The sequence below is a fragment of the Zymoseptoria tritici genome, chromosome 19 (assembly GCF_000219625.1).
Source record: "Zymoseptoria tritici IPO323 chromosome 19, whole genome shotgun sequence".
Taxonomy (NCBI): Eukaryota; Fungi; Ascomycota; class Dothideomycetes; order Mycosphaerellales; family Mycosphaerellaceae; genus Zymoseptoria; species Zymoseptoria tritici.
Genome location: NC_018200.1, coordinates 136,578 through 257,194, shown reverse-complemented (window position 1 = coordinate 257,194; position 120,617 = coordinate 136,578). Strand labels below are relative to the sequence as shown.

Here is a 120,617-nt window from a genome sequence, read left to right as displayed (position 1 = left end):
CGAAGAGCCAGTGAATGTATTCAAATACGACGCTGTGGCACCCAAAGACCACGATGTAGTCACGAGATTCTTCGAGCCCGCCATCACGCAGACCAGCCGACAAACTCGTACCGAAACTCGCTCGATCTTTTACTCGGAAAATGCATTCAAGTTTCGAGCCTTGCGGCGCACGCTTAAAAGAATCCATCGGGCATCTATATATAACGTGCACGATTCCTTGGAACGATGGATGATATTCCTTGGAGCGACGGCTCAGCGCCTTCGAGAAGTCCACATCTAGCTACCAAAGAATTTTTCTCCCACCTCGGCAGACCAGCTCACCGCCGGGATCAACAAAGATTAGATTATCCGAGTGAATGTGCTTGACACGAAAGGATTTTCCTGTTGTGTATGCAATCTCGAGGCGATGGCCAACTCCCGCTACGTGAAGCAAGAAAACGGCAAAGGCATGGCTCTGGTCAAGATTGCTTAACAGTTCTGCGACTTCTGGCAGCACAATCATCAAGTCTGCGGCACCGCAGTCCAGAAGGCTTCGCTGTCTGGGGTCGAATGCTGTGATTGTACTTACCCAGGAGAGATTCGTGGAGCACAGTTGGGCTACGAGACGGGAGTGGTGACTTGATCGTTACTGGGGATCTGGGCAGCAGGGAATGTGACTTGAAGGAGTGAATGAGGACGGGGCGCATGGGGAATTAAGAAGAGGCAGCAGAAGCAATGGACACGGACTGTGGTGGGAGCTTTTGCAAGATGCACGACCTTGACAAACAACCAGGTATGATACATCGATAGCCACTCGAAGCTCATCCACCCGCAGCTCCTCCATCATTGTCATTGTCTCATTCAAACGAGGTCATCGTTCACAATCCTACAGCAGCTCCTTTCCTTGCGATTGCCGGGTCCAGCAGCCACGCCACATCATGCGCATAGTTATTGTATCCCAAATTTGATTCTCATCAACGAGTAGCCATCGTTTTCCACCGTCATCTCTCGTCCACCATTATTTCTTCGGAAGCTGCTCTCGAAAGAACAACTTTCAACCATCCATACCAAAGAGCAGATTGTACCGACCATCGTCCAGTTGAGTAGCCTCCGCATCCGCCTTCACGCTCGAATGCGCTGCCGTGTGGCACGACACACGCCTGATCCTCGATTTCCATCAGCAATACCGCCTGCATCGCCCTCATCACTGGTTGGCCTTTCTGCTCGCAGTCATCCGCTTATGCGGCTCTCATATCGGTCTTGTCAGCATCCGACTGGCCTTTCTGCTCGCAGTCATCCGCTTATGCGGCTCTCATATCGGTCTTGTCAGCATCCGACTGTAACAAGACAAGAATCGCCGACGACCAACGCTCGCTGTAAGTGTCCATGCTCTACAATTTGCGCGCCGTGGTTGAGTGCCTTCCTGACCTCTCTAACCAGTCGTCATCATCGCCCTTATTGACCGCTTCGAACGATAGACGCTCTCCTCCAGGACTGCTCGCATTGTCCCCACCTTCTGCTATGGCAGTGCTCGCATCATCGACGTTCGTCCCGCACCAAGATCAAAGACCTTAAGAAAGGTTAGGACCATGCTCTGTTCGACTGTCCCGTCGTATCTCGCCGGCGCGCCGAGCTGCGGTACGGCACTAATGTGGACATTAAGCGCCTCCGGCCGGACATGCCATTCTCGCTGGTGTCGGGTAACGTGATCGATCTCCACCCTTTGACACGGCGCATTCTTTACCACCGTCTCAACCGAACCGCACGAGTGATCGGCGAATCTGAACTCACCCATCTCGATTCCAACGCCATTCACGGCCGAGATCTTTACTCGCAACATGAATGGATGGCACAGCATGGGCCATCGCGGATGGAACACGAATGACTCTGGGAAAAATCAGCGGATTGAGGGAAAGTGCTTGGACAAAGAGGGCGGAGGCACCGGCGCATAAGGAGAACAAAGCGTAGTGTTGAGCTACAAGGAGCTCACATCGGCCACTTCACTACCGGCAGAGGTCCTTGCACAGGGCGGCTCCGGATTGACGGATTGACGTTTTTCGCCGCAGTAAACACGCGCATAGTACAAAGGATATGACGTTGGGCCAAAGGACATCATGAAATGAACATGAAAGAGATAAGGCGCGAGTGGGAGGAGAAGTATATCGACAGCGAAGAGGGCGAGGACTTGGAGAAGACGGTTAAGAAGTGGCGGCGAGAGCGACGGACCGGGATGAGCAGAGATTCGGAGCGCACGAGTGCTAACCCATTGAACTCAAGATGTTCGAAGCAAGGAACGACTTCATAACCGACAAGGTCCGACTCACGGGGGCGAGAAAGAGATTCGACCGCGCACTATTCCGTCCTAGAAGACTTGGACAGCTCGGCCGGCCAGCTGGACCATAGCGTGTTTATATAGATTGATCATCCGCCTTTCAAGTTGCTAGAGCTTCCCGGATGGTTGGCGGCTTGGATGCCCTGGCCTTTTGCTTGAAGAACAGCAAGGAGAAGCAGAGGAGGCGGCTCGGAGTGGGAGGCGGCGATGTTCTGTGCTGGGTTTGTCTGAAGCAGTATAGGTTGGATGGGCCGAGAGACGCTGCTGCAGGAATTTCGCCGGATCGAGAGGTGGGCACTACATCGTGAAAGCGGGAGGGGAGCATGTTGTAGTGGTTGAATATGCGATTGGGTCGGCTTCTGAAATCGGAAGTGTGGATGTGAATGTAAATGGAGAGTCACGGGTTGACTACATGGAAGTGATAGAGCGCAAGCGACACGGTCGGAATTTGCAAAGCCGATCCGATCCGATCCGGACACGCCCGGAACCCGCAGCCCGCAACAAGCGATATCGCTTCGCGCTAAGCCCAAACAGGAAGTTTTCCGACCAAAAAAGTAGCAACGGAAACCTCTCTTGCAGTTTCGAACAAAAGTAGTCCTCCATAGGTCATCCATGCAACGATGTCACGGTCTTCGCGCGCTGCCATCGTCTATTTTACCCCATCTGCAAGGCAGATTTGCCGAATCCTGGGGAAATACCGATGGCAGGGCTCGCAAGACGTAGCCCCCTTGCTTGGGCGCGTCAAGGCATGTTTGGATGCACGCGTAGACGGATTACGCTTTTCGCTGTGGCAGCATGAGCGACAGTGTTGAAGGCACTGGTCCATGAGTTGGGACCGCACGCAAAGAGAGTCTTAGACGGTGTGATAACGATGGCGGCGATTGGTCTTGACAACGATGTTCAGAGTGCCCGACTGAACCTCTCCCAGTACCGAGGGCTACCCATTGTGCATGAACCCGCATGGATACGCGTCCATCCATGAAGCTGCATGATTACTCGAGGCAAGGTCGACATGATCCACCATGAATACTCCTTCGGACCTTCACCGTCTTCCACCTCACCACCCGCATCTCGTCCGCACAGATATCCTCCCGTTCTCTCTCCCTCTAGACCCTCAACTCCAACGTTTCTCCCCTAATCTGCCCTCTAGCGTTCAAGGATGGACAGGTACCAGCACGCTCGGCCGGACCCTGCCGAAGATCGCAACCGGCGACTGCGACTCGTCTGAGAGCCGGACGATATTCATCTCGAATCGCATTTCTTTGTGCTATACGAACCGCAACTGATCTGCGCGGGTGATATCGATAGCAATGCTTCTTCCTCAGTTCCAATGACATGATTGATTACGACGTCTCGACTGCTACCTATGTTTGTCTGACCAACTGTCCCATGATCGTATTATGACTCGCAATCAAGACGTATCTGCAGGCGCATGGAGGGAGGATGTGCTGGTGTCCTTCTCATGCTCGTCGAACAGCTTGCCGACCTCATCATCTGAGACCTTGACATCATCCTTGGTGTCACCGTCGTCGTTCATGAGAGAGATGAAACCATCGTCGATGTCGAGCTGTATCCATTTCTCGTTCCCTAAATCTACTACCGTTCCGCTATCCGTTCTTTCCACCACTGTTCCATTATGACTTTGCTACTCTTCCATGATGATTCTGCCACTCTTCCGTGTTCACTCTGCCACTCTCCTATTATCCTACATCTTCCAAATCCTCCTCTCGCTACCGGCTGCTGGAACCCAAACCTTCATAATGGATGCCGGGGGCATTAAACGGGAGCCCGCCGTCGACGACGCTATGGCCGAAGATAACATCGAAGCGGACGTACTCCCGGCGGTATCGAAGACCTCGAGCCGACATTGCAATAATGTGCCTCTGTAGTATGGAATGACCGAGTAGGAGATGATGTGACCGTGATGAAGTCCGCCGGTTCAAGATCTGCATGAGAGAGTTAATCTCCGTCCTTGCATGTCAGCAGCGGCAAAGACAAGAGTAGTGTACTCATTGTCCGGACCGTTGCGTTGCCGCCAGAAATTTCGGATCTCAATATGACGAATGTCGTTTCCCGTGAATTTCGCTCGAACCGGCTTAGCATCTCGGAGTGCCGTAGCGTCAGTCTCTGCTCGCAATAAAGCGACGCTGTCGTTGTTAGTCAAGATGCGATCCATTGATTGGCGTAAGATCTCCGGACAAGGTCGTTATTGACGGACTGTCTGGACGAGTAATGATCGGTGGTAGAGGGCAGAAACCGCATATCGGGTCGCATGTTGTACCCGCGACAATAATCTTCTTGTATGTGCTTCGGGAGGAATTTGAGGCCGGCATCCTCGGTGGTAGTGGCGTTGACAAAGCCGGAGCAGTAGGCGGCTCGCGGTGCAAGCCTTCGAATGGATCGGCGAGGAGTGGCGGCATGTTGGTCATTCACGTGTATGGAGACCGTCCAGTTGCGAGAAGTTGGCCGAATGATCGCTGTAGCGCATTAATATGTTGGCCGTCCAATGCTGCCTTCCCCGAGCTCTGAAACTCAACAGGGAGCCGTCCAGCAGACGGAGGCCAGGTACCGGTCCTTCGACGGGATTCCGCAATGTAACGCACGGTGGTCAGGGTTCGCACAGGATCTTGGAATCGGCTATGCTGCCCATTCTGGCATCATATTCAGACTCGTCGTTCATGCGTGACGCTTCGCTGGAGAAGGAAAGCTTCAATTTGGCGCAATGAACCCTGGTCGGTCTTGCCATCTTATTACGGATCCTCGACAGATAGGTTAAGACAGCGAGTGGGCTTCGGTGAATCCCGTTTCCTGTCTGTTGCATTGTAGCACCTTGTTGGCGACGTTTCAGGGCATGTTCGCGCTCCTCGGTAGTCCATCTAGTAATAGTGGCAGGGCATCGGAATGGTCTGGAGCTGTTACGATCGGCATGAGCAATGTCGGCTTATGTCTGGGGCTGAAGGGCTTCCGCTTAGCCGGCTCTCGTTGGATTAAGGAGGGTCTTTATATTCGTGTAGCTGGAAGTCATGTCGGGCTGACCAGGAGCGGGTTAAAAGAGCGCATTTGTGTTCGGAAAATCCATCGAGCTCGTGGTAGGATGGCCACGGAAGGGCCGTGTTAGGGCAAAGACCTGTGTTGGCTGGGTGGCTTGTGTTGGCGCGTCGGGTAGACCATGGATGGCTTGGCAAGGAGGGGTTCGCGGAGCATGCAGCATGCGCATAGTAGGGAGGTCATGGGTGGTAGCATTGGCGTAGGGGTGAGCGGGCAGTGAGGTGGAAGTGGTGCCAGTGGTATGTGATGCGGTGATGTTAACATGACCTCGAATAGCTTGCGTTGAGCTGTTGACGTCTTGTGGTTGCGTATAGGTGCCAGGTGAGGCATTTTGCGGTGGTGGACCAGTAGATCGTCGGATGGTTTGCGGCGGGTTGGGGTTCGGATGCCCAGAATTCTGAGCAGTCCTTGTTCGGTCGGCGGGCGAAGCAAGAACATGTCCACGTTGACCAATACTGTGAGTTTCCAATCCATTAAACATGTGTGCCGCCGTGTGGATCTGAAGACGCTCGATAGACGGGCGGTAGAGGCCGATGTGTCCTCTTCTGACATCGAGTGCTTGCTTGAAACGGATTGCTGCTTCGTCGCTGCTGAATAGAGATGAGCCGAAGGCCATTCGAAAGGGACAGCCGAGCTCCATGCCGGTGCTCTCGAGGTTTGATATGGATTGAGCTTTTTGGTGGACTGCGAAACTCATGGCGTGTTCTGATTCTGCAAAGCGTCAAGCAGTATCTCTCATCGCTCCTACGGTGCGACGTACCTCCTGAACGGCGAATTCTCGTTGCTGATCTGATAGAATCGTAGTGCTTTGGCTTCACACCGTTCCTGTGAGTCTCGTCCATTGTGTACCTAGCCACCTAGATTGAGACAGGTGCCCATCAATGATTGAGGAAGGTGTCGGTAAAGACGCAAAGTAGGCGGCGTTGAACACGTCCATCGTCTTACGCGCAGTACCAATGTCATCGGTCTGCGAGATCGCCCACGTATCACCCGTCCATCACATCTGCGGTACGACATTGAACGTCATACCTGCACGCCCAGGAGAGGTGCTCAAGGGAATTGCAGTCCTCGCGTTCGCATTTGCAATCATTCACCTCGGTGTCGCGGTGGCTGTGACGATTGTGGGGTGGGTGTGCTGGACCTGAGGATAAACATGAGGGCTCGGCCTGAATGTTGCTGTGGAGAGACGAAGGATGACATGTTGCCACAGACTTTCGTGACTGTAGCCACTCCTCCGTGCGCAAGACGGAAAGTAAGTCTCATATCGTTGCAAAGGCTTCAGTCACTCCGTTAACCCCAGCACGCTTCGTTGCCTTCGCCTCATCCTAAGTCCTTCGCTCGTCCTTCATCCCTCCCGTCAATGTGACAATCAATTCTTTGGCGACTGCGGACTTGAGGGTGCCGGCGGGTAGACTAGTTTCTCAAGCGGGGCGGTCTTGGCGATGCGTCCCCTGTCGGCGGGGCGTTCTCTTTGCCCGGAGAGCGAGAGTCGGCGTATCTGACACGCTGGTAGCCGCGACGTAGAAGCTGGACTTGCGCCATGTCGATGACCTTGAGAAATGTCGGTGCGGAAGAGGTCGACGTAGGATGAACCGTAGTGGGTCCCGTGGCGTGATGACTCAACAGGGTATGCGAGAGGTTATTCTGGAGACTGTACGACCCAATTTGGAGCCATGGAAAATCGGATGGTGAATACGAGAGCGAAGCTCGGCCGGTATGCAGAAGAAGGTGTAGGCTGCCCCTTCAGCATCGCCATGGCAGAAGTCGCTGGCATGTTGATGAATAATCTACTGGAAGGGAAGATTGGTCATGTTACTGCGGGAAGAGATTAGTGTTGTGATTCCGAGAGAGTGTTGGAGCTGTAGTTGAACTTTGGTGAATGGCAACGTCACCTTTCAGACTTCTCATAGCGTTGCTGGGCGGGCGTTGGAGTGTAGCCGACAGGGACAGTACGCTGCGTTGCAATCCCAGGTGAGCTGTGTTCGCGCCGAGGTAGTAGAGGTAGGAGACACATTGCGCTCGATGAAAGAGGTGCAGAGTACGTGCCAATTGATTCGAAGAAGGTAGTTGCGTTGTTGGTCTTGCGAGATTTTGAAGCAGATGTTGGTGATGAGGTAGATGCCGCGTTTCTTGCCTTTGCCGGGCGGGTCGTTGGGATCTTTGACGGGTGTGCGGCCCGTCACACACGTGTTGAAGATGAGTCTTTGTCCAGGGTGATGGCGAGGTAGCATACGGATTTGGCGCTGGTGGCCACGATGGAGAGAGAGCATGAGCGAGCCTAAGGTAGTACGCCATCGTGACCTTTACCGCGCCTTCGTCTTCACATTGATGCCATGACATGAATTTGATTGTCCCGAAAGATGTTGGACGGTCCATCAACGAGCAATAACACACTTCAGCCGCCCGTCCCACATCCGACGACTCCAACAACTGTAAAGTCGATCACTCCAAAGGTATTGATCAGACAACGAGACCTTTAGTATTGGGTCCTTACACAGTGTTGCAAAAGTCTACAAACCAAGCTTCAAGGAAGAGTAGCTACGGGAGGCAATGTCGTTGAACATTGAACTCAACTCCATGGTTCAAGAGGTCAAACAGTCCGAGGCCAGCCTCGACGTCGACGATGCCGAAGCTATGATCGGCCGCAAAGCACAGACGTCGAGGTGAAAGTGTCGTTGTGATGTACCCCGAATGGGAATGCGGCTCAGTTCCAAGCTAGAACTGCTTGCTTCTGGCTTCCCCTGTCCACCGCGGCCTCGGCGTGAAGTCTGCGCCGGAATGAGTCCGCGGAGACTCAACAGCAGAAAGTAGCGGCAACGGGACGCCTCTTGCAGTTGCTGCTCGAACCAAAGTCCTCCAAGTGTGTCCTCGGTCCAACGCTCTGGTGAGTGGAGACTCTGCGATCGCCGAGAGTCTGTCAGCGTCTCCATGATGGTTGGTGGACATGAATAACTGATGTACGGGCAGGTTTTAGTGTGTTCTTGGCCATTCGTGTTTTGTCCCTTTAGAGCGTGCCTGGTGTCATTTGAGAATGTGCTGGACCGCGGTCTGTCGGTTGGAGCGGCTACCCTAGTAGTACCGAGAACACGATAAAGCGCGCGGTAGGACTCAGACTTGGAGGGAATATGTGCTGATGCTGCCGAGAATTCTGGTGGGCGAGGAGTGTCCAGAAACATGGCATAGAGCCATGGGCGGTGCCTGCCGATGAGGCACTCAAGGTTGACGACAAGCCATGGAAGATTGTCAGCACGTTCATAATCTTGAGCTCGAGGCAGCCAAGCGATCGTGGCCGTAATAAAGGGAGATGGACCATGGATTGCGGCAATGCGAGGTTGGAGAGTGAGAGATGGCGGAAAGGAGTAAGAGTCCACTCGTACAAACAGATTTTCGATCGAAGTGAATGCATGTTAGATGCTAGCAGGAGATGAAGTCCACATCCAGCTGTGCCTAGAGTAAGCTATCGCATTGCGCAATGGTGGCAGTCGCGCGCTGCCTGATACGAGTCAACTCATCTGCTCGTTTCCGCGCCAGCGACTTTGCTTCCTCGCTTATTCACTCCTCGATCGCTTGGATCTTGCCGCCAGTCTCCACTAGGAAATTTGTCCTTGCCTTCATCTCCTTCTGTTTGACCTCGAGCTCAGCCCCGAAGGCTAGGACTGAAGGCTGGAATTGCTCGTACGAAGCCACATCGATCTTGGCCGAGCTGCGCTGCAAGGCCTCGACAAAGGGTGTCATAGTGGATAGTACTTCACTCATGTCGTTCTGTACAAGATCATCTTGCAAGTTCTTGATAATAGAACGGAGTGTTTGAAGGGTAGAAACGCCGACCGAAAGGTGATAGCTCGTTGCTTCTAAGCTTTGCGTGCAATTCAAAAGTCTTGTCTGATTCGTCCAGAGTGCCGCGCAGGACCGCACTGTAGTTGATCCAGCTCGGGTGTGGTGTATGGTCCTGGAATATTCTCCTTGTGCCAGATCGCAAGCATCGTACCGAGTACATGCCGGACGAGTCGGCAGTCAATATAGTCTGGAAGCCACAAGGAATGCATAGCACAAAGGGCGAATACGAGGATGTATACTCCACAATTTTTGCCGTCCTTTTGGAGCAACTTGACACCTTCGGTTTTGTACGTCCACGGTCCATGGCCCGCTGACAGTAATTGAGTAAAATTCTCCACCGCCCTCTTGCACGCCGATAGATGACGTTGTTCTCCGAGTGGGTCGTACAGATCCACCGCGCCTTGCGCGGGACGAACGATCGCTACTGTTCAGTGGGTTTGGCTGTGACAGACTGGCACCACAAAGTTTTCGGCTTGAGCTTGGCGGCGGAAGCGGCGGTGCTGCTCGAACCTTTGATCGGGATCCACGAAACCCGTCACGATGCACTGCCACTTGCGCGCTTCCAGTAATTTCAGAGTCAAGTTGATGGTTTCCCCGAAGATCCACGAGCCGTCGACGAGAAGCTGTACAGCCGCAGCCGGCGTCATGGGCGGCAGTGTTGTCTGGTCCGGACCGCGAGGGTGTGATGTGTCCGCCATGGCGGAGTGACGTTATGGGATCACGATCGGCGAAATGCTCCTTCCCGATACGTGCTGTAGCACTGGAACGGAAGTCCGAGGTGAGAGTATTGTCGACGGGCAAGTGCGGCTCCGCAGAGGTGAGGTCTGGCCCGGTCCTGGCGTCTAGGTAGGCCCAAAGTGGCCAACGTCCGGAAGTTCGGAAATTCTGTTAGCGCAAAACTGCAAAATCGCATTAGCGCAAAATGCCTTCTTTACTAAGAAATGCCTACTTCGAAGGACAGCCTCTTTCTGCGTAGGAAATAGCGTTCTACGACGTATACTATTCTTCTAAATGCTTAGAAATACATCTAAGTATTCGATATCTAGATAGCTATCTTTCTTCGTTACTAAAGATACGCCCTAAAGAAGGTACGTCGTCGAAATCTCGAATACCGGACTTTAAAGAACTTCGAGCTTCGAGCGTCGAAATTTAGAGTTTATAACTAAGACTTTTGTCGATACTACAACTTTTGGCAAGATTTTTACATAGCAAAAATGCGGGTATATCGTAACGACTAAAATGCGAAAAATCGCTTAGTTCGTCGTTCTATATATTCTGTCCTTACCCTATATAGCTATCGTATAGCCTAGGGACATATAAAGCTATATAGAGCCTTGCAAAACACGACACTTCGAGGATATAGACATATTCCGCGCTAATTTAGAAATGCAGAAATGCGCTAATTCGATTTCCGAACTTCCGGACTTGGCCGCTTTGGCGCTTCGTCGCGTCTCCGCTTTAGGGCTCGTGTGCCGAGTGCCGGTGGGTCTTTGGCTTTGCGTTCCGGAAGGCGGTGCGTGTCGTATGAGGTGTTGTTGCTCGCATGTTCAGATCCGCCGTCCAGCGGATTATCGTCAAATACGTCGATCTGGATAGGTGAGTATTGGTCTGCTCTTTCAGAGTCGGAAGGAGGATTAGGCCTGTCAGATTCAATACCATCGTGATGCGATCCCACAAGTTCCCATAGCGTCGAGGATCGATCCAGGAGAGGGCTTCGACCACGTCGACCAATCTCAGCGTCCATTGCACTGCCAGAATCACTGTCGAAATCGCCTTCAGCAACCACGTCCTGGGCTTGATCCTGTTCCTGTCGTTTGCGCTTTCGGCTGACAATAGCTTCCGAGTGTAACGGGGTGGCAGGTGTATCCAGGTCCAATTGCTCCAACATTTTTTTTCGGGCGGCTGCGATATCCCGTGGTGCCAGGGCTTTGTTGCTTTGCTGCCTAGCCTGACGGCCGTTTGAATCGATGACCACTTTCTTGTGTCGGTTTTCGGCAGACTCTTTGATAAGCGGTAAGACGTCGAGCCAGGTAGTCTTCGAAGTCTTTATTTCGACCGCCAGTGACCGCAAGTCTTTCAAAAACTCGCATGACAGCGCTTCCACCCCGAGATCGCGCCATATCTGGTGGGGACGTAGTTTCCAGGGACAAGTTCCGAGTCCTCTGAGCCTCTTCGCCAGGTCGCTCCTTGGCTTCTTGCTGCCATTGTCTGCGGTGTCCTGTGTTGTCCTATTTTTGTTCCACCTTCAAGCGATAGAGAGCTCTTCCGCTCGCCCGCAGACTGCGGTGTCCAAATGTGCGAGTGTTGCTTCGAGAATCTCGATCCTAGCGTAAGGATCCTCCTTACTGTCCGGCTCATATAGCGGCGAGGCGCGATATGCGCGCAATAGCACATCGTAGCAGTCGAGAGCGTGCTTATCGTCGAGATGCACTGTGAGTTCGGTGCGTGCTCGATCCACCGAATTTGGCGGTGGCGGCGATTGTGGTGGTGGTGGATGCGATAGAGGTGGGGTTCGACGTAGGATATGCAAGCGGATCCGAAGGCGAAGGCGGGTTTGTAAGAGGGTCCAAAAACGGATCATGGCCGCGATATCGAGCCATAACGGCGTGAGAGTTGTATGACACGAGCGAGCGTCGTGGGGCAGAGTAGTCTCAGAAGCACAGACCACTCTCAGCCAGCGAGCACTAACCTCTTCGAGCGCCTCGCCTAAGAGGGTCTAAGGGCCCAAGCCGGATTTTGGGAGATGCAGCGCAGCACGCGATAGCGCAACAACAACGACCTTTTTCAAAAATCCGGCACTGTAACTTTGTAGAGCCGAGTCTTGCGATTCGAACGGCGTATCGCATAGAAAATTTAAGTGTGTTTTGCGTGCCCTAATAGAGCTCGCATTTTCCTGTTTTTCGCCTAACAAATTAGAATTCCGAAGAATTTGCGCGAGCTCTATCACAGCTTTCGTTTAGCGTCGGATTTAAATAATTAATACACCGTTCGAATCGCAAGACTCGGCTCTACAAAGTTACAGTGCCGGATTTTTAATAACTAGTTTCGTTGTTGCGTTCTCGTGTTTAGGGCCGAAACGATGCTGCGCTTTATTAAGGTGTAAATTCTATACTAATGCTGCGCTCTATCTCCCAAATTCGGCGTTCGGACCCTCAGACCACGAACAGTAGGCGTCGAAACCGCGCTAACTGGGCGTGGACTGAGGAACTGAGACTAGGGGCAGAGGGGAGTGGAATCCCAGACTTGTGGGGTATGGCGCCTGAAGAGCAGAATAACGCCTGAAAAGCAGAATGACGCCTGAAAAGCAGAATGACGCCTGAAAAGCAGAATGACGCCTGAAAGGAGGACGACGAGACGAATCGGACCGAGGCTTTTGTCACCGTTCCAATCCTTCATCATGCGCAATCGAACAAAGCAGACAGAGCAAGAGTGTATATATAGGTTCTCAAGCATCGGCGGTGCGAACAGCACAGTGGTATAGCAGCTGGTTATAGACTCGAAGCTGTCTTTTCTCAAGAGTCCGCGGTACGTTTCGCACAAGACCAGCTGATTATGAAGAGGGATTGGAGGTGCAGAGAGGTCGAAAAGGTACAGATGTGAAATCTCGAAAATTGCAAGTCGCACAAGAACATTTTGTCTAGTGATAAGTAGAAATCCTAGAGGCACCCGGATGTATATTCCTAAGCGCCTGCGATAAGATTCGTACAAGAATAGCCGGTTGCGAAGAGAGATCGAAAAGGTACAGATCTATATCTTTAAGCGTCCGCGGTGTGCATCGCACAACTTCTGTCCTCGTGTGGCTTCAAGCATATTCTAAGGGACTAAACCTCCGGGAAATGCCAAGACCAAATTGAAACTCCAACTTCCTCTCTACCGCGATCGCGAATTACCAAACATTAACTATATCTCTACAACTACATTAGGTATCACTATAGGAATTACATCAATCGATAGCGACTAATGCGAGCTTTCATTCTAGATGCTGTTTACCGACTTCCGCCAACCCCTTCCTACGCAATCGCCCTCGGCGCGACCGACACGATGCGCCTTACGAGACAAGACGAGAACTTAATCGAATACCTTTTAGACGACCGATGGAGCAATGCAGACATCGTAAGGCTGTTGTTAAACGACGATAGGGGCTCTCAGACCGCTATCTACGTGCGGATCAAGCGATACCACGACACCGGCACTGTCTTCCCTACTGCTCGTAGAGGTCGGCCACGACTAATAGAGCCACACTATCGTAACTACCTCCTCGACTGTGTTGTAGAACGACCATAGCTCTGGTGTGAGGAACTACGAGAGGCGCTATACGACAGATATAGCCTGTAGGTGTGTTCACGGACTATTAGTCGCTGCCTTGCAGATAAGGACTTCACAAACAAGATACTGGCTCGTTTAGCTGCTTAACGAGATAACCTTGCGAGGGCGATGTTTCAAGCACAAGTGCAGGAGCTTATAGCATTACAGCTCGTCTATGTTAACGAGACATATGCTAGTGATAAACTGGCATTAAGGAGAAGGGGTTGGTTACTAAGGGGCACACAAGCAAGAGATATTTAACACCTACACTACTCGGAGCGGTTCAGCGTTCTACTAGCTTACACCGTAGATAGCTACCTTGCTAAGCCTCTTATTAAGCAGGGCAGTGTTACGTCTGAGGACTTCTTATGGTGGATACAAACATGCGTCCTTCCACGTTGTGGACGGTTTCTAGCACCACGCAGTGTGATAATTATAGATAACTGTGCTACACACGAACGAGCGGCTCTTCATAAGATGTGCTCTGCATAAGGCGTGCGTCTACTGTTCCTTCCGCCCTACTTACCGGACTACAACCCTATTAAGAAGACGTTCAAGTTGCTAAAGCATTAGATACGAAGACACTATAACCTAATGCCAGTGTATAGCGAGGATAACTAGATTAAGAAGTTCAAGGCGTTTCTTGCTCTAGCTTGTAAGCATTAGGACCGAGGGGTTGAGCACATAAACTTGTTCAAAGCCTGTTATATATTGCAGTAGCCCTCGAGGGCTATATCTCACCCCCTAACGAGCCGATTCCTGTTATCGCGGGCTTAATCGAAAGCCCTCATCTTGCTCTTAAAGCCCTTTGTGCTCACTTATTTTTCGTAAGCCTCCGTCGTCGCGATATTAGTACTTAAAGAGTCGTTAGTAGTTGTGAGAATTTGCTAAGCATATAAACTTTAAGGCTGAAACCCCAAATCCGTCACCTCCGCGGGGAAGCGGGAGTACCCGCTCTTAGCTGGATTCTACACCGCGCAACTACGCACACATTTAATAATCTAGAAACAACATTCGTCGCACAGTACGAGCTCTGCGCTGTTATACAAAAAAACAATTAGCGAATTTGGCTGTGTTGTTGTGGTGTAGTAATTGATGCAAGTTAGTCATGTTGAAATTCGCGGAATTTAAGGTTCTTGGGGTTCTTGAATCCGGCTCGGATTTCTTACCCCTCGATCTGTAAACACTAGAGATGTACATATCTTTACTATTACGCGGTTAATTCCCTCCGTTCCTTTTCTGCCGGCGCCCGCTCTTACAGATCTTAGTAATAGAGTGCCTCTGTTTTAACGCCTGTAGAGTGCAATTGCGCAGTCGTAGTAGAAAGTATTGTATTCTGTGCTAAGCAGAATTTGACGCTAAAAAGAAGGGTCCGCAAGCTAGCGCCGCGCTAGCTGCGGAGAATATTATTCGACTTTGCACTAATACCGTCTATCAAAGATGATTGTTATCTATTAACATGTATGCACTATGTTGTAGCTTATTGCCATCGGTAAAGTGTAAAAAAAGAACAAACATAATCAGATTCGTAGCGGTAGAGATATTACTTGTACAACAATTAACCAGCTTCCGGACTCGGCTTTAGCTTGAACTCTACTACCTCTACGACGACAACACTATCCTCGCACCTCCTACATAGCCTCTAACAGCCTTAGATACTTCTTAATATTGTCCTTGTCTTGTAGCTGCTTACGAATACCCCTTTGTCTAACTATACGCTCTAAGCGCTCGTCAGGCTCTTCCTTTAGCATGTCTAGAGTCTAGAAGTCGTCTAACAGAGCAGCGGCAACGACCTCTGTTAAGATCGTTTGCATTAAAGGGTGTCTGTTACTAAGCTATGCACAGTAGCCTTCTACGTTCTTAACCCTGTTAAGCTCTTCCTTCGGCCCTAGAGGGCTACTGCGTTGCGAAACGGCCGCGGCCGGTAGTAGCATAGACGGCGGTGGCGGTGGAGGGTAGTAGTACTAGTAGGGAGGGGGTAGTTGCAATAGCTGTTGTTGCTACTATGTTAGCTAGTCGGCTACTACCTTCTTCTTGCCTCTCACAGAGTCCTCGTTTATCTGAAATACCGTCTTAATAAGATGCAGCGGCATAGCATCTATCGTAGCAGTGTTGGCCTTAATGCAATTGCTCTAGTCGCTAAGGGTCTTGCTGTTCACGCCGAAGTGCTAACCACGGAATACCATACAGCCTACGAACGTAGCCGTCTTGTTGGAGCCAACGCTACAAAACCTGTCTTGACACTTGTGTATGTTTATAAGCTTTGCGAAGGTATCCTTATAAACATTAAACGCCTCCTTCGTCCGGTCGTTAGCTAGTCGTCTGCCCTTGGGTGTATCCTCGTCGTCTAGCGGCGTAAGTTTATCGGAGTCGAATTCGACTAGTATCGCAGCCGTAGCTGCACCGTTCGGTGCTACGTTGTGCTAGTGCTCTGTCATTAGCAGGGTCAAATAGAAGCCTGCGAAGTGTTTAATATAGGGACTTAACGACGCCATGAACGACAGCGTGGTGGAGTCCTTATTATAGTTAATAGGCACGTTCACAGCTTGCTTGCTATGCCTGCGAGCCTCTAATAACGCCGTTCGCTCTACAAGCCGCTTCCTTAAGCCTTGTCGTTATATATGCTCTGCAGCCAACCCTCTGGCCTTGTTAACCAAGTCTTAGATCTGTATTCGCTCACTAGTGTATATGCAACTAAAGTCCTTGAGCTTCTAGCTATTAAATAAGACCCTGTAGGTGGTAAGAACGGAGTATTGCTCGGGGGGCGTAGGCGTGGATTTATGGCGTTTTGCAGACGAGGAGGGCACCGGAGTCGACTACGGCTGAGAGTCCTGCGACAGCTGGCTAGTAGCTTCCTCGGCTGGGCTCTGCACTACGCTATAGTCGTCGGATAGCACTAAAAACACAACGAGGTCAGTTAGCTATATTAAGAGATAGATCGTGTAACTTGCTATCAATATCGGACGATAGTAGTAGTAGTTTTGGAGCCCTCTTCGATATCGGCTTGCCAGCTGGTTTAGGCCCTTTATCAGCGGCGACCTCTGCAGCCCTCGCAACGGCTAGTTTAGTAGCTTTATTAGCTGCTCGTTCCTTCCTCTTGTTAGCATTTACCGCAGTACGAGCTGTGCCCTTAGGCGCCGTCTTAGGTGCCTTTTTAGGTGGCATTTAGGCTACTGTGCCGCCTGTTAGAGGCACTACTGTATCGCTGTCGATGTAGTTAGGAGGAAGCGTAAAGGTTACCGACTTCCTTCTCGTTCGTTTAGCCGGCGTTGTTGCCTCTACGCCCTTGTTCGACAACGCCCTTGCACGTCTTCTTGTGAGCATATAGCTAGTGTTGTTGTCGTTGCTGTTACGCTATATAGCCTCCTTAGCAGGATCCCTATTGCTTAGAGCAATAACCTAAGTCTCCGTTAGTAGTTTAGGCTCTGGCTCTAGTGTATCCGAGCTTAGTAGTAGCTGTGTCTGAAACTGCGAGTACGCGTCGTTAGGGAGGCTCTAAGGAAGGTTAGATAGCTCGTTGTCGTCTATACAGTCGCTGCCGTGCGTAGAGTCGTCGATAACGCGTGTTTAGGAGTCTTAGGAGTCTTAGTAGAAGAATCTCGGCTGCGTCTCTTAATATAGGTAACCGGAAAGTTGGAGGAGCGATTGCGCAAGCGTCCGTGATAGTAACGACAAGATAAGTATATCAAAATGACGAGACGACGCAGGAGGTGATAATGGTAACGTAAGTTCGTCGCTGTTTATAGTGTTGTGGTGGTGTTATAGGTGTTGGAAGATTCAGTCAGCCCGGTAAGAGAGGAAGTTGGAGTTTCAATTTGGTCTTGGCATTTCCCGGAGGTTTAGTCCCTTAGAATAAGATCGGGCTTTTCCACTGTCACCATAGCCGACAAGCGGTGGAGTCAGATGTAGTGCCGGCGCCTTTGACGACTACCGCTGAATCCTCTGCCGCGATAATCCCACGACCCGCTGTTAAGAGTACTTCCGCAGCCACACGTGCCGTCCGTAGCTTGGCCTCAATGCTTGGGCGACTTCGGAACAGAGGACCGCCAATGTCGTCGGGTGAGAGATGGTGGGCGTACTGCAGCCGCTGAGACTTGTCTCCAAACTGCAAAGTGCCCAGACGCTTGATGATTAATAGCGTGGGGAAGATCGGGCGCACGCCAACGTTCCTTCCGTGCATGTGAGCGGCGGCAGAGGACTCAGGACTGAACGACCACTTAGTCTCACAAACGGCACACTTGTCCCCTCCCACCTCGGGATGTATCGCCGAATCGTAGTCCCAGAAATCGGATTGCTCAAAGGAGTCCAGTACTTCGTTGTCTGTAACAGCCACGTGAGGACACATGCGGATGCTGCGGTCTTGGCCGAGGCCATGACGCACATTATCGCGGAAAGGCGGAGCGTCACTCGGTGCTTGGAGAACAGGTATGTTGTGATATACGCAAATGTCTCCTTCTCCCTCGTGGATAGTGAAATATGGTCGACTTGCCAGTGGACCCCCGTTGACGCTTGTGCATGTGCAATGCTCGGGCTCCCACGAATTGCTATGCGGTGTCACCAACGCAAGGTGTCGCACGGCTCGAAGCTCGGCTAGGTCCATCGCGGTGTGTGGACAAAACACAATTTTCGCCTGTGCGATCTTGCAAATACGCTTATCGACCGGCAAGCGGAGCTGTGTCGCAGAGAAGTAGGCAATTATGTGCAAAGAAGCACCGGACGAGCAGCCCCTCAAGCCGGTGTCTAGCTCTCGTGCACCAAGGCGCGCCATGATGTCCTGTTGGAGAAGAGCAGTCGCTTGGTGCTGCTGGCGACATATGCATTCCACTTTTCGGGGTGGCTGACAGAGAGCTCGTCAGCAGCGGTTCCAAGAGCTTCAAGATCGTAGGCCAGTACGTTGAACAGCGGCATACATGTCCGCCCCATCAAAAGTGTTTGCAAGGGTCACTGAGAAGGATCGATACCGCTAGTAAGGAGTTCGGTCGTAGACCGCAGCTGAGCGTGGTGCCTGTGGCTGCGATGCATAGAGTCTTTTAGAGTCCACTGGCGAGCCGGACGAAGGCCGGATGCTGCTAGGAAGCTGACGATGTGGTTGATCGTTGGCCGCTTTGAATCCACAAAGCTATCAACAGCCCTCTGTGAGTGCGTCTTCGAATGCGGAGGCGGCGATTGTGGAGGCGACGCGGGAGCGGACCAGGTCGGCGACGGCGAACGCAGCGATGGCAGAGGCGTACCAGGGGGAGATGAAGATTCCAGCGACAGCGATAATAAGGACGATGGAGAGAACGGCAGCGGCAACGGTACGGCGCGACGTCGTTTGCCGAGCACGCACGCTCGGATGACTCGCCTGCATCTTCATTACGCTGTAAGGAAGGCGCTGTTCATCCACCTTCGATCATTTCCTGCCTTCAATCAGCCGGCATGCGATCGAGGGACTGCCCGCTCAGACGAGTGGCAGCAGCCAATACGGCAGGTCTCCAGTAGCATGCATTTGCCGGGAGCTTCGCCGGAGGGCCCGATGCGCTAGTAGAATAGCTGCAGATGCATGTCTTCGGACAAGAGACCGCTTTGTTCCCAAGCCATGCCGATTCTCGCTGTCGGGATACCACACCGATAGCCACATGCATGTACCACACAGACGATTTGCTGTCTGAGGCCCAAATCTGAGACGCGAGAGCCCACGACGGTGGGCCAAAAGACCGTCGCCTGCGTGGTCATGGCTTTCGGCATCACCAGCTCCCTACCTGCACTCAATCCTCCGTACATCACGCACGTCCGGCCCTGTCAGAACCGTTCAAGCTCGGAAACGTGTGAGGGACTCCACTTACACTTCCTTCATTATCAAAGAGCGTCGCCGCTCCCCGAAACAAGGGATCCGCAGTCTCTGTAGCTACCAAAAGCTGCTTCCAACACATGCTCGAGCCTGTACCACCTTCAGCTCCGCTCAGCAATGCAGACACCCCCACACACCACCGGCCAGGCGAGAGCCTGCGCTGCCCGAGACCAGACACCGCAGACCCCTATCATGCGGCTGGTCCACCGTCATCTCAATCGATCTCGTGTCCGTTCCAGGGCTTTGAACAATGTCAACGAGAGCAACACCTAGTCCCGATCAGTTCTAGAGAGACTCGTCAACAGCGGACAAGCGATTGAAGCCGATGAGTTGCACGAACTTGATGTGCAGCTGCGGCACTTCGACGAGTCAACTCGCCGGCATCTAGTAGACGCGCAGGACCTTCTGGTAGAATTCACCGATCTGATACAGGATCACATGATCGACGACGAAGAAGAGGACCAGCCAGACAGCGGCGACGATGATGCCGCCGACGACGGAAGTGAAGAAGGTAGCGATGGAAGTGCCGGCGAAGCATGCCAATATCAAAGCCACGATGAAGAAGAGGAGGGATGCCGCAGCAGTACAAGACACGGCAGGAGCGGCAGCAGAGTCGCTGGCAGCCATGACGATAGTAATGACGAGGAAGAGTCCCCATCCGACGAAGAAAACGAACACGAGCGATTGACCGACGGGAGTTCCGATGAGGGCGGCGAGGATTATATCGACTTGGACGACGACTCCAACGAATCTTCCAATCCGATGGCGGAGGCGAGGGCGGTGTTGAAGAGGTTGAAGAGATTTCCGACCAGAGCTATGATGATGCTTCCAAGTCCCAGAGAAGCCGAGACTGTAGCGGAAGTCTGAAGCTCAAGCTATTCGAAGGGCATGGGACGAGCGTGCTGATCAACTAGTTCTGTCCATCGCAGGCAAACGTGGTGGTGCGAACAGAAAGCGCATCTCGGACTGTGGCCAGTCCAGGTCACAAGTTTCCAAGCATGAGGGGTTTGCCAACTCTCGTCGCGCGAAGCACTTCAAAGAGATGACTGATGCTTCACATGGGGTGATGTGAGAGACTTTTGAGCGCCCGGTTAGGTGTTTTTGAAATTGAATGATTAATGAAGTAGTTGCTTAAGAAACTAACTACCAACGGAGAGAGATATCCTGATATACACTATTTGGAGCTAGCCAGCTATTGCCAGCCACCGACATTTTAACAGGTGTGTGGTGCTTGATTCGTAAAGCAGTCCAAAGCCAGACTGATGGAACAAAGAATAGAGCCTGATGATGAAATGAAGTCTGATGAATACGGCAAGGTAGAACTGGAGCCTGGTGATGTTGCTCGGGTGATGAATTGGATGCCTGAGGTTTCCAGAATTGTTTGACGACACGGGAGTTCGAGTCGCTCCCTCACCAACACTGCCGTCTTCAAGGATCACCACTGCACATGGCCACCGAACTCTATGACTATGTGACGAACGCCATCGGCACAGCGCGCGCAAACCGACACGATGAGAGCAGCAAGCCTTTCACCGGCCCGACCAATCTTCGAACGCAGTCAGTCAGCTTCCCGAGGGATCTCAAGGGGAATGATTAACGAACGGCGGACGACACTACGAATACTCGGCTCCGAGTGCAAGATCAGACACAGAGAAAGAGCGTCACTTTCCACACCCGACACACTTCCTCCGTGTAAGTTTCGAGAAAGTTGGGAGCATGCGCTAGGATCGCATTGCGATAGCCGTTGATGAGAAGCTCTCGCTTTTCGAACATTTCCAGAGATCTAGCGGTGGAGGTGGAGGATGTTCACGGGACACGAGAGGAGAGAATCCTCCCTCTCTAAAGAAGGTAAGGCAGCATTGGCGGCTTCAATCAGACGACTCTCCTGAGACTTCCATGCTGCAGCGTTTCCACTTTGGCAACCGCCTCCGCAGCTTGGTCTGAGACGCTGCGGACGCTCCAAAAGACGGTGAGCCAGCATGTCTTGTCAATTCGCGATGTGGAGTCGCGCAATTGCACTGCTGGTGTTGCGAACGCACGAGAGCAACATTAGGTTGCAGTTGACATTTGGCGCCTCACCGCTGTGCACTGTCGTTTGCACAGTGCGTGAACGGGCAGGCTTTCAGAACCACGCAGCTTGGTAATTGCGCTTTCAAGCAGACCTGGATCTCCACTCCACCTCGGCACGGTGCGGAATCGCGCTTTCAAGCAGACCTGGATCTCCACTCCACTTGGGCACTGTGCGGACCTGCATATATGTGCTAGACCGATGGAGTGGAGGCGCTGTCCTGCGACCTGGATGGAAGTCTGCAGGAGTCAAATTCTGCTACATTCTGGGCGTACCCCCACCGGAGGCAGTGCGATCACTCGATTGGACGCCGAAGCTTCAGCAGCATTGTTCCAAGATCTGGGCAAGGAGCTATGATCGATTGTTCTAGGGCCTGTGTAGAGCAGACGGAAGTGCTGCAATCAGCATCTCTGCGATTGATAAGCCAATGGGTCACTGTGCGAACTGGTTCACGGACACATGTGGCTAGGGTAAGTTCGCCAAAGCTCGTCTCCGAGAAGACGGGACCGTGCATGCGGCCTTCCTCCACACTAGCCGGCCGCAGATACTCACAACCTGGAAGTCTGGACATATTGCTCACGGCAGCCCACGGCGGCTGAAACATGCGCATGCGCACTCGACACACGATTTAGCAACTTGACGACTCTCTTCAGGCTGTGTGGGGACTGATGGGCGGTGTGCTTGCGACCGATCAGGATGCTGGTCCTTTTCTCCGATATCGAAAAAACTCTTCTGCCGGGACATCTGCTTTCGTTGTTGCCGTCGCTCACATCTGTCCCTCACAGACCTTGGGCCTGTTCGCTGTCAGCTGCGCCTCCTTCCTCACATTACCGTGCACAAAACGGTGCAACCATTCATCGAATACCAGATGATTGCGTCTGTCGCCGCTATCATCGAGCCTGATTGGCGCGAGGGCACTGTGTAAGTTGCTGCTCGATCCTTTAATTGCCCCATCATCTGACCGTCCACAGGCTGTACCGCCCGAATGCAATGCCGTCACTCAACGGTGAAGCTCAAGGAACCACTCCGAGCGCAGAAGCGTAAGTCCCGCGGTCTTCTTCTCTCGCCAAGCTCATGCTCACTCCTTTCGTTTGACAGAAGCGGCACCGCGGCAGCTTTGCCTGCGGCCAATGACGAAGCTGGAGAGATCAGTCAGTCAGAAGAAGAGTGAGTACTGCGATCTCTCGTGGCTTTCTCAGCCAAGCTCACGCTCCCTCGCTCGCTCGACGTAGGAACATCGCCGCAATCACACACCTTGCGACCAGCATCGACGCAGATGCGAATCATCCTCTTGGACGGGTTTTCGAGCAGATCGGAGCCTTGCGTGACAGCGCGGCTGTCGCTGATCAAGATCTTCTTGTGGAGCGCGAGCGTGCAACGACCTTCGTACGCGAGTCCATAGCCCTGACCGGTAGAGCCATCGGGATCGCCAAGCGCAGCCTTGCCACGATTTAGCACAATGTCCTTCCGTCATCTACTCCAAGCTTTCGTCGAGAATCCCAAAATCAAGATGGTCGGCAAGCACATACTGTTTATCGTCGTTTTCTGGTCCGCCGTGCGGCTCTGGATGGCCTTCCCGTCATCGCCAGATGTGATTCTCGGGCAATTTGCGCGCCTCCCGCTAGGCCTGAAGGACGTGAAGATGTGGGCTAACGATCAGTCGGCATCTAGATGGGCAGAATTTCGCACTGCGAGTGTGGTACTCGTGCTCGTGCCTTTGGCATATCTCCTTTGTTGCCTCTCCAGGTGCCTGGGACTGCTTTGGGGGTGCGCCCACCCGCCTCTACCGCTGTTAGAGCCTGCGACGAACACATGCAGTCAAGAGCCTGCCGCAATCGTGCCACAGCTCGACTCGGCAGGGCATCCGGAGTCGGCAGAGCTATTACATAACAAGGAAGTCTCTTACTAGGCGCACATCGAGAGTGTAGAGGAGCAGAGCCGTTTGAAAGATTATAATTTAGCCGCATGCAAGGATGAATTGTCTGTGACTCAATATCGTCTCGAGGTATTGTCTTCAGCGGTCAGCGATCTGGATGCCACTAGCGAGGACTACGCCTCGCTGAACCAGAGTCTCTAAGTGTCGAGGCTTCCGAAGCTCATCGACTAGGAAGAAACCGAGATCACTGTTGATACGACTCGGACGAGTGTTAAGGAAGCCTCGAGACACGGATTTGGAGGTCGGGAGTTCAGATGCCAGGAGGACGCCGGAACGCAGGTCGACATGATCAAGGAAAGCTCCGAGAAGGCCGAACTTCGCGTGCAGGAAGTGGAGGCCGAGAACAGAGCATTGCATGAGCGATTACTACAACAGCGCACTGCAATCGAGAAAGCGGAAGACGCCGCAGCACATATCTCACCTGACGAGCTTGCAATATGCTAGCATGCAATGCACAAGGACCAAGAATTGATCAAACATCTGGAGTCCGAAGAACAACGTCTGAAGGCCGAAGTCGATGCACTAAAGGACGATGCGGCAAGCGCTTTCGGAGAGCGAACTTCTCTGTCTGCCTAATTGAAGAGCTTTGAGGAAGAATTAGATGCCTCCAAATGCGACCTCGTTGTGGCTAAATAGCAGCGCGATAATGTACAATTGCGGATAGATGCGCTTAAGGACAGCTCGGATCAGCTCTTGTCAAATGCTACGAGGAACTCCTAACAAGGGCGTTTTGAACAAGAGCAGCACTTACAGTCAGTGATGGGTAGTTTGTCTGATGTCGAAGCAAGATATGCAGAGCAGGAAATAGCCCTGAAGCGTGCGGTATCTGCGTGCAATAGCCTTAAGGTCAAGTATCTCGAGGCCACCAGCAAATGGAAGGATGCCGAAGAAAAGTCAAAGCATTTCGCCCAGAGCTTAGCGTCTTTGGTATGTATCATCGCTCCGTACCTGATCGCTGTCCCTGCTCACATATTCAGCATCTAGATACCCACACTACAGAGACCAAGCTGCAGTGGCGGATCTTTGAGCTGCAGGGGAATCTGGCTGTCTGCTGCCGGATCCGATCTCCAACTGCACTTGAAGCTCACATGGAGAGAGCCAACTTCGAATTCCACCACGACAAAAAGGTCAACGGAGTTAGCACTCGCCTCTCGCTAAAAACCGCGCAAACGATGCTGGGCCATCGACGGTCTGCTACAACATCGGTTGAGAACTGGGTAAGTGCAAAGATCTTGATCCGAAGCTAGCTGGTGACAGCAATTCGTTAACATCGTCAAGGTCCTCCATGCCGTCTTCGACCCATCCAGCTCCAACGATGACGTCTTTTTGGAGGCCCGTGAGCTCGTTCAAAACGTCGTTTGCGGCCACAATGTAAGAATTGCAAAGCGGCGTATGCAGTCTGCACGACTAACTCTGCTTCTCCCAAGGAATCGATTCTTACATTCGGATATACGGGTTCTAGCAAGTCTTGGACATTGACGTCCGACGATGGCATGTATGTGTTGGACTCCTATTACTTGCGTGCGACACTCGGTGTGCTAACTAGTGTTCGCAGCTTGCTACGGTCAATTGAGGTTCTCGTACAGTTATTCGTGCAGGCCGAGAGTAGAGGTTTTTAGTGCACAGCTGAAATTTCCGTCGTGGAGGTAACGTAAGCCCGGTCATAGTCATGCGCTTATAGCTAACGAGCGCAGATCTACGACAACGAGATACATGATCTTGTTCCCTTGGATTCGCCCGGAGAGAGTCTGCAGATCGTAAAGGACCCGGAGACTAACCTTGCTTCTTTGCCTTCCGCAAAGACGTTCCCACTGTGGTCGACTGATGCAGAGAGCGGGCCACAAACCGAAGCATTGATCGACGATGTGGTGCGACAAGTTCATGCTGCCCTGATGAAAGTGTTGCGTCGGCGCACGACCGCGCCAACCGAAGCCAATCCTAGTAGTAGCCGTGCACATTTGCTGGTCATGGTCAAGGTCAAAGTCACAGACCTACAGGGAGCAGTACTCAAGCCCTCAACCCTTAGAATCCTCGATACCGCTGGGGCCGAGAAGTAAGTCAGCCGAGCGTAATCTGGCTTCAATAACGACCGTCTTAGGAACAAGATATCCAACGCTTAAGGCGAGGAGTTCGAGCAGGCTAAGCGGATCAACACGTTTGTTTCAGCCGCGAGACGCTTTGCCAACGACCAATCCACTTTGAGCTGAACCGAGTTGGCGAGTGCGTCGACATTCTCTATGCTTTTGCAAGGCCCGGATGCGCCACGAGTGCCCAAGAACTGCGCAACTTTGCTCAGCGCATCTCTCCGGATCTTGGCACTCTGATTCTTCCTAGAGGTGAGCTTGGAGCCGGAGCTGGAGGTAGTCTTGGGACATCCTGCGGTATTGTATGCCTCGGTGCATTCGTGTTGGAGAATCTGCGAGGGCTCTAGGAGGAGCTTTTCCCCAAAGCATTCGGCGGAACACTTATGCTTCATGATCGGCCCATCCATCGGCGCAGGGATGGCTTTCGCTATGGACATGTTAGCTGTTGTAAGCGCCAGAGACGTCAGGACAAGGTGCGTACCAGCATTGTTGACGTCCAACGCTTGTTCGTACACGCTCTGCCATTGCTCCATCTGTACGCTGTTTCCGATCTTGTCTGCATATATGCGCTTCTTGGAGAGGAACGTTTCGCGAGTTACGAAGGCCTTGAATGATGTTGCTGGCCGTTTGGCTTTTGGTAGCGGAGCATCTGACGATAGCGTGTGCTTTGGCATGGTGACTGGGGCTAGAGATGTCTGGTGAGCGATCTTCTGGAGAGAACTTTGATCGATACTTGAGGGATGGCGATCGCTATGGCAAACAATTTCACATGTCGGGACCTGCTCTACCGCCGCAAGTCTCAGTCACGCGCCGCACTACATCGATCTAAGTCTCAGACACCGCGGAGAGCTGGTGAGTGAATACAAGGAAGGTCGGAGCTGCATTGCATTGCAGCTTACGGTTCACAGCTTGCAGCTACACACTACGGCTGTTTTCCGATCGCATGCGATATTGAAGTGCAGTGCCGGGCGGGATCCGCTGTGATTCGTCTGGGAACTGCACTACGTTCCTAGCTTGCAGCTTGCAGAGCATCCTCGTGCAAACGACAGTTGGCATATTGCATGCAGTATGGTGGACTTTCCTGGCGAGCACATTTGCATACACGGCGCTACGGTCTCTATCCGATGGCCCACCCACACTTCCATCTCTCCTGGCAAGCCTTACGCCACAGCGCATTGCCAACGTGAATCGTGTTTGGAATGGAACGAGGGCTGCAAATATCTTCTCCTAGCCCGACAATGGACATCCTTGGAAAGCTTCCCGTTGGGGACCTGGTGGTCCAGTACTGGCTTCAGTTGTGCATCAGAAGACTCTGGCGAGGTCCCGCTTCATTGCGTCACGCGACGGGTACCTGCCGGCGGACGATCGCGAACACGAGTTCTCGCTACCAACTATCCGCCATGCAAACAGATCTGACCGGGTTTCGCTTGCAGGATGCATGGTTGATCGTGCTAGGTATTCGGGTAGGCACATACTCCCGCCACGCTAGTTGAAGGTGTGGGTCTTGGCATATCGTGAGCAGAGGCAACTAGCAGTGGAGGATGAGACATGCGTGCATAGAGGCATGGAGAAGGTCATGGCGTCTTCCGAACAGGGCGGTGAGGGTATCGGCTGTCAAAGGCTTTGCAATCGATCGAAAGCTGGGCACTTTGCGCCTCCTACTTGGACTTCTTCTTCTTCGAACACCTCCTCCGACTTGAAGTCCACCATTACCTCCGTTCGCGACTACAGCAATCCTCGATGGCTCACATCAACGCAGATACGCAGCCGACGATAGAAGGCAGAACAGCAGCACCCATGGGCTCCAGTCCCGTGCGAGGAGACTCTCCGTAAGTCGATTTCCATACGGTCGAGCCCTCCACGACATGACTGAGCTAACTGTCACCAGAGTCTACGCACCAACCAGTCCATGTCGATTCGGAGATGGCACACTCGTCCCTACGAGTGACTTTGTGCGCCCATCTGGCCCATACCGTGCAACTAGCCCGGTTTTCAGCCCGACATCCCCAGCAACGAGCCCAGCACCACCTTCGGATCGGAACAACTCCTACGTTGCCGCCACTCCTGCGGATTGTGCAACTCCGGTCATCGACACGGCATCCCCAGCCTCGAGCCTAGCACCGCAGTCGGATCGGTCCACCTCCTACCGTCCAACCAGCTCTGCAAACAGTCCAAACAGCCCTTCGGCTTCGAGAGGATCTCTTATGCCGACAATGGCGGAGGAGGGTCCTATCGGTATCGAGCACAGACCAGTCTCACGGTGAGTTCCCTGATTCAACAGACTGTCCAAACCTTGCTCATTCAATTTCGCAGCGCTGCGGCCGAGAGTGCCTCCCCAGTGTCAGAAAATGAGGATCAGCCAGACATACAGATCGAGCATGTGCAGCAGCAAATGGCTGTCTTGGCTCGCAGCCTGGAGGCCACTGCTCCTCGTCTAGCTCAAGAGAGAGAGCGCGCCGACCGGGCCACTGTTCGCCTTTGCGAAGTCGAAGCACATCTCGCTGCCGTCAAGACGCAACTTGATGGATTGACCGAGGATTTCACGCATTCCGAGGCCCGTCGCGTAGCTGTCGATGACCGACTCCACAACAACGTCACCATGAACGAAGGAATTGTTGCCCGTGCCAACGCACGTGTCTTGGCCGCAAATGAGAGACGTAGAAACGCCGAAGCCGAACTAATCACCCTGCGCGAAGACGCAGTGAGAGACAATGCGCAAATCGGGCTGCTCCGTAACGAACGTACAGGCTACCGACGGCAAGTCCAGGCCGACATAACGCAGATCTTCGAAGAGCATCGTGATGAGCTTCATCAGCTTCAGGATGATCTTCTCCTTGCTCGGGACAACAATGACCGCCACCGAGACGGCGTACGCGAGGCCGAGCAGCGGATCGAAGTGCTACGGACTCGACTCGATCATGCCGGAAAAGCTGTCGACCGCCTGGAGAAGTGTCGTGGTCTTTGTGGCACTTGCAAGTCCCAAGCTCGCAAGCGTAAGCGAGACGACGAGGAATAGAAGGCATCGCGCTTTATGGTTCAGCCTTAGGATAGCTTTGCAGAACATGAACCTGGGTGCTGCTGGTCTTCGATGAATGTTTACGGCCAACGGAGGAACATGGAGTTCGGTGTTTCGTCGATCTTGCATTAGTTGAGCTGCAAGCTGCTTCACTGCGGGTGGTACTCTGTACCGCGCGACGGGCATCATTGTTGTGAGCTGGCCTGGAGATTGGCGTCTTTCGTGCAGTACATCCTCAAGTACGCGAGTTGCTGCGCAGCCTAGGCGTAAGGGTTCGCGATCGGGCTGTAATAGGCCTTTATCTTCTGAGAGGTGAAGGATGATGGGAAGGAAGCTTCGCATGAGAAGCGGTCAAGCTCGGGAATCGCTGTCCATGCGTATGGGCGCGAAGAGGGAAGCGTCATAAGGTTGTATGAAAAGCTGCCATCGACACAAAGACTTCGTATTTGGAATACAGCGGAAAGTTCTGCCTCAGGCAAACATTCACCAACACCTCTGTATATAGTTCCTTCTTTCTTCTTCTTCTTCCTTAGTTTAACAATGCATCAACATTTGACATCGTTCCTCAGAATCAACTGGTTATGAGCCCGGTCGCGCATCCAAGACGCACCACCACCACTGACACCAAGCTGTCGAGATAAGTAACGAGCTGCGCACGAAGTTGCGCATCGCTCTTATCTCATTTCATCAAACACCTCTTTCTCCTTTATCAAACTACACCCCAAGACGTCACTGAAGATGACTGACAAGAAGGTGGAGTGGCTGAAAGGTCAAGAGAATCACAAGGTCTGGTCTATCAAGATCAAGGCGCTCCTTCAAGGTGAGGGTCTATGGACCTACCTCACTGGCGAGCGCAAGACTCCGACCAAGAAGAAGGACGAGGATGATGAAGACTTCCTCGACCGCACTGATAAATACAACATGAACCTCCAGAAGGCGCGAGGTGTTCTCATTCAAAGCGTCTCAAAGGACATCGCAATGGACCTCGAACCCTTCACAACAGCGAAGGAAGCATGGGATCATCTTGAGGCCAAATACAAACCCTCCGGAATGGCCTATTAATTCAGCAAATACCAGGAATGGCAACAGCTCTTATTCGATGGAAAGAACATCGATTACTTCGCAAGCGCATACAAGAGCGCATGCACCAACATGAAGGAATCAAAGCTGGAAATCGACGAGACCATTCAGCTGTACCAGTTCATCACACTGGTGTCTCTATACTACAACGCTTTCACTACCAACCTGCGTGAACGTATGCGCACCGCCGCTAGCAAAGAGAATCTTCCAAAGCTGGACGATGTGATCGCTGGTCTGCTTGATGAGCAACGAGCGCAGAGCTCAATCGACTTAGTTAACTTCATTCGCAAGACTCAGAGCGGCTCCAAACTACTAGCGAAGCCAAGCAGCACTAACAACAAGGACTCCAAGAAGTGCACCCACTGCGGATCCACCTGGCATAATGCTGATAAATGCCGCCACCTCCACCCTGAACAACGACCGTCAGACTGGACTCCGAAGTTCGGCTGCAACAAGAACGGCTGCAAGCTGAAGGAACACGAGAAGAAACTTCCACTGTGGTCATCAAAGAAGGAGTTAATTGCTCATACCACGGCCAGCGAAGAGTTCTCGTTCTTAGCAACCTCAGCGACTGAGCACATTACTGAGCGAACAGTCGAACTCCTGCACATAACCGAGAACAGCAACACTTGGTATGTCGACTCTGGATCCTTATCGCACTTCACCAACGACTACGGAAACATAACAGATGTTACCGCCGTCGACATGATGGTGAACTTCGGCAAGGGCGCATCAAGAGCGACTGCACTGGGTTCTATCAAACTGAGGGTTTAAGGCAATAGTCGTGTGAATACAGTCAAGTTTACCGACGTGCTGTTCGTGGAGGGTTTGAGGGCCAATCTACTATCAACCGAGAAGCTCAAGAAGAAGGGCCTATTCTACCGCAATAACAACGACACGCTGTTCACCAAGAATACAGTGGTCGCGGATGTTGTTACCAAGGTTGGCATCCCTCAACTGGTGCTCGCGGAACAAGAACAAGCGAACGCCAGCTCACACATCCTACACCCTTCAAAGGAGACCGCGCAGGTCTGGCACGACCGCTTTGGTCACTTTCCTGAAGGGAAGGTGGATCTCATTAAGAACGGCACCGAAGGAATGGTCATCAAGGGCTCTGAAGAGCTTGATGGAGTCTGCTACGACTGCAGGAAATCAGACGCAAAGCGCATCAAGAGCCGCGTTTAGTCCGACAGCAGCAACAAGCTACCACTCACTCACTGGAACGCAGACGTCGTCACCGTGAGCAGCGACACTGGACTGACTAAGAAGTACTTCACCAACATAGCTTGTGCCTTATCAAAAGCACCACGAGTGGCCTTCCACCCTACAAAGGATGGTGCTTTCAAGTCTATTCAAGACCTCAACGCATAGGTGAAGAACTAAACAGGAAGAAACATCTAGACTCTCCACATCGATGGAGGTCGTGAATTCGGTGGAAACAAGATAGTCAACTTCTGCGCTAACAATGGCATTGAACTGATTATCACCACTCCAAAGAACTCCGAGAGCAATAGTCGAATTAAGGTCTCAAACTACCTCGTGTGTGTGTTAGCTCGGAAACTCCTGAGCCGTGGCAAGCTTGGCAAGGCACACTGGCAGTCTGCAATTGAAGCAGCGACCTACATCATAAAGAAGACACCATCACCAGCGTTGAATAGAAAGTCACTATATTAAGTGCTGGCTGAACACTTCAAGTGGCCGCGAACCAAGCCATACATCGGCAATCTACGCATCTTCGGCTGCACCGCCTTTGTTCTGAACTAAGAGCTGGCACGCGGTAATAAGTTTGAAGACCGAGCAATCACTGGAAGACTCGTTGGTTTTGAAGGTGACAACATCTACAAGGTCTACCTGCCCTCAGAGCACAAGGTGGTGCGATCAGTGAACGTGACGTTCGACGAAGCGCACTTCGACACACCTGATGAGGACTACGTGCCAATTGAAGTCACTGGTGAAGACGACGATGAAGGCGTCACTTCAGGGGGTGGAAATACAACAGAACTGACACCTCCACCGCCAGCAGCACTTCCAGCACCACCTCCGCCAGCGACCATACCGCCAGCAACCGCCGCTCCACCTTTACCGGCACCAACAGCGGAACCGCGCAAAAGCACGCGCACCAAACACCCCTCTCAGAAGGCTCTCGACAATCAGAGCCGACAGAGCCAACTGGCTGACACCGATCCTTCCGTCTGGCCACACCGAGCACTCTCTTGCCTCATCGACTCGCTTAACATCACCTCCGAGATTCCAGCAGCTCACACGCCTGAAGAAGCACCCCTGTGGCAGGCTGCGAGGCAGAAGGAAATGGATAGCCTTCACGAGAACGGCACTTAGCGACTGGTGAGGTGGCCACTAGAGAAGGACACAATTACCACACTTGAAGACAGTGGTCTTAAGGTGAACAACAACCCTAAGATCCTTAAGGGGCGATGGGTAGACAAGGTCAAGAAGGCCACAACACTCGAGAAGCTCATCTACAAGAGCCGATGGGTGGTCAAAGGATTCAGTCAACGACAAGGCATTGACTATGAAGAGACCTATGCAGCAACCACTAAGGCGGCATCAATTAAGGTGCTAATGACCATCATTGCTCACTACGACCTTGAAGCGCGGCAATACGACATCATCACTGCGTTCCTTAACACGCTGATGAAGGAGTTCGCAATCTTCGTGGAGCAGCCTTATGGTTTTGCTCAGTTCGATGGGGAACAACCGCTCGTGTGCCTTCTGCTCAAGTCACTCTATAGCCTCAAGCAGTCACTAATGCTGTGGCAACAGCAGCTCACGCTCTTCCTTGACAGCAAGGGCTTCAAACCGCTGCTCTTAGATCCGTGCATCTACCAACACCGCATCACGAAGGCGATCCTTGCAGTCTACGTTGACGACCTTATTCTGGCAGCACTGACAACTACCACGATTACCGAGATTGAGGGGGTGCTGACCGCACAGTTCAAAATGAAGTGCCTTGGCGAATTGTCATTCTACCTTGGATGTCACATTACTCGTGACCGCACTAAGAAGGCCATCTACCTCACTCAAGAGGCATACATTAATCAGCTCCTTGACAGCTACAACGCAGATAGCCTTAAGGCGCTCGAAACACCGCTTCCACCAGGAACTCAGCTTATCAAGGCTGAGAACGACTACGAGCCGAGTGACAACATCCTTAACGAATACCAGTCTCTCATCGGACGCCTTATGTGGCCATCGATTCAGACTCGCGCGGATATCACGTTCGCAGTCGCACAGCTCTCACGACATCTGGTGAAGCCAACGACCGATCACCTTAACGCCGCGAAGCGAATACTTCGATATCTCAAGGGCACGCGGTGCCATGGAATCACCATCAAGAGTCAGGACAAGGGCAAGGAACTCAAGCTGGTTGGATATACCGACAGCAGCTACGCAGACAACCGCGATGACAGCACCTCCACCGGCGGCTATGCATTCCACCTTAATAACTCCCTCATCTTATGGAAGTCGGTGAAGCAGCGCACAGTGGCACTGTCATTAACAGAAGCTGAGTGGAATGCCGCGGTCACCACATGCTAAGAAGCAGCATACCTCTCAGCGCTCTGCTCGGAGTTCAGCCTTATTGAACTATTAATGACTCTAGTGACTATCAAGGCGGACAACATGAGCCAGATCGCTCTCACCAAGCGTGGTGGAGTGGACGGCCGCACCAAGCACATAAACAACCGTCTTCACTGGCTCCGAGAACAAGTCAATGACCACAAGGTCACCTTCCAATAGGTGCCAACCGAACAACAAGCCGCTGATGGCCTCACCAAGGCCCTCACTGCACCAAAACACCATCAATTCTGCCAGCTCATTGGCATCACCGACCTCACCAAGGAGGTCACGAAGAAGGAATGAGAAATGAAGAGACTTCAGTCACGTGCAGAAACTGAAGGAGTTCTCTGGCCTCTTATTGGCCAATGGCTCTACCGTTTTTACTGCAGTTTTGGCGTTTCCAGCTTTCGTACGAGTCGTTTCCGCAGGTCTCAGAACTGCTACGGCTGCGCTCAGAAATGCGCCGGAAGAAGGAAGTGCGAAGGAAGGGGGTGATTTGGAATACAGCGGAAAGTTCTGCCTCAGGCAAACATTCACCAACACCTCTGTATATAGTTCCTTCTTTCTTCTTCTTCTTCCTTAGTTTAACAATGCATCAACATTTGACATCGTTCCTCAGAATCAACTTTCGTTAAAGCGAAGAGTTGCTATGCGTGAGAGACGATCACGGGTTGAGTGTCTTGGATGCGATTGGTGTGTCTTCAGTGCGAGGGGTAGACTGTAGGAACGCGATGTTTTCAATTTTGCAGGTCATGGACACCACTGAAGTTGTGGTGATGTTCGCCATTGGTTTAACAGGGCGTCGTAGCGGGAGGATCTCATGCGTTGCGAGCAGCAGCGTTGGAAAGCAATACTGCAGAGGAGGCCGCTCCGATTTTTGAAGCGGTCGGCGTTTTGATGCGACTTGGTTCGGAAGTCGTCACATCCGTCCTCGGAGGCTCGTCGTACATCCGAGTGATGTGGAAATGGGAGGAGGCAGGTAGTCAGAGCGGACGATGGTATTCTACATGCGTGTCTCCCTCTCCTGGGCTCTTCTCGCGAAAGCCTCTCTCGGCCGTTCAGGGAGACGTTGCACGAGGTTAACATGTCGCCGGAGGTCGGGGACAAGGCGCTGACATTGGCGGAGGCAAAGCTGAAATTATGGGCTACTGTAGGCTGAAAACGGTGGTGCCCGCGGAAATGCTGCTTGACAGTCGAGACTGGTGGAAGTGCTTCGATTGTATGCGCCATGATCTGTGTGGTGATCAAGAAGCAGGGTGGATCCGAGTAAGAATGATGGTGACTGAGTGCTGTGCTCACGTACTTTGCCGAATGTGTCGCTGCATTAGGTTGTAGAAAGACGACACACGTCTGCAATCATAAGCATGTCGCCGCACTCTTGACGGCCGTCTCTGGAAGATCACTTCTCTCTGCGAAGGGCGGATTTGGGGCCGTTTGCAGTGGACTTTGCGAATTGATAGACGAACACGTCCGGTGCAGTTGTCTCGAGGGCGATTTGAGTGCGGTTCGAAGGAAATGCAAGACTGTGAAGATATTGTATGTGTAGTTTCCATTGCTATTAACTGTCCTTGCTTCATTTCGGTCAAAGCCAACTAGCCACTCACCATGCCACACGACTTTAGATTGATCGATCAATCCATCAAACATATCAAGTCGTTCTGCTCAGCGCTGCTCAAATTCTCAGTCGTCTGCGCGACCCTCTCCTCCACCGCTTGCCTCTCCATCGACATCCGAACCACGATCTTCATAGTATCTGCGATACCATCGAAACACTGGGAAAACTCTCCAGCTCGGGCACGCTGCAGCACCGTAACGAGGATAGCGTGTAATGGTTCCACCCCATCCCTCTTCGAGCCCGTGAATCGCAGGACGGGCAATGTGTTCCAGGTATTCGAGCGGCCGGTGACGTTGAAGTTGTCTTTCGTGCGGAAGACGGAGAGGTCGGCAGCTTGGCTGTGGATCGTGGATTGGAGTTGATCGAGTTGGTCTTGCATAGTGGAATGGCGGCGTTCGTGGTCGGCCTTGGCCGTTTCGAGCTGTTTCTGAAGTCGAGCCTGCAGATCTGTATGCTCATTTTGGCGCTGCATGGAGGACCTCAACTGATTCTTCAAATCTGCCTTTTCTTCATCGCAGCGCTTGATCGTAACTCCCAGCCGGTTCTGTAGATCCGCATTCTCTTGGTAGAGGTGGTCAAGTTCAACCTGGCGGAGGACGGTAGACTCCAATTGAGCCTCTAAATCCACCTTCTCCTTTCGAAGTTGTTCAATTTCATTCTGCGCCTTGGAGAAGGTGAATTCGAGCTGTGTCTGCAAATTTGCCCTTTCTCCTTTCAGAAGTGTAACCATTTCCTGTTGTCCCAAACAAACATTGATCAACTCGTCTCGATTTTGAGTAGCGCGTGCCAGTTGAGCTTGGAGAGTGGCGTCGTCTTCACAAGGACCGTTTTGACAGAGGTTGTTGTGTTGAGAAAGGCTGTCGTCCTGAGGAAGCTTGGTGTGTTGAGAAGGGCTGTCACCCTGAGGAAGCTCGAGAATATCGTGTTGCAAATCTTCCATCACATCCATCTCTACCACATGGTTCGTTCCATCCACGTCCTCGGCCAACACGTCCTCGGACACCAATGGGATGCGAGAATCATTGTCGAGATCAACAACTTCCATGTGTTTCTGTCTCTTCTCCACCTGCCTCCTCTTCTCATCCTTGCTCCGGGTAGACACATCCTCGTTTCCAATGTCTCTCACGGCTGGACCTTCTCGACTGCTGTGCAGGACTCGTGCATTCTGCCGGCGCGAGTGGTTGACGGTGGGTAGAAGTTTGACAGTGACCAGTTCAACCAAGGCGGACTTGGTCGCGGATGAAGGAAAGGCAACGGAGTAGGTTGTGAGCATGTTGCGGAGACAGGCCATGGTGGCGGATGAGGGATCCCATCCCGGCGTGAGGATGTCGTTGTTGTGGACATCCAGTAGATCTGCATTGACTTTGCCGCCCTTTCCGCCACTCTTCCCACCATCCTGCTCGATCTTGCAATCCCCCTCTCCATCATGCCCCTCATCACCATCCGTGTCGTCGCCATCCACCCCTCCACTGTTATCCTTCTCCAACTCCTCCTCCCTCAGACATACACTGTCGTCTATCTTGCGATCCCACCCGACCCTTGATCCCTTCTCCACATCCATCCCATCCACATTCTTTCTGATCCACATCAACAGATTCTTCTTCCCCTTTCGCTCCTCTTGCATGTCGTCGGACTCCCATCCTAGAGCGCGGTAGAGTCGGTTGAGCTGACGTGGGGTGATGGCCCCGATGTTGGGGAGGCGGAGAGTATTGAGGAGGGTGGCGATGACGGGGCGAGCGGCCTGGTAATCGCGCGACATTGTGAAGAGGCGGTGGTGCGAGCCGCAATGTCGGTTGGCGGGGTGGTGCTCAGGGTGGATCGTGAGGGAAATCGGGGGAGTGGGAGGAGACGATTAATATAGTCATGACCGCCCTGTCGCGCTGGGTGGAACTGGCCATTGCGGGAAGATTGGTGATGTTGATGATATTGCCCAAAAGGGCTCGCGAAGATTGATTGCTGCGAGATTGGCATGGCGCAGGTGGGACATGAAATTGGTGATGTTTGATGATATTGCCAGAAGCGCTCGAGAAGATTGGCATTAGCGAGGACGAGGGCGGGACTGAATATACGGCCGAGGACGACATGAACGCCGATGCGAAGTGTCTACAGGTACGGGAGAACAAAATGACAATGACAGAACCGTTGCCGGGCCCTTCACCAAAACTCCAGTCTTCGCATTCTGTGCAAGTTTTATGCATATGTGCATAGTATATGGCTTCAGATGAGGTCTCGTTCTCTGCTATTCTACAGAGAGTGCATGTGATTGCTACAAGACTGTTCACCTTCATACAAGACTGTTCGTTCACCTTCATACAAGACTGTTCGTTCACCTTCATGCTACGCATTCAACAAATCGATCCCCGCCATCCAAATACAACAGACCACACTCATTCAATCACAGTTCCATCTCAAGTCTCTCATAGCAAAAATACCTCACACACCTCTCCATCCACCCCAACGCCAACATGCACCCTTTCCAATACCATTCCCCAGAACCAGACATCATCACCGGCCCACTCCATGAAACCCGTTTTTCTTCTCCTCACCCTTCCTCTACTTCGCCACCTGGTTACATCAACATTGGAGCTCCCCCCCGCAAAAGAGCTGTTGTACCGTACCTTGAAATTGCTGCATTCTCCCTTCTTTGCCAAAGCAGCGGCCATTTCCAGCGACTCCCGGACTTGGTGAAATCTCGATTTGTGGTATGTGGGAGTGGTTCTTGATTTGTCGATCCGTCGAAGTGTTGGCGTGGACGGAGTCGACCTGCTGAGTCGACAACCCTCGGATGATGATGATGATGGGTATGTTCGAATTTTTCGCGGTCGCTTTGGAGGTGACCACGGCGAGGATGTGGTTGGCATCACAGGCGTGGAAGACATAGCCGGTTGCGAATGTAGGCGGTAGAGGTTTGACGCTGTGGAGCGGAATGGTCACTGATGTGATGGTGCTGGTATGATGATCGGCAATAGATGAGTGGTCGGAGCTGGAGGTTGCTGTGGTGCTGGGAAAAGGGCACATGGCCATCTTTATAGCTCTGTTCGTCCGCATCATCCCAGGGCGAGGACCACTTTCCCCAAAGGACGTCGTATTGCCCATTCGGGGCCCGCACGAAATCACGCTCATTTCTCTCTCGATCGAGCGCGCTTTGCCCATCTCATCTAGGCAATGTCATCAAGTGGTCGGGAGCCTGCAATTTCCCACACGCTCGAAGCTCTCCCCATCCGTACAATTGCTCACTCTGGCCATCTCAGGCGTCGTTCGCGTATGTATCCGGCCATGCTAGGCGCTGCATCGTCCCGTAGCCCACGTCATGCTTCTCTTCCATCTCTGGTTTCATCTCTTTTTCCCACATGCTCGAAGCTGTCCCCATCCGTACAATTGCTCACTCTGGCCATCTCACGCGTCGTTCGCGTATGTATCCGGCCGTGCTAGGCGCTGCATCGTCCCGTCGCCCACGTCATTCTTCTCTTCCGTCTCTGGTTTCATCTCTTTCCTTGCGGGTTTGGTGGAAGGAGAGAGCGGATCTTGATAGGCCACGGATGCGGAAGAAAAGAACTTGAAGTGTTGAGAGATCTGTGCGTGAAGATACCTCGCATGTTTCGTTGGTGGGGTAGTTGTAGAGCTCGAAACTAACCTTGGCTTGGCCAAAGAGCAGCCCGCCAGTTCGTTGGATGTATTTATGTTGCTGACCGAGCCAATCAGCAGGCCGGATCGCATTCAAAGAGTGGATCCGGATTGCACGCACCCACCTCGGCATATCCAAAAGCTACCCTGCCCTCTGCTAGCACAGCAGCATCCGGTATCCCGCAGAGCGGAAGGGGCGGGATCCGCGGGCTTGACTGGATGTGAATTCACGCGGTTTAATAGGCTTGTTCAATCGCTCCTCTCTTGTATAGAGGGAGTGGAGGGAGACCTGGTTGTTGCGGTGTCTTGAAGATAGGACAGTAGTTGATGAAGTGGTTGCGCGAATAGGAGATGGCAGTGTACTTGAGAACTTCACACGTTCTTGTCTCTTCTTTTCTACCTACAACATACTACTACATCAACTTTATGTCGGTCTTTCATACCACTTTGACCAAACGAAGAACACGGCATGCCCAAGGAATGCATTGTCATGTCACCTGCTTTTCGATCTCTCTCCTCTGCTACCCTCCTTCCCATCCTGTATACCATGGGATGCCATCCAATCTTCTTGTCCTCATAGAAACCTGCTCCACCTCGTCTCCATTTATCAATCCCTCCCAATCTCGATCGACTCTTCCCCCACCTTCACATACACACTCCCCATCACTGTCGGGATACAGATCTTTTTGTCAAACCTCCTGTGCCCATTCAAAGATCTTTCTTTTTGTTCCGGCCTTCAATCTTGCCCTTCCCACTGCTCTTGCCCTTTCTTCCACCATCACTCTTCTGAATGCGTCCCGACCTATCTTTCTTCCTCCCACATACAGCCTCCATCATGGCCGGGGTGTGGACGCGAAATCGATGCTTCTTATCGGTTTCTCGGTCCAGGTGGGGTGAGGGTGATGTCGGCGGGTGATGAGTGGGAAGATTGGCTGTCGCGGTCGGCCGTGTGGGAGTTGCGTTGGAGGGCAAGCGAAGTCTCGGGCTGACGGGCCATAGCACAGGCGCAGTAGGCTTGGAGGGAGTTCGTGGAAGGGCTGGAGGGTTGTTTTTGGCCCAAGCGCTTGTTTGTTGGGCCGGGGTTGATGGCAACTTCGGAAGGTCGGTAGATGGATTGGGTACGTCGTTGTTCTGTGGGATGGTCGTCCACCACTCATCGTCCAGAGGGGGTAGAAAATCGAAGGAAACAGGGTGCGGGGTTGAGGGCCAGTCGGAAGGGTTGGCTTTCGCGATATGCTGCGTGGGAGTTGCTTTGGAGGAGTCGTTGTTCTGTGGGATGGTTGTCCACCATTCATCGTCCAGAGGGGGAAGATCGGAGGAAGGAGGGTGTGGTGTGGTGTGGAAGTTGAACGCGGCGTCCAGAGCTTCATCCTCGTGGAGGTTATAGAACCCGGCTGATCTGGAAGAGAAGCTCATTCTCAGCGGACCAGCCTGATTGTAATGATGTTGTGGTTGCGGTTGATGTCAATTGGACTGACTTGAAGATTGTTGCATCGTGTTGCATCGGAATCATGAACGGCACGCGAGAATAATGAGGATCCCAGCCCCTCAACGACAACATCCGGCATCATAGCCACTCCCTTCCCGTGATGGCCATGGAAGCTCTCCTTGGAGGGCAACTATACCCCGTTTGAAAGCGGGATGCAAACGATCACAGTTCCTCACTGGGAAGTTTCCTCCCATTGCAATCTCAAGGTGTCGCCTGATGGTCTCCTCCAATGCCTACGGAGTATCTCGAAAGGCGAGGTCCACATATGGTTTTGGTAGTCCAAAGTCAACCCAGAGCAATATCTCCTGATTGGGGAATTTTACGTTGGCGTTTGACGCGGCGGTGGAAGTTTGAGATCAGACTACCCCACATGAATGATGAATCCAAATCTCGTTAGTTGGCCCGAGGCTCAGGTTACAGCGAGATGCCAGTCGTCCGCGGATCGACCCGTCAAACCAGTGGGGCGTTCCAAGAATCCGATCGTGCGGTCGTGCCATGCTGGCGTTCAACCTCCGACGCGCTGGTAAACTTCGTTCTAATCGATCATGGTGCTGCATCGGTCCAATCCCTCGGGACCATGCAAAATCACGATCCCGCGTTCCTCCTCCGATTTGGAAAGTGAAGACATACCTTTGACGGTCCTCATTGAATGCGGAGACGTCGATGAAATCCCCGATGACGAACATTGGTTCATGAGCCTAAGGCATCAATACGCTTACACCTGCAGGACTTCCGGTTCCCTTGCAGTTTGCATCATGCAGGGCAGGCTTTGACATGTACGCTAGCGGAGTACCGTTTGCTGACGGGTCTGGCCAAAATGCCATGGCTCCGATCGGATCGGATCGTCCGTCAGGACCGCCAATCCGAACAAGACGGTCCCACGCACCATGCTACCATCATGGCTTAGCGACTCGCCTGCGCCAGAAGTAGCCCTGCCTACAATTATTTCGAGGACCTGCAACTGCAACAACAACACTACGCTGTCCGATATTATCGGGCTGTATTCCGTTCGCAACAGGGAAAAGAAGGTGCGTTTTGTGACGGAGTTATGTGGAGGTTTGAGTGATTCGTGATGGATTGATGAACGATGGGTTGATCGATGATGCGATTGAAATGGGCCGAGGGTAAAGAACGATGAGGTTTGTGACCATATTGGCGATGGGTTCCTTGCTTTTGCATGTCGTTTGCGCCATTCTCGACCCGACAGAACGCCTGCACCTCCATGTATGTCTGCCCTTTGATCAACAGAGTTTTGCACGTTGGACGTTGATAACTTCACAACTTGAGGGAAATGAGAAGCATTGATGTACCACGACCCGCTGCGGTTTTCGAGGACACGGCCAGAACCGCGTCACTGAGCTTCATCCTCAATCAATGCATATCCTTGATGGGCTTTTTTCAGTGCCGCCATCTTGTCCGCGTCATTGCCGTGCTTGGCCATGTCCATATCCCTCTGAAGCAGAGAGACAGTGGCCTTCGTAACGTTGGGGCATGCCACCGCTAAGAGGGCACCAGCTGCGAAGAAAATCGCCGCCGCCGCCGCCGCAAAGAAGGCTTCCAAGAGCAAGGTCAACACGGGCCAGGTTCGCAAGATCCCGACTGCTGTAGGTGTCTCATGGTCGTCTGCCTCACCTATCAGTCCTGACATTCTCATCGTAGACGCCGGTTCTTCCTCGGAAAATACCGTTTTTGCCCGACTCGCGCCACCCGGTCAGCCAACCCCCCAGACACCCACACCAACACAACCGGTGGCAGCGCCAGCATCGAAGACATGCACACCATCTCCACCGCTCCTCCGGACAGGATCTACGTTGCCTCTGATTGTTCACCATTATCATTCTTATCGGAAGAAATTTCTGGGCGGGTGCTGGATCCCTGACCGAGAGTTGGCAGGACATGTCGGAGATCTGTGGCGATTCCTGTGTATCTGGGATAGCAAACGGCCTCGAAGTTCCCCTTGCGTAGCTCTGGTATACGAGTGTGCGGTGTCGGCGGAGCTTCTTCAAGTCGTCCTCGGAAATCAGTCTGAGTCGGGGTAGAGCAGACGGAACGAAGTCAATGAAGCTGTATGCTGGAGAGTGATGTAATGTAGGCGGCTCATGCGTGCTGTAGCTGCTGGAGCCGTTCGTGGAGATGCCGCTCCTGGATCAAGTCGGAGACCTTGTACAGCATTGAAAATGAGTGACTCCCAATCTTAGCTGTGGAAGCCAGGTCCGTAGCAACAACAGAATGACTTGCAAACCCTCGCTGGCCACAGTTTTGTCGTGCTTTTGGCCGCTATGGTTCAGTTTTTGTTGTTGTGGAGCCCGGTATGAACCAGGGGTGAGTTCGATGTGGTAGGGGATTCCACCATCGTCTGGGCGGCCAAGTAGCCGAGAAGGGCCATCATGCGTTGGGGAGAGCCACCGAGGCCAGTTGGCCAGTGTCAAGTCTGTCGAGCTGCACTCGTTAAGCCGTCGACGGAACTGAATGTGCCTGCAAGTTACAGGAATGTCCGAGGCCACTGGGTATATTTGACGTCTATATTAGGTCGGGCGGTGCTCCGCGGGATTCTCCTATCGCTAAAGGTGCTTTGTTTTGCTTCGACATTGATTCTGAAGGACCTCCATGGTTTACAGCATGTGTAGCCGCTGCAGTCAGATCTGTGCCAGTGTCGTTATTCTGCAGGAGGAGCCTGTTGTTGTAGGCCCATTTCTACAAGCATAGCGTGGGATGTCAGCAAGTTTCAGGAAGTTGTTACGGAGGATGTGTGACACTTCGGCCAGGGTTCTTCGGATAGGTCTTGGAATCGTAAAGAAGATGTCTTCCATGATGTCTTTTAAAAGTCTTCTCAAAAGTCTCCCATAATATCTTCCACACTGTTGCGTTCCACCGATTCATCCGTTTCTCCCTCCTCAAATCTGTATTCAATCCCTGTTGCCCTTCCACTTCGTTTCCACGAGAAGTCGCCTCTGCATAAGACAGCGCCATGCCCATGGCGTCGTAGTAGCATTCAGTGACGTCTTGGATCGATCGGAGATCTTCCCACCATCTTTCTTCATCCCGCTGGCTCCGAGATGCTCCACACTGTACCTGGGACTCAGCCAAGAAGTGCAGTCGTCGGCTTGTCCGCAAGATGGCTGAAGTTCATGCTCGCGCCTCAGGCTTGACCGGAAGCTTATCTTTAGCTTGTCCGCCAGACGGCGCAGCGCGAGTCCGTTCAGCACAAGTCGATTACCCGATCTGTTCTCGTCACCCTTTCTCCTTTCTGCTCGCCCTCGACCTCTCCATTACTCTCTGATCTCGTCAAGAAGATCCCACCTTGTACCTGGAGACTGCACCAAGAAGCATAACAGCTCGACCTCCGCTCTTTCTCCAGCTCTTTTTGGTTCGGCAAGACTCCGCTCAGCACATGGAACTCATCCAAGAAGTCAGGTCACATATCCCTTCGCTCTCCCTCCACCTGATTCTTCACCCGACAAGGTAGCGAGCTTGGTGGCGAGGGAAAGCGGAGGGAAGACGGTTCGATCGGTGTTTCTCGGCGGCTGAGCGCTTGCGGACGGTAGTGATGGCGGATTGTTGTACCTCAGACGTTGAGATATTCGCAGGATGCTCTCTGGTGGTCTCTGCTCAGAGCGCGTGCAGATGGTGGCGGCGCTGGTGACTTGGGTAAAGAGTCGAGGATGGTTGTAGTAGTGAGCGAGAAGCCGAAAGCGGGGAGCTTTACTCCCTGGATTCGGCAACTGTAAACGCCCCGGCCCGCACCGCACCCCCGCTTCCGCTTCTTTCCACCTTCCGCTCCACCCTGATCCCTCGACCGTGCAAAGCTCGCACTGGTGAGACTCAAGTATACCAGATTTTGGCAATACTACCAACCTTCACTTCCAATTCTCTTCTGTTCCTACTCACCCCAAAGTTCCAACCTGATTAATCCCTCTCCTCTCAGACCTCACCATGAGGAAGACCCGTGCGTCTATTCCCGAGCCACGCGAAGGAGATCGAGCGCTTCTCGAACGGTTCGCCCAGAACTTCGATTTCGGCACGCGGAGGAGGAATGAGATGGCCGCCATTCGCGCCGCGCTCGGACGTCGCGACCAAACGAGGACGGTGAACACGTCGCAGAAGCGACAGGCGTTGGCGGCGGGAAGGTAGAGTCTGCACATGGACGTGCTGTCTGCGCATTTTGGAGACATGTTCAAGAGCGAGAGATTCCTCATCGGACTACAACGAGCGGAGGAGGCTTTGCTTGAGGGACGTGCCATTTGAGACATGGCGGGTGGCTATCGAGAAGGCGGCGCACGCCAGGAGAGGTGATCGGACAACAACGACGAGCAAGAAGTCTTTCACGCCTGCAGACATCGGTTGTGCTGTGCAGTCGATTTGAAAGGCGAAGCAAGGTGAGGAGGAATACTCGGACGAGCAGGAGGAAGATGTCGATGTTGGACATGATACCAGCGAGACGTGCGGGATGGCCGAAGTGGAGAGAGGAAGAGCCTCGGGCAGATCCATTAACTTTGACTTCAACTTTCTCGCAGACCTCACCTGCCGTCGTGCACTCGAGTTACCACGCATCACAGCGCATTCGGAAGAAGCGCGACCATGGCGTCTTTCGACATTACCGCAAAACTCTGCAACATGTGCAAGTCAAGAGCCTCCAGCCTGTCCGGAGACGACTCTTCCCGCCGTCGTTCCCAGCTATGTGCTCGCAGTCGTGCTCACAATGGAGGAGACTGACATCTCAAGCGCCATCGTACTGCCTCTACTACCGCTCTGGCCGCCAGATTTCCGCGATCTCATCGCCTCCTTCATCCGCTTCCGTGCTGCTACCTTTCGTCATCGAGTCAACTTTTGCCTGCTGCTCGACAGCATTTCGCCGCATTCGACGAGCTCATCCACCACCTGAACAACAAACACCCTCGTTCTGCCGAGAAAGCTGTGCAGAAGGATGACATGCACGGAGGCAGCGCCGCAAAGACACCTTGTAAGGACCAGGAGAAGGTCCCCATGAACGAAAAGAACAACATCAAGAGTGGCTGGGTTGCGGTGAAGATGCGAAATTCTTTCTGAGGATCGTGGAGGCTTCAACGCGGCGGTGTTTGGGCTATGCAAGCGAGAGCTGGCCGCTAATGGCAGTGTTTGGGTGAATAGCAGTGATAAGGTGAGCGGTAGTGGTTGGTGGGGTCGACGGCAGCAGTAATGGGATCGGGTTGGGTCTAACGGGTGAGTGTTAGTTGCATGGCCGTAGGTGTTTCTACTAGAGCGGAGATCGATGGCGGGAAGTATGCTGAATACATCGATCGTCCCGACCAATGATCGCCGGTCAATGAGGATGAATTGCGTCGAGAATTTTACGAACATGTCCGAAGGGCAAAGTGGACTCTACAACTCTTCCATCGCCACAACAGTACAAGCCTGTTGTCGTCAGCCGGAAAGATGTGAGTCGTCTGGCGACGCATTCCTTCCTTGCTATTCAACCCAATTTTCGGCTGGCGAATACTACAGAAACTAATGAGCGACACAGGCTAGACAGACTATGCTACGGGCGGCGGCTCGCGGGTATCTAGCCAGGAAGACTTGGAAGACCAACCCCTCGAAGTAATCCACGCCACATCTTCCTCGTTAGATTCAACCTCACCGGCAACCTCATCACCGTCCCAGCTTGCACCGAAAGCCAACAGCCCTCGAGAATCTCCCAAGCACACAACACTCAAAGCGACGACGAGCAGACATCCAAGTGGACCTGGAAATCCGTCCTAGTACTCCACCGTCCAAACCCGCTGAAAGCGAACTCATGACCCTCGAGTCCTCCGGAGGCATAGACGATGCTGAACAGGAAGTATGCCGCCAACCCAGAAGTTTCATCAGGGCAAGCCAGAACTCCGCCTCTCCGAACACTTCTACACTAAGCAGCTAGAAGACTAAGAATGCCGACCAGAAGATTAAGAAGTAGCTCTAGATCGGCATTTTATCGCTCCAGAAGACAAAAGTGCTCGAAATAACATTGTACTCGTTCGCCAGCACAGCAACCCAGATAATCTGGTAATTCCACCCGACGGCCACCGAGAAACCCGATCTACAATCCTGTCCGCCAGCGAAACAAAACTGCCACCGCTCAGATACAGCGTCGTCAATTCTTAGAGCTGTTGACGGCGCTGAGGCAGGTGATGAAGATGAAGGCGTTGATCTGGATCGGATCAGTCAAGGCGAGAACACGAGCAGGAACATGAGTTGCGAAATACCAAGTGGATGCCGCCTTTCCAGCCCGCGGTTTGAATCGCGGCTGTCATTGGACTTTGCAGGGAGCGGCTAGAGCCATCGACGAGTTGAGTGGCGTTGGCTGGGCAGTTCAGGCCGAAGAAGAAGGCGGAGCCCATGTACTGGCAAGTCGTTAGCATGCTGATAACGAGCGGAACTCCTCCCGGTGGATCTAATGCTAGACTCCTGCTACCATCTCCACCAGCTTTCTCGTCCCTGACAAGACTCCCCGTCGTGCCGCCGCGGATGAAGAAGCGATGCATTGGGCTGGGTTCAGAAGTCTCGCATATGCGGTGGATGGCGTGGAATGCCTTGACTTCTGAGACGGTCGAGACGATAGAACATTCCCCGTTCTGAGGTAGAGTCAGTCTGCCTCGCACCTTGGTCCCGCTCATGTCCAAGAAGTCCCCGTCATGCGCTGTGCAACACGGCGGCCAGGCACACGCATTATACAGCCTCGTCCATCGTCGCGGCCCTGACTGTCGTGTGTGGAGTGAGTCTCTCCCTTGCCAGGCATACATATCCTCCGAATAATGATTTCTCGGGGGAGAGCAGGTCCCTTTGCCCTCTTTGCCGCAAGGCTTGAGCACTGCACGCAAGACCGCTCTGTTGAAGGATATTCCATTTGGCGATACCGTCGGTGCGCTAGTATGTTACCTACACGGCCATATTTCAGCTGGTTCAGCACCAAGGAATGAGAGAAATAAGGATATGTCGACCATACGGCAAGAGATGTTCAATGATTCACCTCACGAGTAGCAGCACGGACATCCAACCCGCACATGATCGATCTCTCGATAAGAAGCCGGCAAGCTGGGCGGGTGAAGGCAGGAGGATCTCTTCGACCACCGGCACCTCATCACTGAACGCTGCGCTACGGAATTGCATGCACCATGTAGAAGAGAATATCCTGCGACGTGTGATGAGTCTATTAATATAAAACAACCGTTCTCGTTGATCAGGCATTCACCCTCTGGCCTCTCCGCCCGCGATACATACAATCGCTTAATAAGAGATGCAAGATGCTGGAGAAAATCGTCGGTAGTTCCCTCGGGACCGATGCCATGCATTTTTTTTTTCACCACCAGTCCTTCACATCGTTGTACAGCGTGGCGTTTGGTGGAGAAGGTCATCCTCCTTCTCGCTGTTTTCTTTTTCAATCCAGTGGTGGGTCCTCATTGCGACGTACACGGAGGATTTTCATGCTGGCACACTTGACCGGGAACGCAGCCAGTCGGTCACGATCGAAACACCCCTGGACGTGCTTCCACTTTCTCGAGCCTAGATGGCTCGGATGAGCGTTGCCAGTGTCAATCTGATGATCGAAGGTCGAAGTCGAGGTCTCTCTACCGAAAGCCGCAGCTCTTTGATCCCGATGTTACGAATCAACCAACTTCATTGCCGGCCGAGAGCGACGACTCGTCATACGTGGACATTGCCATCGATTGCATACACGCCGGGAAATCCAGCCGCCGCATTCGTTCTTGTCGATCTTTGGCTAGGAGCCACGTTGGTGAGGAGTGACGGCGCCAAAGGGCAAAAATGTCATCCATATCGCGGTGGGCCGCTTGGCCTTCCAGTCGGGTGTGATTGGCAAATTGTGAGGTTCGAGAATCGCGACGATGAGTTGCTTCACCGTGGACGCTTTCGCCGATAGCCTGGTCGATCGATGACATCGATAAATGTTGACACCGGGTACGCTGGACTCTGGTGAAGATCGATCTCTCTCTCTCTCTCTCCCGGGAATATCAGCATGTTCTTTCTCCCTCGGCTCTCCCCCTCGGTAAGCGCACAACAACAACAACGAGCGGGTATCATCGTGGCTCTCTGCTCCCGCTGGGTCTTGTACTCAATGTCTGTACCGCCTTGGGTGCCGGTCAGAAAGAGAAGGAATAGGATGATGGGGCGGTGGTAGGTTTCAGGCGAAATGGAAAGATGAAATTCAAGTTCGAGCGAATACATACTATACTCTGCGAATACAAATCACGACCCTTTTCCTGCATCGATTCCATGGTCGGGATCGATTTTTGGGGGTGAAGACTCATACGTCCGCCTCCCGGACTCTTGAAGAATGTTCCAGCCTGTCTCCCAACCCTTCGAGAGCAGTCCCTTACCCTCCGAAGTGGGAGCTGTCTTTGAGAAGATCTCCTCCTCATCCTCCATCATCTTCTTCTCTTGTCCCAGACCTTGCGCCTCCTCCTTCTCCTCCAGTATGCTCTCGTGTTCCTCCTTGTCCTCCGTCATCTTCTTCTCTTGCCCCAGACCTTGCGCCTCCTCCTTCTCCTCCAGTATGCTCTCGTGCTCCTCCTTGTCCTCCGTCATCTTCTTCTCTTGCCCTAGACCTTGCGCCTCCTCCTTCTCTTCTAGTATGCTCTCGTGCTCCTCTAGACCCTCCTCCTTTCCTCCTTCGTGCATCCTAGGACTGCGGTGAGTTGATGATGAACTATTGTCGTTGTTGTCCTCCCTCGTTGACGAGGAGGTTCCACCGGACTCCTCTACGCGAGGAGTGGTCTGGGTGTGCGGTGGGTCGTTGCGCCTGATGGTGAGAGATGGTGGTATTTTGTACTGGAAGGGTGGGTGGCTGATGTCACCACCACCTTCGGACATTTCTGGTGTCTTTTTCGGGAGCGGGGAGGGTACAGAGAAGGGTGGGTGTTGATTCAAGTTTTCGAGGCGTTCGGAAGGGACCGACGGCGAGAGGGCAGCAGCAGCTGGACGGTGTTGATGCAAGTACTTGCGTAGTTCGGAGGGGACAGATGGCGAGAGGACCGTAGCTGATAGGTCTGGATACAAGATTTGGAGGGATTTGGAGGGTACGAAGGGCAAGGTAGCAGCAGCAGCTGGTTGGCGTCGATAAAAGTCTTCGTGGAGCTCGGTAGAGGGGGCGGCGTTGCGAATGGATTGTCGGGGAGTCGTCTCCTGTTGGGCAATGAGGTCGTCCTCGCCGACGGCGGTTTTGGTGGGCGTGGAGAATTCGATCAATGGGGAAGACATTTTAGATTGCGTGTCATTGTTGTATGCACCCGGTACACTCTTCTCTGTTGATCCAGACTCCGCCGGGTTCGGCTTCTGCTCCTCGAACGAAGTACCGTGCTCATTGTGTTGAGCAACCGGCACACTCGTCTCTCTCGATATCGACATTGCAGAATGCACCTTCTCTGTTGATCCAGACTCCGGCTTCTGCTCCTCGAACGAAGTACTGTGCTCATTGTGTTGAGCAACCGGCACACTCGTCTTTCTCGATCTCGACATTGCAGCATGCACCTTCTCTGTTGATCCAGACTCCGCCGGGTTCGGCTTCTGCTCCTCCAACGAAGCACTGTGCTCGTTGTATTGATCACCCAACACACTCCTCTCTCTCGTTCCAGACTTTGCAGATTTCTGGTTCTGCTTCGGTACCATCTCCTGGCCATAAAAATGCTCGACGAAAGCGTCAGACACGAGCGGCTGCCTGCTGACTTTCAAAGTGTGCAGCAAAGCTTCCATCTGACGAGAAGCGGGTTCTGCGGCATCGTCGTTGCTGGCGGTGTCCATGATTGATTTCCAGTAAGCTGCTGTCGTTGACCAACGTCGTTCGGGGAGAAGGTTGGTCGGGCGGTGTCGGATGAAATGGCGGTGATGGCAGCAAGAGAGGGCGGGGCGGGATTCGTTGCGGGTGTCCTGATTGTGTTTTGTGGGTTCAACAAGACGACCCGCCGTGGCGCTACACTGCGCTGCAGCTTGCTTAAAGTTCCACGTGTGCTGCACTGCACTGCTGGCAAGGCCGGGACAAGTGGAGTGAAGTCGGAATGTCGTGGAACCCACGACGAGGGATTGGAAGGGGCAGGTTCTTGCTTGTTTGCTGGGGCTGGGCCGGGAGGTAAAGGGATTGCTTCTTCTTTTGTCTGTCCGTACCGTATCGTATCATACGATCGGTTCACAGCGACCCTTCTCTTCAGTCCTCACCCTCGCTCGCTTCCTCCTTAAGCAGCATCGACATCCAACCTCATCGACGCACCAAGCCGCAACGCAAAGATGAACCTTGAAGCTCTCCGAGCATGGCTCTCCAAACACGCCGCCGACACGACACAATTCCTCGCCCGCCATTCCCCGCACAATCTCGGGCTACACGTAGCCGCCGGATACCAACAGTTGCGGAACACGCTAGGTCTCGGCTGCGGGCAGTGTAACCGCTCCTCCGCCCTCCTTTGCCGGCGGTGTACCCAGCAGGTCTTTTGTGCCGTGGCGGGTTTCATTGGGGTGTGGTTGGTGTTGAATTCTTGGATGGGGAAGAGAGATGGAGATGGAGATGGAAAGGGACATGGAGATGATGGAAGTGGGGGTGGGAATGTTGGCGGTGTCGGTGGTGGTGGTGGTGGGAATGTCGGTGAGAGTTCACGTTGCACGACGGTCGTCCTCATCCCCGTGTCGCGGGTGGTGACGACGGTGTTGTCGGGAAGTCCTTCTCTGGTGCACGAATACGCGACGACAACCAAGACGACTGTGGGTGCATGCATGCATATTTGATGGATCATTTGATGGATTATTTGATTGATGATTTGATGGATCTTGTTGGATGGACTTGTTGGATGGATCTTGGAGGGTGTAGAACTATATCTATACATCCATCTCCCTCTGACTCTCTCTCTCTCTCTCTCATCTCCCTCTCACACCCACACACACATCAAGAATCCCGTCGTCCTCTTCCAACATCATCATCATCATCAAAACAATCCTCATCAGAACAATCCTCATCAACATGCCCCGCCTCGTCCCACCCGCCGAGCTGCCCGCCAGTCTCGTGGACGCCTTTGCCGAACTCGACATGTCCAATTCCAAGAACAACTCCTCCCACTCCCATCCACACGTCAAGCGAGAAGAACAACCAGACCAGTGGTACAACGACACCCGTCATTCCAAATCACCCATCCACGTCGTCAAAGAGGACCCAGTCAACGTCGTCAAAGAGGACCCAATCAACGTCGTCAAAAAGGACCCAGTCAACGTCGCCCATCTTTCCTCTATCAAAAAGGAGCATTCCAAGTCACCCTCCTTCATCAAAGAAAAACCAGCCAACATCATCAACGAGCAAGACCTCATCTACTCCTCCTCCTCCTCCTTCTCACCTAAGGTCGGATGGTACTTTGCCCATCGTCTCGACTTGGATCGCGCCCGCAAACTCGGATCTGTCATGCTGCCGGATGGAACGAAGGCGTTGCAGCTACGTGCCGAGGACGTGGCGGCGTTGAGGCAGGCGGGATGGATGGCGTTGCGGGGAATTGCCATCGTGTACTATGACAATGGCATGCAGCAGGATGTTGTCAAGAAGGAAGAGATGGAAGGTGAGGGGGTGGATCTCGAAGCGATGGGAGAGCGGTTGCAGAGACTGAAGCAGTGAGATGTGTATCCTTTCAACGACGACTCGATGGAATGAGAAGGTCGATGGTACGTTTCAGAAAAGTTGTGTCATGTATTTCATGTCCTTCCCGTTCTTCCCCCTCTCTTTTCCCCTATCCGCATATAGCTACATGTCCTCCCTTCCTTGACATTCTCCCTCCGCCTTCATTTCCCAATACCGTGAGCAGTGTACACGCCATGCACCCGCTCGCTCGCTCCTCGGGATCTCATCCTACTCAATCAATTCTACTTCACATCAGGCGAGCGAAACACCCTGCTCCTCCTTACACCATCTGCCAGACCCTGGAGTGACGGCCTCTTTCAACCTACCGCAATGACTCTTCCCTCTGCTTGTACGGTTTCCATTCTTCACCATGCACACGAAACTTCCATAACCCTCCTCTTCGCTTCCAGAAACCTCCTCTTCCAAGAACCTTTCTTCGCTTTCACAAAGAGAAAAGCAGACGCAAATGGGAAAACAATTCCAGCAAACAATCCATAACCCGCTTTGTTTTCCAATTATATACCCCTATCATCATTCTCTCCCCATACCCATCCTCAGCTCTTCAACTTCTCCCACCAAAAGATCCGTCAACTCTACAATTTTCCGTCGCAAGAAAATAGAAAAAAGAAATCACTTGCCATTTCACCACCCACATCCTCCCTTCTGCACACCATGGCCCAACCCCTCGCGACCACTACCACCACCACTACCTCCTCCTCTTCGTCGACAGCAGCAGCCCCCGCTAATACCCGCTCCTGCCCAAAATGCTCCACCCACAAACCCCACGAATCCTTCGAAAGCATGAAAAGCACGGCCATGAACAGAAAGTATAACAGAGTATGTCGGGACTGTCAGCGTAAGTGGTAACAACCCATGAACCCTCTTTGCTTCCCTTTTTCCCCCTTCCCTGTTTCCCCTCCCATTCTCCATCTACGTCGCGGACATGCTTGTTTGGGCGGATGAGGAGGAAGAAAGAGAGAAGATAGATGGGAGAAACGCTAATCCCCATGCTCCATTCTTCGTGATTACAGCTTCTTCTTCCACTCGACGCTTCACTGGCGCTGCCGATCCACCCTCATCAACCCCATCACCCCCACCACCATCGCCGCCACTACGGGGGTCACCCCCACTGGCGTTGCTTGCATCCTCCTCGCCTACTGCTGGGGTCGTCTCGAGGAAGGAGAAGGCAGCGGCGGCGGCGGTAGCGGCGGCGGTGGGAAGGGGGGATCAACGGCCACCACAACGACAACAACGACCGCCACCGCTTCAACGTCAACAGCAACAGGACGGGGTGGTGGCTGGAGGAGCAGGAGGAGGAGGAGGAGGAGGGTTCTTCAGCGACGGACGATTGAGGGCTTTCGGGCTGGGAGCTGTGCTGGCGGTCGGGGTCAGGTCGGTACTGTGGGCTCTTGGGGGGGCAGGTGAGTGGATGATGAGAAAGGGCTGAGTAGGGGTCTGGTGGGGGTGGGGGGGCACAGGTCGTGGGTGGGATGTAGGAAATGGATAGAGGATGATGGGTGGGAGAGAGCGGTGTGTGAGAGAGAGAGAGGGGGAGAGAGAGAGAGGGGGAGAGAGAGAGGAGGGGTGAGGATTGCAGTATCAGTAGCGAGGAGTCTCAGAGCGGTGAAGAACAAGAAAAAAAACAAGTGAGGGCGTTCTTTTGGGAGAAAGGTCTGCCTGGCTCGAGGAGAGAGTCAAGTCAAGAGCCATGTTTGTGTCTTTTTTTTTTCTTTTTGCCCCGCACGAATGACTTGAGGTGATGGGGAGAGGAGGAGGAGGAGGAGGAGGAAGGGAAGAAGAATCAATGCATGTGATTTCTTCGCGCTGGACATGGTCGTGCGTGGCGGTGGGGGAAGGTAGATTTTCAGGGCGAGATTTATTGTCCAGAACAGCCCCCCTCCGAGGGCGTTGTTACGTTCAGGCTGCCCAGAGTGGCCGACTGTTTTCCAAAAGAAAAAAAATCAGACTTTTCCCCCTTTTGCTTGCTGGACTGTACAATGTATGGTATGCGGAGCTTCCGCGAGAGTGGTCGATATGGAATTTCCATTCGTCGGGAGGTGGGCATGATGGGTGCACAAGGTAGGCTCTTTCTTCGATAAGTCGGGGAGTACACGCTAAATGTGACCTCACTATGTTGAGACTGAGAAAAAGAGATGGTTCAGGCGAGTGAAATTGCGTTGTATGGATTATCTCAACACACTATTCATCAAAAATGACATTCATCACATCATCAACGACCTCGTATCCATCTCGACCACTCTGGGCATCAGCAAAAGAGATGGATCTTGTTGCTCGCGAGTTTCATCTCTCCCCCCAATGGGTACCTAGGCTTCCCTGATTCAGTCCGCCTCCTCCTCCTCCTCCTCCTGATCCTTCTCCTCCTCCTCCCCGCGCCGACCACGTCCATCCAACCCCTCTCTCCTTCTCTCGATCGAAGTCGTCGCACCAGATAATCGTCCGGTCGGCCTCCCACTCCCGTTGCTCTTCATCGACGATGGACTCTTCCTCCACCTCACCGGTGTTCCCTTCCTCGTCACCGTCAGCATCCTGTGCCGCTGCCGACAACACCACATCTTCCATCCCGAACCCCACGAAGCGTCCCCCTTTGGACTTCTCCGGCCCGCGAAATTCCACACATTGCTGGCCCGCCCACTCCGCGGGGAAGGCCGGGCCCGCCAATTTCCCGGTCGTCGTCGACGACGACGACGATGCCCGCTCGTTCCTCTCTGCCCAAGTGAAGTGGGCCGGGTCCAACACCCCCGGGAAATACAGTAGGTCCGTCTTCTGGATCATTTCCGCGGGCTGGGGCATCCATGAATCGGTGGTGTACCATTGGGTGCGAAAGGGGTCGGTGTCGGGGATGCAGTCGTCCGTGGTGGTGGTGGTGGTGATGACGGGGATGCAATGGTTGTTGTCGGCGATGGTGGTGTCGGGCGAGGAGGGGCATCGTCGAGGGTGGAGGTCCGGGGCGCAGTGATCCCAGGTTGCGAGCTGGTAGCGGCGGACGGCGAGTCGGCGCACGCTGGGGGAGAGATGGCGGTTGAAGGTGTGGAAGTGAGTGTTGATGCGGTTGCACCAGGTCGTGGCGAGCCAGTACAGAAAGGAGGTTTCGGACTGCGTTGAGAGAAGGTCGCCGGCGATGGAGACGCGAGAGATGACTTCGGAAAGGGAACGATGGCGGAGGTGATTGAGGAAGTTGCTGTAGGCATACAAGTCGGCGTGATAGACGGAGAGAGTAGCGGAGTCGAGGATCAGGCGCAATTCGATATAGCGTAGGTGTGTAAGGAGCATCTCAACAGAGCGATGTGTAAGCAGGTCGGGATCAGCATTAAGGATTGGGGCGATGCCGGCGAGGACGTTCGCGAGGCGGCGTTGGGCGGGCTGGACGTGGTTCCGAAGCCAGTCTTCCGCGCGATCCGGAGACCACTTGGGAATGTGCTCATCTATTCCGGCGGTCCACGAGCGGACGAGTCCGACTGTCCAGGCGAGGGCGTAGGAGGGCTGACAAAGCGCCCATTGCCAAAAACGGGACTTGGTTGTGGAGCACTGAACAAAGGCCGAGAGCTCGGGAGCGGGTAATGGAATAACGGAGCGTAACTTGGGCGGCTGCATCAGCAGTTGATGAAACGGCTTAAAAGCGGTAAAGGTATGCTCCACCAGGTGTACAAGGTCGGTATACAGTAAAGAGTCGTCGTCCAGGCCGAGGAGTTGATATGCTTGGGCAAAGTCGGTACTGGCAAGGGGTTTGAAAAAGGTATCGTCTACGATACGGAAGGGTATGTCGTCCTTGGGCCGATGAGTGTAGACCGCAAGGAGCTTGTCGACGACAGGGAAGTGATGACAGGCTATGGTCCAATTCTGAGGAGAGCATGGTCGAGGGGCGATCGTTGGGATTGGTTGAGGAGGAGAGGAGGTGGGGTCGGAGGTAGGGGCTTGAAGGATCCCGCACATAAAGGATACCAAGATGGCAACGAAGGCGAGGAACGCGACCGAGCAACAGCAGGAGGAGTCTCTGTGGGGTTCTCCATGGGAGGAGTTGGACGAGTCGGAGGAGTGGGAGGAGTGGGAGGAGTGGGAAACCGTGTCGGAGTCGGAAGAGCCGTCTGTCGATGGGTCGGGTGAGCCTGGAATGGAACCCGGGGGAGATGTCGTAGGAGATGAATGTGGTGAAGAGGCCGAAGGGGATGGACGGCGGACATTTCCAGGTGCATTTCCGTTTCCACGGCCAGGCCAAGACGAGCTTCTGTTTCCACTGTCCGATCCGATTGGGGGAGGATGACTTGTACGACCCGGTTCTGACGAGGATCTCGCACTGGCGGATCGGGATGATTTTTCTTCTTCTTCTTCTTCTTCTTCTTCTTCTTCTTCTTCTTCTTGTTGTGGTTGTTGTTGTTGTTGTTGTTGTTGTTGTGCAAGGCGGCGGGCTTTTATTGCCCTCGTTTCCACCATGGTAGTTCTAACCTTGATGTCGAGATGAGCACGTTGAGATGCTGGAAGACGGCAGGCACTAATAGATGTCAGAGTCTCGACATTGGATATCAACAAAGAGGAACGAAAGCGACAATGGAAGCGACAAACAGACCAAGAACGACAGACTGTCGACGCATCCGGACGTATCATACCTATCTGTTTGATGAATCAATTGCGCCATGAATTATTGATGGTCCAAATTGATGGAACTGATACGTGCCGTGGCAATCTCAGGCATGGTCGGCGCAGCTGCTGTACCGGAGATTGTCATCTCATCTCATCTCTTCCATTTCCGATCTTGGCCCAACAACAACACTGTCGACTCCAATGCCCAAGGAAGGTATCTCCATCAATCCAATGCCCATTCTCCATCAATCCAATGCCCATTCTCCATCAATTCCATCAATGGCCCGGCATCCGCATCCATCGATTCCGTCACACCGACAATCCAGGATGCCATGTGCCATTGCGGGACGTCGTGTCGTGTCGTTTGCCGTAGGTCGTTTGCCTCTCACTGATCAATCATCTCCTTGCTCCTTTTGTTGCCTCTTCTTCTTCCCGGGCATCCGCATCCAGCATGTCCCAGTCCCATCTCGCTTCCTGCTTCTTGCATCTCTCCGTCTTTCCTTCCGCAACACATCCTCTCTCCTTCTTCTCCACCCCGCCCTACAGCTTCTTCCACCATGCCACCGTCCACCACATGGGTGGAGAGCACGCTCCACCGCGCGCTGGCTTTGGTCTTGGTCTTCTACTCCCACGACGCCATGGGTCAACTCTGGTCGCGCTTTCTCATCGAGCTCGCCCTCGCCGTGGTGTTGCTGATGCTCCAGACACATTTGCCGCGATATCACTTCCTCGTCCGCTTCCTCAACCCTTTCATGTCCTGCTTCCCACTGGTCATCCCCGACGCCGGTCTCGCCCTGATTCACAAACTCTTCATCCTCGCCAACTTTGAGCTCGGGCGTCTCACCAGAACCTATCCCCCTCGCGTCTGGACATGGCCCGTCCTCTGCGTAGCCTCGTTGGCTCTGCATCTCATCATCGCGCCAGTGGCAGAGGAAATGCTGCTGCCCGCCCTGTCCATACGTTCCTTGAAATGTGCAAACTTTCTCGATGTCGACAAGGTAAGTCCCGCTCGATCGAGAATCCCCTAGCCCCGGCGTCGCATCTTGCTCACCCGTGTCCACTTGTAGAACAACGGCGAGTTTCGGTTCAATGACCGGGACGAACACCTGGCCATGGCTCTTGACGTGGGCTATCGTGCGCTGCAACGCATTCCGTAAGTCGATTCTCATATCCTGCACATCCTTCACACCGCCCGTGTCGCATGACTGACGACCCACATTACAGCAAAATGGGCTTGGAAGCAGATTTCTACAGCGCCGTGGACGCACTCGACACCATCGCCCCTTCGTTGAAACAAACGGTCACCCTCCCGCAGGTTGTGAAGCAAGTCCTTGTCCTTGTGCCAAGTCCCAAACCGGATACCTCCTCATCCACCTTCCCTTTCAGCTTTCTGTCCAGCTCCTTGTCGGCCTCCAACATCACCCCCGCGACTACCGTCGAGCCACGAAATTACAGGCTGATGAAGGAATACGTTGGTCCCCACCAAGACCACATCCTCGCCTTGGCCAATTCAATCTACACCGAAATCAACATCACTCGACCCATCTATATGCAGTGGCTATCACGTCAAGTCAACATCCACGCGACCCTCTCTTCCCAAGATTACCCCTCCCTCCACAATGCCTTTTCCAATTCCTGTGGATTTCCCTGGCCGTGGCGCGATACCGTCTTCTGGTCCATCGTCAAACTGCGCTGCGTCCTCTTATCCCCCACGACCATCCGGTGGATACAGCAATACTACAATGGCGCCCTCTGGTACGAAGCCAAGCGCACCGTTGGCTTTCAACCATCGCCGATCCCCTTCTGGCATCTCCACACCCACGTCCTCCCCACATTCGCCGGCGAGCTCCTCGAATGGAATGATACCCTCGTTACCAATCTACCCAAGATTGCTCCGCCCAACATTCCCCTGAAACCTCTCCCCATCGATGAGCAGGGCCTCCGCGACCTCGGCATTACCCTCCATCAAGCGACGAAGTACAATCACGGGATGAGGAACTACTTCAGCGCCCATCTTGAGCCGGACGAACAACGCAAACTCCAAGGTGTAGAGGTCGATATTGCAACGGACCTCGCGTGCGTGATTTCAGTGATGGAGAACGCGAGGATACCCTCCTCCCGCTGGAGTAAGGATATATGGGAGGTCTTGATCAAGGAGCGGGAAAAAGCGCAGAGTGCTGTGCTGAACATGTGGCTTACGACCGTGGGTAGCGATCCCCACAAGGAGCCGAAAGTGAACAAGGGCTCCGGGGTGGAAGCTGTTCTGGAGTGGATCAAGAAGGTTGGGGACTTGTTGTTGTTGTTGGTGACAGAGTTGTTGTTGGTGGTGACAGAGCAGGAGTACGTGAAAGCCTGTCTGGAGTGGACTTGGCCATGTTGGTTGGGAGTGAAAGCTTTTCTGGAGCGGACTTGGCGACGTTGGTTGGAATTGACAGCATTGGGATGGGGCATGATCTTTGGGGATGGAGCGTCGTGAGTGGAACAGAGTTTGAACATGTCAATGATGTCGGTGAAGGATCCGTGTCAGACGAAGGGATACGGTAGGGGAGAAAAGATGTGTGAGTCGACCTGGTGCGCCATCATTGTGATCTGAGGAGGGAGTAGGATTGATCGAATCCATTGGACGATTTCGTCGTCGTCGGGGCAAAAAGAGTGTTCAGTTTTCAGGCCGCCTCGGCATCGTCTCAGTATTCATTGACATGCACAGGATTGCATCTTGCGTGCTAAACGACACCTTCGCGTTCTCTTTCCGCTCGGGTCGTTCGACGATTGAAGGGGTGGATCGTTTCATGCGGCCGAATGCGGTTGTGAGTGACGCACTTTCGGTCGAGGAAATGATATTTCCGAATGGGGAAAATGATAACTTCCAATGTTTGTCTTATCATACCGATCTGGGCGGTTCAATCTGATTCTTCTCCCAGATGGACAATTCTCAAATGAACCTTTTCCCAAAGAGCGACCCCGAAATCGATCAATGATGGCTCCCAAAATGAACTACCCAAATTGGCACGACTCATCTCCTTCCAATGGCTATATATCAATCCATCACTTCCACTGCTTCCACGGTTCCCATTCTGCATCCCTTCCACACACATCATCACTTTCACTGCTTCCACGGTTCCCATTCTGCATCCCTTCACACACATCATCACATCCTCTCCAAATCATTGCCAACATGGTCTTCGAAGGCAAGATTGTCGTTCCTCTTGGGTGGTAAGTACCATTCATGCAACCCAAATCCTCAAGAAGATCCCCAATACTAACACTCCCCTTCTTCAACAGGTGTGAACCCTCAACTATCGGTCCTTACTACACCCGTCTTGGTTTCGCCGTCATTCACGACCCAAACAACCTTCCTCCAGATGTTGTTGAGCCACAACTCCTCCCCTCCAAGCTCTTCCACCCGGTCTTCGCCAACCTCAACCTGGGCTTCTACGCCAGCCAAGCCACCGCTACGACCGGATGTCCCAGCGTCATCAACTGGAATGCCGCGCCCGAACTCACCGACGCCATCCGTGTCTGGGCCACCAAGAACGATGTCGCCAAGCAATGCTCCCCGCTTCCCGCGCAACTACGCGACCTCGCCCGCTCCCTCCACCTCCCCATGCGCTTCGGCGTCGCCATCGTGCACGATTTGTTGCTCCGCGTGTTGCGCTTCGTCTACAACCACATATCCGTTCCGGCGCTGCGGGATCTGGGCAAGACTCGCCCGGGTATGCTCAAGACCGTCCATCAGACTGTGGCGATGTTGAGCCGCGAGGGGGTTTTCGATCGCCCCTCTGTCGATGTGACTCTACCGAAGATTCTGAACGACAACAAGTATGTTGGAACCCTTCCCTTTCCTTTCCTCCCCCATCATACCATTTGCTGATATATCGCCTCCACCAGATCCTCGGGTCGCAAGACGAGCAGCGTTGCCAATTCCGCTGAGGACACGAACACCAACGAGAACACCAACATCCATTCCGAGAATACCAACGTTCATTCCAGCGGCACCGTTCTCACTCCACCCGCCTCCCCAATCGCCACCCCCCCATTGATCCGCAATACTACCAAATCCAACCATCAACCATCCTCTAAAGCTCCCGAGCCCACCACTACCACCACCACCACTCCTCGCCCCACAGTCATCAGCATAGACGATATCCACTCTGTCGTCGCCGCCATCCTCTCCAAGCACAAATCCGACAAGTACGACAAGACCATCAGCGAGCTGTATAACACGGCCGCCAACCACAACAAGACCCTGCGCGAGTCCGTCACCGTCATCAATGACCACGATGATCGCATCACTACGTGCGAGCAGACGGGGATGAAGATGGGGAGGAGCTTAGCGGAGTTGAGGGTTGAGACGGCGCCGGAGGATGGGCGTGACTTGGGGAGGATGGGATGAGGAAAAGCTGGATCTGGTGTTGTTTTTTTCCCTTTGTCTTCTGGTTCTCAAGTGTGTCTGTGGTTTGGTTTTGGAAAGATCGGCCGGTAATGGTGGGTGTGGATGGGGATTTGGTCGCTCGCTCAAGTTGGATGTTTTCTTATGTTTTTTTTTCTTTTGTTGAATCATGTTAATTACTGTATTGTAACTTTGTCTTTAAAACACCATCAACCGCATTCATACACTTCAGATTGGTTTCCATTCGTCCCAGGGTCTTGGCATCTCCGCATCTCTACCTAGTACATCTCCACATCCCCGCATTCCCGCATTCCGCAACCCGCAGAGCCGCAGAGCCGCAGAGCCGCACCCGCTGTCCAATTGGAGAAGGAGCCGTACCTGGAACTGCTGCTGGATTATCCCAGTCACATCAACGTCTTGCTCGACTTTGGCTTGTATTTATGCTTATCCGAGCCAATACGCCATTGCCAACAGACGTCGATGCGATACCAAATGATACAGGACATCTCTCAAGCTTCATTTGCATAACAGTCTGTTGGACGACGTTGGGATTAAGTGGTTCGGAGAATATGTATCAGATGCAACCTATTGCTATTGAGCTTGGAATACAAATGCTCCCCACCAAAAGAGGTTTGTCGTGTGAGCAACACCTCTGGGAGTACCGCTCGCCTTTATCGCAAGGCAAGTGGCAGAGATCATATAATGATATGAAAAACGCCGTCCAGAGTCCGAAAATGGCGAAAACAAATCTCAGGGAGAAAAAAAAAGACCTGTTTGGTCGCACGGAAGGGGAGACTGGTAGACGCACAGACTTCTCTTTTCCCGGGAACGAAATGGACATGCAATCCTACGAGATGAAGAGATGGACTGGTGCGACCGTTCTGTTTGTTCGTCCACAAACGAATTTTATCCGACTTGTTTGGGAGCAGAAAGTCAACCTGAGTTGATTCAATCGCACATCTCCGGCTCAATCGACGCATCATTCTCGTCGTCGTCATGGAGAATCATTCACGCTTCAAAAATCGACAGCAGTGCGCTAAATGGCAAGAGGACCTCCGCTGTCTAGAAGAGAGACTGGAAATCGAACAGGCTCAGCTTCACGAGGATCGACAAAAGCATGACTCGGATCAGAGCAGGCTGACTGCTCGCATTCACAAGAGTCAGCGCCGCGAAGAAGAACTGAAGGTGTGGGAGCAGAACTTGGAAGCGTGGACGGTGGAGAGAGAGAAGCAACAGGAAGGACTCCGCCAGCAGAAGGTCGCGATAAGCGAGGAGAAGGACTTGTTAGGCCACGAGAGCGAGTTCCTCCGTCAGCAGGATTCCAAGCAACAGCAACGAGAGGAGGACCTCTATCGTCGGGCAGCGGACGTCGAGGCGATGGACCGCGCCGCAAGAGATAATGCGGAGCGGGTGAATGAGATCCGGCGGGATGTCGAGCGCCGTATGATCGAGCTGCAGGAGCTCGAGGTGGAGCTGGACGGGCGTGCGGTGGCTTGCGAACGTCGAGAAGCGAAGGTGGAGCGGGACGAACGGGAGGCTCGATTTCGAGGTAGAGGAGGCGGCAGCAGCATCACGGAGGAGTACGAAGAGGACGAGGAGTTTCAAGGTCGAGGAAAGGGAAGAAGAAGCTCCGTCGGTTGTTGTTGGCCGCCGTCAAGCTCCTCCTCGGCAAGTCGGGAAGCACCAGCCTCTGACGATGAGGCAGGCTTGACTACTGCTCACCGGCGAGACGTTCTGGGGACGGAGAAAGAAGAGGAGCATGGAGAGTATCAGGAGGCGATGGAGCATCCTCCTTACCCGGTCGACGACGCCTTTCATATTGCGTCCAAGAGCCCAGGACGACTCGGCGAAGTGAGCGACTCACTGCATCGACCACTAACTCCTTTGCCCGAGACGGACATTTGCGAAATCGATGCATCAACCGATGACGACCCAACCCTCTTCATGACCGCCGGGCAGCTCTTGCCAATCCTCCACCGGGTGTTGCTCCCCCAACGCCAACCCCGCCGCGATGGTGTTCTCTCGGCTATGCGTCATTGCGCGGAGCAACACTCCCAACTTCGCCCCGTGGGTATCGACTGGCCGGCTTTGCCCAACACGCTCCCTGATATGCCGGCGATCCGGGCGGAAGTCTTCGACGTTTTACACGTCGACGTGGAGACGGACGAAGCGTTCCAAACGTGGCAGGATGAGCTGATCCGCGCGGATCAAGAGGACGCGGTGACTGAAGGCCGGCTTCTGGCGCTGTTTGAGCAGACGTGTAAGGCTGGTTTGACTTCAGCTTGAAGAAGAAAGATGTGCTTTTTCTTGCAATCCGAGGGTGGAAAGGTTGCAGGCAGCGGTTTTAAAGAGCCTCGGAGACGTGTTGCACCGGTCAGGCGATAATACTTGTTAAACAATAGAGGTGTTAGTACTACGCGAGCATAGAACGCCAGCAATAAAGATTGAGCCAACCTGGAGCCCGCGAAATTCCGCCATGTCATGCGTACCGGGATGGTGTACCATACGTGAGTTACTGCCACTACCTCTTAATTAGTGATTTGATGGTCACGTGCATAGCTGAAGTGACTTCACTCCCTTAATAAACGCTCCTATTGTTGCTGTATATTACCATCCATTGTCAGCTAGCTACTAAGATCACGCTAAGAGCTAACAATTATATGTAAGTGCGCATAATGCTAATAAGGGCGTTTAGTAGGTTTAAATATCCCCTTCCGCGGTCGTTTCTCTCTCTCTCGAACAACAACATTACTATTACTACTACTACTAATCTCTGCCGCTCTCGCTCTCGCTCTCGATCTCGATCTTACTATAGCCTTTACTACTTAGAATATACTACAAGGCGAAGCTGTTAAGAAAGCTAGGCTCGAAGCGTAGGGCTTGCCGCTCGAGCGCGAAGATACACTAATGCAAGATGTTAATAATGCTCTAACTCTAATACCGCCGCTATCTCCTTCGACTCTGCCTAAAGAACTCCGAGCCTACCGTATACCGACTACAATAGATTAATTCGCTCCGTAGTATATTAGCGTCTCTGCTTAGAACGAAGCTATTACTAAAGCACAGTCGGCAGATGCTGCTGTGCGGAAGAGCGGAAAGCAGACTCTTAACCGCTACAATTATGCAGGTCGAGTGTAGGAGACGGACGAAGGTAAGTTTAATCTAGGAGATCTCGGCATATCCTAGTGCGATCTTAGCTAATTATCCCGTTTTAGGATTGCCGGCGTTTACCGAGTGCAGACTCTGCAAGCGAGTAGGCTACGTATGTCGCGCATATAAGGACATTGTAACGCACAAGACGACTTGCGGATATTGCTTTAGCCGTAGCAAGGCTAACTGCGGTGCTAGCAAGCTAGTTAATAAGGGAGTAGAGCCTAATGCTGCTAGTAGTATATTGTTTAGAGAAATAATAGAAGAGTTCGAGGCGAAGGTAGCAGCAATAGAGGGAGATATTAAGCTATTAACGGATGCGAATTTGGAGCTAGAGAACAAGGGCAAGGCACTACTAAGTAAGATCGAACTCCTTAAAGGTAGCTATAGCGCTAAGATTAAGGGACTTGTAGGTAAGATTAAACTCCTTAAAGAGCAGCATGTAGATTTGCTAGCTAGCTATAAGCTAAACTAGGAGGAATTAACGACGGTAAGAGAGGCGTTAGAGGAGAAGGATGCTACAATTAAGCGGCGTTTAGCGAAGTTAGAGGGCAAATAGGTAAGAAACGCACTAAGATATAGTAAGATCGGCTCTCGAGCTGCCAAATGATACCTAAGTTTCCTTTATATATGCTTCTATTATGTCTGCTTCCTTTATATATACTGCCCTTGCTATATACTACACCGAGAAACGCACTAAGATTACACTAAGATTCGCTCTTAGCCCTCTTCTGCGTTGGAATCCTCTTCCGACCGCTCCGCCGTAGACTATTGCTCTGCTCCACAGACTCCTTAAGGACTAGCTTATTAACGACTGGCTTATTAACGACTGGCTTATCAACGACTAGCTTATTAACGACTGGCTTATTAACGACTAGCTCTACCTTAAAGCCCTTCCACTCCTGTTTAAGAGGGATCTCCGGTAATTCAGAGCGTTCTTATAATAGCGTAAGGTTTGGAGCATGTAATAGCTTACGTACACGCGATGGCTTACGCACCTTCTTCATCGATAGTGCCTTCGCTGTTATATTAGCTGCTCCGGAGGACGTTAAAGATGCTATTGCCTTAACTAGCGTCTGCACTAGTAGCTCCGCAGAGCTGGACTCGGCCGCCTTCTCCTTAGCCCTTCTTGCGGCTGCTGCTCTAGCCTTAATAATTATATCCTGCAAGCTAGAATTGGAGTTAACGTCGTCGTCGATAACAATTATAGAGTTCTTAAGTCTTACTAGTAAGGATAGCTAGAGCTCCGAGCTAGCAGCACGTTTGCTAGGCCTCGAGGCACCGGCGGCAGGCTCGTCGACAGGCTCGTCGACAGGCTTAGGCTTAAGGGACCTAGCAATAGCGAATCTAAGAGCGAGATTAGGGCTAAGAGATATGTCGTTACTACCGAGAGCGGCCTATACCTCGATCTCCTACTATAGCTAGTTCTCGTCCGACAGCTTAGGCTTAGCCGGTTGCTTAGAGGTAAGATCTGCAGTAAGACCTACAGTAAGAGCAGCGCTAGCGTTAGTCGCAGCGGCGAGCTCGTTAATAAATTTACCGCCGCTCTGCTTCTTCTTTATCTCTCTTAGTAGCTTGAACGGCGGTGTAGGCTTCTTCGTAACGGATAATCCTCTAACACGCTACTCTGGCCGGTGCTTGGATTCTATACCGACGAAGCCTCCGTAGACGTTAAACTGGCTAAACTCGTTAACAAGCAGCGTAACGTATACACTAGCCTTAACGAGCCTAACCGCAATGTTAGGGAGGAAGGGCGCTAGCTGCCGGAGGATGCTTAGTAATATAGTGCTGTTGTTGCTAGGCCGAACAGGTTAATTCTTATCGTTGTATTTAATCGTAAGGAAGCAGTCGTAGTATCGAACACTAAGGCTACGGACTCGACGGCTAGCAGTATCGCTCTTATTAAGGAGCTAATTTAGTAGCTAGGATTTACGCTCTTCTACTAAGATCCCTGCTAAGATAGCGCTTATCTCGTCGACAACGCCTTGGCCGGTCTACTCGAAGGCATCCTTCGGTTCGCTATACGTATACACCGGCTTGCGAGTGTTTACGCTAACTATATGTATTGTGCAGGCAATGCTAACTTCCTATAGGACTTCGACTTGCGGTCTGCTACGTCGGTTGTTAATAGGGTTATTAATAGGGTTGTTAGCTGCGTTGTTAGCCGCACTGGAGGATGCTAGATCGGTCTACTACACAGGCGGAGTTGGCGACGGAGCGGCGGCAGCAGCTTAAGCAACAGCAGCAGCTTAAGCAGCATAGTCGATTAACGGAGCGCGAGTACTAGCGTTAGTAGGGCGGGTGGACTTCTTAGAAGTGCTCTAGCGAATTGGATTAGCACGACCGGACTGCAGGACGCTATAGCCCTAGTAGGCTCTAGTGCTAGGCTTGCTTACCGGCGGCGGTGCGGCGCTCTTAGCGCGGCTCTCGGTAGATAGTAGATCGTAGCCGCAGTTGCCGCAGTTGCTAGTAAGGCTAACATAAGGAGCTCTACCGTCGGTGCAGAACTTAGTGTAAGCAGGCATAATTAAGGGATTCGTTCGGAGCTAGATACGTATGTATTAGACTAAGTGTGCGTAAGTTGCAGGGCGTGAATTAGAGGGCGTAGAGGGTGTAGAGGGTACAGAGGATAAGAAGGGTAAGGAGCTAAGGGCTAGGAAGGATTAAGAGCAGAGTTTTTATTTAAGGGCCTGTTATGCTAGGCTCTTAGTGCGCTCTACTTGTATATCTCAGATAGGGAAGCTATTCTCCGCAAATACCTGCCTTATGCGATCCCTTAGCTACAGGCCTGCACCTTAGGCTAACGTCTCAAACTCTACTAGTTTATTACCGGCGGCTAGACGAGCAGCGGCTGCAGCGCGGACATAAAGATATGCGACGACATAGAGCTTGTTACCACTTGCAGTCTTCTTACGACTATTTAGTTTAGCAGGGAATCCAGCAGCGGCAAGGCAAGCGTTAACCTATTGCATAATACTAGGGGGAAGGTATAAAACGAGGTCTGCATATATACAAATTAGCGAGCCGCCGGTATTACCTAACAGGTTATATCTCGGTAGATCCTAATAGGGATCTCGGCAGATAGGTATCTTACTAAACTCGTCCTTCCGGTCGATTATTTCTTATATCTGCGGATGCGTAACGTCGAGGTCGATACTATATAGCTCGGTGCCCTTTAGCTCTAGATAGTCGTAGAGGATGTTCGGTATACTATTAACATGCTTAGGGATCTTAGGGTACTTGCGAATGCGGTAGCGATTATAAGCAAGAACGAACATCCACACGGTGTATCGAATAATAGGCAGGTAGACAGCGAGGAACGCTATGCGGTCAGCCTTTTAATCCTCGTTATACAGACGCTTGTTGCGGAGCTTAATAAAGAAGTTACGCCATCTGTTAAACGCCGCTGTTGCTCTAAGACCCTAGAAACGTTTAATAGTGTTGTTGCCCTTGCTAGTTATATACCAGAAGCCCTTATTAAAGCGGAGTTAGTGCCCTTCTTAATGCTCGCGGAAGCACAGATAAGCGTCAGCTATTATCGGAGTTTCCACGCTATAGTTAGCACGCATAATCTGTGTATTAAGGTTAGCGACAGCATCGAGAGATATACTAAGAAGTGTACTAAGATCGTAGCTTACCTGCGGCGTCTTCCTAAGGGATTCGACTGCACTAAGATACTAACAGAACACCGAGAACTTCGTCTTAGCTATAGTGCCGACGTACGCCTATATAATCTTGCGTAAATACACGTTAATGCAGCAGTAGAACTATATACTAAACAGCTCTAGCTTGTAGTATGCATCCATAGACCATATATAATCCGGGCCCTTAGCCTTTAGAAGGTAAGAGCGGACCTTAACTCTCTTACTAATGCGACGTGCTTTAAACAGCGCCGAGTTTATTCGGTAGGCGATGCTGTAGATCCGGTTCCTATATACACAGATCAGCACCGAGAGCTTTACTAGGAGCCCGAGATCGCGAACCTTCCGATTAGTCTAAACTCCTTCCGCATCTCCCTTACGAGACTACGGTATCCGTAATCTTCTAGCGCTCTACCCTTAATAACTCCTACTAACACGCTCTTAATAATCTTATTATATGTCGGCTAATTATCCTTAGGGATCCTGCGGTAGAAACCTATGCTCTTCCTTAATTAAACGAACTGCTACTTTAAGAGCTTAAAGCTATCTAGCTGCAGGATCTTATAGCATACATTATCCTTCTCGTCCGTTTCCTAGAACAGGTACTTAACCCTCGTACGCAGGCGCTCCTTATTATTCTTATCGAGATTAGGCCTCCGAGGCCTTGTTATAATGCCCTAAGTGACTAGTTGTCGCCTTAAAGTCCTAAGGGATATATCTACCTGCTTCTACTCTCTTAGCTATGCTCTTACAGCCTCGTAGCTTAGTCCTAAGACGTGTAGTAGGACTTTAATCTCCTCGCGAAGGTAGTCGTAATTAGGCCGTAGGCGTAGCATAGCGGTAGGATCACGCTAAGATCACCGGCGAGCGCTAAGGGCGTATATTCGTATATTCGTGGAGGCGTGTATTCGTAATAAGGGCGATAGCGTAAGGGCAACGGATTCCATGGTGGACGACTCCTTGGCGATGGCGACGACGAGCATAATAACGGTGTTACCAGCAGCAGCGTGTGTGTTAATTGAGGGCTATATATAGCCAGATCATTAAAGGTCTAAACATCTAATTCGCAAAATGGAGGTAGTGGCAGTAACTCACGAATGGTGCGCCATCCCGGGTACCGTCAGCAGTAATTTCAAAAACGTTCGGCGTAGATCGATGTAATTCCTGATGCCTGAGGCACCTCCCGCCAAATATGAGGTCTGATTCTACTGGATTGCCTGCTGATGGGATGACTGCTTTGAAACTTCATCACTTCTGAGCGCGTTCTCGCACAGCATTACGCCGCAGTGCCATGCCATGCCTTCCAACTTCAAAGTGGTTCTGGTCAGGGCAAGCAGCCTACGCGAGCTGGACTGAGAGAAAGTATTTGGTCAAGTGCTGAGCTATACCTACTGCGTACGCAGCAGTCCAGTCTTTGATGAAACCAACGAATGCCACGGCCAATCTTTCAAGCTCCTCTCCGCCGCTGCAAGTACGTTGCTCAAGTTGCATGCCCGGCGAAAAGCATTTGACCTCCATTCAGTAAAGCGACGACACGTACAGGAACGCCATCTACCCCAACAGGCGCGCGCCTCGAAGAACTACATCCCAGGCAGCCGCTGGCCGATGGCGGTGTCCGAGACAACTGCTCCAACGCTGGAACAGCCCGCGGAGAGGTATGCTTGCCGCTCTTCGCAGGCACGGCGTGGCTGATAAATGCACAGAGGCACCCACACGAATCGACCAAGCCAATCTTCAGAAAGGGTCCGAGACCTCGAAACGCATTCTCTATACGAGACTTCGCTCCAGCTGAGGGAGATGAAGACGAATACTCGCGCAGAATATCACAGCATCGCTGGCCGGCCCAGGTGGAGAGAGCGATGATCTGCGTGCACACTGGGAAGATCGCCACGAGTGACTTACAGAATACGCTGGAAGGTGCCAGGGCATGAGGCGCATCTTGGTTCAGAAGAGGCCGAGCGTCGGATGGAAGGAAACTTTCGGACACGATGCTCGAGCGAGCAGGGTAAGCCGAAATCGTGTGGACAGAAGAGCCGGATATGGAACGCGCAGGATACAACTGGTTCTCCTACAAGCCGCTCCGAGTGGTGCGAGCCGCGAAGAGCAGCTGAAGCAAAAGATTTACGCATTTCCCATTTCGTACGATCGCCGGGAATGTTCGCATCTACAACTACTGCGCTGGTATTGCTCCGGATACGGAGTACTCCCACTATCCGATCCACGACTTCGGTTTCATTGCTATCGACGGGAAGGAGAAATGGACAGCATGTACCTTTACGACAAACGTCTACAACACCTGGAGACCAGATAACTTCATGCGCAAGATCTTCGCGGCACGATTCGGTCCGACGCAGATCGTTCTGTCATCCAGTTGGTCAATGTTGTCTCCCAGATCCATATTAACTTTCAAGAGACATGCGACGTCTCGAACGGTAACAGTATTCCCTTCGGCTGATCCGAGTCCGATCTCTCGGGATCCTTTCGCCGGAAGCTGCTTAGGAGCCGAAAGTGCATTGCTGACCACGGTCGGTTCGAGCGAACTTTTCTGCGGCGCAATTGATCGAGGTCCGGCCACGGCGGCCGCCCGAGCCTCATTCAGAGGGTCGACCTCAGCAGCGCTCTCCTCCCGATGGTGGAATGGAAGCGGGCCCTGTGCTGAGCCATCCGCATCAACATCATCTCCTGTGAGCTGGGAAACTTCTCCCAGTTTTACTGCAACCGCAATCAACGGCTTTGCTCCATATGGATCGGAGTTTGTGATGTGAATTTCATGCCGCTGGATGGTCGAAAGCGAAAGATCAGCTGGTTGGGGGTCATCGTTCCGAGTCTTGTTCATCCTTGCGGATCTTGCTGGAGTCCTTTTGACTGTTTTCTGGCAACTCCGCGCTCTGTTTCGCATCCTCGGGCGGCTTGCGAGACTTTGATTGACACACGCTCAACTTGCTGGCTGCGCTTTGGACTTCGGTCGTCGTTGTCGATACACGGTTTTCAAGACGGTCGAGATGTGTTCGGTCATTTATCACACGGTAAGAGTGTTGTCGCGTTGGCGGACCAGGAGTTCCTACAGTCCTCAAGGGTGTAGTCCAGTAACGCCTGCTTCCACTCCGAACGTCCGCGGGTCCTTCATGGCGCCAGTCGACATCCACTCGCTCTCAGTCAAACACAGAACGACCTGCAATTTATCGGGCCAAGTATTCGTTGCTGCTCTCTTTGATTGTTCTTCTCGTTGGCTGTAAGCCCGTGCACCGCACTCGGTGCATCCCTCAGATGATTGACAGCGCAGACATCTGTGCGGACAAAGGACGTACCTCCAGCAGCGGAACCAACGCCCATCTCGAACTCGAGCCCAGAAAAGCTCAATGCGCCCTGGCCGCCCACCACTCTACCTCGCCCGAAGACTCCTAATCAGCATCGTCCGCCCGGGCAGCGACCGCCTGGAACAGCGACGCCTCGTGTTCAACCACCTCCTCCTGCAGCACACCCCTCATCGAGACCAGACCGCTCCCGACGTATCAGCTTGTCGGGTGAGCTAGGCACACGCGAGCTGGTGTTCCTGGTGAGAGATGACTAGTGCCTCACGCATCATCCCTTGAGAGCACCACCACAATAAGACAGGATTCGAGCGCGGCGAAAGACATGGCACGCATCGGTTTGAACGCTGCTGCGTGGACTTGCAGTTGCCCTCGCTATACTTGGTCTGGCGGGCATGGTCGTGGGGATGAAGCTCTGCCGCCGCCCACCGTATGCACTTTGCATTCCAATCCGAGCCAGACTTCGTCCCAATTGGTCCGAACGACAACGGCTTTACAATGCGCGAGATCGCTTTCCACCTGTCTTTTGGGTGGACGGAGTAGGTTGCTCAGCCTCCTCTTAGGATATCAAAATGGCGAGAACAAATTCGCCCACTGCAGAATTATGGCCTCGGATTGGAAGACAGAGTTGCCAACCGCGAAGCAAATAGGCGGTCATATGCAAGCGAATTCGATATGGTCAGGACATGGCTCGAGCAGTGCGGCAAGCCCACGAAGAACATTGATGTTAAATGGCTACAACAGCAACTCCCAAAAGTTGCGACTGCGCTTCTGACGGATTGGGGCTCGGGCGTACGCTCTTCCTGCAGGACGGTCGATACCATGAGGATGAAGTAGGCTGGGAAGTTTGAGGGACAACATTCTTGTCCACCTGCCCCACGAGCTTACGTCGATGATGCCGCAGCCGAGAGCTCTGCCAACGTTCGATTCTTGAGCGAACCGCAAACTCCTCCACCTAGGTGGGTGATCACTATCGTCTTCGCCGGAATTCGCGCGATAAGCTAGATCGTGCAGGATTGAATCTCCCAAGGATGCCACCATAGAGGCCAGGAGGCTGGCGGCAGCGCTGCACTGTACAGCAGCGACAATGGCAGCGAAGTGATCCTGGCGAGAAGCACGTATTCATCCCGTCAACGCTGCTCCGGAGGGGTGGAGAGATATACCTGCCGCAATGATACCCTCGCAGACCACGAATTTGACGAGGCGTGCCTCGCGAGCATCAGACCAGCGAGGCTCCGGAAGGCCCATTCAAGCTGTGCACTCGGTGAACCGTCTATGACTGACTTGCGCTGGGCTGGCGATCTTGATCTCGTTACTTCACGGTGCATAAGTCCGAGAACTCAGGCCGACAAACAGAGACGGTACATAGTTGCATTCTGGTAGTGAAGGTCGGGTCTGGTAGCGGAGACTAAGAAGGCTGAGGAGGCTGAGGGCGAGACAAAGGGTCCTTGAAAGCGAAAGAGCATTTCTTGATCGACGTTGAACTTGACTTTTTGCCAGAACACGGTCTTGCTGTGATGTTGCTGGCCGCGCATGCCGATCGATCGACCTGGTCCTAAGGGTGCAGCGAGGATGTTGCTGATGATCGACCAGATTGTAATGCTGCGATCAGCCTCCAGGAGCTTAACGGCGTTCTGAGATGCGTGGGTACGATCGTCGACCGGCATTCTCGGCTCTTTCAATCATAAACAGTGGTCCAATTCACTCTCGCTGGTCTAAAAGGCTGGAGTCTCGTCAAAGTCGCCATGTGCTTTCCTACACTTGCACAACGTTCGACGATCGGACGTTGAGTTCCCAAATCGTAGTGCGGTTGCTGAAGATATTTGCCACGAGTCTGCACATTCACAAGCCACATTGTGCGGTCTGCACATGCACAAGTCACCACGGACTTGTTCTGCTTCGTTCCGGCCACCGTTTTCGATGAGCTGTGCGGTTGGGTGAGATGAACTGCCGTCATGATGGCTCAGACCGGAAGTGACATGTGCAGAGTGTCGAATATGCGTTTGATTTGACCATTGCTCGGCTTTCTTTCCATGCCACCCTCCCCGCTCCTCTGCACCTCCACACCCACATCCTGAAAACTCGTCATCCTGAACTTCCCGTCGGGCCCAGCTTCCACTCTCTCCCTCCCACGCCCCTCTCACTCACTCTCTTCCCCGTTCCCCTGCCCAGAATCCCCACCAAAGATCCCCCTCACCCTCTCCGCCCTCAACCGTTCCCTCGCGGGACTCTCCATCCAAAACCCCAACCGCCAAACTACCGTAGGCCGTGGCCGAGACCAAGCCATCGAGCTCAGTTCCACTGATGCGGAGCTCGTTCACGCTGCTCTTGGTACACGCTGGGAATCTACCTGTCTGTCGGTAGACGGGACTTTCCTTCCTTTTTTGGCTCAAGCAGCATATCAAGAGCTTGCCAAAGATACCGATCTCAGACTCGCGGGGACTGAGATATCTCTCCGACACCACCACATTGTCCGCCGTATCCCAATCGCACCAAGCCCATGACCGCCACAAAGGCACAGCCGTCTTGCTGTATGTCCACATCTTCCGTCGGTCAGACCTCGATTGACATAGTAAGGGACCAATGTATCTGCACAATTATCACCCGCCACTAATCCTGCTCGAAGCCCGACTCCTCCAATGATGGTCGCCTCCGAACCGACCTGAGGGGGTTGCTTCTGACGTTGATCCCGAAGGCGCCGTTGCACGCATGCTCGGTAGCCGGCGGACTGCATTCGTCCGATGCTTGCGCTGTACAGGCGGGAAATTGTGCGCAAGAGAGAAGGCCGGGTTTGGGGGGATCGCGGGTTTGTGAGTGGTGAAGAGGCCGACGTGGAGTGCGCGGAGACACGGAGACTTGGAGGCATTGTCTTGTAGCATTGGAATGCCATTCGCCGGTCGTGTGAGGTGGCAGGAAGCACACGGTCGGCAGTGTTCTGCGCACGAATGAGATGGAGGTGATCGTGGATCGTGCCGCGCATGAGCTCGGCGGGAGGTTGTCGCTCTCGATATTGCTGTCACCTCGGCCTGAGGATCCGTTCCTCCTCTACCACTCCCCGTTCAGAATCGGTAGTGTGCCATCATCCTCTAGCTCTTCCACCGAGGCTTGCCGCAGCACTCGTTCCCAAGTTCCAGATTGTTCCATAGCAGCTTGCCAATCTCGAGCTCGAGGCTTTCAATCTGAAGGGATTGCGCGGAGCCATCCTTTGTGAGTTCGCGGTTTTGGCGGAGGAGGTCTGGGTGAGTTCGCGGTTCTGACGGAGGAGGTCTTCTCGAGTTCGCGGTTTTGGCGGATGGAGCATCGTTCTACTGCAACAATGTCAGTGGCTGGTTTCTCTTTCGATGCTCTCGATTCCGCGCGCATTCGCGAGATGGGTCAAGTCGAAGGCGCAAGAACACTCAGTGTCTATGAATGATGTTGGACCAGTTGCGCGTTTTCTTCCCAAGTGAGCTGTGGACGGATAAGCTTTGTCGGCGGATTTTTGATGCCGACAAAGATGACGACTAAGAAGCCTATGCCATGCATTCCCTGGAATCGGAGAAGGGGCGGGGCGGGGCGGGGCGGGGCGGGTTAGGCACCCACTCGAATCCAGGGAGTAAAGCTCCCTGCTTTCGACAACATGAAAGCTGTTCATGACTGGCCTCAGGCATGAAAGCTGGTCTTTTCCGCAATGATCTGACTCTATATGGATCCCCGACGCGCTGAAGACGGGCATGAAGACGGGAATGGGCCAGAGATGGTTCTTACAGAAACACCCGACAGCAACCAAATCTTGCCGACGACATCTCTCGACAAGAACGTGTACCCTTGGAACAGCACAGCCGGTTCTTTCAAGGGAGGGCAAAAGAAGCATCGTCAGGAGAGCCTCCAGTGTGCAGTAGATACCAAATTTCGTACTACTCTCCGGTTAATTCTCCGTCGAAGCATGTGTACTTCTCCTCCTCTTCCCGACGTACCCGACCCCCGGCACAGTCGTTGTTGTGTTATGCGGCTTTGCAAGGTCCGTTACTACCTCGCTGCAGTCCGTTAGCCATAGCGTTGGGCAGGGTGGATGAGAGCCCGAGTTTCGGCGGAGGCGTCGGTCAATGCGGCCTTGACCACTCATCTTCGTGGTGGCATGGAGCTGATGGGCACTGCGCGTATGGAGCCGCACACGAATGGCTGCGTCCTGGAAATAGATCAGTCGCAATTCGAAGTCACGCTGATATGCTGGTCAGTCCTTGTGACAAATCGCGATTCCATCAACTACCTTCAGAACTTGATATAAGCATTCGCTGTGCCTGCACATCTCAAACGTGGTCAAGCTTCCGGGGGCTGATCTCGACATGTGGTCAGATCCCGACCATACCGGTATACTCTCACCTCACCTCTCCGAGCTCTCGACGTGGAGGCCAATTGCGATCCATCTCTCAACCTAACCGACAGACTCTCTGCCGCGATATTGCACCTCCAGAACTTTACCCTCCTCTACTTGACCGTCTTGCACAAGGACCCCTCCTACACTCCACGTGGTACTCGAACCTACCTTCGGCTTCCTGGAACACATCACCGCCCGCCCACCGACCGAGCCACGGCGTGCTGCTAACAACGCCGACAATCCTAACATCGATAGACGACTGGAGCTTCCGGGAAGGCTATGTGGGAGGAGAAGGGAAGCAAGCCTAAAGCTGGTAGAGGTTTTCGGTGGGCAATCGTCGTCGGCGTTGACTCTTATACGCGGAGATGGCGCGTTGCTCGGGCTCGTCGTCCTCGGAGGTGCCGTCGTGGCAGGAGGTGTAGGCAGCGCCTAGTCGAGTCGATTGGGGCATGGAGGGAACATGTCAGGTGAGCGGAATACATGCTCCACGTCTGTCGGGGTAGTCTGCGTGCCCAGGGCAACCTTGACTCCCGATCTCGCCCGCTGTCGTCTCGCCGAATCAGAAAGGGCCTCTCTGGATGCTACGGACGATGCGGCGGTCTGTCCTGTACTCGCGTGCCGGTGAAGGTGTGGCGCAGGGTGTTGTAACCTCGCAGACCTCGGACGCGGCGCGACACAGTTGAGCAAGGAAGGAAGAGTTGACGGACGGGGATGTAGGCACGAGGTGGGCAGACCGCAAGGTGTCGGAGATATAGGCATGGCAACCAGCGGTGGACGAGGCGACTCGGACGACAGTGAAAACGAAATGCCACATGCGGTTCGTCCAATCGCAAGAGGGCGTTTGCGGAAGAGGAGATGGACGATGAACAGTGATGCAGTGGGGAGATGAGGTGAGGTGAGGTGACGTGAGTGTCGGTTTGAAGCCGACTTCTCTGCTGCGTCTTTGCGGGAATGCCCAAGTCGGAATGGCAATAAGAGACATTGCGTCATATGTTTCTGCCTAAGGCAGGTCGACGTCAACCTTTTCCGGCCGGTCGTTAACCTTTTCCGGCCGGTCGACAGCTTTCATGGCCGGTCGTCAACTTTCATGGCCGGTCATCAACTTTCCTCGCCGGTCATCAACTTTCATGGCCGGTCGTCAACTTTCCTCGCCGGTCGTCAACTTTCCTCGCCGGTCGTCAACTTTCCTCGCCGGTCGTCAACTTTCCTCGCCGGTCGTCAACTTTCCTCGCCGGTCGTCAACTTTCCTCGCCGGTCGTCAACTTTCCTCGCCGGTCGTCAACTTTCCTTTTCCTCGCCGGGTGTCAACCTTCCTCGCCGGGTGTCAACCTTCCTCGCCGGCGTCACCTTTCCTCGCCGGCGTCACCTTTCCTCGCCGGCGTCAACTTTCCCCGTCACGACCGGAACTCCACGAGTTGACGACCTCCATTACCCGTAAGGCACGCGAGCATTGGTTCTCTCATACTCGAGCACTCATTGCCAACACCACACCTCATCAGATCCTACTCGTGCAACATTTTCCCTGCACTGTCTCCAATCGCAGGGCAGATTTGTCGAGTCCACCCTCCGCCGAAAGATCCGCCAATGCAGACACCTAGGATCAAGATCGCGCCGATTCCCGACCGCTCGGCTCGGCAGCGACTACCTTTTCGGCAGGGCCATCGGCAAGCTCAGGCTTGAAAGTCAAGATTCCTACCCCGGTCCCGGTGCAATGCGGCATAATCAATGGCAAGCGAGACTCGGAGGAATGAAGCAAGAAGGGTCCTTGATGTAGTTCAAGCCCAGCAGATCAGGGTGAAGAGCTTGGACACCTGTACTACCCTACCTTGGGCGCTGGATTACGATTCTCGGCCATGGACATACACACATGGACCTTCAGTCTCCAATTCGAAGATGCAGTCCACATCTCCGGCGGCATTTCCAACGTCGCTTCCCTAGGCGACTCATCTGGAGCGTCATCCGCCGTCGAGCTGCACACCCTGGCAAGCGCATGCGCCGAGCAGCTGCGCGCGCAAGCTCATCGAAAAGACACGAGTTGAAGAGGGTACACTGCTTCTTTCATTCCACCCACCCGCACAAGGCATCGCAATTCTCTTTCAGCCATCACGGACCCCGGTACGACCAGCGGCCAGCGACAAGGGTCTTCTGCACCATACACAACTGTCCCAATCGATTCTGCTCGCCCAGGCCGAACACGCGGGCTGATCGTCGGGGATGCGCGAATGTGCGGAAGGAAGACGGTCCGAAGGAGGGCCGCGAGGAAGAGACGCTGAACAGGGAAGGTCGGAAGCGGGACGGAAGTGAGGAGGCGAGCCATCGGCTGGAGAGAAGAACTACCAAAAGTGGTGGAGTCAACGATGATCGGAAGAGGTAGGAGGAGGACAAAGGCGTGGGCGAAGCAGGTGGCATCAGGTGGAATGGGCGGTGAAGCAGAGGAGTGGAGGTTCAGATATAGATGGAGCGTATTATCTCTCGGCGGCGATCATCGCGAACATGGGGCGAGGGCGGATGATCCGCTTGCAATCGAGGTCCAGATTGCAATACCCTCCCTCCCGTCCCACCCAGCGTGATCGTGTCGAGAAGCTCCTCTTATTATCCTAGCTGACAGATGAGGACGAAGACACAACACACACTAATACAGCGCCTCACTTCCTAGACACGACATCCGCCGAGAACGCGCCTCACTTTTCAGTCGACTCGGACATTACGACAACTCGCTCTGGCTACCCACGCCGCCGTGCGGACTCGAAAACCCCTTACGCCCACTGCCACGGGAAGCGAGGAGAGCAAGGAGTCGCAAGCATGCTCGGTTGCAGTAACACCCTCAACGGATGGTGTGCAGACGGACCATCACTAGTAAGCACCGCCTCGTATGCGTCCTGCATTTCAAAGACCTCGGATCTGGAGACCCCACGAACTCCACCTTATCCAAGCTTTAATAGCTGACCTCAGCATTGATCATGCGTCTATCGTCAGCTTTCTCGACGCCATGGCCTTTTCTCGCCATCACTACGCAGCTCGGTGTTTTGCTTTGGCCTTCGCGCGACCGTCATCACCCTGAGATTAAGCTCCCAGCTCCTGTCAAATTGGCGAGGCGCTGTGTCTCGCGGCTGCAGCGACCACCTGCGCAGCACCTTTTCGTCGTCGAAGTCTCGCCCTGCGACCGCCGCAGTCTCCGTTTCTAGCTCAAATGGCCACACCCGCGGGACCTTTACCGATCATTAAAGCGAAAGGCACGACCTCCACAGCAGACAACCGAACTACCGTTATAATCACGCACCAACCCACAGAGTCCTCCAATTCCGTGGCGCATGCGCTTGCGGGAGCAGTGTATAGGGAGTCCGGGAACGATGCTGCCAATCTCAAGTATGCCAATCTACGTCCTTTTGTACCTTGCGAAGCGTGCTTTGGCGATCTATAGGAGGAGCAAAAGATTCCGCCAAACTCGTCTCTCTACTTCCCTTTATACCGTTTCTATCCTTCTATCTCCGTGCCTCGCTCTCTCCTCTCTCCGTCCCCTGTCTCTTCCCTCTCTCTCCCCTCTCCCTCCCTTCCTACTACCTCTGCGTAAAATCCTACCCTACAACCGCGATTAGCAGCACGTACATCCATGAGCAGGCGGAGATGGACCGCCGCGACGTGTGCTACGCCTGCAGGCTGTTTGAGGCATCAGAGCTCGACAGATCGGTTAGTAGTGAGCAGTCGCAGCAGCAGCGGTCTGACGATTCATCTCATAACCCGCCTGAAAATGTACCTCGTTGTTTAATTTCGTAGGTTGCGGCTTTCCGAGATCCGAGGAGAATGAGGGCGAGACTAACGCCCAGTGTGTCTGGTGCGGCGGGAACTCTGCTAGTCAAGGTGTCTCAACACCGAGATGAGCTGGTGCAAGCAGCGCGGCGGAAATAGCACCGAGCGTGAGAACTTCTTCAAAGACAAGGATCATCTTGGCATTCCAGAGAAGACGACACTCCGGACAACGGATGCAGGTTCATCACCCGACGACTCGGTTTTCTTTCCATTGTCGAAACTTATCACAATAGCCAACACTTTACTCCCTAGCCGACTTCACTTCACGACGTCGTTTCAGCGTTTTAGCCAAGGTTTTTGTTCTGGCACGAGGTTTTTGGTCTGGCACCAGCGGAGTTCGGGCACGGATGATCGAGAGGCATATTAGTTCTACTAATGCCAAACATCGAGAGCTGTGCTATCCGCGAGCCCAATGAACTCCCCGTTCCGACTGGTATCGCATTTCGATTCTGCAGCGCTCGCTGCTTGTCACGCTTCCGGCCAGCACGCTTACAAAGGAGTTGTTGTTCTGACACGACAGACTTATTGCTCTGGCGCGACATGCGTTTACATGCAGACATGCAGCACCACCGTCTTCGCCACAACAGCCTTCTCCTCCTACGTTCAAAAGAGGCTGCTCATTCCACCTGCTCCAGCTGCAGCCTCATCGTCGATATCCTCCCAGCCATCCTTACCGACTTCCTCCTCAACCTCGTCCTTACCACCAGCCGCAACGAACGATTCGTTGCCACCCTGGGCAGCAGCTACACGGTGTTCGCCAAAGTCCTCAGCCTCACCATCGTCGAAGTCTGGTGAGACCGTAGTAGTTCCACGTAGAGCATCTACGCCGCGAGCGCCGTTGCGTACGCCTAGGCCACCGATATCCATGTCCTCGATGTTAGAAGTTCACATGTTCGTTAGCTCGGAGACGCCGGGCGGCAGGTTGGGATCTACGGCGGTAGTTTCGAGGCTCGATCGAGAACAACCTTCTGGACGCGGACTTTACCCTGACGCCGACTCCGCAAAAGGCCTCACCTTTGTCTCGTACGGACCATCACCGTTAAGCCGGATTATCTCAACTGCCGTCGTGCTTGAGGTTCGCTCGGGTAGGAAAGGAAAAGGACGAGGCGGGGGAGAGTGGCCAACGTCCCATCCCATGTCACCAAATAGCAGCAGGTCTTCCTTCGCATCCCGCACGTCACCCTCGTTTTCACACCTCGGGGTGCAAACACCAACACCATAGCCGTGACGCGAAGATGAGGGATCGACGAAGACATCCCAACGGGAGTCGACCATGCTGACACTGTGGAGCCTTGACACCACGCAAAAAGTCCTCGTCTGCATCATCATCGTCGTTGTTCGTCTCCATCTTCGCCGCCACCAACCCCCACGAAATACTGCGTATCAGTTTTGAATCCGGTTCGATGTGGAGCAGTCGGACTTCACCAGTCTCATGTGCTTTATCGGCTTCACCTGTTTCACCTGCTACCTTGAATGGCTTCATCCTCGTCCTCTGCCATGGACACTTCCCCTCCTCGCCCAATCTAACTAATTCCAACCAAACTTCTCTACTAAGAAAGCCCAACTCCTCATCTTAGATTTATCGTACCGTCGTCGCAGAAACACCCTTCGTGCCAAAGCCGCGGCTTCAAGCAGGATCGATCCTAGAAGCGGAACCCAACCAGAAAGCGGAGAGGAGAGATTAAAGCACCAACAAGATGACGTGATCAACGATGCTGGACTGTCAAGCGGATGGACAAGTCCAAATTCCGATGAACCGCCGCACGCCCTGCAAGCCGGAGAGGATGTCCGGATCCGGGGCCGGCCGTGGAGAGTTGTAGACAGATCTGGCCGTGAAGAGGTTCGTGTCGGGTTCGTGGTGGCGAGTGAGAGTGAGGGTAGAGGTACAGCCAAGGACTTTGCGATGCATAGCCCGACCGTACTGACGTAGCGTCGCGGGCGGTGATGATTCTCGAAAAGGAGGGTCGGCGGAAATGTTTGGGCCGTTCAGTAGAAGACTCCCCCACCTTGTGATCGGTTCTGCCCGATGTGGCAGAGAGGTATATGATGTTCGTTTGACGAAGTGCTTGAGAACGGCAGGATGGGTTGCGCGGATGTTTTGAAAAGCGTCAGTCAGCGAATGGAAAAAACAAAGATCTTCGACAATCGTTTTGAAATGCCCATATACTTAGGATGGCACGAACAGTTTTCATCTCCGACGCTTGAATATTAATGTCCTGTCATCGTCCCTTCTTCCAAAAGAAGATCGTGCTCGAGACTCTGGCAGCCTTTCCTCGCTTCTGCAACGAATCTTCCACGTCGACGTCGAGCCATCTGAGAGATTATCGAGCCCCCAGCAACACCGACCCCGCCTGCTCTGCCGCTCTCTCCATCCGGCGGACAACCTGCCGTAGCGTCTCCGGCGGCCGATCTCCTTCCAATCCGTCCACCTCCAATCCCGGTGGCACCTCGTCATCTTCATCGTGCCCCCAGTCGTCGCCGTACCTCTGCTCCAGCACCCAACATCGGCGTCTCCAACCTCGAGCCGCCTCCCTTCCTCCTCGTGTCCCCCTCCCAAACCGGGAAAGCCATCCCCAGCCCGAGAAGCTGGTGAAAGAAGGCGCATAATCAATCCACTTGGCTCCGCCATCTACCCGTCTGGCTGGCCAACGTTGGGTCCTTTAAAATGGACAGTGCATTGTCAGAGGCCGTTTTCAGCTTCGTCGGCCCGTTGTGTTCTCCCTCTCGCCACACACTGGTCCTTTCGTTGGGGTGCCCGGGATCGCTTTCCTCGGGTCGGAACACGCCTTGAAACCCGCTTAGAAGTAGCGATATACATCCTGGCCGCGCTGCTGATTGAGTTTGTGTTTTGTCAAAGCGGACGTAAAGCTGGCAAAGCGGACTCCAAAGAGGTTTGTGCTGTCTGCTAGCTGGGGGAGGAGCGAGGATTGGAGTGTGGCGAGAGCGGCGACGGTGGAGTTGAACTGGGAGAGTTGGTAGTTAAGGAGCATAAGCGGACTAGGATGGTTAGAGGTCGTCATAGGCCAGGGAAGAGTATACGTGCGGGCATTGCGGCAGACGATGGAGCGGACGGCGAGGCTTTGGATCTGCGAAGCGCCGTGGGCGGCTTTTTGCATAGCGGCGCAGGAAGCGGAGGAGGACTGGAGGATAATAAGGGTAATGTTCCTGTCGTGGGAAAGGTAGTGTCAGTTCTTGACAATGCGAGTAAGAGGAGGAGAGGCTGGACATACCACATCTCCTCCGCGGATTCTACGCCATGATTGCCCAGGTCCTCGTCTACCGGCGTGTCGAAGCGGGGATATTTGTATGGGTCTTTTACCCAGGGAGGCGGAGGACAGCACCATCATGAATTGTCGTGCGCCGGCGCCCAGGCTTAACGGAAAACGGCGTGGGAACACGGGCCGCGGTAGCGTTCTGCCGAGATTTCAATAAGCTTGCAGGCGGATGCTCGAGTGTGTGCACGCAAGGCGGCGTTGTTCTTCAGCTCTTCGAGGGCAGAGGCTATATAGTAGGTGGCTTTGACAAGATCGTCGATGTGCTCAGGCGTGGTGGGAAGAGCAACCATATAAAGAAGGCGACAAGGCAGCAGGCCACAAGCTTCCGCAGCCACTTCCAGAAGTTGTGTTGCCAATGAGGTTGAAATCTTGCTGTGCGATCCTGGTGCGACGGCTTCTCCAGGGCATCGTCTTGGTAATGGAGGGTGTTGGAGGTTTCTCGGTGTTGCAGGGGTTTGACATGAGTTTCTCGAGGTCGAAGGGCGTTGAACTCTGTGGAAGACGGAATAATCCTGGACTATGGTGCATTCGCGTGGTTGGTGTAAAGTGGGACGCAAGTGTCTCGAGACAACTTGCTGCCAAGTCGTGGCACTCTTCTATCCTCTGACTGCTCGAGAGCTTCGCAGTGCCATGCGCCAGCCGGAGAATATGTGCAGGGCCAATTTCGAGCCTGCTCGGCGAAAGGGGGCAGAGTCCTGGGCGCGTAGGCTGTGCGAATTCACCATGATCGGGGGGTGTGGCCGGATCTCGATGCGCAGCAAAAGTTGCAAGAGTCCGTGCATGCGTCACAGATCCGAAGGGCGGGCGTTGATGCTGAGTACTAGTACAACTGCATTCCAGACGAATGCCGGGCGGAAGTCGACTTAATCCAGCAAGAGGACACTGCGGGCAGACAACGTATAGCGATGCCATTACGTAGAGAGACCACCGACGAGTGTGTGGTGAAGCTCGATCATCGTTAGGTTGATTGTCTTGCGTTGATCAACGTGTGTGCTGGGGTCCTGCCAGGGACATGGTAGAGGTGACCCAGAAGCAGTTGTTGTGAAGTTCAACTTCTGACTCGCAGTGACACACTCGCAGAGAGCAAGGTACTCAGACATGTCTTTCGTCTGGTCCGGCTGCGAAAGACTCCTCGCAGCTGGCACCTTTCAGCGCTGAATTCCGTAAGTCCATTTGTACATCCAAACGTAGGGTGGGAGGGAATCGCAGGCCGAGCCAAGTAAACAGTCGACAATTTGTAACTGCGCTACATCCGGAGGGTGTCGTAAACAAGTGTCGAGGAAGTTCTTTCGTGGCCATTGTAGCGACGACGCCGGACGTGAACGAACGGAGCAAGTGCCGGTCGCAACACGAAATGAGTAGGTGTCCTCTTGCAGGAATGCCGAATCGTCGCCGCCAGCCAGTGCTGAGCCAAAGTGACACCGGCACTGCGGTTGCAGGCGTTCGCGCTCTTGTCTCTTGCTATGTCCTCGGTCGACAACAAGTTTCGCCGCCTACGCAGGCGACTGAATCGTGCGAGATCGACATACTCATCGCCTGCTGGTTGAGAGACTGTAGAGGCTTTTTGATGGCCGCAAGGTTGCCCTGAGCTCTATCGCCGCAACGCTATGCATCAGCAGATTGGCTGCGGCTGTAGAATTAACCATGGCGTTGAATGGAGTCCAGGGAACGTTGTCCGCATCCCCTACATTCCTTGATAGGAGCGAAGGTCGACTGCATCGGTCCGGATCGCGTATTTACTTGCGGCCACAATGAGAGCGTCAACTCAGGTGCAACAAGCATGTTGTCGGAAAGCAGCCGGAGTAAACTTACCCAGACCGATAGCAGATCGACTCCGGTTCGAGCTGACAGCACCGGCTTCGCGGCGTTATGTGTTGGCCTTGAAGATGGAGAAGGAGTCCAGACGCTGGACTGGACGGATCTCTTGCCGGAATGGATGATCTGAAAGTCGCGATGGAGGGCCTGTGGGGTCGCTGCAACTGCGCATGTTCCAGCATTACAGTTGGGTAAAATCGTGAGGTTGCCAATTGAATGCCGCGTGAGTTCGCTGCTGAGAGTTCCTAGATGTTTTGTTGCGCGAATGCATGTCTGTCCATGCCTGGCTGGGTGGCCGTACCGATGCCGTGCTGGCTTGCTGATAATCTTGCATTGCATTGAACAGCTTGGATCACGTGGGCTTCACAGGACCTTGATTGCCCTGGTGATGTTGTGATGTTGTGATGTTGAGCGTTGTTCAGGGGTGGTGAGACATTGGATGTCACGACGTCTCTCGTCGAGATGTTCATGCCTGAGGCAGAAACGAAACCTTGAAACGGTACAGACCACACTCTCCATTCCTCGAAATCTCATCAATCGTAATACGTCGACCAGTGGCCCACCTATTCCACACAGCAACGACGAGCATCGGGAAGAGCATCCTGTTCACGCGAACAACGAGCATCGGGAACATCAAAGAACCTACTCGAAGGTGTTTTTGAGGTCAGATTGACCAGGCCCGAACTCGACTCAGACGACGAGAAAGTGGACAAGAAGCAAAAGAAGCCAATGGGTCTCGCCAATCCGCTCGAGAGGCGCTGAAGTTACAAGCAGTTGGAGGAGGAGGACAATGCGGAGGAAGCAGGCGACGAGGAGGGAGACGGCCGCAGCGTCGATGACATGCTTGGATATTTGACAAAGAGATTGGTGTGCGGAGAACAAAGGGCATCTTGCCAAACGGCCATGTTCCACGTGATGAGTCAGGGCGAAACGGTCAGCTGCTGCATGAAGAGCCGGAGAGATGTGGACCTGAGCAAAACAGAAAACGAGAACGCCGCAGAGCGATTCGATACAGATCAAACTCCATGAAACCAACCTCTCAAATTGGAACCCTGTCAAGGATCCATCACACGACTACCGGCTTTTTGCGAGCATTCCGCGATGAAGACGCAGCGAAGCGCCCAATGAGTGAGCAAGGCGTGCATCAAGGTTGTGCTACTACGGGGATGGAAAGTTGCGAGCTTCTTCCGGACGGCGCAGCTTGCAAACGGACATGCAAGGCCTTGGGTCAGCTTACTCCTTCAATTGTTGCATGGGCCCGGCAACCTCCTGTGGGCCAACAGATCATACGCGAAGCGGCGCAACGCCACAGCTACGCCCCCCATGACATTAGAACAACTGCAGTACCATCAAAGGCTATGCGACGAAGCTACGCAGTTGTTACTCCCCTCGCGGGCTCATCCACCTCGGAACTCACTCCTCGACTGCGAGGGTCGTTCGGCATCGCCAGCTTGCTCCGTCTCGTCCGGTTCGGACAGACAGCGCGGTCGCCAAGGTCATTACTGTTTCCAAGTGCTCGACGAGCGCTGCGCCTTGATCGGAGTCAAGAGAAGAAAGGGTTAAGGGATCAGTAGTTTCTTCAATCAGCATTCCGGCCCGAGGCAGCCTTCCTGCAGTGCGCGCGTCTGATAACCACGAACGAGCGTTACAGCGGAGCTTGGTGCTGTTCAACCACGGCATCGAGATGAGCCCATCCACAAGCACGGTCCAGTCAAATCAAGAGATCTCGTTGGATACCGCGATATTCCTCTGGGCCACTTGCTCACTTGAGCGCTCTCATCTTTCACAGTACCAGCTCAGCTGAAGATCAGCAAGCTTTACTCCGAGCGAGCTGCATCGAGAACGAATGCCGCAAACTTGGAGGCGACACATGGATTGGAGCCGTCCATGAACAGTACTGGCATGCAGCCGATCACGAGCCTGGCTTGGCTCACTCGAGACATCTCGTCGCATACCATTGATACCGCGAGCTTCATCCCCCGAGCGATCCGGGCCACGCCTGTCCACTGCAATCTCCAGGACCTCACACAACGAACGGAGATTCCGCAACCTTGGCGCCTGCACACGACGAATCTACGGGTTTCAACAAGAACATCTGCCATCCCACAATTCAATCCTCGCATCGTCACTTATATAATGCGGCCCGGACGTCGAACGCTCTCTCCATGCTCGTTCTATCAAGAACGACCCGAAGGCACGAATCCACCGTCCTCGGTCTTCGATCAGCGCTCTTTTGAAATGCTGCAAGTTGTTCACAACCAGCGCAACGGAGATGAAGGCGGTTCACTTCGTTGACGAGTACAAAAATTTCATCCCGCATCTGCCGCACCCTCGTTCTCGGGGCAAGAGAGCGCTGTACACCGTCACGGAGTGCTTCCGACCGTGTCCTGGTGATAACGCGGAGGCGGGATATCTTGACTGGGACTTTGAGCTTTTGTGAATAACTTTGGGATTGGTTTCAAGACATTGGGCACCTGTTCAACGAGAGGCAACCCTGAATACCCATCGTGACAGTGCTTTGCCTCAAACACATTCAAAGCTTCACAACCTTTCACGTTCTCGTGCCCTTGCACTTCACAGCATACATCAGCTATCTCCTGTCGTGCTACATTCAAAAACTTCATGCCATGTTTCCGTAGCTGCGGCTGTGGAGCCTGTTGCCAGCGAGCGCATTCGGGGCGTAGTCGACCTGCACTGCTTCGTGCCTGGGAGAGTACCTCGGACGAAGGTCGTATCTTGCCATGGTGGACTTCGTCGATGGTGATGATGATGAGGATGAGGTTGTCGTTGTTTGCGAGTTCATGTTGAGGAGAAGCAGTGAGGAAGTGAAGACAATCGGAGCTGCATCCCTCCGAGCTAAGACCTCTGCTTCAAATCATGTACCTCGAAGCATAATGCCACCGCATTTGCTTGTGACGGATTGTACAACCAGACATGCCTCGTATCTTCTTGGAAGTGCGCTCTGCGCAAAAAGTCACCACGGAGCATAACGAGAAAGTGGTACTCAACGGCCTAAGCGAGCAGCCAGCCTCTCCAGCAGGAGGTCACATCGAACTACGACATGCATGCGGTACTGCCCAGGTCCCGTTCTCGTCTTTAGAGGACGTGTTCGACAGTCAAACTGATCATCATAGGAAATGCCAAAGCATCACCTCTTACAATGACGAGCGATGTGCAGCGCAAGAACTCCGCATAGCGCTCCATTGGCATCCGCAGTGCAACACGATGTATGAGACGATTCGAGAGTCCGAAGCCTGAGCGATCATATGTCCCGCCGCAGATGTACACGCCGGCTCACAGACGACGATGCCAGGACCCTTGAGCCGCCAGCTCACGGTGACAAGTCGTTCCCTGAGCATGCCCCTCGAGTACTCATCGCTTCCGCTCTATCAACGGCTTCATCCGCTGTATGTAGCGATTTGCAGCGTCTTCAAGAACATGATTCCGGTGTCTTCAAGGCTCTGGCTACCGGTACGGCATCCGCTCGGCTCGCTTCGCTATCGTGCGCATGCTTTGTACTGCTGCCTGGGAAGTCACACCGCCTCGCTGCTACGCTCGGCCAAGCGCCCGCAGACGATGTGCCAACGTCCAGCCACGATCGATGCCCGGTGACGATTGCTGCCACCAATGCTTGCGGAGGTGCGTGTTTCTGTTCAATCGGAAGGTCAAAATATGGAAGTCGAAGGGATGGCGAATGCTGATTTTCCACTCAGGAGGCCAATGTCGGCTGGATGTTAGTAAGCTCTTCTTCCAGCACCCGAGTATGAGCCCAGCGGCTTGAAGCTTTGCATGAAGCTGGAAAGGGCGGCCACCTTGACGCTTCGATCGAACGTGGACGTTGCTGAGCAGATGTAAAGGCATATTGGAACACGTTGTTAGTTCCTCGCGATGCAAGAATAGACATCTTGTTATGCTCCACTCCAGGGACATGTTCGATCCGAGCACTTTGGAGCAGATGAGAGGGTTCGAAAACGTGTGGCAGAACAATGCTGGCATGATTCCCTTCCAGTGCGACGGGCGTAGTTGGTTTTTTGTGTCCTTTGAGAATCTCCACTGTCCGATGACCAACGACAACGACATCGCATCCACTGCCCTACACTATACTGCCCTGCACCGCACTGCACTGCGCTGCCTCCAGGACATCCAAAAACATCCATCCCCGACTCTACCCTCGACGAAGCCAGACCGACCACCCATCCTGCACCCTGCAAAGTATCCATCTGCCGTATGTTCTCTGTCCATGCGTTTTGTTCTCGGCTCCACGCAGCGAAGAGGGAGGCAGAAGTCGGGTAAGAGGACGGGCGAGGGCGGATGGGGAGTTGGCGAGGGCGCTGGCGGAGGAGGAGTAGCAGCGGCGGTAGCACGAGACGCATGCGCCGGAAGCCGACCAGGAGAATGAGGGGGTGGAGGAGGCTGGTTGAGAGGAATGGTAGGTAACGATATCATCATCAGACATCTTGACGGACCACCCCAAATGGTCGTCAACCTTTGACGCCTAAACGCCCAAACTGCACATTCCCAATTCCCAAACCAAACACCGACACGACACGACACGACACGACACGACACGGAAAGTTTCAGCGCCGGCATCAAAGATGGCTCACAACCAATCAAGATGCCGAGGATTGGACTGCCTCTCCTACAATACTACAGCATCGACCAACACCTGGCATGACCTGATCGGACCAGCTTCGAGAGATCATCCCTCCTTCTCCACGACTGACAGCCAGATCTAGACCTCTTCTCCGCCATTGTTGTCGGCGTCTCCTCCGTCCTGGTCAGCGCTACCAGGCTCCGCTCCCTGATCTTGTTACCCTACACCCATCGAATTTGCTACGGCAACCACTACAGCGACAACGACGGAGCCGGCGATAGTCGACTACGGTTCATGCTTGAATTCGACGGGAGCCGTCATGCTCTGTCCGGTACCGAATGTGATAAAGATGGGATCGGAGAGGAACGGAGGCACAATTGGCAGAGATGAGAGGATGGGATGGCGGGAAGAGGGAGCTTGAGTTGAGGGTCAGGGCACAACGAGAGTGAAAGAAGAAGGAGAGGATGGACCAGTCGATTTCACATAGCGTTGTACGCACGGGCGGTGAAGCTCGACTGCTGGGCCTTGAGGATCAGTAGTAAGCTACTGTTGTAGCTTTTGGAATGCTCCTCGTCTCCGCTCAGCTTGTGACATGGTATAATGGATAAACCGGCGACCACCAACATATCCTTCACTTTCTGGTATGCCCTGGCCCTGTTTCCAGCCGCTTAGCACAAGCGACCAGGGACACGGACACTCTAGGCAATGCAAACGGATCGGCCAGGCGTTCGAAGAGGTTGGCATCATCGACAACGCAGCAAGAAGACTCACTTCGGCCGCGGACCTGCAGTGCGTGCAGCCGAGGAGAAAGGCGTTGATGAGCGCGACATTCGCAGAACAGCCCTGTTCGCGTGCAATCACGGGAAAAGAAGGTCTATTGCGACAGTCCCTAGACTCCCTTGTCTCCTCTGGCCTCTCAGATCTGGTAGAGTCTGCAGCCATCACCGGCATGACCAGCCGCGGAGACAAGCCGGCCCTCCACCGCTATACATTCATTACCACCACCTCAATCGTTACTGATTCCCTGCCAGCGTCTTCGGCTCGATGAGTACTACGATCGCCGTCACCAAGTCAATGTGCCACCACCCTTCACCCACCCGGGCGGCCAGCTTGATCCGCAAACCCAGCCGATCGATCTGTCATCACTACGCAGCCGTACAACCACTAATCCAAACAAACAGCATGTCGAGCTCGATTTCGTCGCTGCGTGCTGCGACCTCGTTTGAAAGTTACCTCGATACCTCGTCACGTTATCGCACGATTGCCTCAATCGCTGCAACTCGACTTGCATAGGAAGCTAACAACCCCGGCCAATCTACGGCGCTGGAACTTTGTCCAAACGATGAACGTCTACCTCTCAGGCCGACTATTGCAGACCTTGCCACGGCAAGCTGGCATTCACTGCCATGCACGTAGCAAGGTGCAAGCGCCGAATGATAGTGTTTCCAGAACTTTCGCCGTGGCATCACTGCGTCAACTCGCAGAGCGTGGCGTCTCACGACATTGCAGCGACTGGATTCATCTGTTCAATGGCCTACCTCCGAGCCGTCAGTCCCCACTCTACACCCCATCTTCCACCATGCTGTTTTGCACATCCGGCCGAGTGCAACACCTTCGCACCGGCGATGCGAGCAGCTATTGAAGCGGACAAGGAAAAGCCTCTCGAGTGCCTTATTGCCCAAGCCCTCCCACAGCTGGGTACACTTCTCAAGCGCATGGAGTCACGCCGTGTGCACAAGATGCGTACGCCACCATGTCACGGCTCGCAATAGTAATGGAGCGACGTAATCGTCAACGGAAAGTCGCCCAGAATCGAGCAGGTTGGTGCTCCTTAACCCTGATAAAAGGACCAACGACACTTTCCTACGATCAAAGCTGGCAACCAAGATCGCCGGTCGGCCCTACCAAGCCGGCAACAGTAGCCAGCGCCGGCTCCTCTGTCGGCTGGCGATGTCGTCGAACCGTCCCTTCCGGTCCTGCCAGCCCCCTTCTTCCCTCAACCTACCCCTCAGCCATCCGGCGATCCATCCGCACACGAGCTGCACGCCGCTGGCCTTCCTGCCAAGTGTAGTCCGCTGTTGCAGACTTGGCAGAACCAGATCGACGGTGGGACACAGTAGTTGGCAAGAGTATGCCGTTGGCATATCAGACAAGATCATCGGGTTCGCGGCTGAATTGTCAGCAAAGCACTGCTTGGAGGCGGAAGGATCGCGAGGTTGGCCGTGGCAGGGAGGTAGGTGGTGTGTACTGGGATGGAGAGGCTGGCGACGAGGTGTCCCCGGCGATCACTTGGCTCGTGGCCGGTCAGGCAATCCTGTGGCATGTCATCGCTGCACAAGCTCTCGTGGGCGTTGCAGACTCGCCGGCAGGGGATCCGGGAGAAGACTAGTAAAAGGCGTTGGCCGGCAAAATGCCTACGCGGCTTGAGGGGGACTGTAGTGAAAGGCGTTTGTGGACAGGATCGGAGAGCGTTTTGAGCGCATCGCGATGGCGTCGATTGCGTGCACACTTGGAGGATTTGGTTCGCCCTTTGGAAGTTCGGCGTCGGTTGTCTCGTGTGTAGAGGCAGTCGGTTGGCCTTGTTGCCAGGCCAGATCAACCACTTTTCCCCCTTTTTTTTTCGACACGATCAATTTTTTGCCCACGCAATACACATCAACCCTGCCGTATGCACCTGCGTCACCGCTATTGTTCGGGAAGTACACCTATATGCATCTCACTCCCTCTTCTAGCATCGAGCGACAAGGATGCTGCATCGTGCACCTAATGCATGCATGCATACATTCATCCATGCGTCTATCTCGCGATGCGATGCAATGTATACCTATGTATCTATCCAGTCTACATGCGTACATCACTCTTTGTACCGTTTGCCGTAAGTCGTCTGCGAGAGTTGGCGAGGGAATGCGAGCATGCCGAGGAAGCAACAGGGATAGATCGAGCCAGTCTTCGGCCCATGGACACGGACCGCATGGCCCCCTTCTCACCATGCAGTATTCGATTCCACGGACTCTTCCAGTAAGAGGCAAGTATTCGACCGAAAACAGCCAGGTATTGTTCGTCGCTTACCCGTCGTCCATGACCAATCATCGTGCCAATTCAAGTCCCGCTGCCCTTCGCATTGAGTTTGCTCGCGATGCTCACTCTCCGCTTCGACTCGAGCACTCCCCTCTCCAACCCCGGGCAACTGAGTGGAGCCATTTTCGCTGCATGATTGAGTAAGCCGAAATCGTAGGTGAGATCGTGGTAGTATGTGAAGTCGGGGTTCGAGGCGAAGTTAGGGTCGATGGTGGAGTTGAGGTGCCAAGGAATATTACGGATCGCAGCTGGAAAGGTTGGTCGACTACGTACTATACACGACGGTGTTGTCGATGTGTAGCCAAAATCTGAAGTCCGAGAAAGGTCGCAGTCGCCTGCAGAGCCACGATTGCTGGAGAGGAAGGCGGAAAGACGACGGACCTACTAGCTGACTCTGAGAGGAGGCGAGAGGAGGCGAGAGATTGCGACACTGCAACACTGTTGAGATGTTCCAGTCGGAGAAGAAGAAGAAGAGGGCTTACATAAGAAGGACTGGAGTAGTTCCATGTTTTGGTCCAGGCCATTGCTGCGTCAGCGCCCTACCTAATAAAGATAGAACTGACGATTGGACGATGAGGCACACCTCCCATGAAGGCAGCCAGATCCCCGCCGCCGTCGCCGTGCAGAGGCCAGTGCCCACAGCAAGGTGCAGCATTGGACTAGACTGCACTAGAAGGCAACATCGAAAGCGGCGGTCGTGCCGCCGGCGATAAGGTCGTTGGGAAAGGGGTGGACTAAGGAGACGAGCCGAGACGACACGGTTGTCCTTAAGTGCCATGCTCTTGAATGTGCCCTGCTCTGCGCTGCTCTGTCCTGTTCTGTAGGTCTTTAAGAGGAAGCCGCACTCGCACGCATATCCGGCTGGATGAGCTGTAGCATAGGGTATGGTGGAAGCGGGCCAGAGACGCAACCACGAAGATGGAACCAGGTCGGGTCACAGCTAGTCGAGACTTGGATTAAGAGGGCGGGGTGGGCGTGACAGTGCTCGACGTGAGAGAATTTCTCTCCATGCCGACTGGCATAAGCGGGTTGCACTGGTAAACCTCACTCCGAATAGTAGACGTGTGCAACAGAAAGTATAGAAGAAAAGCCCGATCGCGTGCTCTCGGCTTTCCTAAGTTGGTCGTGGAAAAAACCTCTCAACCTCCGAGATAGTAAGCATTCACAAGTTGCGCCTCAGCTCGGCGAGATGTGGTCAGATGCTGCTCCTCGGGCTTTGGATTAGGACTAGAGACATAGACACATTAGACATCCATCCGACAAACCACCTAGGCATCTCCTCTTAATTAGTGTACACACTCGCTCTTATGCTCTCCGTTCCATTAAGTCCCGCTCCGCTCGTGAAGATTCTTCCTCCCCGTCTCGGCTTAATAGTGCGCTCGCGAAGAATGGGCCAAGCTTAGCCGCAAAACCCCAGGTCAAAGGAAAGAGGGAGCGGCGAGACAAGAAGAGGGTGGCTAAGAGCACCATGCCTAAGCGGCAGACGGAGATGTCCCAGCTTCAGAGTCAGCCTAATAGAACAAGGGACGCTTTTTTCGCCCGTGCTTCGTTCATTAAGGAGCAAAGCGAGCACAGGAATTAGAGGCAATTCAAAATCCGACGACCCGGTGGAAAGACGCATGGATGTCTGCGAGAAGTGTCCGGTGTTTGTCCCGGCTGAGTTGGAGAGGCTAGCACGACCAGCCGTCGACGTTAGAACTGGCGGGAGTAATTTGCTAGGCTTTCGAGATAGGACCGCGAATCGGATTAGAGTCGGCAGGTATGTGCTTCCCGCGCCGGAGAAGCCGGTTCACGGTAGGTCGTGCAGATCTTAGGCGTTCTAGCAGAGCAGCGGGATGTCCTGTCGTCCTCCGGCTCGGATTCGGTCGTAACGCCGGAGTGATTTGGCTCGCTTCCTTGGTGGGTCGAGAGTTCGTCGCAGATCTGGAATGCTAATAGCGTCGACCATATGGTTTTCTAGATCAGTACATTTCATAGGCGAGGCTGTGTTCGGCGTAGTAAATGAGACTGGAGTGCGGTAGGAGGGGCTTGCGCCGCCATAGGTAGTGTTGCTAACTGATAGCAAGACGGAAGAGGTATGTTGCGGTCGTGCCGATTAATCGTAAGTCGGACAAAAGAGGTGTGTCGCGGTTGTGCTAATTAATGGCACATCGGACGGAAGAGGTGTGTCGCGGGTCATGGACCGTCCTGGTAGTTCCGTTCAGTGCTCGAGGGGCATTCTCGGTGGAGGTAGCGCCGTTAACGAGCTGTTAGCACTGCTAATCTATCGAATAGTTGCTTCGCCTACAGACCGACCTTCGCACCAGGACGAATCTTTTGCCTCTCTGCTACGTTGCTTCTACTAACTAATAACAGCCACCGATTCCTATCTCTATAGCTAACTAACCGAATCCGAGCATTAGAGCTGCCTTTGTCGAGCCGGTTATTAGAACGTCGCCTTTGTTCGGAGTCCTACTCGTGCAGGTAATCTTGCCTACCTCTTAAGCGCGGCCCGGATGTCTGCTCGTAACAGGACTAACCCCGCTACAATTGGGCCCTCTTCATTCGTCGATCGGACTATACGATATGCCGTCTGTCTCTTTTCGAGAACTCCATAGACTCTTGCGGAAGAACCCGATTCGGTTTTGCTAAGCTGCAAGGGAGGTGGACTGGGTCTACTCTACGAGCTAAGGGAAACGTGGACAACTCACGCCTCGAAGACAAAGAGTCTGCCCCTAACGCTAGTATTAAGTCAGGCGCGGGTTGGTAATAGCCGGCGCTGGCGCCGGACGTGTCTTCTGAATCTGCTTGGTCGGTATACTGACGGTGGATAACGGTCGTAAGAAGACCCGAAATTGCTAGCGTAGCTCGCCGGCAACGACCAGCCGTAGACGTACAAGATCAGCCGTGGAGGAGCAGAGGAATAGAGGAGGCAGATAGAGGAGGAGGATAGAGGAGGAAGACGAAGTAGACTTTAGCGTAAAGTGCTGCAGTTGTGACTACCGATTGTCGCTCACGTTCTTACAATCCATACTCCTGCGCACTATGCTGGTGCTCCTAAAATGCAGGCAATTCGATCAAAGGCTCTGCAGGAGGAGCTATCGCGGTCGAGGCATCGGTAGTAACGCGGCTTGAGGGCCTTGAATTGTCGCTAGCGACATGGACCGGTAAGGGGGAAAAAGGGACATAGGACGGAGTTTAATGGCGGTGCCTTAAGGCAACTTTGGCTGAAGCATAGACCGGCGAGTTGATCTTCTCGGCGCGGTCAGGAGCATCTCCGATCCGCACTTTTCCGCTTTGCTAATCTGAAGTCGACAAGCACTCCCTTTTGCTACAAGGGCGAGTAGAGGAAGTTCGTCGGCTTGATGTCGCGGACAGACCGCATCGCAGTAAACAAGCTGTGGAAGTAGAAGCGTATGTCGGACATGTCGGTCGCTCGTCGTAGTACTCTCGGGTTTCCTTGTACGGGAAGGATAGTAGAATGGCGATGATCTGGTCTGTGACGGAAAGGCTGTGATGCAGCGGGTAGGCCTCGAAGGTCGAATTCCATTAGCAAAGGTAACGGAGGTCCGCGACCGCGGGTGGTGTTCTCTTCGAGACTTGACTTGTTCGTTTGTTCCTGCGGAGTCTTCGTTGGACCTACCTCTCTTCTCCCTGAACAGGAGCAGTATGTCAACAACTATGACCGCAGCATTCCATTCTCGAGCAAGCAGTCTTCGTCGAGTTGTGCATGCATGAGGAAGACGCAGTCGCAGAGGATGCCAGTACCCCAGTATGCCAGTATGCGATGCTGTGTCGCTGGTGAGGATGAGCACGAGTATGTGGACCATGACGAGATTGTTAAGAGCGGAGAGGAGTCTTACCTTACTGCCATCTCGTCGCCGCCGTGTTGGACTAGCAGTGAAGAGATGCACACGAGAATGAAGAAGATCGAATTCGACCTCTGCTCTGAACGGGCGTCAACTAAAACGGGTAGGTACCAGGAATAGGCGTCAAAAGTTGACGCCCGTTTCTGTTTCTGCCTCAGGCATATGCAGTGTATCAAGCAACGTACAAGTCTTCTTCCTCGCAACTACAATTTGCTCCATCTTGATGCTTCGCCGCCGAACTAAATACTCTGAAGAGAACGTCCAACTCTTGCTGCTTCCTCTCCCTTGCTCTCCCTCGCCTGCTTGTTGCCGGCGCGCATCGTTATGTTGCGCGCAGCCAGACGATTCACACGCACCAGTCATCAATGCCTTGGGCCAACCATCGAGACGAGCACTGCACAAGAGAAGGCGGATGGCGCTCATGTCATTCGGCCTTGTATTGGCTCGCAGGAGTGTCAACCCCGGAATGGAATAATCGAGACAGTGCGAGGAGTCGCAGTCGACCGTTGGCGGGACCGGAAAGAAACATGACAGACAGCCGCGCAGGCTGCGTAATGACAAGTCGAATCCTTAGTTAACAGCGCAAAGAATGCGCTCATCTTTTGTCTGCTTAGGTGCCTGATCGATAGGAACGGTCGTCAACTTTTGACGACCGTTTTGGTCTCTGCCTCAGGCACTTCTCAGAATTCGACCGAATTCCGCCCTGCAGCCGTAGGTTGTGGTTGTCAAGAGTCCTGCGAACCGGAAGAACTTTTCAGTGGATCGAAGTGCTATGCACATTGCTTCGATGCCATACAGGTAGTAGTATGGCTTGTTGGAAAGCGACCAGGTTTAGCAAGCTGTTGCTTCCATAGAAAAAGAACCGCCAGGAGATGAGGAACCGCAGTCCTGATACAATGACATCGCAGAAAGAAAGAGCGGAAGGATGTCAACGTTCCCGAAGTCTTGACTCGGTACAAGCTCAGATCGCCTTCTTTATCGTTATATTCGTCGCCCTCAGCGAGAGCAGATGCCGACCTCTCTCTGACCGCTTTCGGGTTGGGTCGGGTAAAAATGTCCTTGGTGGCTCTCTTGGGTGATTATTCAGCGGGGATGTCGCGATCAGAGAAAGAGGCGGCGGAGAAAAGTATCCTTTGAGGATCTTTGGCCGGCGTGAGGGAGCGAAAGGTGTCTGCTCTGGGAGGTAAAGGACGTGAAGTCGGGCTTCGCTCCTGCAGGATCGGCACTCGGGTCTGAAAGGGGAGGGCGACGAAGGGAAGACGGTCTGAGCGTATAATTGGCGACTGACTGATGAAGATGGAAAGGAGTGTGTTTGATGGAAGGTGATCTCGTGTTGACACTGGAGGAAACATGAGATGACGAATTTTCGCGCTAGTTTGAGAGCACTGACCATTGGATGATATTTCGTGTCGTAGCTGACATCGGATCGACCGTGTCTGCTCGCGCGTGTGGCATGTCGCTGGCATCACGGCAGGAGGCTGCATGTTCTTGTGCGGGTTGAGACCGCGAAGTGGTCCACGAAGTCGGGGTTCTCCTTTATTAGATGAGACCTCGATGATGGTCTGCGATAGCTTCGGTGCGGTGGTGCAGGCCATTGTGATCGGTCAGACGGAAGTGACTGGGATGTGAAGTGAACGACAGAGTAAGTGGGTCTAGTGATGGCCGTTGGTCGGAGAGTCAGCGCGTAATGTCTGTCTGTCGATAGGTCGAAGAGTTGGTCTTGAACGATGTTGATGTCGCCGATGAGAAGTGACATGGTGTAGTGAGGCGGCAATCGCGTGAAGTGAGGTGAGGTGAGATCCGGATGCAGTTCTAGATGAACGTGTCTGCAATGCCCTTACTGCCGCCAGCCTTCTTCTTCGGAAAGCTACCTCGCCTCCTCCATTTTCCTTATCTTCCTGTAACACATCGGCCATTTCGGCGAAGCTGGTAGACAAGAGCAAGATTCGTGTCTTCACTGCTGGCGATGGGCACAAGTCCGGGATTGTAGTTGAGCATCTCCACGAGTCATGTTCTCCAGGGATCTAGAGCGCTGTTACTCGATCAAGCGGAGGTCAGCTATCGACATCGGCGTTGACGACGTGGCTGAGTGTGTGTGTGAGAGAGAGAGGGGGAGGGGAGCCGTCGCCAGTGACGTGCAACTGGCAGGTTGTCAAGAAGACAGTGGAAGTGGAGGCCTGGTCGAAAGCGGAGGAAAGCGAAAGACTCCGTCCATTATCTCCATGCATGCATTCGCGCACCACCTCCCATAATCCTACTATCTGATACATCTCCTCCCGTTGGCAACGTCCTTCCTCTCCAACTCATCGTCCGCCCTAATTCCCACCATCATTTCCTCGAGGATTCCCAATGACCTTGGCCCTGTCCTCCGCATCACTCGCCAAAGCGACCATGGCATCCGCCAGCGCGGCAACTTCTCCCCAGCGGTCCGTAGGAGCTGTATGCATTGCAGACCATCTCGCGTGGGCTGTATCGTAGTCTTGATTGCATGAACGCCGGCAGGTCCCTTTACAAGAAGCGCCGCACCATCTCTTTCGTTCTCCCTCGGCCAAGCCGGCCTCATTCAAGTCAGGATCTCGTCGGTGCGGCGGGACTTTTGGTAGTTTGGTTCGGCAGCGCTGCCAGATGGTGACATGTCGAAGAGGATGCGCCGGAGGAGGAGGAGGAGGAGGATGTCCGCCGTTATGTAGCCGGAGGAGGAGGAGGAGGATGTCCGTTGTTATGTAGCCGGAGGAGGAGGAGAAGGATGTCGCCGTTGTGTAGCCGGAGGAGGAGGAGGAGGATGTCCGCCGGTGTGTAATCGGAGGGTCGGAGAAGTGGGACAAAAGTGGATCGGCCAAATGATTTGACATTGTACAACGCGCTCGAACTAAGGCTCGGGCCGCGCCCGCTGCCCCCATTCGGGGCTTGGGAGCAGTCTTGTCTCGTCTCGTCTCGTCTCGTCTTGTGTGATGGTGTGTGTTGCATGATTCTTGTGACTGCTCCCAAGCCCCTCCACGTTGGCCAAGATGAAAGATGAGAACTACCTTGGTGTACATGGCTGGAGCAAGCGATTGCAGCGAGAATGCAGGCCTCGTCAGGCTAGCATTCACGCCGATCATCGTCCTCCTCGTCGTCCTTGCTGTCTCTTCCACCACGAGCCTCCCCCTCTCCCCCTCTTCTTCCAACACTTGCGCGCACAGTGTCCGAACCACGGATGTCTTGACGAGGGAGCTAGTCTCATTAATGAAATGGTGGCCGGAAGCACTGGCTACAAAAATGAATCATGAATCCCTCCTCTCAACTCCGCCTTCTGGCCGACATGGCCATGCGCCGACAGCCTTCCTTCTCTCAACCTCCGTCAGCCGGCATCAAAATTGTAACGACGTCCTCCTCCTCCTCCTCCTCCTCCTCCTCCTCCTCGCATCGCGCCATCGGAACGCCAGCCAGGGCACTTCTGCCCATCGGATCTGCTCAGTTGACCCATCACTCCTATGCAATTCCTGCGCCTTCGATTTCCTGCTCGCCTTCGATTTTCTTCTCGCCTCTTCTCAATCACGTCACCATTTGCTTTCCAGTCGCTGGCGCTGAGATTGTTGACGCTGGATCACTTGTAGATGATATGTATATTCTCCAGATCTCCCTTTTGTCGCTCCCAGGGCTTGACGGCTTCTCTGTGGTAGCTCTGCTCGAACCGGCAGAGTAGTAGATGGAGCGGATAGAACGGCCAGATGATGACGTGTATTGACGGTCTCGGCTTCGCTTTTCAGGTTTGAGCACACCGGGCATGAGCAGTTTCCTCCAAGTCGTTCCCTGGCTTTCTCGGTGGTGGCCGAACCGTACTGCGCAAAGCGTGCTTCTTTTGATACGCAGTCTTCGGCGTGGGCGAAGACCAACGAGAAATGACAAGGACAAGTCATTTTACGTCGTGTATTTTGTGGATCAACGGCAGCAGGAGTTTGATGCGGAGCTGGAGCTGGCCTAGAATGCGAGTCCTGACGGTATTGCTGGCTTGGAGTCTGCGGCACTGGCTCTTAGGAGTGGGATGGAGGTGATCGAGGTTAAGACGGAGTCCGCTGCTGCTGTTGCCTCTGCTGCGGTAGCTGGGATGGAGTAGTCATAGGTAAGACTACGCAAGGTTGCGAGGGAGGGTGAGACGACTCCTGCCATTGGGACTATAATGGAGAGCGATGTGCCGGGTGTCTTGGCACTTCAAGTCGTAGAAATTGCGGTTGTAAAGTCAAGGGTCGAAGCTAAGACTGTTGCTGGTAATGGCAGCCTTGAGATGGTCGGTGGCCAAGCATCTCATGAGCTCGACACGGGCCTTTGAAAGGGTCAAGATAGTGCACCTCGAGAGGTGTTGTTCGACGGTATTTGTACCGGTCGATATTGCTGTCTTTGCCGAAACCTTTGGCAAATATTGATGAGAGAATAGTTTCGAGGATTCCGTATGCCGGCCTCTTACTTCACGTATCGGACGATATGTATGTAAGGGCGCGGGTCTCCGTCGTCAGCACGAAGCCGTGGTTTTTGTAGAGCGTTTCGCAGGAGACAGGAGCGGCGCGGAACGTGGTACAATGTCGGATTTAAGTTGAGTTGAGCTGCGTTAAGCCGGCAATGGCGATATGACATCGTTGTCTTCGAGGGAGAGGTCCGGGGAAGGTGTTGCGGAGGATGCGTCAAGTGTTGGTGCTTTGTAAGTCGGAATGTCTCGATTTGCTTGTTGCTGGCGGCAGTTGCGATTCGCCGAATGACTGAGTACACTGTGGGATAGAACGAGAGTGGCAGCGGCCTTTTGCTCCCCGGTGAGCATGAGAAAACGAGGTTGACAGAGGACAAAAAGGAGAGAAGGAAAGTTTGATATAGGAAGGAGAACAAAGGAGAGTGTAGCGGAGGAAATGCTGGGGTTCTTGCGAGCAGGGGGAGTGTTAGTAGCAAAGGAAGTGTTGGTAGCAAGGGCAATGTCACGGTCTGCGTCAGGGGTAGGACTCGGCACGATAGCAGAAAAACTTCTGGTTGTGCAGATGGTTAATCTCCACTGTGAGTACAGCATTTTGTTTCTTCCGGCCAATCTGGAGACTGAGCCCGCCGCATTTGCCTACCGCATGGAAGAGAATGAGCCTTGGGAAGTATCGAATTATTACAGAGTCGAGCATGTTTAGCTTCGATTGAAGTGAGCCTCCGAGCAGAGAGATATGGGCACGAATTCAAGAGCCTGCTTCAGAACGATCCACATCTAGATGACCACAAGTTTCGACAAACTCACCTCGTTTTAGAATGCCACCACGGCGACTCGTGGTGCCCAGTCCGGTGCAAGAATTTGATGTTCGCTCAATTCTGTTTGTGCCGGTAGGGAAATACCGTGACTGAAATTGTTGCGACGAGAAGCTTTAGCCTTACGCTTGGCCTTCGATCTCATTTGCCTTCCTTCGCTACCTTTTTCTCTGCCTGCAGCGTTATCCTCTCGCTGCCCGAAGAACAGACATCTCCCTGTAGAACAGACATCTCCCTAGCCGCCGGCTTTTCCGCAGCTTTCGAGGGCTGCGATTTGTCTCCTTCTAATGTTCTCTGCTTTCGTAGGTGGACTCTCGGGGGAGGACCGGAATCAAGTGAAGCCTGTTTGTTGTTCCGACAATGCACCACGTCCGGGCTGGTTTACATCACTAACCACGACGTCCAACTAGTAGGCGATGAATTAGCATAAGCAAGGCGGCGGCGGAGGCGCTGGTGGATCCGATCCGGTCACGCAGCAAGAGAATAGTGTCTTGGAAGGTATGCTAGAGCGGTGGAGGTTGCCATGTTGGATGGCGAGTCGTTCTGCGCAGGCAAGGTAGTTGCGATTCCTCGGTGTCAGTAATGAGGCAGTGGAGGGCTGAGTGATGACGGGAAGATGTAGATTGAGTTGAGGGAGAAGATGACAGGAAGCCGGAGGAATGGCGATAACAAGATAACTAAGAAACGACCCTGATATATATCATGCCCTAATAAGAGGTGTTTTAGCTGTGACATGTGACTGACCTCCCACATGTTCGTTCTCCGGGAATGGCGACAATGACGGCGGTCCGGCTCGATAGTGATGGTTCTTGTAGTGGTCTGCCGGGCATTTGTTTCGTTCAATTGCGTGCGATTGGCCGCTGTCAGGTAGGCCGCTGAGCATCTTGGTGAAAGGACATGGCGAGATTTAAAAGGTCATCGATGTGTGGGAGGCTCAGGCTGAATCCGCCAGGGTTGTATTGCTCGATCGGAGCAATTCAAAAGCATTTATGAAACTGGGCATACCTATGACCACCACCGTCCTATCGCAGCAGCAGCAGCAGCACCATCGTCTCTTATATTATTATTATCATTGTCCATCGCATTCTATCATTTCCAACGAAGAACATAATCTCCTTTAGAAAGGATTTTCTAGAGTTTTCGACTAATACTAGTACGATTCTGCGCTAGTCCCAATTGGAGACATAATTATTTACTAACGCCGGTTCAAAAATCCACTAGTCGGAAAATAGCACTAACGCCTAACCCCTTCCAGAATTTACCTTTATCTTAATAGTAGAGATAAAAATACTTGCTTAGAAACCTATAAAAGCTTAGTATTTCGAACTTTAATAGTGTTTTACTCGGCGACGGCGCTAACTGCTGCTCTACAACTTTTTTACAGTAATTGTAACGATGTTATCTTTAATTAGGCTTTATTAAATTAAAAGTTTAAGGTTAATACCTCGAAAAGTACCTTTACTAACTACTAGATCTAATATTTTTAAGGCGAAGAGTCTAGCACAAGTAAAGACTACGCTAAGACTATAATAGTTAAGTATAGCAGAAATTATATATAAGACTATACCTAGAAGGTTAAAGGTCTGCTAATATCTATTATTCGTCTAGTAAAAAAGATTATTTAAATATTCTACTTCCTCTACCTCGATTTATATAGAGAGAACATCTAGATAGTGCCTTCCTAGACAAGCAACTTCCTAAAAGGGACTGTCTAGACACTCTAGTACCTTCCTAGAAGGAAATGCCTAGACGCGCTAGTCCGTATCCGGAAAGTCTAGACACTCTAGTCTAAATATAGGAAGATAGACCTTCTACCTTAAGGATTATACTTCTAGAACAATTAAAGTTATTAAGATAAGTATAATGTCTTAATATAATAGGCCTTTATATATATATTAAAATCTCTTAATATTATATATAGTAGAAGAAAAATAAGGGAGGCCTATAATACTATAGTATAATCTTAGAATAAAAGAGTATTTTTTTATTATCTACTTTAGAGTTTAAAATAATAGGCCTCCTTACTTATATATAGAATCCTTAGTATTTATTTAGCCTAAAACAAGTAAGAAGTCCCGTTATATAAATATACTAGCTTAAAATCTTTTAAAGTTATTAATATAATAACCTTATATTTAAGTTTTAGCTTAATAGGTTAATATAACGGGCCTAACTATCTAGAATTAGAATCCTTAGTATTTATATAGTATAAGAAAAATATAGAAGGCCCGTTATATTAAGATATTAGCTTAGAACTTATTAAAGTTATTAGCGTAATAACATAATATTTTAGTTTTAGCTTAACGGCTTTATATAACGGGCCTTTCTATATATATTTAGAATATTAAGTATCTATATAGTCTAAGAAAAATATAGAAGGCCCGTTATATTAATATACTAGCTTAAAACTTATTAAAGTTATTAGTATTATAACATAATATTTTAGTTTTAGCTTAATAGCTTTATACGACGGGCCTTACTCTATAAATTAAGAGTACATAGTATCTATATAGTCTAAGAAAAATAAGAGAGGCCTGTTATATTAAGGTACTAGCTTAAAACTTATTAAAGTTATTAGCGTAATAATATAATATTTTAGTTTTAGCTTAATAACTAAATACGACAGGCCTTGCTCTATATATTAAGCATCCTTAGTATTTATATAATATAGGAAAATTATAGAAGGCCCGTTATATTAACTCCTTACTTATATATAATTAAAGTTATTTACGTAATAATAAAGTATTTTAGTTTTAGCTTAACGAGTTAATACGACAGGCCTTACTCTATATATTTAAAATCCTTAGTATTTATATAGTCTAAGAAAATTATAGGAGGCCCGTTATATTAAGGTACTAGCTTAGAACTTATTAAAGTTATTAGCGTAAAAGTATAATATTTTAATTTTAGCTTAATAACTAAATACGACGGGCCTTGCTCTATAGAATAAGAATATTTAGTATCTATATAGTCTAAGAAAAATATAGAAGGCCTATTATATAAAGGTACTAGCTTAAAACCTATTAAAGTTATTAGCGTAATAATATAATATTTTAGTTTTAGCTTAATAGCTTTATATAACGGGCCTTACTTAATAGATTAAGAATCCTTAGTATTTATATAGTCTTAAGAAAATAAAAGAGGCCTGTTATATTAATATATTAGCTTAAAATTAATAAAAGTTATTTATATAATAAAGTAATATTTTAATTTTAGCTTAATAGCTTTATATAATAAGTCTTACTATATTAAATAAGTGTCTATAGTACTTAAATAGTATAAAAGAATTATAAGAGGCTTGTTATATAATAATATAATATTTTAGTTTTAGCTTAATAGCTTAATATAATAGGCCTTTTTACTTAGAATAAGAATCCTTAGTATTAATATAGTCTAAAAAAAATAAAAGAGGCTTGTTATATTAAACTACTATTCTAAAATAATTAAATTTATTAATATAAAAGTATATTATTTTAAGTATAGTCTAAGAAAAATATAGAAGGCCCGTTATATTAAAGTACTAGCTTAAAATTAATAAAAGCTATTTACGTAATAAAGTAATATTTTAGTTTTAACTTTATAGCTTAATATAACAGGCCTTCCTATCTAGAATAAGTATCCCTAGTATTTATATAGTATAAGAAAATTATAAGAGGCTTGTTATATTAAAGTACTAGCTTAAAATTAATTTAAGTTATTTATATAAAAGAACAACATTTTTTTTTAGCTTAATAACTTAATATAATAGGCCTTACTCTATAGATTTAGAATATTTAGTATTTATATAGTATAAGAAAATTATAGGAGGCCCGTTATATTAAGATACTAACTTAAAACTTATTAAAGTTATCTATATAAAGGGGTTATTTTTTTAGCTTAATAACTTAATATAGCAGCCCTTACTTTATATATTAAGAATATACAGTCTTTATATAATATAAGAAAATTATAGAAGGCTCGTTATATTAAGTTGCGGGTGTGACAGCGGCGAGAGAGGATAGGAGTCGTGTTTAAGAGGTGGCCATAAGACTAGCTATAAGAAAAGGGTACCGAGGGGGAAGCGTTCGGATTTTCGGGAAAGAGCACTGGAGGCAAAGGTCTATGCGTCAAATGAGAAAGGGCTTGAGAGTTTAATGTCGGTCTGTATGCCCTTCAAAGCTAGCGCGGCGCATGCTTCGAGGACTTCTGCGGATTTATGCTAGCGTACAAGTAGAGATGGCCAGACTTGTGGAGACGGGTGGACGATAGATTAACAAAAATGTCAATTAAGTAGATATGAAAGTGTCTTCAGGATCCGCAGCAGGTAAGGTATGCCTCAAGGGTCAAAGTAGTAAAAGTAGGAGGAGCGTGTAATAAATGAACTTAGCCCCTTAGGGAGATCAGATAGATTAAGTTGTAGTTGGAGTTGCAGTTAATGTCCTTATTCTTACTACTTAAAACGGTAGACTCGTCCAGCTAAGAACAAGCTCCCTCCTTCCCGATCTCTAGCAAGCGAATGCCTTTGCCTCTGCGTACGACGTACATTCTCTCCGCTTCCTCTCGCGTGTCGCCTTTAGCACGTATTGCACGTCCCAAGGCCTAGACTCCACCGTCTTTCCACCGCGGAACCAGTACTTCGTCTCCACTATTACAACCGCGGGATCCGAGTAGCACGCGCAGTGCGTGCAGCCCCGTGACGCTTCTGTACAGCTTGGCCCCGAACAGCACGGACAAGTTCGGGTCGTCCGGATTCGACGCCGCTCTACTGAACAGAGCTCAAGCGTTCAACTGCACTTGCTTGGACTTCGTTAAGTCATTGGTGGCAACAGGAAATCAGAAATCAGGGAAGTAATTCGCGACCCGGCAAAGCGTGTTAAGTATGCTTGTCAGAAAGACGGAGGTCTGAAGTTGATTGGACATTTGAATCTCTCTTCTCTAGGTCTAAGACCTGTTAAGTAAGGAGCTCCGACCGCATTAAACTTGTCGGCTCTTAAGTCGGCTAGGTTTTCTGCGAAATCTTCAGCGTTGCACTGTCCAGGATATCGAGTGAAAAAGGAGTTGAGGAATTTGGGCTTCTCATCCGGCTCGCCTGACGGTATTTTGCTCCATAGCGGTCTCATGCTGCGCAACTGTTAAAGTTCCTAAAGCAGCATCGGCCCGTTGCGAGAGCGGGTCCGGAGGCTAGCGTAAAGCCTTGTCGATAGATATAGATATCTCCTCAGCTTCTCCTGCGTCTCGCTTTTCCTTCTTGACGCCGGATGTCTCTGAGCTCGACGCGAGTCTTGGATCTGGCTCATACTGTACGGGTGTCGCCTCGCTGACGGCGGTAGACGTAGAAGGCGTTTGGTCGTCCAAAGACTGAAGTTGCGGCGGGCGGTTGAGGCCCGATAGGTGTAGCTTGGACAGCGGTGGTTCTGAAGTCCGGGACAGCCACAATGTCGCCGTTGCAATCCAAGCATAGTCTCTTCATGCGGATGAATTCCGGAGAAGCGAAAGCTCGCAGCGCCACTGATCAGGGTGAGGTGTGAAAGGTGTATTCGTGATCACGTACTGGATGTTGCCGCTCTACATTGCAATCGTGCTTATGACATTCTGTAAGTCTGCGAGAACAGCTGGAAAGATCTGCCGTTGTTGTTCTGCTACAACGTGACCTGGGATGCTTGGACGCTAGGGTGACGCACTGTCGCCTAGAGAGTCAATGTGGGAAAAGTCGCCGGGCCATCGGTTATAAGCAGACGCAGGTCACGCAGGTAGGTTGAGATCAAGGCCTGCGTGTTTTCGCTGGAAGTGAAAGCATCAGTAGATGCGAACAACTTCGAGTTTTCCTTTGCCTTCGCTTAAGAGGTAGCGGAGGAGGGAGAGGGCAAGGCACAGGTCGCCGTGTTGCGGTTGGCAAGGAGCTGGGATGTGTTGAAGTCGACAGTCTTAAACTCCTCGCGAAGCATCCTGACCGGGAGGACCCCAAGCAGCGAGTCGTGAAAGTTGTAGCGGGAGTGGTGTTTTTAACTACTAATAGATCCAGATGGCGTGGCAAGTCGCATTTGATATTTCTCCCCGGTGACTGTCCAGATGGCGTGAGGCTCGTTGAATGTCATGTATGCGCTGTGTCCAAGCATTAAAGTTTCGTAGAGTTCCAGTCGTTCTCTTTTAGGAACTCGAGCCCCAGTAGGTAATGGCGAAGGAGGTAGACGTTGCATGCTGGGTGAAATTGTTCGAGCAGGTCAGTTGATTGACGGACTGTAACGAAGGCTCGTGTGCGGATAACTATGTCCTTGCGTTTCTTGTCGTCTCCCTTGGCACAGTTCTACATTGCCGAAATCGTTTACTAAGGGGCGGAGTGGAGGATGAATGCGCCTTGGCCATACTTGTATTGGACGGACCTGGTGCTAAGGCCATCGAGACCTGCTGCGCGAGGAGAGCGTGCTTGAGGCGGTGGTTCGACGGTGCCGCTGTCCACAGATAGATATAGTGAACTCGCGCTCGCGCAAGGTTACTGTGTCTACCTGCTTCGCCGGGGCTGTCCTGGCGTCGGCGAGCACGTTGCTACCGGTATTTCCGGCGAACTTGCGACTGTCGATGTGCTTGAAGTTTTTGAGCTCCAAGCGCGGAAAATCATCTCGCCGAGTTCTGGGACGAGGGAAATGTGGTCCCTCCGCCATCTGAACTCTCTCCTCTTCAGGGCCAGGTTCTTTGATGCCGCGGCGGCGCGCTTGTCATCAAGACCGTGATGGTCCTCCGTCGTTGCCGTCCGATTCGGTTAGCTACGACTGCTTAAGCACTTGCCGCTGCACGTAGCTTTCCTTTTAACGCTATCTTAATAAGACGGTGTGGTTGTTAGCTCAGGAAGTTCGAGTGTAGCCTAGTAGTCGATGTTCGAAGTAGTAAGAAATTCCGAAGTAACGTACTAAGTGTGTGTATAAGGCTAATAAAGTAAAGACTGCGAGGTTACTAAAGGTGGAAACTCTGTGCCCGCTGAAATATTAGTAAGCTTAATTAGCGCTGTGCTAAAATAATGCTGTTTGCTCTGCGTCTACGAACGACGTAGGGAAGTTTTCGCGATTTTGAATCGTCTAGGCAGGGAGTATGCGGCCCTGCGAGGTCCATGTGAGGCGGAAATTTCTCCTTTGGGTGTATCCCGCGGACTGGAGGTTAGCAACATTGTAGTAATCCACTTGCTGTCGCATCTTACTCCGAATTAGAGGAGTGGTAGACGTAGGCCGTGGACTCTCGATAGCGGCTGGCCAGCTCCCTTTGCGGGTAGTTCTCTCGGCGATCGCTGGCGTAGATGCAGATTGTGTTGCCTAAACGGTCATAAGATTTGGAGTAGCTGGTCTGCTACTATTTGGCTTAGCTGCCGTAGACGCGGGATTGCGACTGCAGTGGTAGAAAGCTTCGTAGATGTAGGTTTCCCGTCGCAATCAATGTCGGTGAGCTTCGGAGGCGTTAGTTCGCCCGGTGCTGCCCACTTTGCCCTCGTGAAGTTCGTTAAAGACCTTGGCAACTGCTGAAAAATCCTGACCTGCTGAAGGGTATACTTATAAGCACTGTGTCGTCTCCTGCCAGCTTAGTTTTCTTGGGCGGTAAGGTGTCGCTGTAGTAGTAAAACCACCATCGTACCGCATCTGTAAAGAGCTCTAGATTTTTTTTAATTACCTTTAGTAAGGTTTCAGCGTCCGCTCCGTCTTAGTATATCGTGACTCCATTGGCAACTAAGTTAATGACGGGTTTTCAGACAGATCGGGCTTGACTTCAGGCTCCTCTGGTAGTGAAGTGTCGGCATCTGTCGGCGTCGTTGTGTTGAGGTGCATCCGCGAGGATGTTATCGGGTTGCTGAAGCATGGCGTCTTTTTCTGAAGCGTGATGACACCGATCTATGTCCACTTCGTGAACTTTGCCTTAGTGCTGACCTCGGAAGTCCGGGATGAGCGCTGGCTTTGGTTCTGGACTCGCATTGCGACAGTATTTGCATCTGTGAGATTATCGAAAAAGCGGAGGCCATGTTTAGCGTTAGGCTCGTCGGGGAAGAATTGGTAGTCTCGATTGTGGTGCAGTAAATGATTGATGGGAATGCGAATGTTTATGATGCTGCGTGCCGGGACGAGGCATAGAGGAGTCGATGTAGTCGTGTATCCAAGGACAGCGGAGGATACAGTGATGGTGCCGTGCGGTAGCCGCAAGCCTTGCGCGGGTTGGCCTGCGCTTCTATCAGAGAGCAACGGAAATGACCGGCTACCGGTGGCCCTCGCTGGCCGAGAGGGCTAATTCTATTGCCTTGTTCGACTAAGGGCGAAATGCTGCTAGACATGCGGGTTTCGTCGAGCTTGCGGAGGGCCAGGTCTATAACCGTAGTCGACAAACGGCGGGTGACTATGCTGGGCTTGCATGCTGGCTTGAGCTCGGAGTTGGCCAGCTGTACGGAGCTGATCGGCTGGTGTATGGCGAGCTCATGCAGTCTGGTTGCGTTGCTCAAGGCGAGCAAGTGCTGCGTCGAGCTGCTGGTCGATATCGTGCTCTTTTGGTGAAGCCGCTTGAGCATCTGGGTGTGTCCAAGGTCCATATGGCGGTTCTTAGTTGTTCTGTGCGGCCGGTCCTCGAGCTACTCGATCTTAGAGCTGTACTAAGCATTGTTGTATCGCTGTAAAGTGCTCTCTGGATCATCGACGTGGAGTTACTGTACGGAAATCGCTGGTCTGGCGCCGGGTGCGTGTCGCAGCGGCGTTGGCTGTGCGGTTTGAAGGGGAAGCGGTGCCGTTGAATGGGCAGACTGAGGAACCGGAGGCACCGTCGGGAGTGCGTGTTGCTGAGTGGGTGGTACCGCGGGAGTAATTGACAGCTGGGAAATGGACAGTACTGTGCTGCCAAAGTGATGTTACGTCTGGCATTGAGGCAGGCCGAACCACGCACGTCGGCGACACGGAGATTACCAACATAAGCAGCAGCAGCAGCACTCGTCGCAGCGCACGCAATTTGCGGAACAAAACTAATACATACTATTCCGAGACCCTCCGCCGTCGCCGACACCATCGTCTTCGATACAGACACCGACGCCAATCATAGAGTCGTCTAGGAAGTGACCTCACCCGATCGCCAGACAAGCCGTTCGCGAAGGAGCGAGCTGTGAAGCGTACGCCCGCGAAGAGGACTAGCAAGAAGAGCAAGGAGCGGGCACGGAGAGCGAACACAAGGATGACGACAGTGAGGATGACGCTGCTGCGGAAGAAGAAGGTGGCGAGGGCGAGAGTGTCGGTGATGCGATCTATATCGGTTGTGGAGCTCTTTGAGGACGCAGACGTTAGCGGTTCAAACGAAAGGATGCTCTTGGTTCCAAAGCCCTCGCACCCAGGCATTGCAGCTCCAGAGCCGCCTGTTTATGCACCCTCACCTCACGGGCATCAAATGGGTCCATATTGACGGCGACGAGATCGGTCGAAAGACGATTAGAGTGTGCAGTTCAATATGTCTTCAAGCATACACGCCACCTCAGCGAATCTCCCAGCAAGAATGTAACTTCTACCCGACTCGTTGACTATCTCTGCATTGCTTCCGCTTCATCGATTTACCTCCTGATATTGCCTTAATTCTTCGCAGGACATTACCTTGTCTTGCTCGAGGTCTACACATCTTGCATACTAAAGAAAGTCACGCCTGCCAACCCGACTCTTCCTCATCTCCTCCTGTTCATTAACATTGCATCCCCTCCAAGACGGCATGGACTCGTGCGACGTAGCCCTTAACCAATCCAATTAGAAGTCTTAGCAGGCCATCTCACACTTCACAATCGAGGCGGTGTCGAGGTCCATCCTCTGCTGGTAAACGACAAGCAGCGAAATCCGTCTCCTCGCAGGAGCTACAGTAGCTGGTCGTTCCACGTTTCGCCTCGCAGACTTACAAGTTCTCGTAAGAAGCAACGACCTCCTACATCGGACGCGGTGGTGGTTTCGAGAGCGAAGACTTCCCTGAACAAGTCATCAAGGTTGCGGTGGAGGATTGAATTGAGATTGGATGCAGCGGAATGATGCTACACAGCGCCGGTGTTAGGTGGCTGCGGGTGGTGACGGTGGTGGTAATGGACGCTAACGGTGGTGATGGAGTGTTGTCTTCTGCAGCATGTGGTATCCTCCTCCTCCGCCACTACCGCCAGGACTCTGCTCGTCCTTCTGCTTGGCCGTTCTGCTTCATTTTGGCGGTGCATTTGGCCGGAGTGCCGGAGGTGCGACCTCGTGAAGGATACTGGCGTAAGCAACATCTCGTAGTGACCTGTTCCCAGCGACGAGTCGTGCTTTCCGGGTCTTGTTCTTTGGAATAGTGCGTGAGCAGCTCTTTTAGGTGTTCGTTCCTTGGCCAGACAATCAGCGCCTGTCTTGGTCGTTGGACAAGAGGTCCGACGACGGCTTTGACGGTTAGTGAAGAGTAGATCGTGATCACGGGTCGTGCGTTGCCGTCGTGCGAGCTCTTATCGGAGGAGGTCAAATCAGCGCCGTAATGCTCCGCTGGTAGCGCATCGCATGCCCGGCATGCAACTCTTGCGGCTGACACACCTCACTACCACTCTCACATCGCGCACTTCTGTTTGCGATGGAGTTGCGTCGCCAAGTGTAAGCCCTTTGCGGTCCTGCTTTAGGTTCACTCCTAAATCCTCCTCTCCAGACGCAGAGCTTCCGCTGCTCTCGTCTCCGTCCCGCTCGCTGCTGCCCGGGTTAGAACTATTCTCGTCATGTTCTCCACCGACAATCTCGTAATCCTCCTCGTCACCAGTGCTTCCATCCTCCTCGATCTCCTCTTGCTTGCTGCTGCCGCCATCCTCATCCTCCTCCACCTTGAAATCGTGCCTCTCGCTGCCCTTCGTGCACTGTTACACAGCCTTCTCCTTCACTACCTCCAATCTCAATTCGACGAGCTGCGGTGCTACTGACTGCCTTCACACTGTTCAGAAACGGCATGCCGAAGGTAAGCCCTACCCGCTTTATTCGGTGGTTGTCAGTGCTCGACAAAAGCCCACACCACGCGGATCACGCCCTCGGTCATAATGTAAATGACTGCGATCGTTCAGAGACCGATGATCGAGCCGTCTGCAACGGTTGTCGGAATGTCCGCCAGCTCAACGCTCTTGCAGGTGATGGAGTTCAAATCTAGGGCCCCAGGGATCAGACGTCAATCTAGTGTATCCAACCAAACCTGATGAAGCACTTGTGCAATACAAGAATCTTATTGGAATCGTACCTACACCTTGGTCGCAATGCTGAAAGCTCTAGATGAGTCGTCTTCTGTCTTGAACGTATTGATGTGTGCCAGAACCTCTCCGCGTATCTCCTGCCTGAGCTTCCGCCTCGCCGATTTCTGCTCGTTCGCTTCCTGAGCTCGACGGGCAGCTTTTATCCTCTGCTCGCACGATGCCGCCGTTCTGCAATCATGCCTCTTGCGCCATGCCACCGTTTCGTGCCCATGCCTCTTGCGCCATGCCACCGTTTCGTGCCCATGCCTCTTGCGCTGCTCTGTTCCCCGTACAGCCAAACTTTCCTCCTGCCGCTTCGGGCCCAGCTTCTTCTGCTTCTTCGACGGACCGACCGACGACTCGAGGTGCTTGCGCTGCTCAATCTCCCGTAGCAGTTCTCTTACATTTCGCTGCCTGAAACGAACTCGAGGCTTGCGGTAGTCGTGAGTACACGTTCCATCGATGCTCGGCTGGCGGGATCTCGTAAGGATCGAAGAGGATCGAAGAGGATTGAAATCGAAGAGGACAGCTCCCACAACTCCGTGGACTCGGTAAAACATAAAGCGATCTGGCCATGTGCAGGCTGGACTAGTTGGAACAGGCGGCTATCATGTCTCGCCGGTGGAATGAAGGGACATACTTTGTGATCTGTAAAGATTCGGGCGGGCGACCGAACGAAATCAATTCTCAACTCCTGACGTCAGGAATGAGACCTCGCTACCGATGGATATCCTGTCGCGAACGCCTTCGTTGCCCTCACCCACGCAACGTCCTTTGAGCGACACCTCCTACCCTTACCTCCACCTTCACGAGCACCGCGGCGACATGGTCCAGCGCATTGACAGCCACGACGACCCGCGACTTGCGATGAGCGACCCGCGATGCGATGAGCGACTTGCGACTCGCTACGCGCGACGAACGAGAGCTTCGAAGGAGAGCTTCCGGTCTCGCATCGTTCGCGGCGCGCAAAGTTCCTTAACCAAACAGCAAGACCCCGAGTGACCGGCCGATTGCAGACGGTCTTTGTAGATGGCGACGGAGCAGCAGCGCGGAGAAGAAGCGCAAGAGCACGGCGACCTCCGATAGCTCACGTCGAGGCGAAGATACTCGGGAGCTCATACCAGGAACACTTCACCAGAGCCGCCAGGACCAGGGCCGGCGACACACAACCTCCACGAACACCTCTGCCCGTGCTACGAAAGCCCTGACCATCTGCACCTGCGATTGCATCCTCGACTCGACGACCATCGGCACAACTCCTCCAGCGTTTTGGGAGTCCGCACGACTACCGAGTACGGCAGGGCAATGGATACATTGAGGGCGATGGAGACTTTGCAAGAGGTGTGCTTGCAAAAGGTGGGAGGACAAGAGATGTGCCTGCAAGAGGTGTGAGGGCAAGAGGTGTGAGGGCAAGAGGTGTCACTGCAAGATGTGTAAGGGATGAATCGGAAGAGGGCATACTTCGGCGGAGAAATATGTTGGCGGCGAGCATACGACAACGGCCATGACGGGAAGACGAGAGTGGCGCGAGGCGAGTCCGACCAGTGGGCAGGATTATGCTCACCAGCTTCAATGCCGCCTCTGACAAGCTCCGGCAGAGCAGTCTCGGTACTGTGTTGCGCGCCATCATGTCCACCCGGTCTGGTCTGAATCGACGTCTGTCGCAAGCATAGCTTCACCGGCCTCAATGCGCTTTCGGGAATGCTCACCTTCATTAATGCAATGCCGAAGCTGCTAAGGACTGCGCGATCGAGGTCCCTGATCCCGAGCACTTCACCACTCGTCACGAGCAGCAATTCCTGCCTGACAACAGTGACGAGGTGGACCAGTGCTTCCGAAAGTACGAGAAGCAATCGGAACACTCCCTGAAAGTGCCTCTTTGGCCAGCTGCGAGTACCGAGAACAAAGTCATGGAGCGCGGCAGCAAGTTCATGTCGCATGACCATGCGAATCTTGACCCGCTGCGTCATTTGGTAATTGCGAGACGGAACTGTTCGTTGCTTTTGAAGGAGCTCATGTACAGCGGCGCAGATGCGGTGTCCTTCGACAGCCCTCACAGCAGCACGCTGAACGTCTCCTTCGAAGCTGCTCGTCAAAGAACCACGCCGCGGGCCTTGAATCAGCATGCATGGGACCGAAGCTGTGCGTTCTTCCGCTGTCATGTCCTCACCACCACGCTGACTTTCTCCTCGCAGTATGCCGGACAGGGTGGCGGGACGAGACGGAACAACGGACAACGAGACTGCTCGAGGTAGTTGAAGCATGTATATGCAGGCAGTGTTCATTTTGTCAAGTGTCCGCTTCCACCGTCATATAGCTACCCGCGCTAGCCACGGCAGTTCACTACTATCTCGAGCTGTATGAAATTTCTGTCACATTTCACGATCTCGAAACAGTCCTGGATCAGTCCGGAATGAAGGTACGTGCACTCCAGGTGGAAACGTTTGGAGAGGACCCAGACGTTAGATCGATAAATACCTGCCAGCGGTACCGCCTGGTCCAGCTGAGCGAGAGTCATGTACGATCGGCCTACTGTGCGAGACGTGCTCCAGCGCATCAATCATATCATCGATCAGGACGATGGGCGTGACGACGATGCAGCTGTCCTCGTTGCCGCTCCCTAGCATCGGAGTCTGATTTCGGTAGTACGTGTCGATGGATGCAAGGAATAGTAGAAGCTGACTACTCTGCAGGATGTTGGATCCCGAAAGAAATCAGACCCAGTGATGCTTAGCGTGGACGGAAACGCTGCTCATGACCAACCCGATCGGATGCGGCGACCAGGAGACGGTACTTAATTGTCTCGGAGACTATGGCGTTCGTTGGCATCGTGGCTTCGACTTATTGATGACACTGTGGAGGTATACCTGAGGCAGGCCTGTGCGCTAGCAACAAGTCGGTTCAGCAACAGGTAGGATGAAACCTCCTGCTGACCAGTCATCAGACTTCCGGAGCTCGCGAGCTGTTGTCAAGTGTACTGCCGTTGATGCTGGGGTGCTCAATTGTCAAGATCGTGCGCCATTGCGAGAACTGCGGCAAGATATCGCGGGTCCGCTGACCATTGCCCGCACGCAGAGGACAATCGACGGCTTCAAATCTGGAAGCAAAAGACAGCTGCATGGGGAATTCAAGGGCGAGCTTGCAGACGTACTTGCCACAGTCAAACACTCATTCATGGGCGTTGTCAGTCATGTCCCTTCAAACTACCACCAGCTACATTGGGGTTCAGCACCTACGCTCCATCACCCGCCGCCACAGGACTGTCCGACAGCGCCCAGTCAACGACCAGTCTTCCCTGCATACTTCTTCCATCTCGCCCTGATCGCTATTTGAAACGAGCGGTCGCCGTTCGTGAGGCCCGCACGAAGAAGATTCGCCTTGGCCAGTCTTCAACCTACGACGCTCCAGTGGCCATTGTCGAGAAGCGCAGTGAGGCGTCAACAGATCACCCGGGTGCCGTTTGCATGCATGCTGGCTGCCGTTGAGGACCATGTACTTGGCGTCCAGCGAACGTAAGATGGAACAGCATCACGACCATTGATCCTGGCTGCGCCGACACTGCGCGGCATCATGCCCTCTGAGGCCTACTTCTGGAAGGTCGATGTGCCAATGCAGTGAGCCAGCAGTGACGGACCAATATGGCGGCTACGAGAAGGGAGTGTCACTACAGGTAGAGATGACTGTGATTGCGCCAGACGAGATCACGGCTCAGCGCAAGTTCGGGTTCTTCCTCCACTTGCCTCCTCGACAAGCATGGCCGACGAAGCTAGACGTCAACCGTCTGCCAGCTGAACGGTTGCCTGAAGGTTGGGCCGCGCTCAAACAGCTCCCTCTTTCTCCGAGTCGATGGCCCACAACCCTCGCAACGCCATGATCGCGATCAAAGGTCGAGAATCGCTCTGCCCTCCAACTCGCGAAGGACGAACCTTTCCCTGCATGCTCGGTGATCGATGCCACAACGAGCTCCTACGTCGATGGCCTGGCGATATCTCAGATATCCTCCCCGTCGTGACCATCCCAACCCTACCGCGCTGGGGACCGACTCCTCCACTGCAGAGGAGGCTCTCTCCGCCGCATATGAGCAGTAAAGAGAGACAAAGCCGACGATTCCAAGATCAACCATTGAGCCGGATGGAGACTTCCTACACGCAACCTGCACTGCGTGCACAGATCATGCATGTTGGGCTGCAAGGTTTGTCCATGATTGTTGCGGCATGCCTTCTGCTTGCGCCCTTGTGATAGCGAAGAGAACTTTGCCATACGGCCCATACCACCAGGTCAGGGCGAGTTGTCAATCGAGTCTTCTCCGTTCCCATGCCTTCTCCAACGAAGCGCCGCCACCGCCGACAAGTATGCCCACGTACTCCTGGCCATCTCGCCGATCGGTTTCTGCGCGCGTACATGTCGAGGATACGATCGCATCGACCATTATACTCCAGATGCTATGGAATCTCGTAGAGCATTCATCTCCTCCCTCTTCTGGCCCATTTCTCGATGCTTGTTCCGCCTTGCAGCCCTTTCGACGCCCTTCTCCAAGTCAATCGCCATGGCACATTCGAAGATCCACCTCAATCATCCTCTATGGCCACGCCGTGAAGTCCTCAAGAGCGAGATGTCCGCTAAACTTGATCAATATCCTGCAACGACTTTTTGAGCCGGGTGAGGTGTGACTGGAGCGCGATTCGGAGCTCGTCTGCTCCAGCGGAACTGCTCATTCACGAGCCTAAGAAGGCTCATGCGCCGTGCATACCGCATCTACCTATCCCTCTGCAAATATTGCGGCCAAGGCAAGAGCATCTGCAAATCCGAGGACTGACTCATTCAACGGAGCACGAAATCACATCACATCCTCCCTCGAGCTTGAAAGAGACGAAGCGTGGGCTGGATATACTGAAGAAGGAGATGCTTGCAGCGACATCTCCTCAAACTTGCATCGCAGAAGAAAACACATGGCAGTGCCACTTGCCCAGATCTGCATCGACGTTTACTGATACAACGACTCTGGGCTTGCGGGCCGTCGAAGAATAATCGGACTGCGACTTTGCCCAGCTCGGCTTCCTTGAAGACGCACAGCGTGCGATTGATCGATGGGAGCTGAAACGCAACGGCGATCCGGTTCTCTGAGGATACACCAGGGAGTAGAAGGACATCGCATGGCGGCGAGGAAGGCTTCGTCTGTGCTGGAGCGCAACAGAGAGTTACTAAACAAACATCATTGTATCTCGCTCTGCGACGAGCATGGTCGAAGCCTGAGCTCGTCCTTTGTTTTCGGGAAAAACGGAAAGCACTCGTTCGAATCAGTGCCTCAAGCTGAAACTCGTACGCCGGCCGAGTTTAGCGACAGCTCATTGATGATGGCAGCTCGCGAGATCTTTGCTCACAGTCTCCTGCCAGAAAAAGTCGTCCGTACAGTGCCATATTGAAGGCCCTGGGCAGCATGATCTGGAGGCACACTACAGAGTGCATATATCTATCATGGTCTTGGGACAGTGTGCAGATAAGCAAGATCCAATGGTCGGACTCTAGAAACTCGCCTGCATTCGGGTCTGGAATGTTCCGGACATCGTCGGCCATCACCGCTATCCCTGATGTCCATCGAGACACTTGCAGTTGCTCCAGGCGTGACCAGCGATAAATCCATCTCCTCGCCAAAGTTCCGTTGCCGCGCGGATGTCGGACCACATCTCTCCATCGACACAGCCGCATATAAACTCCCCGACCGCGACAGGAGGAGAATCGTTCGTGGCCCGAACGTGCAACTCAATGCTAAGAAGGAGCTTGCGGTCGTCGATCAATCTCGGCCACAGACAGAGGCGGCGGAGAGGATTCTGGGCACATTGCGAGGAGTCCGAGTGTCGAAACGTCGCTAGAAGTCTATTGTTGCTCGGAGGACCTTTCTCTTCGAAGTGTGTTACATCTCGTCGGCGAATACGCTGGCGAAAGTGCCGATGGCGGATTCGTGAGACGGCCTCGCCACACGAGTTCGGGCAATGGAGATTGGAGAGGCAGACGTCACAGCCCGGACCTCAATGCGAACAGGAACAGCCCGCATCAACGAGCAAAGTGAACTTGCGAATGCAGGTACCTGCTCCAGGTTTGCTATGCTCCCAACGATCGACGCCGTAAGTCTCCACCTTCCCAGTCTGCGACTTAGCGGGCCGGCTCTTGATGAATGATTTCGTCGACCAACAGCGCCGGTCCACGTCGCTTCAAGAATGTACTTGATATGGCTGGGCCAGACGCCAGCAGGTCGAGTTTGTACTACTCGTCCGTCAGACGGATTGTCCGGGACCATGAGTGGGGCGTCGGCTTTGGGTATCTACGGACGTTGAGATGCAAGCTGAGCGATCGACGGGGAGTCGGACGATTTCAGATGTCGTGTCGATGGATCAAAAGGGATCACAAGATGGGCCGCGAGAACTTGGATCTTGATCGAGACGGGAATGCGTTTTGGAGATGCACAGTCACCGAGTCAATATACGGAGTAGAATCTATTGACAATCTCAAAGTCCACGAGCTGCTCAAGTCGAGTTTGAACTCCGTCAGTATTGAGAATATGACGAGAGGGCAGACCATGCAAGTAGCCCATCACGGCAGGGTCTTACCTTTGTCAAGAGCTGCTCGATGCTAATCGACATCACCGTGGGTGTCTTTCACGTCTGCTCCACGCTTCTCCTCCGATGATTTCGTACGAGCTGTTCCTGATGACTGAGCCGCGTTACAATACTTCGCCCTCGCTGATTCAACTACCGTATTCTTCCTGCGAGGCACTAGTGCGGTTGGAGAGGTGTGCTGAGTGATTGCGATAGCTCTCTGTCACCGAGGACAAGAGCAGGTCGGAAAATGAAGAATGCTTTCCCGCAAGGGCAGGGCGCCGAGCGATGGTAGAGACGGGCGGGAGACGAAGACGGAGACGGAGAGACATACGTAGAGGAAAGAGAGGAGTGACATCCGAGACAGGGAGGGAGAGGATGGAATCGATACATGGTGTTATTTGTTCTTCTTTCCCATATCGACATACGCTACTGAGCATACACGTCGCAGAGGATTGACTCCTCCACGCTCACGATGCGGAATGCTCCCCGCGATTATATGTTCTCCTCAAGGTTGGTCGTCGACCTGACCTTCTTGCGCTTCTTGAAGTCCTGGTAGGGTCGTCTGGCTCAACGACCGGGGTGGCGACCTGAGGCGCTGCGTCCCCGAGAGGAAAGAGCCACGAGAAGTCGGTCAGCAGTCCTAGGGCTGTTGTCGTAGTATCGTGCGGGAGGTGTCTCCCACTCCACCTAGGCATGAAGCAATGCGCGCGAGGAGGTCTCAATACTCCATACTGCTGCTCACTTGCCTTGATGGTATTTGTCTGCGGTTCGTCGCATCCAGCGTATGTACCGCCATCTCTTTCCTTTTGGTGGCTTCGTCTGCTTCTGCGAGCGCCATGTTCCGTACTGTGGTTGATCGAGACGTGTTGTCCGGACGCGAGCGATCGAATGGAGTCTGATGACGCGAGAGATGATCGTGAGGATGGAATGGCAACGACGAGGTGAGTTACCGAATCGAATAGTTGGATGCCATCGCAGGTGCGAAGACAGTGTGCAGGCGTATACAGGTGTGCAGGCGTGCAGAAGATGTGCAAGGAAGTGTGCTCATTGGGATATATCCTCCGTGCCGGCGAAAGCTCATCTCAGCAAGCCCATCGTCGTTACTATCATCATCATCATTACCGAGTTCAAGTTCTCGGGCGACTGGTCATACTCCTTGAGCGACATATTCCTCTTTTCGGACATCGCCGTGCTTTGCATCTCCCACTCCATCTCGAACCCACACCCCGTCACGCGGGATCGCTCGTCTAACATCTTGAGCCTTACTCACCGCCGGACGCTTCATATTGCGAACCTTGTCGACCGTGATAAAGCTGCCACCAGCACTGCATACTGCCTGCTCTTGGTCCAGCTTTTTCTTCAGAGCGGCCGGTTTCGGCATCACATTCAACATGGTCTTGACGACCTGATTGACGCCACTAGGGATCGCTCGATGGTCCATGGCCGCGAGGGAAGGACTGTGGTCGACACCACCGCGCGTGCGTTCAATTTCGACGAGCGTTTTAGTGGTAAATGAGGGCGATGGACGCTCCAAAGTCTGATGAACCGTCACTCAGTCGCTGATCAACCATGCCCTCGCAGTCGCCGACAAACCATGCTCCGGAAGGTGCCAGTTCAACCGTTGTCCACCGCCAGCACTCGCCTCGCGCTTGAACGACGGCCCGCACCGGCATGGGCAGTTCACACGCCTCGTAAATGTCTCCGTGCGCTTCTGCGTAGTAAAAGCCGGCCTGATCGTCCTGGTCTTCAACCTCGCCGTCGAGTGGTGGATGGGTGGGACAGCGAGCTATCCTTCCTTCCGAGTCTGACTCGATGGCGAAGGGTTGGAGGAGGGTGGAGATGCGTTCGTTGTTTGATGGGATCCCGGACGAGGTCTAATAGCACTGCGGTCGGAGCAGGGGGAGATGAGATGCGAGTAGTATCTCTGGCGCGCTATGTTGAGGTCCCTCCTTGTCTGCGATGCTGACCGAGTGTAGGTTAGGCGAGAGTAGTGGACATTGTAGACCATGGCGCGTGTATCGTTGAAGTCTTTGTTCTGGTGAGCAAATGCAGAACTTCCTTCTAAAGACCTTACCGCTGACCATAACCTTCTCCTCATCTATACCTAGCTCCTCCTCCTCGTTAATAACCTCGTCATCGTCGACAGTCGTCCCCTCCATCCTCAACGTCGGCATAACCCAGCTCCACGGCTACGACTACCTCGCTCGACAGTCCCGACCCCATTCAACCCCTCGTATGCGACCATCGCGCCCGCCGACATATCCGACGGCGACCAACTGACT

General features: G+C 52.8%; 28 protein-coding genes across 28 annotated transcripts; 10 read left to right on the top strand and 18 right to left on the bottom strand.

Moving 5' to 3' along the window:
* Positions 1 to 3,722: 3,722 nt before the first annotated feature.
* On the bottom strand, positions 3,723 to 4,731 carry MYCGRDRAFT_97962 (uncharacterized protein; the record flags this gene model as incomplete). Its single annotated transcript, XM_003846967.1, has 3 exons — positions 3,723 to 3,878; positions 4,148 to 4,257; positions 4,530 to 4,731. The coding sequence occupies 3 exons, from the start codon at positions 4,729 to 4,731 to the stop codon at positions 3,723 to 3,725; spliced, it is 468 nt and encodes a 155-aa protein (XP_003847015.1).
* Positions 4,732 to 5,357: 626 nt separating this feature from the next.
* MYCGRDRAFT_97961 (uncharacterized protein) lies at positions 5,358 to 6,201 on the bottom strand (the record flags this gene model as incomplete). The annotated part of the gene is made up of 2 exons (XM_003846966.1): positions 5,358 to 6,070; positions 6,120 to 6,201. The coding sequence occupies 2 exons, from the start codon at positions 6,199 to 6,201 to the stop codon at positions 5,358 to 5,360; spliced, it is 795 nt and encodes a 264-aa protein (XP_003847014.1).
* A 3,189-nt stretch (positions 6,202 to 9,390) lies between these two features.
* On the bottom strand, positions 9,391 to 9,953 carry MYCGRDRAFT_106684 (uncharacterized protein; the record flags this gene model as incomplete). The annotated part of the gene is made up of 1 exon (XM_003846965.1): positions 9,391 to 9,953. A coding segment is annotated over one exon (562 nt), but the record flags the coding sequence as incomplete, so codon positions are not given.
* A 642-nt stretch (positions 9,954 to 10,595) lies between these two features.
* On the bottom strand, positions 10,596 to 11,084 carry MYCGRDRAFT_97959 (uncharacterized protein; the record flags this gene model as incomplete). The annotated part of the gene is made up of 1 exon (XM_003846964.1): positions 10,596 to 11,084. The coding sequence occupies one exon, from the start codon at positions 11,082 to 11,084 to the stop codon at positions 10,596 to 10,598; it is 489 nt and encodes a 162-aa protein (XP_003847012.1).
* Positions 11,085 to 11,278: 194 nt separating this feature from the next.
* Positions 11,279 to 11,777, bottom strand: MYCGRDRAFT_111789 (uncharacterized protein; the record flags this gene model as incomplete). The annotated part of the gene is made up of 1 exon (XM_003846963.1): positions 11,279 to 11,777. The coding sequence occupies one exon, from the start codon at positions 11,775 to 11,777 to the stop codon at positions 11,442 to 11,444; it is 336 nt and encodes a 111-aa protein (XP_003847011.1).
* A 5,598-nt stretch (positions 11,778 to 17,375) lies between these two features.
* MYCGRDRAFT_97957 (uncharacterized protein) lies at positions 17,376 to 18,269 on the bottom strand (the record flags this gene model as incomplete). The annotated part of the gene is made up of 1 exon (XM_003846962.1): positions 17,376 to 18,269. The coding sequence occupies one exon, from the start codon at positions 18,267 to 18,269 to the stop codon at positions 17,376 to 17,378; it is 894 nt and encodes a 297-aa protein (XP_003847010.1).
* Positions 18,270 to 18,623: 354 nt separating this feature from the next.
* MYCGRDRAFT_97956 (uncharacterized protein) lies at positions 18,624 to 19,958 on the bottom strand (the record flags this gene model as incomplete). Its single annotated transcript, XM_003846961.1, has 3 exons — positions 18,624 to 18,861; positions 19,110 to 19,279; positions 19,734 to 19,958. The coding sequence occupies 3 exons, from the start codon at positions 19,956 to 19,958 to the stop codon at positions 18,624 to 18,626; spliced, it is 633 nt and encodes a 210-aa protein (XP_003847009.1).
* Positions 19,959 to 25,451: 5,493 nt separating this feature from the next.
* MYCGRDRAFT_97954 (uncharacterized protein) lies at positions 25,452 to 26,093 on the bottom strand (the record flags this gene model as incomplete). Its single annotated transcript, XM_003846960.1, has 2 exons — positions 25,452 to 25,846; positions 25,901 to 26,093. The coding sequence occupies 2 exons, from the start codon at positions 26,091 to 26,093 to the stop codon at positions 25,452 to 25,454; spliced, it is 588 nt and encodes a 195-aa protein (XP_003847008.1).
* A 1,066-nt stretch (positions 26,094 to 27,159) lies between these two features.
* MYCGRDRAFT_97953 (uncharacterized protein) lies at positions 27,160 to 28,435 on the top strand (the record flags this gene model as incomplete). Its single annotated transcript, XM_003847004.1, has 3 exons — positions 27,160 to 27,248; positions 27,308 to 27,679; positions 27,733 to 28,435. The coding sequence occupies 3 exons, from the start codon at positions 27,160 to 27,162 to the stop codon at positions 28,433 to 28,435; spliced, it is 1,164 nt and encodes a 387-aa protein (XP_003847052.1).
* Positions 28,436 to 33,118: 4,683 nt separating this feature from the next.
* Positions 33,119 to 33,271, top strand: MYCGRDRAFT_51785 (uncharacterized protein; the record flags this gene model as incomplete). Its single annotated transcript, XM_003847005.1, has 1 exon — positions 33,119 to 33,271. A coding segment is annotated over one exon (153 nt), but the record flags the coding sequence as incomplete, so codon positions are not given.
* Positions 33,272 to 34,722: 1,451 nt separating this feature from the next.
* Positions 34,723 to 36,673, bottom strand: MYCGRDRAFT_111788 (uncharacterized protein; the record flags this gene model as incomplete). The annotated part of the gene is made up of 1 exon (XM_003846959.1): positions 34,723 to 36,673. One exon carries the CDS (start codon positions 36,463 to 36,465, stop codon positions 34,723 to 34,725), a length of 1,743 nt encoding a protein of 580 aa, XP_003847007.1.
* A 575-nt stretch (positions 36,674 to 37,248) lies between these two features.
* MYCGRDRAFT_97949 (uncharacterized protein) lies at positions 37,249 to 38,463 on the bottom strand (the record flags this gene model as incomplete). Its single annotated transcript, XM_003846958.1, has 4 exons — positions 37,249 to 37,271; positions 37,325 to 37,653; positions 38,107 to 38,279; positions 38,341 to 38,463. 4 exons carry the CDS (start codon positions 38,461 to 38,463, stop codon positions 37,249 to 37,251), a joined length of 648 nt encoding a protein of 215 aa, XP_003847006.1.
* A 575-nt stretch (positions 38,464 to 39,038) lies between these two features.
* On the bottom strand, positions 39,039 to 40,505 carry MYCGRDRAFT_97948 (uncharacterized protein; the record flags this gene model as incomplete). Its single annotated transcript, XM_003846957.1, has 2 exons — positions 39,039 to 39,729; positions 40,450 to 40,505. The coding sequence occupies 2 exons, from the start codon at positions 40,503 to 40,505 to the stop codon at positions 39,039 to 39,041; spliced, it is 747 nt and encodes a 248-aa protein (XP_003847005.1).
* A 3,609-nt stretch (positions 40,506 to 44,114) lies between these two features.
* MYCGRDRAFT_83234 (uncharacterized protein) lies at positions 44,115 to 44,844 on the top strand (the record flags this gene model as incomplete). Its single annotated transcript, XM_003847006.1, has 1 exon — positions 44,115 to 44,844. One exon carries the CDS (start codon positions 44,267 to 44,269, stop codon positions 44,699 to 44,701), a length of 435 nt encoding a protein of 144 aa, XP_003847054.1.
* Positions 44,845 to 48,036: 3,192 nt separating this feature from the next.
* MYCGRDRAFT_97946 (uncharacterized protein) lies at positions 48,037 to 49,587 on the bottom strand (the record flags this gene model as incomplete). Its single annotated transcript, XM_003846956.1, has 1 exon — positions 48,037 to 49,587. One exon carries the CDS (start codon positions 49,585 to 49,587, stop codon positions 48,037 to 48,039), a length of 1,551 nt encoding a protein of 516 aa, XP_003847004.1.
* Positions 49,588 to 50,791: 1,204 nt separating this feature from the next.
* Positions 50,792 to 51,430, top strand: MYCGRDRAFT_97945 (uncharacterized protein; the record flags this gene model as incomplete). The annotated part of the gene is made up of 1 exon (XM_003847007.1): positions 50,792 to 51,430. The coding sequence occupies one exon, from the start codon at positions 50,792 to 50,794 to the stop codon at positions 51,428 to 51,430; it is 639 nt and encodes a 212-aa protein (XP_003847055.1).
* A 1,964-nt stretch (positions 51,431 to 53,394) lies between these two features.
* On the bottom strand, positions 53,395 to 55,384 carry MYCGRDRAFT_97944 (uncharacterized protein; the record flags this gene model as incomplete). Its single annotated transcript, XM_003846955.1, has 2 exons — positions 53,395 to 53,423; positions 53,758 to 55,384. 2 exons carry the CDS (start codon positions 55,382 to 55,384, stop codon positions 53,395 to 53,397), a joined length of 1,656 nt encoding a protein of 551 aa, XP_003847003.1.
* Positions 55,385 to 56,586: 1,202 nt separating this feature from the next.
* MYCGRDRAFT_97943 (uncharacterized protein) lies at positions 56,587 to 59,007 on the top strand (the record flags this gene model as incomplete). Its single annotated transcript, XM_003847008.1, has 5 exons — positions 56,587 to 57,027; positions 57,097 to 57,182; positions 57,254 to 58,369; positions 58,737 to 58,836; positions 58,951 to 59,007. 5 exons carry the CDS (start codon positions 56,587 to 56,589, stop codon positions 59,005 to 59,007), a joined length of 1,800 nt encoding a protein of 599 aa, XP_003847056.1.
* Positions 59,008 to 59,204: 197 nt separating this feature from the next.
* Positions 59,205 to 60,422, top strand: MYCGRDRAFT_97942 (uncharacterized protein; the record flags this gene model as incomplete). Its single annotated transcript, XM_003847009.1, has 3 exons — positions 59,205 to 59,242; positions 59,312 to 59,848; positions 59,918 to 60,422. 3 exons carry the CDS (start codon positions 59,205 to 59,207, stop codon positions 60,420 to 60,422), a joined length of 1,080 nt encoding a protein of 359 aa, XP_003847057.1.
* Positions 60,423 to 61,415: 993 nt separating this feature from the next.
* MYCGRDRAFT_97941 (uncharacterized protein) lies at positions 61,416 to 62,705 on the top strand (the record flags this gene model as incomplete). Its single annotated transcript, XM_003847010.1, has 1 exon — positions 61,416 to 62,705. The coding sequence occupies one exon, from the start codon at positions 61,416 to 61,418 to the stop codon at positions 62,703 to 62,705; it is 1,290 nt and encodes a 429-aa protein (XP_003847058.1).
* Positions 62,706 to 69,497: 6,792 nt separating this feature from the next.
* MYCGRDRAFT_97940 (uncharacterized protein) lies at positions 69,498 to 70,046 on the bottom strand (the record flags this gene model as incomplete). Its single annotated transcript, XM_003846954.1, has 1 exon — positions 69,498 to 70,046. The coding sequence occupies one exon, from the start codon at positions 70,044 to 70,046 to the stop codon at positions 69,498 to 69,500; it is 549 nt and encodes a 182-aa protein (XP_003847002.1).
* Positions 70,047 to 75,970: 5,924 nt separating this feature from the next.
* MYCGRDRAFT_106678 (uncharacterized protein) lies at positions 75,971 to 77,766 on the top strand (the record flags this gene model as incomplete). The annotated part of the gene is made up of 1 exon (XM_003847011.1): positions 75,971 to 77,766. The coding sequence occupies one exon, from the start codon at positions 76,746 to 76,748 to the stop codon at positions 77,250 to 77,252; it is 507 nt and encodes a 168-aa protein (XP_003847059.1).
* Positions 77,767 to 79,288: 1,522 nt separating this feature from the next.
* On the bottom strand, positions 79,289 to 79,960 carry MYCGRDRAFT_97939 (uncharacterized protein; the record flags this gene model as incomplete). The annotated part of the gene is made up of 2 exons (XM_003846953.1): positions 79,289 to 79,555; positions 79,700 to 79,960. The coding sequence occupies 2 exons, from the start codon at positions 79,958 to 79,960 to the stop codon at positions 79,289 to 79,291; spliced, it is 528 nt and encodes a 175-aa protein (XP_003847001.1).
* A 1,523-nt stretch (positions 79,961 to 81,483) lies between these two features.
* Positions 81,484 to 83,060, bottom strand: MYCGRDRAFT_97938 (uncharacterized protein; the record flags this gene model as incomplete). Its single annotated transcript, XM_003846952.1, has 3 exons — positions 81,484 to 81,850; positions 81,916 to 81,961; positions 83,021 to 83,060. 3 exons carry the CDS (start codon positions 83,058 to 83,060, stop codon positions 81,484 to 81,486), a joined length of 453 nt encoding a protein of 150 aa, XP_003847000.1.
* Positions 83,061 to 86,516: 3,456 nt separating this feature from the next.
* On the top strand, positions 86,517 to 88,511 carry MYCGRDRAFT_97937 (uncharacterized protein; the record flags this gene model as incomplete). Its single annotated transcript, XM_003847012.1, has 6 exons — positions 86,517 to 86,697; positions 87,076 to 87,182; positions 87,309 to 87,414; positions 87,489 to 87,512; positions 87,914 to 88,000; positions 88,429 to 88,511. The coding sequence occupies 6 exons, from the start codon at positions 86,517 to 86,519 to the stop codon at positions 88,509 to 88,511; spliced, it is 588 nt and encodes a 195-aa protein (XP_003847060.1).
* Positions 88,512 to 91,468: 2,957 nt separating this feature from the next.
* MYCGRDRAFT_97936 (uncharacterized protein) lies at positions 91,469 to 91,954 on the bottom strand (the record flags this gene model as incomplete). The annotated part of the gene is made up of 3 exons (XM_003846951.1): positions 91,469 to 91,719; positions 91,833 to 91,877; positions 91,930 to 91,954. 3 exons carry the CDS (start codon positions 91,952 to 91,954, stop codon positions 91,469 to 91,471), a joined length of 321 nt encoding a protein of 106 aa, XP_003846999.1.
* Positions 91,955 to 108,398: 16,444 nt separating this feature from the next.
* MYCGRDRAFT_97935 (uncharacterized protein) lies at positions 108,399 to 112,299 on the bottom strand (the record flags this gene model as incomplete). The annotated part of the gene is made up of 7 exons (XM_003846950.1): positions 108,399 to 108,721; positions 108,886 to 109,123; positions 109,608 to 109,783; positions 110,297 to 110,333; positions 110,417 to 110,483; positions 111,066 to 111,362; positions 111,752 to 112,299. The coding sequence occupies 7 exons, from the start codon at positions 112,297 to 112,299 to the stop codon at positions 108,399 to 108,401; spliced, it is 1,686 nt and encodes a 561-aa protein (XP_003846998.1).
* A 262-nt stretch (positions 112,300 to 112,561) lies between these two features.
* MYCGRDRAFT_106675 (uncharacterized protein) lies at positions 112,562 to 113,198 on the top strand (the record flags this gene model as incomplete). Its single annotated transcript, XM_003847013.1, has 1 exon — positions 112,562 to 113,198. One exon carries the CDS (start codon positions 112,565 to 112,567, stop codon positions 112,739 to 112,741), a length of 177 nt encoding a protein of 58 aa, XP_003847061.1.
* Between the last annotated feature and the right edge of the window lie 7,419 nt (positions 113,199 to 120,617).